General features: G+C 39.1%; 3 protein-coding genes and 1 long non-coding RNA gene across 8 annotated transcripts; 1 reads left to right on the forward strand and 3 right to left on the reverse strand.

Annotated features, from left to right (window-relative positions):
* Nucleotides 1-4,571: 4,571 nt before the first annotated feature.
* On the reverse strand, nt 4,572-82,476 carry spns2 (SPNS lysolipid transporter 2, sphingosine-1-phosphate). The gene is made up of 13 exons (XM_017460119.3): nt 82,023-82,476; nt 59,897-59,962; nt 36,858-36,994; nt 30,595-30,746; nt 25,974-26,040; nt 22,607-22,749; nt 22,227-22,355; nt 21,072-21,261; nt 17,982-18,047; nt 17,341-17,439; nt 13,235-13,398; nt 10,300-10,336; nt 4,572-7,660 (listed from the first exon to the last, which is right to left on the reverse strand). The coding sequence occupies exons 1-13, from the start codon at nt 82,255-82,257 to the stop codon at nt 7,649-7,651; spliced, it is 1,497 nt and encodes a 498-aa protein (XP_017315608.1). The 5' UTR covers nt 82,258-82,476; the 3' UTR covers nt 4,572-7,648.
* A 36,866-nt stretch (nt 82,477-119,342) lies between these two features.
* Nucleotides 119,343-132,761, reverse strand: spns3 (SPNS lysolipid transporter 3, sphingosine-1-phosphate (putative)). 5 transcript variants are annotated; one of them, XM_053677180.1, is made up of 14 exons: nt 132,605-132,761; nt 131,667-131,824; nt 131,249-131,514; nt 131,076-131,141; nt 128,984-129,120; nt 128,683-128,834; nt 127,572-127,638; nt 127,027-127,169; nt 126,757-126,909; nt 126,231-126,420; nt 124,932-124,997; nt 124,754-124,852; nt 124,452-124,623; nt 119,343-120,873 (listed from the first exon to the last, which is right to left on the reverse strand). In XM_053677180.1, exons 2-14 carry the CDS (start codon nt 131,687-131,689, stop codon nt 120,830-120,832), a joined length of 1,578 nt encoding a protein of 525 aa, XP_053533155.1. In that variant the 5' UTR covers nt 131,690-131,824; nt 132,605-132,761; the 3' UTR covers nt 119,343-120,829. The 5 variants fall into 5 exon arrangements, with proteins under 5 accessions (XP_053533155.1, XP_017316235.1, XP_017316234.1 ...); XM_017460746.3 differs by lacking the exon at nt 131,667-131,824 and having other exon boundaries at nt 131,249-131,511; XM_017460745.3 differs by lacking the exon at nt 131,667-131,824.
* A 4,522-nt stretch (nt 132,762-137,283) lies between these two features.
* Nucleotides 137,284-138,960, reverse strand: LOC128629353 (uncharacterized). Its single transcript, XR_008393713.1, has 3 exons — nt 138,851-138,960; nt 137,483-137,756; nt 137,284-137,349 (listed from the first exon to the last, which is right to left on the reverse strand). It is a non-coding gene; the product is annotated as an uncharacterized LOC128629353 (long non-coding RNA).
* Nucleotides 138,961-141,304: 2,344 nt separating this feature from the next.
* LOC108259791 (uncharacterized) lies at nt 141,305-143,551 on the forward strand. The gene is made up of 2 exons (XM_017459511.3): nt 141,305-141,918; nt 142,578-143,551. Exons 1-2 carry the CDS (start codon nt 141,837-141,839, stop codon nt 143,198-143,200), a joined length of 705 nt encoding a protein of 234 aa, XP_017315000.1. The 5' UTR covers nt 141,305-141,836; the 3' UTR covers nt 143,201-143,551.
* Nucleotides 143,552-144,179: the final 628 nt, after the last annotated feature.

Genomic DNA, 144,179 nt, shown 5'->3' on the forward strand with positions numbered 1-144,179 from the left:
AAATGTCTACTCACAGACAACTTCAATGATTACACTTTTTTTATTTATAGAAGTGTATGTGCAGCATCCACCATAAGGCCCTGTGTAAAATGTTATAGAAATGATGGACATGTATGATTTTGAACAAACAGAATAACATAAACCTGTAGTTTGCTTTGCAGGTGGAATTACTTTGCCTGTGGTCTTCTATAATTGCTATATTGTATGTTTTTGAAGCCTTGTGAGGGAGTTGAATGATACGGAACTATTTTAGGTGCCTTTAAGGTGACTATCAGTCAACTGGGCGGATCTAGACTTCACATACATGAATGTTTTTGTACAAAGTATAATTGTTAATCAACAGAGAGATTTTCACTTTGAGAAGCCTGTGGGAGCCTTGATCACGTGTGCCTGCTCATTTATGTGCTTACCTGACAGAAGGAGTTAGTTCCGTAGTCACACTGTTTATTTCATTTATTTTACAAGTAAGTATTAAAACATACAGGATGTCTTTAGCACCAATGTGTTTCTGACTAATGCTTAAGGTACGTTCTTGGCACCGCTTGTGTGACTTACTATTTTAAGCAACTTCTAAACAAAACAAATTTAAAAGCATCTTTAATATTTTTTGTATATCAGGTCGTCTAATTTATATACAAAAGCGTTGTGTGGTGTTTAATTGGATGGGAGGTCTGGCAACTTTGGCTTGTGTGAATGGCAAGAGGAGATCTGGGTCTATAATTTAATGGGATGTAACCAAATATGAATACATTTGTCCGATCGAACAGATAACGTGCTGTAACAGATAATACAGATTCAAATATGAGGACGCAAAAAACTATTTGAGTTGCTGTGTGATGTATTTAGAGTTCATTCAAGCCTCCTCAGTAACCGCCTGTCAGGGTTGTGGTTATTAAAATTGGCTGCTAGTTTTCTTATGTTTTCGGAAATAGAACCAAATAAATCTGTGAGAAAATATAACCAGCAGGTACAAGGCACGGTGGCTTAGTGGTTCGCATGATTGCCTCACACCTCCGCGATTGTGGGTTCAAATCCCGTTGCCGGCTTTTGTGCGTGGAGTTTGTATGTTCTCCCCTTTTCTCCGGGTACTCTGGTTTCCACCCTCAGTCCAAAGAGAAGCATTGGCTGATTGGCATTTCTAAAATTGTCCATAGTGTGTAAATGGGTGTGTGTGATGGGTTGGTACCCCGTCCAGGGTGTCCCACACCTTCTGCTTTGAGCTCCCTGGATAGGCTTCAGGCTAACCATTACCCTGTGTAAGATAAGTGGTACAGAAATTGGATGGATGGATATATGACTACAATTTATCATTGTACATGTTAATTAATAAAGCTGTGCCTGCCACTTGAGTGAGATGTGCTGTGGTATCTCACAGCATGCATACCCTCAGCATGAACAATTACTGCATCCAAAACCAATATGGCCAGGTGATAGGTGGACTCGCTGTATGACCAGCCGTATCTACTGAGCATGCCCTGAAAAAATTATTCATGGGATGGAAAATATATGGATTTATTATTATAATAATAATAATAATAATAATAATAATAATAATAATAATAATAATAATAATAATAATAATAATTATTATTATTATTATTATTATTATTATTGTTTATATATCTAAATAAATATTACTAATAATTACTATTTATTAACTATATATGTGTGTGTGTGTGTGTGTGTGTGTGTGTGTGTGTGTGTGTGTGTGTGTGTGTGTGTTGTAAACTTTGTTGACTGGATCGTGTTGTGACCAAACCCCATGAAAAGTTCCTAATACATGTCACTGTATATGGCAAATAAAAGGTTTTTTTGGTTTAAATCAGAATGCAGATACAGATACAGACAGTGTCATCGTGTTACATGACTAAAAAAATTTAACTTATATCATGAAGGTAATAATGATGACGAAATACAGGTCCACACGGCTTTATAGAAAATGCTTTCATTTCGAAAGTCAAGGCAATTGTTTACTGTTTTTTTCATACAGTACAGCTGTGATTCTTTGTCAGAATTGAATTTGAATATTAAAAATCTGGGCACAGATTTGTAGTTAAATAAACTAGACCTTTACGGAAACAGATTGATCAAAATCTCAATTGAATCACATTTGCATGATATGAATGCTGAGAACTCCATAAAATAATATGGAGTAGAGGTAGAGGGCCTTGTGATTTTGTGGGCGGAACACGGCAGGTGTCAACATCTAAAGACGCAAGTAGTCGAAAGAATGCTGTCTTTCTAAGTAACACTGAGTGCACATTTAATGGACCAGACCTGTATTCTTAGAAATTTTGAGTGTGTCCTGACTTTTCATTACTTCCAAAGCCGTTGTTTTGACTTCATTGGCCACAACAATTACACAATTTGGCAAAGTGGTTTTGGGGAAATGCGTTTGAACATACGTTGTGTGATTAGCTGGGTCTACTTCCTGACATCTAATTCTATACTTTTAAGAGCAACTAAAATTAGGCACTTTAGATGGCGATCGGGCATACAGTCTGAACTTGTATAACAAGGCTCATGCTGAAAAGATAGCATGAGAGATAACCATCCGGCAGTAATAGGTGTAGATGATAAATAATATCACCCTGAAAAAACATAGAGTAGTATTTTCCCTAAAGGTTAGTGTATTTAAGGTTGGACGTGCATCCAAAATTACCTGCTATGTTGGTTTTTTTTTGCTTTCATTGGACTGTTGTGAGGAAAGCGTATGTGGAATTTCCAGCTGACTTTAGGGGAACCATGTCTTCCTGACTACACCCTGGTATTTCCTGTCGATCCGTGCTTAGGCGTGTTGACTTTGAAAATGTTCCCCTTTCACCTTTTCGTGCCCCCATATGGCTAATTTGTTTTTAAAACTAAATCTGGATGTCATCTGAAGAGATTCAGGTTTAATATGGAGTTAACGATTGACTTAGTTTATTCAAATGTACACACTGTATGTGCCGGGTTCAGAGTGTTTTTTTTATGATGTGGTCAATTTAACATGCAAATACAACCTCAATTCCAAAATAGTTGGGACGATATGTAAAATGTAAATGAAAACAGAATGCAGTGACTTGCAAATCTCATAAACCCGCATGTTATTCACAGTAGAACATTGTGAATTGAATAAACGTACCATTTTAAGAAAAACAATAAGGTCATTTTGAACTTGGTGGCTGTAACACGTCTCAAAAAAATTTGGGACAGAGACAAGAAAAGACTGGAAAAGAGTGTTGTGACCAAAAATGAGCTTTCCTTGTGCAACATTGTTTTGAGTGCTAAGCTTCCTGTGTGACCTTTGAGGAGGAAAGGCCTTGTGATCAATAAGTTTGACTGGTCCCAAGCTTACTAAACATCTTCCGGCACTAAAAGCCATATGTTTGCTGCTTTTTAAGCTGTCAGTATGCAATCATGAGATGGGTTTTTTTGTCAAGGTCTGTGTGCTGATCTTGTGTATCCAACATGGAGGGAAACCAAAATCTACGGCCCTTTGGTAGTAGGTGGCAGCAGTGATATTGAATGGGAGGGATTGAGCATCAGAACCTTGGTGTTAGTATTCTTAAACAATAAGGTCTGAGCCGTATAGCACAACATCTCATAGACACTATTACTCATAGACACAGGAACACACACACACACATTTGCTGAAATACAGATAGGCAACAGAGTTTTTGCTTTCCTTTTTTTTTTTTTCTTTTAAGTCATGTGTTTTAAGTTTGTAATGAAGTCATGCCATGCCACAAAGCACAAAATGGTTCTGTTATTTTATTTTATTTTATTTTATTTATTTTTTCTTGAAACAGAAATTTGGCTTTGGCCTTCTAGCCCATTTATACCAGCCAGCCCTGGTTTGCAGGTTATGAAGTAATGCTGTACTCAACCGTGACCGGTTCATTTTGCTTTTGCGTGCAGTTTAGAGTGAACGTATTCCACCTTGGGCAAATATTGTTTTTCACATGTGATAGATGAATGTGTGAAAAGAGCTAGTGTGTGCATTTTGTTGCTCTGCTTGCATGTTTTGCTGTATTTCTTCATACACAGCCACTTTCTGTCTTTTTGTGTAAGAATTTAGCGTGTGTGTGTGTGTGTGTGTGTGTGTGTGTGTTGGCAGCTAAATGTTTCCCTTCTAAGAACAGAAACCTACTGGGCAACTGAGGAGCAGAACAAATTTCTCCACAATGTAGGATTTCATTCAGGTCCCTCAACTTCCGGATTGACTCTTTCATTGCCTGATGAAAATTCAGTCCCTCTCCACCTCTCTGTTTGGAGGCATGAAGAAGAGGAACGCTTCTGTTCTGACCCTGTGAAAGTCTCCATTCTTCCTTCTCAGGTATTTGCAGTATGCACTTTTCACATTAGGGTCCATTCATGCATGCACCCTTTCTATCAAGTCCCCTAGATCGGATGTTCTGCCCAAGATTATTGACTTGATTTTTCTTTATAAATATGGCTCAGTTTGTGTCATTTAGTCTTCTCCTCATTCCAAATTTGGAATGTGCATTTCAATAAGGACTAAATGATCTGTGCACAGCGTTATTTACATCCTGGATTTCAACAAGATGAGAAAAAAAACCAGACAACCCTTCATGGTTTGATTAAATAAGTTTATTTTCATGACTTACATATATGTTTACATCTCATATCACTCCTGCTGGAGCATCACAGTTACTATATCGTAATAATAGTGTTTTATTGGACTTTTTTTTTGTTCTCTTCAACCACGCTTGCGCTTAAAAATAAAATTCCCTTTAAGTTTCTGCTCGACATCAGAAACAGGTTTCTTTTTACATGACTCTTGTATGACAAGAAAGAACACATTCTCGATACACACCATCAACTCCATGACTCTTTGATTAAAGTGATCTTGTAAAAAAACAAAACAAAACAAAAAAACAGATATTGTATGTCGTTGATGGTGATTATATTTTGGCATTGTCATTCTCAAGACTGTAGATCATCTAATAAACAAAAACAAAAATAAACATGAATAAACATGTAGCTTGAATATGTAATGTGACTAAATAGGTACAGTCTCTATAGCACATAATGACAGTGTACAACTATTGGATTGGTGGGGGGAAATAACCCTGAACACACCCAAATGTGCAAAACGCATAAATAAAAAGTGACATTTGATTGGTCTAGGACTTGGGTGTACTGTAAATTCATGCTGTGCTGTTGTTTGGTATGTGTGCATAAGCTGGTGTGCGTGTGCGTGCGTGCATGTGTGTGTGTGTGTGTGTGTGTGTGCATGAGTATGAATGAGCACAGTTCCTTGAGATGATGAACTATCCAGGCTTTTTCACTAATAACGACAAAATGGAGAGTAAAAATCACAATCTCCAGAAGCTTCTTGTCCATTTGTAGAGATTTCTTAAAAATGCTAATACATAAAATGAAAAATAAATACCTTGCATCAAAGCTAGTTTACAATATATTAAAATCACTGCATAATTGTCTATTTTTTATAGCAATATCATATATAAAACTAACATTTGTAAAAAGAACAGGGGAAAAAAAGACATCCTTTAAAAGAAGAATACAAAAAGCTTAATTAAAATGAATTTGCATGTGTAAACACATTGGATCGGATAGAATCACATTCAGATAGCTTTTCACCTGGCATGATGAAAGCTCAGAGAAATAAACATGGTGTCCTGCAGTCCCAGTGATGAGTCAGACCTTCACAATACAGCGTTTTTGTTGTTGTTGTTGTTGTTGTTTGTGTGTTGTTTATTTGTTGTTGTTTTTTGTCTCTTCCGGAATAAATGACACTTCAATATATATGCAAGGTGCTTTTTTCAATGTGAAAAAAGGCTGAACCTCTCCTCTTTTTTATTTTTATTTTCGGAGAGGACGTCTACACTATACAACAGCTTCAAAGGCCGATCATTTCCATTTGGTGAAAGGTTTCTTGTGAGTCATATGCGCTAAAATTAAAACACCTAATGATTAAAACGGCAACTGAACTCGGCGTGAAAATATAGAAATCATTGCTTCTTATCAAAGCTTTTCCTTTCTGGAAAGGTTAAGTGGATTTTAGGAAATTGCATATTTTACAACAAACTGTATTTACAAATCGTTTGAGAAACAGCAATAATATATAATTTCACAATAAAAACGATAAACTCTTTGTAGGTTTTCATTCTTTTTTCCCCCCATACCTAGGACGTCTTTAAAAGCAAAGTGCTTTTCCTAATTTCTACAAATACTTAATTAGTCATGTCTACTTGGTAGTGTTTCAAACATTTTGAAAAAATTTCCACTATCTATGAAACGTATATTTTAGCAACAAGTGTCACCCTGTTAAAAAACTAAATCCCAAACTTTGACCTGTTCGTAATAGTTTTGTTAAGTTCTCTCGTAACATGGCCATAACGACATGAAGTGGTTAACACCTTCTTTTTTCTAATCATAAATAACCCAAAGGTAATATATTCCCTTTAAATAAAACCCCCAACAAATTCAACCTAACCTTTTTTTTTCTTGGATGGGTTTCAGTAGCTGTTTGACAAAGTTAGACGTATCACTATTCAAGCTCTCTCGTGCGCACATACAGGAAGGTATATCTTCTGAAGGAATATTGGAACCCAGCATACAAAGACGACTATTCCAACACACTGGTGCTTGTTAAATCTTATCCTCTGCTTCTTTTTCCATGGAGTGAGCTGGCACCTTGTAAAGAATCCTTCAAAGAAAATCATTATCACAAGCCACTAAAGACTTTTCCCACTTGTTATTGTTCCCTTTTGTAAAATCCTTGGCGTGTTATTTGAGGTGTGGATGGTAGGAAGTCTGACAAAAATAAACAGATTTGCAAAGTTCTGATGGATAGTTCATATTTACACTCCAGTGATTCTCTACATTTAACGGCATTTCATTTTTTTTTTTTTTAAAACCCAGAAACCTCTATGAAACACCATGGGTTTCCTATATATGAACATATGAAAATGATAGCGCAAATATATCATAGGTGAATATGTAGTCTGATTGCATCATTTGACTGGCATGGCATTAAAATAGTAAGTGCTAAGACAAAGAAAGATGTAAGGAAAAAGAACAGACATAAAGAAGATGACCAGAGACCAGACTTCTGTCCATGCCAACGTTATTAAGGCAGGATAAACCATACAGCCGTTTCCACTAGATGACAATGATTCCTTCATTTCCGTATTTACACAACCAATCAGTGAGCTCCGTTTGGCTGTAGGCGTGGTCAGTTGTGGGAATGTGATGCTATGGCACTTGGTGCAGATTGACAGGCAGCGTGACAGGACAGAGTGCGTGTTCATGTTCAGTAGTATGGCACTAAGGGGATTATTAAGCCCCTCTTTCAACCCTCCCGAAATCCCTACTGGCCTTTACATGTTGATTTGAGAGCTGCCCACCAGCTGCAGGATGGCTGACTTGCCAGCATTGCTTCACTTGCTTGGTGGGACATGATCGTGTCTGTGCAGCAAAGCAAGTTCAGCTTCCACCCAACAGACATGAAGAGTATGGCAAGAGTGAAGATGATGACCGACGACGGTGATGATGGTGATGTGCAGCATATGTTTCGAGCGGGTTAGCTACTTTTTTTCTCCCCTCTCTCTCCACCTCCCTTCTGTTCATCTCGCCCACTCCTCGGCTCGCTCTCAATCCTCCCACTCCAGACCTTCTATCACTTGGTGACCTATGAAAAAGAGAAAGAGTGAGTGAGTGAGTGAGTGGCTTCCCAACAGGATGTTCTCATGCAATTATCACTTCGAAGCCACCGTGCCATCTGTCTTCTGTTGCTTATGGGTCACGCTGACAAAACAGCGCCCAAAACTCCTTTTCAAGCCATACACTCACTGATCTTCTAATATTATACTTTTACTAGTATTGCCATTATTAGAACACACGAGTGTTCTGTTTTCTTTTTCCCTATCCACAATGTTTAATAAGTCAAGCTTTTTTTTTTTAGGAGCTTTTATCTCATTATGCTTGTAACAATGTACATTTTCAGCTTCAATAAACTGGCTGGAACTAGACACGAGTTAGAGCGTTGGGCCAAGAGCTCTATTGTTTTCAGTATAATATCCCCCAAGTGAATACACACCATCAGACACTATTTTAATGAAATAACTGGTTCAGCCAAATTTGCTTTAACATTGGATTATGGGATTTAAAGCAATAATGCACTCGTGTGTTCAATTCCCCTTAATTGCATTAAATTACAAAGACTATTGTCTCTGGAATTCATTTAATTCCCTCTTTGTCAACACCGAAAGGGTGAAAATTCACTTATATATGCACCTGAAAAGTACAGCATCTCTTAGGTGACTCTTTTGTGGAATGTCATAATTTCTGTTAATGTGTGGGAAAACAAAGTTAATTTGCCTTGACAATTCAGGTGAGGTGTTGCAGTGACAGTGACTCCAGTATGTCTTCATGCGTCGCTCAATGAGCGACGTAAAGTGTAATTTTATCAAACATCTCCATGCTTAGTTCTCGTTAATCACTTATCGATCATTTAAAATGAGTCAGACGCCGATTTCTTTGACTCACTCTTGTTAAAATTTAACTCACCATGAGTTAAGTTTTCTTGTGATCACAAAACAGACCGCAGGTAACCTGGGCTTAATATATTCATTTGTGGTCACACCTTAATAATATTTTTTTTTTAAAAACACCATATCACTGCAGCAGCGCTACAGATATGCAGCACAGTTATGCATACTTTTCAGTATTATGACTATGCTTATTTAATGGTTTGAATTATGTTGTGAGGACATTTCCTAACTTAAAAGTGATGCCTCATAGAAGGTTATGTCAATCAGTTTCCCAATTTGTGCTCTGTAAAATACTTGTCCATCTGCTAGTTCAGTTGTACTGAATAGAACTCAAAAGCATTGCCCTTGCACCACAGCATATAAGATAACCTCAGTTAAGGGCTCTCCTGAGAGACTAAGTGTCCTGAGACTTGCTGTCTTGCCCTGGATCAGGTCACAAGAGAGATATTTAATTGGATCTGGGTTTATCTGATCTCTGTCTAGGTTTGCAGCAGTAAAAGGCTAATAATTTCAGCACTGCCATTTCAGCAAATAGCTTCAGCAAATGGCACAGCTTTCCACTTGTCTTTGACTTTCCCTTTAAAATGCCATTCTTGCTTCTCGTTTCATCATCTGCAGGAGTTAATGTAAAGGTTGCTAATGGATAGCTGGTGATCTCTACACAAAGCACCTTAATACTATGCAAATCATTAATGAGAATGGAAAAAACGACAATTTGAGCCACCAATGCAGAGAAATACCATAATTCAATTGTTTATCGTAGTATTGGCATCTTGTTAGTCAAACATCAATTGGAAATAATGGCTAGATTTTCTGTTTGTGGAAAGTTGTGTTGATCTTCATGGTTGAGTCTGTATCGATATTACTACCATGTTTATTCTAATTAGCGAATGACTTTAACCTCTCAATCAGCATGGCTTTTAATCAACTTTTAATTAGTTATGTGTCCAGATGGGAAGTATGAATATTGTGATATGCTGTAAACTTGGCTGGAAGTGAGGAGATCATGGGGTCAAGCCCTGCTGCTGGTTTCAGCAAAGCAAAGGCTCGCATCTATATGCATGCATATCTGAAAATCACATGCCATTTATTCATTAAGAAAATGTGCGTCATTCCAGCCAACAGGAATCTGGACAAACACAAGAGTTGGTCGTGTGCATACCATCGCATTGCCTTTCCTCAACATGATAACCTTCCAAAGCGGCGTCACAACAACATTAAAAACAGAAAGCCACCTCTGTAACTCTATCCAGGCGCTGATTTTGTTATTTTTAGTTGAGTACACCCAAACACCCATTGTAAAGGTCTGTAACTCTGGAAAGCTTGACGTGGCTTGTTCCCTGCCTGCAATATGTTTTGTTTTCTTCCTCAACCCCCCCCTTTTTTTTTCTTTTTAGGCAAGCGGGGTTCTGGCAATTACACGCACTGGCACGAGCGAAGTGTGAGTGTGTAAGGCTGATAAGAGGAGGAGGAAGGGCAGGAATGTGCTCATGAAAGGGTGCTAGATATCAGCTTGGCCCGTGTATTACACATAATAGATATGAGAAGTGAGATCAATCTCATTATGCTTCAACTGTATTCATTTCTATTCTATTCCTTCACTGCAGGAAACATACCGAGAGTCTTTATTATTCTCTTCTCAGTAAAGTTTTAAAATCAAATAAAGGTCTCTCGGCTTAAATGCCAATGAAATGACACACTGCCTTAGAAAATGACTCTGAAAGCTTTTAGAAACAAATTAAGTGACTCAGTGAAGTGCAATTTGACTTTGTCTTACCTTTACTGCAGACAGCGATCGGGAGAGCTGCTTCGTCCTTGAGAAACAAAAGATAGAAGATATGAGGAGATATGACAGATAACCATTACACACAATTTCTTTTCGTTATTTTCTCCCCAATTTGGCTTGGTCAGTTCCCACCCACTAGCTAATCCTACCCGATCACATGACAGCTACCACCTGGAAGAGTGGGGCAAACACTTGCTTCCTCTGTGACATGAATCCAACCTCCACAACTTTTTTGAACTGTTGCTCATGTTGCATTACAGGGCAGCCTAACACACTCCAAGGATCCACCCTCTCATCCGCTATTGTCACTCTGACTGACAATGGAGAGAGAGAGAGAGAGAGAGAGAGAGAGAGAGAGAGAGAGAGAGAGAGAGAGAGAGAGAGAGAGAGAGAGAGAGAGAGAGAGAGAGAGAGAGAGAGAGAGTATGCCCTGCATCCTAGTCAGAGTGCAATTTTAAGTGCTCTCTAGACTACTGGCCACAGATGGATGTGGCATCATCAATGTTTGAAGTTCTGATGATTAAGCAAGCTGTTCTTTCAACCAATCCACCACACGTTTAAAAGTTACTACTACTACAGCTTCAACAGAATTCATTCGTATCTCAGACAAACTCCTGCATCCTGATATTTCTTTATTTTTATAAGAGACATGTTTTGTTAAAATTAATGTGATAACGACTCACATTTGTTCTATCTGCTGTATCTCGTACAGTAGGTAAGTTATGCCCATATACTGTACATGCTGTGCCCTTGAGCCCTTCAGTGCACTTAATGATGCCACGGCAGCAAAACTGATGGGACGGCTGAGCCTCACACATATATTTGTGTATGTGTGTGTGTGTGTACGCGTCTATGTGACTGTGAGTGCATCTGTGAGCAATCTGTGTCTTACTTTGTTCTATAAATGGCTTCCTTTCAGCCAAAAAAAGACCAAAACCAAGAAATAATAAGTCACAGGGTAGGAGGCACAGAAATAGATGCCGTCGTTCGGGTGAATGCTGTTCATCCTTCTACTTGGCCTTTTATATATATGTATATATAGAGATAGGGGTCACCAAGGACAGCAGACTGAACTGTTTTAAGTCCTATAAGAGATATTTGTGAACCATAGACTACAGTCTTGACCAAACACAGTTTTTTTTATAAGTCCTATTAGTAAACTGATTCTGATCTGCCATATATTGTATTTTTCATTCGTAAAGTGTTTTCCTGGGAGGGGATTATGAAAGGTCATGGAATTTTTATGTGGTTTTTTTTTTTTTTTTTTTTTTGCAAAACAGCATGTTCTTGTTGTCAGGGACATTTTATTCACAATAGAAACATGCCCTTTAGTACAATAATAAAGTACAATAGTGGTACCCTTTATTCCCCAAATCCTTTGACTGAAAGCTTTTAGTTTGGTTAGGTTCTCTGTTTAATGTCTTACAAAAGAAGTGATTATTTTTAAACGCCCCTGTCGACGAACAGCTTAAGAACGCTTATCTTTGAACGCCAGTGCTACTGTATTAGAGTTCCTCAGAACATGCATAATTCTCAGGAAGTGTGTCCTGCTCTACACTGTACATCGAGTACTATCTGTTCCTGAATGTCACAAAGGTTAATGCGGTTAATACACAGGATGCAATGCAGTCGAGCCACTAACCCACACTGCACAATGATGTGGTAATACACAGACCGCAGGAGGAGTGTTACGGAAGGTGCTGTGGGAGTCGTTAACTTCTAATGGTCACATCTTGCAGCTGTACAAGGTTTATAATCTATATTATGGGAATATCAGTATCGAGGTATTTATATAGTATGAACATCCACTTAATATGTAAGGGCAAAATATATTGATTGAGCTAATAAAATATATGAAAAGTTGATGTAACTGTATACAGTAACTTGGAATTTATCAAATATAAAGCCTGCGCGAGACACTACTCAATACTGAGTTGTCACTACAAATGAGCTGGAGTACTGATTTTGCCTGATTAGGTACATTGGTTTAAGCCCAAGTAAAAACGAATCCCAGCATGGGAAAGTAATGAGTCCTGGCCTTCAGGGAGTCCATAGACGGCCACAGACGGTAAGAATGCCACCCCGCCTAAAAATGTCTCCAACCAGACTGGAAGGAAATCATTTCTAAACGGAAGCAAAAACAGGAAGCTTGCTTGATAATAGAAAGTATCTGGATGTTGCACTGAGGGTTCTGAATTTCTGTTTGTCTTTGCCTTTTAAGGCACTAGGATGCTTCCAGGTTTTTAAGGATATGTGTTTTTGTAATGCGCCATTTTTATTCGACTGTAAACATCGCAGGCTGTAGCTTTCTGTATGATCTAAGTGAATAAGCAGTGGATTGTGATATTGTGTACTGTAAGAATAGCTTTAGTCAGCACTGCAGTTTCGCTGACTTACAGCTCTTTCTCCACGATTCTTGTTTTACTAGACAAAATGAAATTCCCAGTGCATGAGCCTGAGATCAGACGTGTGATTTTCTGACCAGTGGAAGCTGATTACCGGTAATATGCCTTAAACTGACATTTGTCCTTGTTAATATACCGACTTCTAAAACTATAGCGCAGCATAGGTTATTACTCTGGGATTTCTGCAGTCTGTCATCTGTGCTGCAGAAAGCTCTTTGTTTAGATAGAGGCAGATTTTAATCTCATCCTCATCCCGTTTTCCCACTCATTCATCCTCTTGGATTAGCTCCTCCACCTGAGGCCATTCACTAGTGTACAAGCACTGCCAAGATCACCATAATCGCCATAGCAACAGCCATTTTTCTAGACTCCCATTATGTGATGATAATGAAAAATTACCCCTTTGCTTTTCAGTGCTTGGATAAAATTCAGTGGGATGGGAAAAAAAATGTGTGCATCAAGTGTCATGTTGAAATAACATTTGTATTAACAAATTTATAATTCAAAAGCCAGGCACTCACTGTTTCTCTGCTTTTTCCCGGTCGTCTAGAAAGAAGAGGGCTGTGGCGAGGAAGAACATCCCCCCAAGGACAATAACGAAGGGGCAAAGCATGAGGGCGTAGCCTAAGCTCAGGAACTGCCAAAGCACTGACGTTGCGTAGCTCTCCTGCAGAGCGTCTGATATCTTAGGAAGATACACACGCACACACACACACACACACAAACACACACACACACACACACACACACACACACACACGAAGCATATACTTTAGAAAACAATGGCATAGCAGGCAGCCAATCATCCTTAAAGGTGACTCCCAAATATGGTTTCCATGGACTGAAGAGTGTTTGTAATTCTTTAAGAATGTAAGTGCAATATCCTTGTATAGAATTGGCTTAGACAATGATTAATAGCTGATAATAGGTGAGTGTCACAAACACATCCTTTAATCAATAACAAGGTTACACAAACACGATTACGAAATTGATTAGAGTGTGGATTGTCTGCGCAAAGCCTCTGTTTAAATGCTCAGTTCCTCTTTAAATCGAAATTTTGACACATAAACCCATTCTTTTCCTTCTTACACTAAAGGCATTTTTGTGAATATAGTGATCCAAGATGTCAGTTTCCACGGTATGAAAGCACAAGTCTGTGGGAAATGCCTACATACGCATGTTTAAGGATGTTTTGGCGTCTTTAATCATGCAAATGCATTAAGGAACATGCGTCTGCTTTGTTACACTGACCGCTCACATGTTTCATCATTAACAAAACGATGCTAAGGAGTGCTACTGAGAATCCTCTCACCCCCATGCACGCCGTACAACCTGCTACGCTAATCCGCTAGCATCAGCGCTGAAATACGTCTCCCACAGGGATGCGAAGGACCGCTGAGTCTAAAAGGGGGTGCTGACAAGTGAAGTTCAGAATGCACTTAGAAATAAGTATGCGTTCTTTTGGAAATTAAGCACGCCGCCAAATCACATTAGCTGTCAGACGTTTTTAAAGGTCAAGAAGGATAGGGTGAGATTCTGAGATTATGCATGGCGTGTATAACTATATCTTAAAATAACATTCTTTTGCGGTAGATTATTGTAGATAGCTGACAATATTACACTGCCACCCACTAAGCCCAAAGCCATTTGTTGCATTTAAGCAGGTATCACAAATGAGGCATGAGGCATATATTTCTCACCAAGTGAAATGTATCATTGTTTATATTTGGTCTTTTTGATCAACTTTTCCGTACTGTAAATGTTCTCCACAAACCTCACAGGTTTTTCAGTACTCTAAAGGCTGAGAATTCTTCAAGAGCCTTCGGTGTATAAAAGAATCTTTCGTCTCTCCACTCTTCATCTTGAAGAATTACCATGCGATCGTTAAGATCTGATCACACCAGTGTGGTTTTCTCAAGTCTTTGCAATTTGTTGTCCATAGCCTGGAGCATTTTGTGAATTCTGTGCGTCACTGTTCCTTTCACACCACCATGTTAGACTTTGGCGTGAAATAGCTGAGTCATATTTGACGTGGGATGCTTTCCGACCACTAGCAGGGCTGACATGTGTAAAGCTTTCCTTTGCACCGCTAGCCATGACCATGTGACCTTATCTGAGGGGAGAGAGAGAATTTTTACGGAAGCAGCCTTAACCAACATGTCCTGGATCACGGGCTTATGATGGAGTTTTCATCCACACAAAACTTGCTTCCAAAAGTGCCAGTGTGATTCTGGGGTGATCCAATGTTTTTTTTTTGTTTTTTTTTGTAGACACCCTTTTTTTTTTTTCTTCTACAGACACTGTAGAAGATGTCTGCCTTCCAAATATGTCAAATCAGACCTGCCAACTTTAGAGTAGATTTGTCCCGATTTCTAAATTAACGCATAATAAATGTTCGTCTAACACTCGTTCATCTACTTTTGTTATTTTTAGACTTTAAAAAAAAAAAAAAGGTTTCCCACAGGGAAGCTCTGCATGATTTCAGGCTTTGATAAAAATCTTTCATCATCAAGTGTGGCTAATTGTTCATTTGTACTAGAACAAGACTGTTTAAGCACATAATGAGTCTCATTTCCTAATTAATACGCGTGCTTTCTATACAAATGTAGTCTTTGGACTTGTCATAGCACCACACATTATAAAGTCTCAACATGCTAACTCTTACTATGTAAAAAAACTTTCTATCAGAGGAGAATGGGCTAGAGGCGGTGGCTCTGCATTTAAGGATTAGCAAGCCAAAGGCCTGGTTAAATATAAACGCTGAAGAATCCCTCAAGGCTTACACGCTAGAGTAATTCCAATATTATACTATGATTGAGAGATTGTGTTGTACAAACCGCTTATTATAGGCAGGTCAGACTCACCTGAGGGTTTGTGTGTCTGAGTGTGTGTGTGTGTCTGAGTGTATGTGTGTGACTGGAGGGCGGTTGGATAATGAGAGTATAAAATGAGACAGTTTATATTCATGGCAGTGTTTCATTCATTTACGTTATTTCCTACGTCTTTAGAGAAACTGTGTAAAAATCCAGTATGCAGATGCAGATTATTGCTTGGATAAGAAAGAATTTCAGAAGAACAATAGCCCTGACCTTAAGGACAGCTCTCAGGTCAATAGCATGCATGGCAGGGGTTACGAACTAGTCTAAGAACACATACAGGATTTGCTATTAAACTTGGAAAAGCTTTCAGCATTCCTCCGCAGAATGCCAGGTACGCCGAACAGCAGTCGAAGGGAAGTCTGGCTCAATGCTGTGGCGTTTTTTTTTTTCCTGTTCTAGTGGAAGTACCAGTTTACCAGTTCCATTTGTTTTGGAGTAGCTGCCTTAATGGTACTTTCTTCCCAGAACACATTTTTCCTTTGATAGCAAGTTAAACATAATGGTACTGGGCATGAAAAGCATGGCTCATCTGAGGACCTATTGTCTTACATCGGTGGTCAAAACGGCGAAAGGGAACCGTTGTGTTTTTATGTCCTTGAATGTGCCAGTAAATGGCATTTACAAAAGCTGAATCTGCATGGGAGGGGGGATTACTGGAATGAGAACTTGCACTCCGGTGCATAAGATGGGAACCTGTACTCCTGTTGAGCAACCTTTCCTTTAAAGCATTTCCTTTTAAAACTCTCCACACAGATGCACTTTAAGGTGCTCATGTGCATTGGGACTGTACAGACCTGTGAACAAGCATCTGGAAAGTCTATCACAAGCTAAGGATAAGCTTCTCATCGTCTCTTATCTGCATTTCCCCGTCATTACAAATTTGTTTGTTTTGTATTCTAGTAATTTAATGGTTCATGTGCAGGGGTGGAAAGTGATAAACTACATGTGCTCTCTTTACAGTACATTCCTTTTAACAGGGAAAGCGCAATAATGTATAGAGCATGTGCTTGGATTGAAAACCACTGCACTACTGCATTGCTGCACTAGCCCTGATGTAATTTACATGTGATCGATCAGAGTTTTTCAGCGCATGGGGGCAGGTTTGTGTGGGAAGGAGCGTAGAATCTTTTATAAAGGGTGCATCATAATCAGCTCCCTAGTTCAGTAGTCAGGGCACTGATCAGGAAGTCGGCCATTTTAAAGGCTGTTGCAATCACAAAATCCTTCCAGTTCGTTCGTTCGTTCGTTCGTTCCCTAAAGCAATCCCACAGTGCACTGCAAAAACTAGGGAGCATCGATGCTCACTATGTTCCCTTACTGGCAATGACGTCATATTTTCTGAAGCCTCTCAGCTCGGAAAAAATGGCAGACGAGCTCTCAGCCAACGTTGTCTACAAATGTCAGTAGCTTCAATTGAATACTTACGTTAGCGATTTCTAACTATATTTGATGATGTGTATTCAGTTTGTTTGACTTTTAAGTGTTTAGTGATTTTTAAAAATCCCCTAGCTAGCCTACAATCCTGCTTCAAGCACCATGTGAGAAACGCGTGTGATTAAGCTAACAAATTTACATGACATATAATGTCAGAAAGATATCGGACCTGATGATGTGTATGTGTAGTGAGGCAGGGTCCTTACCAGCACCCAAGTTCGTGTGCACGATATACTGATTCACAACCTAGGAAGCTGATTGAGACACGCCTAAAGATTCATTGTGTGTGTATAGTAAGTGTGGGAGATTCTTACCAAGCCAATGAGATACGGACTCCCTGCATCCCCTAATAAATGGGACGTGAAGCTCTGAAAGGCGACTGCAGTGGCTCTTCTGGTCGGTATGACAACATACTGCAGAGAGAAATAAGGGGAAGAGAGACAAAATTGTAGAGGTCAAGAGGTCAGTGGGTAATATCATAAATCCATCCAGAAGTGAAATATAAAAATTCCAGAAGATGAGTAGAGCCTAAGTGTGCTGTAAAGTGTTAGCACCTCTCTGTCCACACACACACACACACACACACACACATTCAGCAGACTGGAGTCAGCTGGTCTCTGCAATTTGCAGGAAGTCCTATTTTATTTAGGTCAGCCACCTTAATTATCTTTCTCTGTCTCTCTCTCTCTTCCTCCCTCTGGTTCCTCAGTCGATTCTTCACTTCCTTCACCCCGACATAAAACATGACCTCTCTTCTTGATTGTTATTCCATTCCATTTTCCGCAAGCACAGTTCAAATTACGCGCAATCAGATGCTGCAATTATGCCTTGGACCCCACCCAGCCCATAGCGACCCTCCTTACAGTCACGCATGCAGTCCAAATGAGACACATACCCCAAAAGATGACCAGATTTGTATCAGTAACAGAAGATAAAAACAGGCTTGCGTACGTACCATTAAAATGTCCGCTGTTATGGCCCAGTTCAAGAAGAGTAGCGTCTCTCCTATGAAGATGCAGATCTACGAGGGAGGGAAAATGTGTTAATCATCATTTACTTCCTCACGTACAGTACACACACACACAAAATAAAAAACATTTCAAAATTCCCTCCATTTGAAAAAGTCCTTAGGTCAGGTCATTGAAGGTCAAAGATGAAACTAGCTACTCTCGTTCACCAAATTAAAAAAGGAAAACATTTTCGGAATATGAAAACGTGTAATTATGCTGTGGCTGCATTATTTGGAAACGTAATACTCAATTTTGGAGCAATTGAGCATATTGGTTTTTCCCTCAGACCATAAAACAGAGACAGACTCCCCACACTGTCTACTGTTCACCAAGAAGCTGAACTTTGCAATTATGCGAAAAGTTCAGTTGTTTCAACAGACGTCTCCTCTTCAACAGTCTCGGGAGAAAAAGCAGAGAAGCTCTTCACACCACAGCAAGTAACAAGCATTCAGTTCCGTCTGCTTCCCCAGCTGCGTGAATTGCTTAACGTCAAATTAAAATGCAAGCATCGAGTTTCGTAACTGATCAGCGTGTTGCATCCCTGAGCTACGGACATGGCTGGCGGTAGCCCGAAAGCCTGGTGTTTGTGGGATCAAACCAAATGAGGTTCTGCACTGAGATTGTAAGGACTGTATTGGAATGTAACATATGCTGTGGTCATTTTGGAATCCACAGCATAGTTTTTTTTAGACTGGATATGATCAGGATGAGAGGGAAGAGTGTGAGTGTGTGTGGGTGCATGTGCATGTGCGTATATGACAATTAAGGTTCAGACACCGTGACTGACACAGACATATAGACTGATACTGTAATCCCTGCTGGACTCCAGTTAAAGGATGGATGCTGATCAGCGTGTCTGCAGACAAGATGGCAGCTGTCTCTGCTGGAAGTCTCTCCTCTTCTCTCTCTCATTCGCTCTCTCTTCCCTCAGTTACTAGTCTATCTCTCTCATCCATCCACATTCTTTGATTCCACATCTGTCACCATTACATTTCCTTTGCTGAAAGTCTGGAATCACCGTCTAGGATTTTTATTATAGCTGTAAACTTTCATTTACAACGCTGATGAAAAGGGTCTTTCCAGGGTTCTTGGAACATTAAATGTTCTAGATTTTTTCGTTAAAGGTTTCTACTTGAAAGCTTTTCTGAAAGGGAAACGCTTCGTGTTAGGGATCTACTGGTTTCCAGTAGATGGACAAAGCAAAAAAATCCTTTTCTGAGCAGAGCTGGATGCAGTGGTAGAAACTGCAACCCATCACTACCAGAGTTATAGTTGTAACGAGCACTGAGTTGAGGCAGGATGCAAGTGGTGTTTATTAGGAGTAACCCAATAATTATTGCAATATTCAGGCAGGGGACAAAGAACAGGGAGATAACATCAAACGGGGCATATCCTTAATCAAGGCGAGAAAACTCTAGCCAGGATCAAAACCAGGAATACACAGAACTCCAAAACAAGGCTTGGACTTAACGAGACTGAAAGGCATGATAAGATTTCACAACTAGAGGGTTTAACTAGATAGATACCAATCACAGGGCAGGGGAGGACACAAGATTCTAAAAAACAAAAAACACAAAAATTTTCAGAGCCAAGAATGACATGGACTCGTATAAACAGCATTTATAGTGCTGTGAACCGATAGGGGGAATTCAGTATACAGTATTTATTCCTGAGTTCTTTTAATGGCTTGCAAATTTGACTGTTAAATGAAATGAGTTTAATCCAAACCTAATTAGATCTAAAAGAAGTCGCATATTAATCATGTCAACTTGAATCTGATGACAATTTGAATAAAATTATACTGTATTCTGTGAGCGGAAAGCGGAGGAACAAAAGCTCTATGACGCCAATAAATAACTAAAATATTACTGTAAACATTTAAATGACGAGCCTAATATTTGTACTGAGGGGTCCTTGCAAGTTTTTTAATACTTAAAGTGGTCCATTTTTTTTAAGAATGCATTATTTTTGGTGAAAACTGAATGCTAATATTACATAAGATTAATATGCATGGAGAGAATTTCACTACTTTAGCACAATTGTCCCAGTACATGAACGTTTACATGGCACTCAAAAGATACTATTACTGTGCAGGTGGAGACGTACAGTAACTTAGTCATAAAGCATTGTCGAATTGCTGGTTGCACGTAAGCCATTTTCCTTATTGTTCTGGCATGGGTGCCATTTTTGTGGTTAGAAATGAATGCACCTGTGCTGATGTGGGCGTAGTGGCACAACAGGGTGTGTGGCATTCAAAATGTGCCTCAACTACACTTCCAGTTATTTCCTCTACCACATTACCAATCTACGCTAACCCTGCAAATGCAATAAGCGCACTCAAGTGCCCCTGTAAATGCAATAAGGACACTCAAACTGATTATGAAGGCTTAACCAGCAAGTGTTAGAAGAAATATATTGAAAATCAAGGCTTAGTCAGAGATAGTTTTGTTATGCTCTGTTTTTGCCATCTCGCAGAATCTTATCAGTTCTGTTGCAACGTTTTTCTCCCTTTTGGCTGATAAAATGCATGACGTTTGTTTTCACTACAGTACTGCCTGGTAGTTTCAGACTCTATCCTGCTTAAAACGCTTAACAGACAATGTAACGGTAACCTGCATTTCATTTTTCAAGTTCGAAAATATCCCTTGACCTCAACCAGTACGTTAAACATAGAGAATTTTACACCACAGCTTATTATAAAGGGAATCCGTGATGCTGAAACGTAGTAGTTTCATTATATAAAACCTTCAAGCTAAGGAGAATTGGTCTCAGTCCCGACTCCACATTTACATGGTACTCTTAGTCGATGAATAATGGAAGATTTACTTCCACTTACTTCCTTAGCCCAGGAATGACCTTATTTTGGTTCACGAGAGGGACAAGATAATGAATTGGGAGTGGGTGCTGAGTGCCACAGAACATCACTGCTGAGCGTTGGATGAGAAAAGCCTTAACACAGCATTTCTTAACTGCTAAAGATAATATCCTTTACTCTTTAGCTCCTTATGACCATAAGCACTCAAGTGTGCACTTACGTATGCTCCTATGATGCTCTTCTTGGCCACGACGAAGATGAGGCAGATGAAGATGGCTGAGCCCAGCATGCTGACGGCACACACCAGCGGGTCGGCGCGCTCCGTCTTCTGTCGGCAGAGGCGCGTGGTCGCAGCACCAATCACGACACCGAGTAGACCCGTCACACATGTGATGACCCCGAAGATCAGACTAGACACAAAGAGAAAACATCATAACACTGTAACCTCAGTCATTCTTTTTGTGTTATATCAGCTAATATTTACCAAAAAACAATTAATAAAAACAATGAAACATTGATGTACGGTTATTTCCGATTATTGGATTTAAAGAAGCAGTATGTATATTTTGGAACGATCCACTTTCCCCCCAACCACCAGTTCCACTGCATGACAGTACTGTGATTAAGAGGTTTTCTAAAGTATCTTTAAATGTGACTAGTACAGAAACACTTTTAGACATAACAAACTGCGCTTTTAGAAGAACGGAACAGTCCCTCCAAAAAACAATTTTGCAATTGCAGAAATGAACGCAAAAATAAAGCAATCTCCACAATATTCGGAGGAGCTTGCAATTTTTCAGAATGTCTGCAGATTTTCCACAGATTTTGGCCAATGTGTGTCATGTGACCTCATCAGAACGCGCATTCAGCCAAAGCCCTCTTCAATTCACGTGTGTCGAACATGAGTACAGCTAAAAGGTCTCATTCACAAACAAACATTACAGCGCGAGACCGTGCAAAACAATTTCATGCAATAACGATTTCGCCAATTCAAGTAGTTTTCTGCTAAAAAAAAAAAAAAAAGCACAAAAAACTTTACAAACAGCATCACAATGTTGCATCGCAAATTTAAAAAATAAGAAACGCAGAAAAATTAAGCATTTTTTTAAGCAAAAAAAAAAAACTCTGCGAAATCCTGTACAGGACTGACAGAAATGCCACACAGTGATATTTTGCTCTGTGTGTGTCCAAAAGTTCCAACAAAAACAGGTTTGTACTTGTGGGGACATTTCCCTTTCCCTGAGGTTAAGGTTAAGGTTAGAGTTAGGTCTAGGCATTAATTAGCTGCATTAATAATTATGTAGGTAATGGAAGGTCTTTACAAATACAGTACAATAAACGTGTGTGTGTGTATGTGTGTGTGTGTGTGTGTTACCTGTCTTTGCTCACTGTAGTCTCCTGCACCTCTTGAGCCCTGACCAGATACTGGGGGATCCATATCCCGAAGGCCCCGGTTGCAAACGATACTGCGGCCGATCCGAGAGATGAGAACATGTAACTTCGGCTAAAGAGGACATAAAATGCAGGCAATGAGTGTGCTAATGTGTTCATTTTTGTTTTTTCGCTTCTCTCATGTTTTAACATAATTAAGGTCTAGCTTATACAGACTTGATAGATTTATAAAAATAAAAAAAAAAGTGTCTCACTACACATATTCCCTCTGTTTTTCTCTTATCCTAACTTCCTCCCCTGCTCTCACGTTTTCTCCAGAAAAAAGAACAGAAAGTGAGGTTCTGAATCAGAGATGAGTGTTACTTTTTAAGGAGGGCCTTCATGTCACAGAGCCATGAGGTGCGCATCCCCATATGGCTGGTCGACTTGTCCACGATGCCCCTTTTGGGTTCAGGAACGAAGACCAGGATGAGAATTCCAGCAGTCATTCCTAAGATTGGAGACACCTAGAGAAAAAAAGAGAGTGGCTCTTTAGCTACAAACACCTGCTTTGGTTGGAACATTTGTTAAATGCAGGAGGTTTAACTGAATTTCGAGGCTACATGGGCGTGTTTTTGTGTAGTTGCTGGATGTGCATGATGCTTAGTGATGCGATGTGCTGAGTAGACTCCATTATATGCTGTTTTTTATTCCTCATCTCTCTCTCTCTCTCTTTCTCTCTGTGTGTATTTGTGTGTGTGTGTGTGTGTGTGATTGTGGGAGCAGCTGCGGTCCACCAGGCTATGTCTGTTATCTCTTTAATCATCTTTTAACGTCTCACCCAGCAGTGTGTGTACGAGTGTGTGCACATGTGTGCATGTTTCCGCAGGGAAGCAGTGCACCGAGGTTCATCCTTTGTAAAAGCAAAAGCAATTCTGTCTGTCAGGTTGAATCCTCTGACAAATACTTTATGCTACCATAATACTGAGCTCTGTTCCCAGGTGTGTGTGTGTGTGTTGTGTGGCATGGTGTTTACTTTCACTAAGTTGCTGCATTATGAATCTGCATAGCCGACAATGAGAGAGAGCAAGTGAGATGGCAAGTGAGTTCCATCCACTTGACTGCTGTCGTTTGACGCATTAAGCCGTGCTCCCGGTGCTTCAGGCTAAGCTGGGTGTATTGCTCCTTTATTCGAAATACCTCAAGCTTTTAGAGAAAGACTGTTCCACAGTCTCACACTTGATCGACTCACTTTACCCAGTATTTCTATAGTGTCCTTCACTGATCCCAGATCAGTTATGTGGTCTCTTATTAATGCCCATGGCTAACATTTGGGTTGGATTAACTGGTTCACTATTAGTGCTTTTCCACTAGATGGTATGGTATGATATGGTACATTATTAATCCAAATCTACCACTATCCGTCCCCTGGTCACATACCTTTGTCCGTTCACATAACGATACCTGGGAATGTAGAATGAGTTCTCTAGAGATGATGGGGTGGGTACTAATTCAGTAATCATTTATTAACCTCCTAATTGATTAGATACTCCAAAATGTCACATAAGCATCACTACTGGGCATGAATCCCAATGAGTACCTCAAACCAAATATGCCAATACTTTGGATGGAAATCGAGTGGCTGTTGAGTGCAAACTGTGTCATATGATTTTAAAAACAACAAAAACACAACCAGTCACTCCTTTTCTGTGGCGGAATCCCAAATACCATCTCAGCACAATTATATACATATATACACCCTTATGATGGAGTACATTGTATACATAGTGTTTGAAATTTGAAATTTGTCAAGACTTGAAGCTGACAGATTAGATATATATCAGATATATATAGATAAATATCAGTGACAGCAGGTGAATCTAAAATTCTGAACAGAATTTAATGATAATATTGTGATTAACTGCTAGGGGGAAAAAAACAGATCAAAGAGAAATGCTTTAGCAGTCACTACACCACTAGTGAAGATCGGTGTGCCAATATGTCTAGTATAAAGGCATTCAAAATAGGTAGGGTTTTTTTTCCACAAAAAAAATGGTGGTAGTTTGATTAGAGTGGGCGAGCCTGTCATCTACTGCATTTGACCAATCAACAGTCTGCACTATTTCTAGCTCCATCCATATTTCTCTAGGCAGAACTTTCAGTAACCTAGCAAGAAAAGTAACCGGATTCAGCAAAGGGGATCACGAATTGTGACGTACCCCAGTCTAACCTGGAAAATGGCTTATAACAATCCAAACTGACTGAGCGTGAAGTCAAGGTCAAGGCGCAGATCTGCTTTTCTGTGATGAATTTAAAAACAACTTGAAACTCCCTGAAAGTACAACCTAAAATTAAAAACTAATAAACTGAAAGAGAGGAAGGTCAGATCCCATTTTCCAGTCCCGGCCAGTGGGGGATGAATATCAAACAGTATAACCTTCTTTCTCTTCAACTCCTTTGTGTTTCTCTGCAGGTAACACTGTGAGCTATCCAAATACAATTCACCCTAAGTTCCTGAAGTTTTTCCTCGCCAGGAAAGGAAGGCCGCTGAGTTTAGAAGAGGCCTGCAAAACATGTGTAAAACAGCACAGAATGTTTTTTCCCTTCCAAAGCAGGATAAGGCTCTTTGGGAGACCCTGTTCATCTGATTGTTATTTTTGTACTTGTTTAAAGTTCTGATAATGACTAACTGCCCACCTCTTAAACCCTTTCCATCCCCTTTTCTTCTACTTCCAGTAGTCTTTTTGGTGCACGGTTGCGCTTGAACAATACAACCGTGTGTTCCTGTTTGGGCTAGCCCTTTTGAAAACAAGCAGCGGAAAACATTAGTTTGAGACCAACATAACTGTCATGTAACTCCGGAGAGGCGTTCCTGCCAGTTTGAGGAGCTGTAATAGTGCTTCTTAATTCTGTGTGTAGTCCTAACATGCCTTTAAGTGCGCGGCCACACACTGCGGTTGCTTCTATAACCATCGTAGTCTGTCACTGCTGTTCAAAAGTGCACAATAGGCCGGTACAATGGAGTACACCTGTTAACTTTAAGCAGTCACCTGTTAAAGTTTATGGAAAGTTGGAGAAGAAAAAAACGGAGACCCACTTAGTTGAGTGGAACGGGTTAATGTAATTGCAAAGAGTGAAGAATCCGAGGCATTTCCATGGGGGCCTCTTTCCTTCACAAAATTCTGTTCTGAGTTTATCTTTCTCTTGTTTCACTGCTTGTCTGATGGCTCCCTATAGTCCTCTCTGTCCTCATAGAGGGAACAGTCAGTGTCCACTTAAGCACCTGAATAAGTCCAGCTCTTAACATTACACAGAAGGTATTCAGGGTGTTGTTTTCAAAGAGTGCTGCAATATATCAAGCGTACTGCAAAAATACCCTAAAACAAGTCTGTCTTTGTATATCCCCCTGCTCAATCGGTGAATCGTGAAAGCCTATATTTGGTGGAAGGTAGTGCTGAGCCCAGAGCATGGCATTAGGGGGGAGATTTGATATGTTCGGTGAGTGTAGGACCCTGGGGACACGGCAGTAATTTTAAACTAGAGCACCTTCGTTTGCTTGGCTGTCAGCACTCTGTTTATAGGGTTGAATATGAAGTCTGATTCCCCTCTTTAAGATATTTTGGGATTTAGCTACCTGCAATGTAGTTGCTTTTCAGCATGCAACGTATTTAAATATCTACCCTCACCCCCATTTACTCATGCACACATAATTCCACTTCAAAGAAGGATAGTAGGGATAGATAGTTCTTACCCTCAGAGCCCAGTGCCAGTCCTGTGCGAGATCTTTAGCACTGGATCCCAGGATGTAGCCAAGACCACTAGAGCAAACAAAGAAAGATGTGTTTATATAAGCAGAGCATGTATGAATCAGAGGCTAAAACAAACTTTAAGATGATTACTCTATACATATTAAATTTCTGAACCCTTTTGTCTCTTGCATATTTCTTTTCAGTGATTATCAGCTGACCATAGATGTTTATTACTGGGCTAGAATGACCTGGCTTAACCCCTTGTTGGCATGTCCGGAATTTCACTGTAGTTACTGAATAATTCACAGTACTTACTGAATAATGTGCTTTTGGATGAATAACTCAGCAGTAACACAATGATTCTAAGGGAGATAACCTGGCCCTTAAAAAGACATTGTCATTGCATGTCTTGAGTTGGCCCCAAACTATACATCATGTCTTTTGGTCCATACTTAACTTGATGTCAGTTATACAACCATAAGAGTCGTATTTTCAATGTTATTAAAAGATTGATTAACTACCACTTTGACTAAACTCCATGCCTTGTTGAATTAGACAAACCGAGGGTGTGCATGAGAACCAAATAAATATAAACCCCAGCAAGAACTCCTGAGAAAATGAATACAATTCAAGTCCTATAGTGAAGGGAATGTTCAAAATCAGTGTGTGACAAAGACAGCACAGAAGACAGAAATCAAATCTGTTCCAAGTGGAAAAAAGGTAAACATAAATATGCGGCACTGGGTTTGTTTCTGTCTCAGTCATTTTCTCTTCTGTGCTTCATTCCTTGTCATTGTTGTCATCCACTACTGCCCTCTGTTCTCATTCTATCCCCAGATGAGCAGAGTCACATTAGGTGAAATATTCATGCGCTGAGAGAACAGACTATTCTCAGGTCAGACGTTAAGCATACTAATGCCGCTGGTAATGGCTCTGCATTGGCGATTACCTCCAGCAATATGCGAGAGTCTCAACCATTGTTCATTAGAAACAAAGAGAGAGAGAGCGAGCGGGAGAGAGAACGAGAGAGCACATTTTCTTCATCTGAAACATTTTAGACTGTTGTAATGATTAATGTTTCAGATTGACATTCTGTGCGATGGCACTGACGGTGACGTTAGCATGAAATTTGACGCTTTAGATGCTGACACATTTGAGCAGTCTGTACAGATGAGGTGAGGAGGTCAGACAACTGGACAGAGAGCAGAGAGAGCACTAAAGTGCTGCTGTATCGCTCTTTTTTTCTTTTCTTTCCCTTTTGGTTTGTATAAATGAATTCCCACTGGTGTTGGGAGGCATGTGAACAGCATTTCCCCAGTTTTAGAAAAAATATCATCTCGTTTCTATCAGTTTCCATCCCCTGCAGTTTTGATGACAATGTTTGTGAACTCAATTTATAATTAGAGTCATGACCTCTAAATTCTTCATGAGCAAGGTCTTGTTGAGTGTAATTTCCTCACTCAAGGTAGAACTGTGTCTCCAGCTACTGTATCTGAAGAATCTATGAGTCATGGCAGTTTAGACAGACCAAACTTTGTGCCCTGTTTACTCTGATAAAGTTCATAATTGCTCTGTTATGCCGTGACTACTGAGGAAGCTCAAACACGTTCTGATTATGATGACTCTCTGTCTGACTGATTAAATGGCTGTTTGAGGCTTTCAGAAGTTAAGGCATTTCCTTTTTGACCTTTTTTTTTCATTTTGCTTTTGTAACAGTTTTCCACCACGTGTCCATCTGCACTGCTGATCTCACCCTCATTTTTATGTCAAATTGTCTATTATAACCTCTAGTGCTCAACTCTGTCTATCTAACCACTCAAGGTGACTCATTCACTAATTTTATTTCCCCTGACTCTCATCTACAACCCAATGTCCTCAGCTGTAGGTGCAGGAAATGAACTCTATTAGATTCTGACAGGGCTCCTAGTGTTATCATAACCATTAAGATTTATGATTAACCTAGACTTGCATTTTAAGCTATAAGGTCAAGTATGATTTAACAGTATGGAGATTCCTTTGCTAAGTTCCATTAACGTTCCATTGTTGATGTATGACAACACTGAATTATATTAAGACAAATGACTGGACGCAGGAGCCAAACATATGTGAGGAGTGGCTTTGATCTACTGTAATACTTTTCAAAACAAAACAAAACATAAAAGTCATTGCATTCCGCAAAGTGAATTTGTCTGCTGGCTGAAAGGTCATGTGAGAAGCTGAAGTCATTCTAGCACATTTCTCCCTTTGCTGATTCAACAGACACCAGATAACCAGGTATCATTGCTCTTGGAGGATAAAAAGGATTTAGAGATCATATGCAGACAAACTGTGTGAAGCCGAAGAGGAGAATCGGGCTAATGCAGTTTACAAAGATGCAGACATAGGATTAATTCAATCGCTTTCAGGGCTACATTTGCCATTGCTACTTTAAAATGGGTTTAAAAAGAGATTATGATCTGAAATACAGATAAAGAACAGCAATTCTGTTAGACATAACACTTGTGATGCATCACTAAACATAAAATGTATAAGCTGCTCATTTTTCTCTTGTACACATGCAAATCTTTACTAGTAACATTTCATCTTAGTTTCACTGTAGTTAGTGAATAGGTTGTTGTGGTTACTGAATAACATGCTTTAAGATGACTAACTCAATAATAAGCTGGGAGTTTTTATGCGGTTAAAAGTAGCCACAGTTGTCAAAAATCTGATAAATTCTTTCATAGCCTGACTGTCTTCCAATTTTACACCCAGACCACGCATATTATTTTATCTCACCCTGTTTGGGTCAGAACATTCCATCTCCTGCGTGCTTCCTGTTTTCCCAGGCACCAATGCAGGTAAATCTCATTGTGTAAACTTAATCAGCCAAATCTGGCCAACAGATTGAACAACATGCCATTTTAGAGATTTACTGGTGAGAGAAAAGTTTTCCTTTCCAAAAGGAGAATCGATTTCCTTGCCTGGGCTCAAGCTCAAGCCTGAGTTCACTTCCTGGAAACGGTCATAATAACCAGGCTGTAGATAAACAAGCAGTGTGCTGGACAGGAAGTGAGGCAGCCGGGTTCATAGCTACAATCGTTGGCCTCTTATTGTTTCTACCAATGAATGCTTTGTTAGGTCTGAACCTCCAGGACCTCCACAGGCCATTTGGCAACCGTTCCAGATTGTCTGACCTTTCTTTTACTGCAATTAATGTTTTATCAATACTATTCCTCGCCATACTAAAAACATTGCTGTCGCCTGATACTTGAATGGAGGAATGTTAACTGAATTATGTACTTTTTATTTTTTATTTTGAAATGGTCCAGATGGTGCAAACCACAGGAGTGTTATTCATGGTTGAGAAGTAGATCTATGTTCTGAATTTTTCCATATGGTTGTGTACTGTAAATGTTCTATTAGTGGCTGTGCTACCAGCATGTTTTTGGTAGGTTTGAGGAAACCTGAGAACCTGGTGGAAACCCACTGGGGCACAGGGAATACATGCAAAACTCCACCTAGAGAGTAAACCAAGCTCAGGATTGAAGTGGGGACCTTTGGACTGTTGGCGTGTGCCACCTTTGTACATCGTTGAAAGTGTATTATAATTTGGTTTGACAAAATTTGGTGTTGACTAACTCTGCAGTGTGTCTGCTTATTAATGCAAGCCTTGTCCAACCCCATGAAGTGCAGTAAACAATGCTAAACACTATAGGGAGATTCATGCCAAATAAAAATAAACTCAGACTACCTCATCAATGCATGCCTTTGTATTATAGACTCTTCCCTGTTTGTGCCTAAAAATAAGGGCTTTGGGTTTATTTACCTGAGTGAGTCACCAATGCAAATCAATTTTGCCATGTCAGTCTCTGCTTGCAGGTCCTGCCTATCTTTGTGCCTTGTCGTCCATGGAAGTGACCGTACATAAAGGTGCTGTGCGCCACTGGACTCAATTATGTGCATTTGACCTTTACTGAGCTGAGATGGCTGTGCTGATAAATGTTGCTGTCTAAGCCTGAATCCTGCCAGCCTGTCTGCTTTCAAAATGGCTTGGCACGAAACAAAACTCTCATACGAACGAAAGAAGAATATCAGAAGTATCGTAAAAGGCCATGCTGAGTCACAATAATCTGACAGCTAAAAATAGTTAACCCTTCTTGTGGTTTCTATGATTGTCCCAAAAACGTTTGGAAACTCTCATAAGAATGAAAGGAGAACCTCTAAAGTATCGTAATGGTCATGTTGAGTCAGTTAAAAATAGGTTTCTGGTTTGTATTATCTTCTCCAATATGGTTGCCAAATCAGTCACAGCCTTGAGTAGTACAGGATTTTTTAATTACAGTTCATTACCCTGCATGCATCTTGCTGCCTTGCTTGTATTGCAGCTAGCATAGGCTGGTTTTCACTCAACAAATTATCATGTAACAGTCAGTGATGCATGGAACAGTCGCTGCCTTATCTCCAGTTCTTGAATAAACGCTGTTGTAAACTGCCACTGGTGACACAGCTGGGCTGTTGTGCTTTGTATCAATACAAAAGCCCGTCAGACCTCACAGACTCCTAGGTTTCTGACATGGTTGGGTTCTCGACGCATTGAGAAGTTTACAAACTCTGATCTACAATACAGTGGATGAAGATTACCTTCCTAATGGGATAGCCAGGTAGAAGACAGAGAGCATTATAGTCCTCTTGTTGTTGGTGAACAGATCTCCGATGATGGTGGGAGAGATGGAGGAGTAGCTGGACTCTCCGATGCCTACCAGGCCTCTGGATAGCACAAACACCCAATAGTACTGCAAAAAAAATAAACAGACAGGCAATATGTTAAAAAAAGGAAGATGCTATAATAAACAGGAGAATTTACCAGAAGATACCAGTTACGATGCCCACTTAAGCTGCACCTTTATACGTTTATATATACACTACATGTATATTTGTGGTATTCATTTCCATAAATATTATTATAAATATTATATATAAATATCATTGCTGAATATTTGATGCCAGTCTGTGCTCTCTTAGAGTCTTTTCCTCTTTCAAAAACACACCCTTATGTCCTCTCTTGCCCAGATGATCTGCTTATTCAGCAGTATCCCTTCATAAATCTGCTCACTTTTATAGAACAGCACAACTGGGTGTGGATTTCCCAAGAGGATACCGATTCAAAACTGAAACCTCGCTGCAGAATTAAAGGACGATGACCTTTCACATCATCTTGCCTTAAATTGCCTGTATGGGAAGTGTTTTTATAACAATAGCCAGTTCTCGCAATGATCTTGGAGAAGAAGCACATCTGGGCAGTGCACTCTGACCCAGGCCTTCTGGTTTAATGATTAGAGAGAAGGAAGGAAGAGAGAAACAACCCTGTTTGCTTGGAAAGACTAGGTGGGGTGCAGTTATAGATATTCATGTATAAGCACTATTTAAGTGTGTGTGGGTGGTAAGAGTATGGGACTACATACATATATGGATCTATGCTAAATATACCGAACTTTTCTGCATTACCAGTGCACCATAATCTTGTTTATTTTTAATCTCATGAGTTTATTTCTTCATATGAGGAAAAGACACATATAGACTCTTTACACCCTTGTGTCTTTTCTCTCTTTCTATCCTTAGTTCCCTTTTTCACACTGTAGTTACACGTACACACTCATTCTGATACTATTTCTCTTTGTTCCTGTTCTTCATCTCCATCCTCTCTACCTACACACACACAAATTATGCCAAATCTAGGACGCCCAGCCAAATTTAACAGTGCTACAGGGAACAAATCTTGCAAATATGGGATTTCTCTTTAGGATTTTCACACAATCAAGCCCCGCACTCTTGGATGTGTGACGTCTCTTGGGTCAGTTTATGAAGCTACCTGAAGACGGCTGCTAGTTCCTAAAGAAGAAAGCAAACCTTTAATTGATGAAATCACCTTTAATTTCTCCTGAGACGACTACTAAGAAAGGATTGTTTTCCTAGTGTAGCTCCAAAACATGTTTCTAATCCTAGCCTTGAGCATTACTGGACCTTGAGGCAGTCGATGGCAATTCTTAGTAATGGTGTCCATGTGGTCATGTGTGAGCAATAATGATTTTCCTTCTCCTCAAAAGAACGATGTCCAGCATTGTCCCCTCACCCCATGTTCCGGTCTTTGTCCTATTACCAGATATCCCTCTTTTTTTTCTCCGTTCTGTTCATTCCTTGGCCCATCTGACAGCCTTCATTATACCAGTGCAGGAAAAAGGGTGGGGCTACTACTCTATTTTATTGTTGCGTGTTATGTAATTCCCAGCAGGTATAGGGAATTACTATGGTGTACGTGACAGGAAATAGAAACACAATTGATAGTAATGCTGGGCAAGCCTCCTTCATACATACACTCATATCTTCCTATACTGATCTGGGTTCTTATAGCAGCAGCTGTGCTGGAACCAAAATTGTGTGTGTGTGTGTGTGTGTGTGTGTGTGTGTGTGTGTGTGTGTGTGTGTGTAGGAGCAGAAAGCTGGAGAGCTGCATTGCAGAGTAAGGGATGGAGGAGTGAAAGAGAGGAGAGAAGGAGGAGGGAGAATTGGTGGTGTGGGGATGATACGAATATTAACCAGAAACACACACTAGATGTAATCATGAAAATATTTACATATATACTAGGGTTATAAAATTCCTTTACAAATTGAGTTCATTTAATTTTTTTTGCATGTGACTGCTTTTAAATAGCAACGAGTGTAATACTGATACAGACAGAATGTACATTACCAGTGGCGCTACACTACGTGTTCATATCACATAAATCACAAGAGGGGTAAGTTGCATGATTTTCTTTGTGTCAAGATTATTGTTGTTGTTGTTGTTGTTGTTGTTTTTTAGCCACGATGATGTTTATGAGATATTTCGCAATCCACATCCAAATTTACCATCTTCAACTGATCTTCACTCTTACATCAGGAAGGTTAAATACCATAAAGCTTTCTCTTCACTATCTACGCTCACTAAAAATGGTATAACATAATGACATGGTAGTACAACGCACATAGCGCACTATATAACCATTAAAGTGCAAAAAAAAAATAATAAAGTCACAGGAAAAGATGGACTCTAATATTCTAGGAAATTAAGATGGGAAAATATAATATACTTAAATGACATACTTTTATTTAGACCCCTTTCCTACATGTACCAATGAAAAGTCCAACATAGGATCTTAAGTTTTAAGTTTTAAGCGCCTTTGAATACATGAATAATATGAAAATCCTTGAAATTCTTCCAGCTGAGAAAGCAGATAAATAATGACTTGAGATTAGCAGTCTCTGTGACCTTGTATCCACTCTCATCCACCTACCTATGAACGAACACACACACACACACACACACACACCCGCACACACCCGCGCACAAGATGCATGGTGCATAAAATATACTGCCTGACTTTTTTATTCCCCATTTCACGACTATGACACAATCTAAAACTGACTTTATTTATTTTTAACCAAGATTATGAGCCAATCAGGTCAAGCCTATATTTTTACTTTTGAGGAACAAAATGTGTAAGAGTTGCATTCTTATTCCTGAAAAACCCCACACATAAACATGAGTTTCGAAACTTGTTCTGCATGAATACACACAAATCAGCAAACCCAGCAGCAGGCTTAGTTTTTTGTTAAAACGCAAGATTATGATAATGGAGTTAGAAAAAAAAGAGGAACACTGCTGTCTAATTTCAGCGGAATCACCCAAAAACGCTTGTTTTGATTAATCCAAAAGAATCTCATCTACTATAGATATGTGAGCGTGTAGAGTTTTATTAACTGGGCCGAGCTGATCTCTGCAGGTATGAGCTGATCTCTACAGGTATGAGCTGATCTCTGCAGGTATGAGCTGATCTCTGCAGGTATGAGCTGATCTCTACAGGTATGAGCTGATCTCTACAGGTATGAGCTGATCTCTGCAGGTATGAGCTGATCTCTACAGGTATGAGCTGATCTCTACAGGTATGAGCTGATCTCTGCAGGTATGAGCTGATCTCTACAGGCATGAGCTGATCTCTGCAGGTATGAGCTGATCTCTGCAGGTATGAGCTGATCTCTACAGGTATGAGCTGATCTCTACAGGCATGAGCTGATCTCTGCAGGTATGAGCTGATCTCTGCAGGTATGAGCTGATCTCTACAGGTATGAGCTGATCTCTACAGGTATGAGCTGATCTCTGCAGGTATGAGCTGATCTCTACAGGTATGAGCTGATCTCTACAGGTATGAGCTGATCTCTGCAGGTATGAGCTGATCTCTGCAGGTATGAGCTGATCTCTACAGGTATGAGCTGATCTCTACAGGTATGAGCTGATCTCTGCAGGTATGAGCTGATCTCTACAGGCATGAGCTGATCTCTACAGGTATGAGCTGATCTCTGCAGGTATGAGCTGATCTCTACAGGCATGAGCTGATCTCTACAGATATGAGCTGATATCTACAGGTATGAGCTGATCTCTGCAGGTATGAGCTGATCTCTACAGGCATGAGCTGATCTCTACAGACATGAGCTGATCTCTACATGTATGAGCTGATCTCTACAGGCATGAGCTGATTTCTACATGTATGAGCTGATTTCAACAGGTATGAGCTGATTTCTACATGTATGAGCAGTCTCGTTGCAAGTTAGTGGGAGTTTTGGAGATGAAATCAGCAGCTATAGGGCAGCAGGTTAGTGTAAGATAATAAATATCTGTGTTCGAGCTATTCACACTAAAGCAAGGGAGACCCAGGAGGGAGGAATATCATGTAGGCTTAGGGGAAATAGATCAAGGCAAGTTTTGCTTTTAAGTGAAAGTGAAAAAAAGTGAAAAGTGTTTCATTCAAGGACTGAAATTTACATAATATTCTCAATTCAGTGTCATTTGTTGCACCAGTGCTAAATAAGGAATAAACATCGAGGTGGTGTGTTGTGTTAACACAGCGAAGTTGATTGTTTTCCAATAACAAATGTGTGGCATGTCCCAACGTGCCACGGCAATTTTCCCTGCCGATTACATTTTTTAAAAATTGTATTAATAAATTACACATTGTACTTTTAACCATTTACAGTTACATTTAATGTTGTGGAACATCTGTGAAATAATTCCCTCTTATAAAATCTACCTAAGAACAGCTATAAACAGCCATTCCCTCACCCTGAGTAATTTTTTCTCTCTATTCACATTTATCACACACACACAAATGCAACTTATCATGGTACAGAGAAACTGGAAAATGTCCTGAAAGTCCTGAAGTCCTCCTGAAAACTTGCTCACTGACACTGGAGACTCCTTCCATACATGTTAAATAAACATCTCTTCAGAGATTCCAGAGTCACAATATCAACGATTATATGCTTTTCTTTGTAAAATAACATGTTTATGTGGATTCTCCGCCAAACACATCCCTGGGAATTTATGATTATAGAATTAATAACGTTTCATAAGGAGTGCATCAATATAAAGCTATAATTTGCAATTAAAGCAGGTACTACTGTCCAGACCTGTGCTGTTATAGAGAATGAATCAACACCTTCTGACCAATCAGATTCAACAGTGCTGTAGTATCACAACAAATCACAGCTTAAATACAAAATCTTAATAATATCACGTCTTGAGGTTTGGTTTATGATGACTGAAATATGAAGCATATATTCAGTCCCCATGCTAATGAACAGGTGTGTGTATGCATGCACATGTTAGCGTAAGTTGTTGTAAAGCAGAATAGCTCCTTTTGTCAATGCCTTTCAAGGGAAATAAATGCATTTCTCTTGCTCTAAGGTACATATCTGTCCTGAACCCACCACAGACACTGATTCCAAACACATGATACAAAAATATCAAAACTCGGCACATATACGCCCTCGCTCTGGGCCACGCTAAACAGTCCTTTCTCTTAATTAGCATTCACTCTGAATGACTGTCTCATGCCCTTTCTGGAGACTAGAGACTCAGACACACAAACTCACAAAGCATGTTGATGTGTGCTGTCAATCCTGAATCCTCAATCCTGTCTGGGTTTGACTGAAATGCTTGGTAATAAACCCCAAACTGCGATACTGAAACAAAACCTATAGCTTTCTATTAGCTTAGGTTGCCTAGCATATTTAACTTGAACTAAAAGCTCGATCATATCCTGATGTGATCTACCCTGGTGGCAGGTCTGATTACATTAAGTGGCTGCCAGCTGAGATATAGATTAAACATGTGGGGTAGGGGGGAATAACACACTGCTGGAAAAACATAGCAAGGGGTATTAACTGACAGAACATGGCCAGGATGCAACTCAGCAAGCTAAAAACAGTTGATGACAAAAAGAAAAACAGTTGATGACAAAAGTACTACTGGACAGACAAGTAAGCATTTCAAGCTAGTGCCATTCAAAAGTGTTAATAGGAAGTGCCTCTATGTAAAGAGGGATGAGACACGGCATAAGGACATGGGAGCTTTTAAATGGCATATGGTATACAGATGTCCCTAGGCCATGTTAATATTTTTTCTGGCATTAAAAATTAAGTATTATTCTATGTATATAGATTATTTGTAATGGTTTTACATGATATGTTCAGCGGTACTTCAAGAAAAAAAAGGTTGGCTTGAAATATCTTAACTGTTAAATGGTAGTACATTAGTATTAGTGTACCACCATTGGATTAGCTTTTATCTTTGGACGTAAGTGTTGTATTACCAGTAGTCCTTAATGAGTACGTTTATGACCTTGATTTTAACAGCGCATTCTGTATTTCAGCTGCACCAAATGGAGCACGTTTACCTTAAGCTCAGACGCTGATGTGCTCGAAAAGAATTCATGAAATGCCACTGAGCATCTCAAAGTCTGTTACCTGGTCCTGTTTCAACTTTGTGAAGACAGTCTTATTTTCACAATCATAGAAAGCAGATCTCTTACCTCTTTGGTGATAAAGGAGCTCAGTAGTGTCACAGCCGACCAGAAGAAGATGCCGCAGCTCAGAATGACCTTCCTGTTAAATCGGTCACCAAGGTAACCGAAGATGGGTGCCGCCACCATGAAACTGCAGATGAAAACTGTGAGAGAGAAAATTCGAAATTTCATATTAGATATATTTTTGGATCAGGAAACAGGAATCATGATAGAGAATTGTGCTTCGTACATCATCTCGTTCAAGTAACATGAACCATTCGGGAAATTCTAGGGAAATTTTGAATGTATGTAGATCCTCCACTATCCATCAAACGTGCTACACTAATTCAATGTGGGAGGACGATTGAAGGCTTGATTCAGCTTTCCAACCCACACCACTCCCACAAGCCCCTGCTGCTCTGTATCCTGTGTCCAAGCAACAGTGATTCCAAGGTAGATAATTATGATCAAGGTTGTCAGAAGGTCTAGAAACTGCTTCTGATTGTTCATGATGTGTTTAGTGAAAGTAGATTTCTCATTTTATCTTTCAGCCCCAAAATGTATACAGCATTTTCCCATAATACACAATATGACAATTCAAATTCCACTGGTTCTCTACAGCCAAACTACAGTTACTACACGAGTCATGAGAGTGCAGAGAAATGCCACTGCTGACATTTCATTTTCTCTTTTGTTAGTTGCAGAAACAGGGATCTCACACATGGAAATGAAACTCAGTTTCACTATTGACAATATTTACAGCAATGAGCTATGTGACTATAGAAACCAGATCAATAGCAACTACAGTAGATGCTGACTTGATACAAACAAGCAGGGTGAAGCTGAATAAAAGAGAGAAAGAAGAAGATGAATTCATAATGCTGTCAGAATTGGACTGTAATGAGGGGCGGAGTTACATTTATTTTAGAGGCTTAACATCCTAGAGGCTTAGAGGCCTAAAGTCTTAAAAGTTGGATTTAATTTTAAACACCATTGTTTCGACATGGTCTCTGTGAAGATATAATGAGAAACGGGTGTGTGTTCTACTGAGATTCGATTCAAATTGAACTGTATAGCATTTTTAACGCTAGACAATTTCACAAAGCAGCTTTACAGAAATCCAGATGCAGACTTCGATCCCTAATGAGCAAACCAAAGGCAACGGTGGCAACGAAAACCTCCCTGAAACGATGTGAGCAGGATGTACAGGATTTCCGTGTGATTGTTGCGGCCAAAAATGCGTGATTTTGCTACAGGTTTTTAAAAAATGTGCGATGCAATTTGCGAAGTGTTATGTTCTTTCTTGCGGAAAACTTCTTGAACTGGAGGATCTGTAGGTAATTGTCTTTCTCAGTGATGTTTGTTGGTGAATTAAGCTTTACTCATGTTCAATGCACGTAAATCGAAGATGGCTTTGGCTGACGCGTCTTGGCTCAAATCTGCAGAAAATCTGAGGTAATTTTGAAAACTCAGAAGCTCCTCCGAATATTGCGGTGTTTGCTTGATTTTGCGTTCATTTCTGCGATCGCAAAATCACAAAATACTGGAGGGACTGGTATGAGGAACCAGAATCAAAAGGGAACCATCCTCTTCTGGGTGACACCGACTAGTAGGATTATAAATCTTATAAATTACTTTTCTGCAACCGTAAACAATAGAGTCACTCAGTACTGTGTTGAAAGGATGTTCAGTATGTGCATCACAGACTATGATTACAGCAGCAGATCGTAGGTGTCTAGTACAAGTCTACAGTATAAAGGTGAGTTTATTCACTGAAGAAAGCATGAGTCTTGGGTGTAAACTGTTTTTGGGAAGCTCAGTATAATGTGTTTATAGATGCATCTTCAACCTTGCCTAGAGTATGCTTGCTCACATGCACACACACACACACACACACACACACACACACACACACACACACACACACACACGCCTTATACTGTCAGTCTATTGAGACAAGTCAACAAGCTGTTCTCTAACAAGGACACAGAGTGTCACGGATGTGAAGTGTCACTCTTACACAGTTGAACATGACCAGTGTCTCCACAATCAACGATTTGCATATTTCTACAAGATTTAAACCCACACTGCTGTTTTTCAAAATCTGGTCCTGAAAGTTTTCCTTCTCTTGCCTGACATAAACAATAGATAATACAGCTAAGATAAGATACAATCTCATAAACCACATTAAGTATGCTTTCCAAGTCAAAGTTCACATATTATAACCACATTTAAGTTGTTTGTTCAGCTAGGTCATGTTAAGGTAATTAGCACTGACTGTAGAAGAAGTAATCTGAACCTAACATTTATCATAATAGTTTTTTGAGGTATAAAATATAGGTTAGAGATTAAACATTATGTGTTAATTCAATCTCTTATTTTAATATATGATTTAGATTGAAATATATATGAGGTTGTTGAAAAGTCCAATTTATCCCTCAGAAGTATTTTAATTCAATTACACTAGCTTCCATCTTGAGGTAACGGTAAACTCGTTAGCTTGGTTTTTAGTTAACGTGAGGTCACAGTTGCAAACAGTGAGCTCATGACATTAAAACATGCTTAATTCATTTTGGTTAATTAGCCAGTTAACAGTAAATCTATTAACCAGCTGAAACATATTACTTAGAGAGCACTGAAGAGATGAGGACCCTGTCCCACTGCTAGAAATGTGCTGTGAGCTTTAATGTTTTTATTGTTTTCTTAAGTTTCTTGTTCGTTTTGTATTCTCATGTTTGAAAGGGTTTCAAATAATACATTAAGATCAGTGTTACAGAAGGTAATATATGGGTTTGTTTGTTTTATAGTTACTCCTATCTTGTGAATGTAAAATTACAATAATTAAAAGATTAATGATGTAATTTTGTGTTTCAGGAAAATTTAGGTTTTGTAAACAAAGTAAAATATCATATGGTTTTAAATTTAAGGTTTTGTTAGATTTTGTTGTCATGTCCAACCCAAAATGAGGTAGAGATAACAGATTTATATTTAAAAGGTACTGTCCAGATTATAAATGGTGGGGTTTAAGCCACCTTGAGTTGCATGGAGGATTGGATCCAACAATAATAGAGTTTCTTATAAAATTCTTATTAAAATATTTATAAAAACTGGAAAGACCATTTACTAAAAGTTGTGGACTTTGTAAGGTTGAATCATTAATATCTACGACTGAAGATTTGGTTAAAGTCGGTATGACACTGGCGATAGCCTTAAATATATATTTTTTTATTCTTTTTCATTTACAAGTGTATAATTGTCCATTCTTGTCAACAGGCTTGTTTACAATCAATATGTTATGCTGTGTTTCTCTCAGCCCTGTCTTTACTCCATCAGTGTGTCATCAGTGTTTACAACACATCACCTTGACATCCCTATACCATCACCAGACAACATGAATACAGGTTGTTGTTCTATGTCATTAAGTAGGATGGGGATCTCCAGTGAACTTCCTCCTGATACTCTCAGTGACTAATCTGTGATTAATGTGCAATGTGATGGGCAAGGTGTGTGTAAGAAATGTACGACACCCTAAATAGAAACCAAATGCATAGTTGTTATTGTACTGTGGAAGGAAGTGTTGACATTGTGTTATGCATTGTGCCTCTGGAATATTTTGTAATGCCAAATGATCTGTTCTATGAGATTAGACGTTTAAAAAGGATTTTAGTCATTCTTTTTCGAATGACATGCGAAACACTGGTCTTAAAAGTGTAGCTTGTGTAAGATTGCAATCATAGATACTACTACATGAACTACTATTATTAATGATGCTTTAATAGTTATTATGACATCAATTATCTTCTGTAAGTGTAGATAAATTGGCAAAGTTTATTGACTCTGGAGCATTAAATCAGGTTCCAACCATATATGGTAATCAAATTCAATGTTAAATGTCACAGTTAGCCAAAATTATGCAACTGGACCTGCTATATGTTACTGCATCTAAGTGTTCCCAATCTTCAAAGTACCAAACTCAATGTGCTAGCCACTTAATCACCTCCCAAACTCTACACTTGCACATGAGAGACTCTCCAGTAAGCACTTGTGTGTCAAAGGTAGTGACAGACAGAAGGAGAAGCGTTAAAAGCATGTTATCTGCCTAACCTCCCATTAACCTAAGGTCTGATGCTTGGTTCTCTGGTAATGTCTCTGATAATGACTTCAACTCCCTGTGTGCACTCACACGGGGAATCTTGGCGTGTGAGAAAAAGAAAACGAGGACACAAAAGACGGCAGAGATGAATACGAGATGAGACTGATACAAACGTACACAATACTGTTTGTGCCGGGAAAAAGTCTCCTAAAATATTCATGTCTTGTCTTCTGGCACTGTTTAACAATGCCATTGCGTGAGTATTTGTTCAAGAAGCCGGGCTTCTTTGTTTAAAGAAGTGTAAAGATTTGCGTGATGCTCAGACTCACCCTAGATTCCCAGCTGATGAAGAGAACCTGGGTGTACACCCATTTCGCTAAATGTCACAGACAGTCGTTTCACTCTGAAAATATGTTTTGTGTAAAAAATAGTGGGTATAAATGCGCTGGAGCATTTACAATTCAAGGTGTTTTAGAATGTATTCATGACTTCTAATAAGATGACACAACCCAGGAATGCTCTTGCCCTTAAAGAAGACAGAGAGAGGAGCAGGTTGAGCACACACACCTTTTCTCCACCCGCTCCGATCGAATTCTGCCTCACCAGAACATGGCATGCATGCATAACATATTTCTAGCCCTGTTTGCCAGTCATGAGCAGACTGTTTAATTCCGGTCATTGTGTCTCCACTGCATCCTCCCTCACAGGGACTAACTTTTAAAAAAAGAAGGTGCAGAACCTTCTTTCTAGGTTGTTCCGACCTGAAGCAATCCGGCTCATTAGTGCGTCTGTTCACCTAGACACTAATCTTATCATTATTTCAGTAATAGCTTGGTCATTTGGCCAGCTAAACCTGTCCATCAAGTAGATTTATTATGGGGAATTTAAGGTCAATGCACCCTCTTTACAAGAGTGAGCACTCATGATTTCCTTTCAACATCTTTTGACTTCCCTTAACATTTTTTGCTGCACTACTTCAAAATCCTTTGCCAGTTCATGGGAATGAAAAAAAAAATAGTCGCTGTGTTGGTAACACTTTGCTTGAGTCATACCAATTTAGTGAAACTAAATGGCATCCACCATGCCATATTTACGACCAGGCTATGATACAAGTTTATGATGCAGGGTCCAAGAAAGTGTTAATGTTCTCTCATCTTAAAGCCCACTTTTGGTGTTAAAAGCGATTACTGAAATCTCTGTTGGAAAAATATGACAATGCAGGTTTTGCAGTCACTCCTTTAGCTTTCAGCTAGTTCAAAACTGAGTAGATCCCATAGAATCAGGTTAAGCACATTTCTGTCATGTTCTGCTTTGTCTTTATCTTTGCATGAAAGCAAACAGGTTTCGGTGTATTTCTTAAGGAACAATTACTTTGGATGGTAGTGAGGTAAAAAGGGTTATTAATAGGTCAAATGTCTTTTGTATGTAACTACCACAATCCTCACTGTCTTCCTGTTTCTTGTGGAAAGTAGGCCATTGTCTATTTGGTTTATTTATATAATTGTAGCAAGGACCTACTGCTGTGCCATTAGTTTTGGAGAAGAAAACACACACACACACACACACACACACACACACACACACACACACACACACACACACACACACACACACACACACACACACACACACACACACACACACACACACACACACATCCTTTGGTTTGGTGAGCTTTTCCAGACACATATATTTTACTATAGTGTTTATTCTGTGAAAAATCTGAATGCACTAGGAAGGAGAAGGAAGTGGCTTTGATCATTGCAGGACAATGGACTGTAATGAACTTTAGTTTCAAACAATAATAAAAAGTCAACATTCAAGACAAGACTCAGAACTGACACAGACATAAAGGTTGGCAAGACTTTGCAATGAGGTAATGCTAGCATTAGACTATTTAAAGGGGGTTGTTGGGGTGGGGGTACTGTCGCAAGCTGAGGTGTCTCAAACAGCCTTAGTGTCTGCTGAAGATTAATATAATAAAGTAAAATGAATAATATAACAAACTAAACATTCAGAGGTCGAATGTAATTTGCACGCTCACATCACACCATCAGTAACATTAGTGTTTTGACGAAATCTAATTATATCCAGTGCTATAGCCAATTATAGCATGTTATAGCCAATGTTAGGAAGATTTGTGGATGCTTAGCTCATAAACTTACTGATCATTGTTTACTGTATATTCTGTCGAAAGCCTTCCCTTGCTACATATTAAAAGGATTTTTATTTCTGCAGTCACTGTGCTGTGACAGTGAAAAGGAGTCACTGTAATTACCTCAGCATTATCTGATGTGGATCTTAATAATACCATGACGACTGGACATCCCGTGACGAACTTAATTACTGTAAACGTTTAGCGCTCGTCCTGATAGTGGTGTGCAAATCACGATTATAACACTGCACATTATAATTACGTAGCTATTATTTTATATCCCTCTGTAACTAATAAATTATGTTGTTACGGGTTCCAGCGTTTGCCATTTGACATCCTATGATACTTCCTTTTTTCACACACCTACTCACTGAGATTGTGTAATGACTGGAGTTCACATAAACACTTCATATTCATGTTACTGATTCACTGTGATGTAACAAACACAGGGGGTGTATAATGTATTGCTTGAGCATTAAATTGTATACGTATATATATATATATATATATATATATATATATATATATATATATATATATATATATATATATATATATGTGTGACTTTATATGTAATGACTTCTCACTTGAGTCAACTATAACATTGTTGGTGCATTCCAATCTGTCACACTCCAGGGCAAGAATCTTTTGTAGTACACAACACCCGCGGTCGCATGCATACCTTTATGCTTAATCAACCTCTTTAAACAAACGTGATACAACTTGGAGCATCATAAGGTTTTTTTCCCACAATGCCTGTGCCAGTTTTAAGCCGAAACTGGCATTGTTCCATTCATCACCGCTGCTGCAGTATTCAAACAGTGATGAAGCGGAAGGCCGGCATGAATTAAGGCCATTACTGTAATGACACCATCTAAAGTGCATACCTGAGGAGAAGCGGGAGCTGATGAGATGATTACAAGTGTTTAAGTAGGGTGACATACTGTACAGTACAGTCAACCCACGTGTGTTTGTATTGTGTGGGTGTAGCATTTTGCGTTTTTGGCTAGAAGATGTGTTTTTAGTCCTGATGCATATTGTTCAGGCAGGTCCTTTTGTCAGCTTTCTCTTGACCTCAAATCCTTCGGTTCATTTCGCTGTTGGGTTTTGTAATGCCGTAATTACAACGTGTCGCTTTTTTAAAAAGGAATTCCTGAAGATTCCTAATGTGTATAAATCGGTACCATGGATTAGGTTAGAGTTGTCAAAGGTGTAACTTTGTTACTATAAAATCAAGCAAAATCTAACCACATCACCACTGTTTGTTTGAGATTCTGTAATAACAGCAAAAATACTATGCAACCAAAACTGGATACTATAGAACAGATTATAGGTGCATGTTGTGGGGTGGTCTCGTTCTTTCTTTCATTCTTTCTTGCTTTCTTTTCATTTATTTATCATTTAAAGTGCACCTAATATGTTTTTTCAAATATGACCTTTCATGTAGCGTGTTATGTAGCTGTTCGTGACTGAAAAATTGTCTGCAAAGTTTCAAAAATCGAAGCACACGACAAACGGAGTTATTGACTCCCAAAAGAAGGAACCGATTCTGAACAGCTGAAACGAGTCGTTAGTAATTCCAGACTTACTTCCTGAATTAACCTACATAGGTTTGTAACAAAAAGCCCCAATCAGACCAATCAGAGCAGAGTATGCTCTCTGAAAGGAGGAGTTTAAAATGAATTCTTTAGAACGAATCATTTAACGAGTCGTTTTTGACACTGGGGGAAGGTAATGCTGCAGTTTAAATTATGAGCACGTTAAAGTGTTTTTTGACCTTGGATGCACGTCAATCTATCGTATGAGGACTTTAAAACAAAATTAGGCATGTTTCAAAACCATAATAGGTGCGCTTTAAGTTTTTACCTAGGGCTTTCTGTGTGTTTCATCAGCTTTGTGCATTCAAATCTTATTCAACTGTGAAGCACGGTATTCAAATTTCAAAGCTTCTTTCCATTCTATTTACTTGAGGCTTTGATTTATAAACATTAGTTTAACATTGACATTTTCTTACAGGAATCTAATCTCATCTGTCAGTCCATAACTCATGAGTGTACGTCAGTATATAAGTGGGAGCTGCCATGTAGGCAGTTGATGACTAAGCACGTACACTCTCCAATGCCAGATTACAGCCTTTCCATTTATTCTTTTTTTTTTTTTTTTTTTTTTTTGACATGTTTCTATGACAACACAGGAGGATACCTGCGCGTATGTGTGCACACATGCACGTGTATGTGTGGGCATGGGTTATCTCCATTGTTGGTGTCACGACTGCACTTCTTTGTCCACTCATTCGCAGCCTCGCCGTCAAGGAGAAGTACACTGAGAAGCACGGCCTTTACCTGTAGTGAATAGTGGCCTGTTTAATGCTAATTGATTTTGTTTGTGGGTGTTTGGGTGGGAGAAACATCGTGACTAGGCGCATGGATTGGCAGGAAACCTTCAGCCTGAGATGTAACACATAAAAATGGAAAGAAAAACCCTGGTGGAAAAATTCAGTCCACTTGTATTCAAGTTGTATTCAATTTTTTTAAAATTTTGAATATTTGTAACATTTGAGTTCATGTTTGAGTATGAAAGATGTCATTAAACCATTCTAATTTTTGGACCATTGGCCCTGATCAAATAATTTTTAACTCTGCCTTGTCCAATTTCCACTGTTAGAAACCATGGTTATCATCTTAAATTGTTCCAGTTTGTTACTGTGAATTATGAATAGAGGTACAGGTGTAGAACCTTACATCTGACTGTTTTCTCTTCAGAAAATGTTCCAAGTAGAACCTCCCTTTTGTGCTTCATAGACCTAGTGTGAGGCACGTCCAAACCGAAGTTGTCAAGGCCACGTTAAACGCGTTATTGATGGCTGCACTTGTGTGTTCCAGAGTTCCTCCCTGAAGACATCTCAGATCAGTGAAAACAGCTCACTTGTCAGTGAACTCACCTCACTCACACACGCACAGCACACTGTCCTTCCGCTCACTGAGTGATTAAAATCTCCCTTTTCATCTGCTATGAATAAACCATTGCCACACACGCTGGCTCTGAGGAGACTGCCGTGACTGAGACGAGAGCTAGCTGTCTGAAAGTCTTGATGAATTGCTTGACGAAAACATCACGTAATCACGCAGAGATAAAGCCTGAAGAGGCAAAAGTCTGAGGTCTGAGCGAGGGGCGAGGTCTTCACAAGTCTTGTTTCAATATTTTGATTTCCTTATCATGTTTTCTCAAAGAGATAAGACCGTTTGCTACTGCTGTCAAACACAATGCTGCAAATGAATTCAATCCTGTTTGGTTTTGACGTCAGGGTCTGAACGCTTGAATTTACTGAGTAAAAATGAATTTACAGAAGCAGTGTTATGAGTATTTAGGGCAGCAGAAATACAGAAGAGACAGAGGTAGAGAGAGACAGAGAGAGAGAGAGAGAGAGAGAGAGAAAGAGAGAGAGAGCAAGACAGACAGACAGAGCGATGAGTAATACTATATTAAAAGCCTTATGCATGTCTTGACATGTTGCTTACTAACATTTGCAACTGTAAACTGTGTGCTAACACATCTGTGTGTGGAAGTGGGTGTGTTTCTTCATATACTGTGTTACAGCATGCATATTACAGTGTACATGTGGCCTACAGAAATGTCCGACTGTCAGAAATAAAGTGCACCGCCATTAATCTCTGTTCCCTCTGAGCGTCTTGGTGCTTTATATTTGGCCATCTATGCACAAGTTCCCTATGATTATATTATAATCATTGTAAACATTTTTACTACTATTATTATTATTATTATTATTACCCCAAAGCTACGTTCTGCCCCTGAGTCTATCCTTCTTTCTTTTTACTTATATCTGTTCTTGCGTAGTGAAGTGTTACTCAGCTTTCTAATTATTCAAAATATTCTAAATGTATTTCCCTATGACCGGGGGACGTAAAATACAATTTTCCATAAACTTTCGTGGATAACTCAATAGTCGGGAGGGATTTACCCGCATGCTGTGAAGCAATGTATTCTTTATTATAAGATGTATAATAAAAAACAATGCGTAAATGCTTTATTTACCTACGAGTTAGTAAATTTTAGAGGAAGGCAGACATTTTTTTCTGTCTGTAGTGGCTTCATGGGACTCCTAAACAAATAATCGGAAGTTGTTAGGGCCTTTTGTACAGAGGTATTACAACTCAATTTAATTACGTTTGAGCACAGAATCATGTGTTTGTAATAATTTCTTGAATTCTTCTTGGAGTGTGGTTGACTGACAAACCACTAGGCCTTTTCCCAGGGTTTCAAAATGAACCATCACATTCCGTTACCTAGATGAAAGCTGAATGCTCCAAGCTTTTCAACAGTTGGTGAGAAGGTAGTAATTGGTTGGATATTTTTGAGAATTTTAAAAGGCATTTTTCCCAGACACTAATGTAGTTATGGTATTTAGAATATGACAATCATCTGTTGACCTTCAAAGAGAATCTGCTCTATTCTGGTTCAGTGCCTTAGGGCATTGAGTCTTTCATGTATTTAATGACGGCTTTCCTTAGAAAAGAAGCATGATGGGTACTCAACAAATGTAGATGTCATCAAACCGATGTAGATGATGATGTGGACGATTGACAAACGAAAAAAGTTGAGGAATCCTCCATTGAACCAGGAAAGAAATTCAATCCAGCCTACCAAACAATGCAAACGATGAACAACAAAGCTATGAAGCATTTCAAAAATGTTGGCAGATTCAAATTCTTGCGAAGAGCCAAGACAGGTTTTGGTTTTCTATTTCGGTTGGCTGTTGGCCAAGAGTAATCTGTAATTAAAACTTCACAGTATAACCCTCAAGGGTTCAGTCAACAAAGAGATACTTGCTCTTCCAACAGCAATTTATTATGTAGTACTGAACATGCCCCTGTTTAAAACATCTTACCTGAGACTATAGACTAATCCGTTTTTTATTTGTTTTTTTTTTTCCCCTTTCAAACAAACGACAGCGAATAGAAGCTGCAGGTGCACACGCTGACAGAATGGCAGTTTACAGGAAGCACTCTGATTTGCTATGAGTGTGTGGGTTTTTTATAGCGATAGATGAATTTCCCATGAAAGACACACTGTGTACATGTATACTATACGAGCCTGAATGGAGCGAAAGGTTTGGTGTACGGTATGCTGAAGTAGATATGAATGGAGCCAAAACAAACAGATGCAATAGAGCAACAGAGGAAATGGCGCCTTTTGCAAACAAAGAGAGTTCTATGAAAAAAATACTGCTTTTCATCAAAAAGGATAATGGAGACTTCTAATGACACCAAAATGTCTTTTGAATCTTCAAAAAGGAGTGTTTGTTGTTCAACAAAACAGCTGAATGATGAATATCTTCCATGTTTGTCGATCACTGAGCGGGCATAATAGAACTTACCTAGGAGGATATAAGTATGCTTAGGTAGGATTAATGGTGGCTGGAGATCACAGAGATCTCATCATGGATAAGGATGAAAAGCTACTGAATGAGTATTTTGTCAACAAATCATAAATGTATTAGCTAATCAACTAGGCAAGTGGAAGCTCCAATGTGCTCCCAAGTCTCTTGTCCTGGAAACCTCACTGACTAGGCTAAATATAGAGTGCTCGTTAGGACCTGGCAGGACCTGGAGGATTTTTTTTGAAGAACAGTGGGCAGTGTAACTGCTCAGGACAAACAAGGGACTCATGAACAACGCTCACATCATCCAGGTAACGACACACAGTATTAAGAATCGAGCGTGTGTAAACTTTTGAACTGGATCATTTGTGTAAATTCAGTTATTATCATCTTTCTCGGGTTGTTGAACCAACATGTCTGTCCTGTGTTGTTGATCATCAGTAGTAAATGTTAAACTCATCTGTCTTTTACTACTAAAGAAGGCAGAAAGGAAAGTTTGCATAACTGTGGAAATTGGATAGGGCCCATTGGTCCAACCAAACTTTGATTCCCCTTTCTTCTTCTACATGAAAAATGATCTAGGTTACAGAGAAATGCCTGTGTCGCCCATGGAGTCCATATTTTGGAGCTTTTAAATTGTCCATTCTTCCATCTCCTTTAGCTGATGACAAATCTCCTCTCATTGGCAGTAGCTTCCTGGTGTGTGTGTGTGTGTGTGTGTGGGCAAGATCCTTTGAACACATATGAGACTAATCTGAAACAGAACACATACCAAGAATGACATACCATCATATCACAGAAGGGTTTAGTTATTACAGTGTTGCCAGTGTCTGTGTCAAGCTCTATTCGTAGTTCAGAGGATGAGATAAGAAGACTAGAGTGATTTAGCACTTGAGCACATCAGCCTCTCGGTGCTCTAAATTGCTGCGAGCACTCATGCTGCCCTGACACATTCACTTTTTTCATAAGCAGGAGGTTGAAGTGAATGCGTGTGGTGGTGGGAGGAGATTCGGGATTAAGTCACAGTGATCTTTAAGTGTGTGTAACACAGTCTGTGTGATTGCATTACGGATGGATATTTAACAGCATCTCTGGTTCGTGTCAATCAGGCGCACGTCGATGACATCAGACAGTGATGATTGCTTCAGAGGGTCGGGAGATCTGGAAACATGTTGAAGAATTAACGTTCACCGTGCGGTTAATACGAGTATAAAAATGTTTAAGTGTTTCCCTTCGGACTGAAAAATGGGAGTGTAGGATTCACTTTACTGTGCCAGAAAATCACTTCTGAGTATTACTGCAGTAAATTTGGCAGTTCTGGGCCATAAATCCTCCAACATTTATACAGTCAGAACTTACAGATGGTCTCTATTACGGTTCTGTGTTAAAGAACGATACGTACACTACGGGTCAAAAGTTTGGAGACACTCGACTGAAATGTTTCTCAAGATCTTAAAAACCTTTTGATCTTAAGGTGATCTGAAGACCTTCATGATCGTGACATCAGTGTTGTAGGCAAAAATATAATTGTGCCAACATATTCATTTCTTTCATTAAAAAACTAACATTTTATTTACAAGAAAAAAAAAATTTAAACTGATGAATTGGAGTGAAATATTCTGTAAAGCAGCCAGTAAGTGTCCAGCATCGGTAGGACCTCCTTTAATACTGTTTAAAAAGCATCTCAGGGAAATTCCTCAAGAAACTGGCTGAGAAAATGCCAAGAATACATTTCTGGTATTTCTAGGGGAAAAGGGTGTCTACTTTGAAGATGCTATGATATAATTTTGATTTATTGAGGATTTTTTTTATCACAACATAATTCCCAAAGTTCCATTTGTGTTGAGTGGAAAAAATAAAGTGTCTGAACTTTGTGTCTGAACGTGTGTCTGAACTTTTGACTTGTAGTGTACGTTAATACCTTTTGTTGCTGAATTCTCAAATCTGATTGGTCATGAGGTGTCAGACGGTTCGCTCAATCAAATACTTGAAGGACTTGAAGGGCATTATATTGTAAAAATTTTCTGAAAAACGAGAAGCATTTTGTAAGGAGTCTCCAGTATTTACGCTTTTTTCCCCACAAGATTGAGGGCTTTGTGATTTCTCAGTTTGATGACAAGCTGCATTTGTTTTGTTCTTGTTAACTTCAAAAAAGCCTGGTAGGGGAACGACTGTTTATCGCTCATATTACATAAGTGATAATGAGAATGAACATGTTCCGCAACTTCAAATGTAACCGTAGATGGATAAAACCATAACGCTATGTTTTTTCGTTGACAAATCGCTGAGGTATAAGAGGAATAAAACATTTCAGGGCACGCTATTATTTGAAAATAATCAACTTTTGGGGTGTTACTAGTAACTCCACTTCATATCAGGCTGCATCACACCATCTTGTCGTTGATTATATTCCTATAAAAGCACACCTTACTGTTGCTTAACAGTTCTATAAAATCGGATGCATGCTACAAGAAATGGTACTTATTTTGGACCTTTTTGGGGTCTTATTGAAGACACTCAAACAAAATGTGTTGAAAAACAGGAGCTGACAGACATTAAGATGGTGCTGTTATATTTCTTTGACAAACACATCTAAGAAGCTGAACTTTGCGAGATCCGATCATTTGCTGCGGAGCATCTCGACTCTCTATATACCGCTTCACACAAACACACACATCAGCAGCAGACACCCTTCACATTCCATCCAGTCACTGTCTTAAAACCATTTCAACACACTTCCAGACTTCAGTACTCTCGGTTTACAAGCATATGTGTGTCTAGGCTTCCCACGGCCACGTCCATCATTTGACGAATGTGTGTTGCGGAGCAGGACTTCCTCGAGTCCTACCAGGCATTTATTTTTTTGGACTTGCTGGAATGTGAGCGGTTGAAAGCCGCTCTCAGAAAACACCCAGTCTATAAGTTGCCAAGTTTTCGGGGTTAGCCTATGTGATTGCAGAACACTCATGTGTGGAGCTGCCGCTTTCAGTGTTCGTGTGTGTGTGGGTGTGTAGTGTGTGTGTGTGTGTGTGTGTGTGTGTGTGTGTGTGTGTGTGTGTGTATGTGAGATGAAGAAACGACAGCTGATGAAAGCAAATCCTAACTCAACACTTCACATCTGAGGGGTGTTTGGTGAACCGAGTCGAGTCATGCTGCATGAATGAGCAGCAGAAACATTTCAGTGAAAAGTTGATTCACAAAATAATGTATGTGCATTTGGCTGCTGGGAAATCAAATCTAGTCATTAACCTCTCGCAGTGGTCTTCCATTTGGAGCCAGAAATGGAAAATACTGTATATTATGCGGTATGCTGACTATATTTGTTCTTTCAAGAGTATGTTGCGCTTTTTTTGACAAACCAGAATGCAGTGGCGAAGTTTTTTCTAATCCCAGGGACTGTTCTGGTATTTTATGGTAGCAGGATTGTCGAGCATGGTATATTGGGACTGTTTTATTTTATTTTTTTTTATTTTTTTTTGTGTGTGTGTGTGTGTGTGTGTGTTTTTTTTTAAATAGGGCGTGGAGCTTTCCTTTTCTGTTATAACTACAGGAGCTATATATCTAATGATAGACCATTGCTCAAATAACAGAGCGTGACAGTGTGTGTGTGTGTGTGTGTGTGGCAGCAGTTTCTGGTTTGAACTTATAGACTAAAAACCATCTAGCAAAACTGCGTGTACATTTGAGTGTGTTTTAATTACACACATACTTCTGTCCAGTGGGGTTTCTAGGTTTTTAGACATGACGTGACAAAATGGAGGTGCAGGAATATATTAATGGGTGGCGCCACAAATAAAGTATTGTACCCTGTGGTGCAGAGCAAAAAAAATTGAGTCGTTTAAATTTTAGCAATGAATAAAAAATTAATTCAGTATACAGTAGAGCAACGCAACATGCAATGTAAGTTAATGCTGAATAGTTCTTCCTTTACAGATTTGTAATAATACAATTTTTTGTCCCTTTTTTGCCACAGAGTGTATATTTACTTGCATTATACTATTCTGGAGTTGGAAGTCTGAAATTGGATGGCAAGGCTTGTTACAAGAGAGAAAGCTGCCCCCCTGTGCCACCAATGCGGCCACTCCCTGCTTTCCTCTCTCCCCTGACCTTGATGATGGAGTAGTCATACCGTACATGGGTGTGAACTGTGCGTGTTGGGGCGTACGTGAGTTGAATTGATTTGTTGTTGCACATGTCAATCAATGGTAAATACCTTGGCAAAGCATCATTACTGAAATTGGTGTGTGTCAAAATCTAAACTGATGCTATAAATATAATGCTATAATGAGAATTCCCCTTACCTGTACAGTAGATTGGGGGGAATGGAAAATACTGTGATGCTACATAAAATCCTACCAGATTCCCAGTGAATTGTTAGAAACTAAATCCATATAGCAGCCCTTCACACATGTCCTTAAGGGAGATTCAAAAAAGCATAACCCCTTTGAGACCTGGTCTGTTAGCGTCACTGAATACGTTGTGGCCTGATTTGCTGTCCATAGCATTGACGATGAAGACGAGCTCCAGCGTCTGCTTGTTCCCCAAATCCGAGCAGGATAAAGAATCGATATGGCCACGCATCATTAGTTCTCCCTCTCTCACTAAGTGGGCTTGTGAGCAGCTGCATGTCTCTATTTTGTTCATTCCCTAAATCTCTCAATCAATTTTTTTATCTCTCAATCACTGTCCTGTGTCCCCTCCCTATTTTGTGCACTCGCTCTGCTTTTTTTTTTTTAACAGGGTGCCTATCAAACTGACAGTGGAACTGCAACAGCTGCAAAGCAGAGACGATACCGTGTCATGTCAGGCACCTAATTACACGAACATAGAAAGAAAGAGAGGGAGGAACAAAAAGAGAGGGAGAGAGGGAGCGAAGCAGCTGTGGTCTGTATGTGAAAGGACAGCACAGCTGATAATACACAGACAGTTCCTCTCAGTCACAGCCAAAGAAATCAAGAACTGAAACAACCTCCATTAAAATGAAAAGTGAGAATGAGGAATGCGTGACTAGGCAAACGTACAGTAGACCTACAGTAGCACAAGCTGTCCGTATGTGTGAGTGTGTGTGAGTGTGTGAGTGAAGATTCCACACTTCTTGTATCTTCTTGTAGAAAGATTGTCCAACTCCCTCGATATGTCAAAACTCTCTTCCAAAACGTGTCAATGATCTCCCTAGAATATCAAATTCATATTACAAGCAGCGTTTGAAACAGCCCGCTATCCTAAAGCGGGGGGGTTGGAGACTATCCACCTGTGCCACAATCACCCACACCCAGAACACAGCGCTGTATGACAGCACACACTCCGGCCACTGTAACTAAATCAGACGTGTGTGTGCCAGACGTATCGGCTAGACGGGCTGAGCTGCAGACGACAGAGCAGACCAAGACCTGTGTTTGTGTTCAAAACGGAACATGTTCAGGCCGCAGTGGCTCCGGACACACACAGCACACGCAGACAACACCTGCCTCCTTTAATTTCAGGCCATGACCTCTTCAACTCTGAGATCAATGCAGGCTAAGGAGGTAACCTTCATTTTTAGGAGATGTGACATCAGAATTGAACCTCTGTGTGAGAAGTGAGACCTCCTACAGTTTACGTTTACTCATAAGTATCGACTCCAAAGTCGCAGCTACAGAGTTTGGACTCTGAAAAAGTGGAAGACGTGGTGAGAAATACGCCCCGACTTGTTGCTGGTTTCCGTAGTTGAACAAACATTTTTTACATTTTCTTAATTCATTTACGGGTATTAAATCAAGCCCCCTTTCAGATTTGGTATATCGAGAGTTCAGCTTGCGTTCCGTATACTGAGGGTTTGTTGAGAGTTTATTGCCAACCTGTCTGAGCTAAACCAGAAACAGTAAACAACACAAAAGTAAAAGATATGATCTAATCCAGCGATATGACTGACTTTGTAGCATGGCACTTCTTTCATATTTAGCTCCCTAGGATGTGAGTCAGTATATTGTGTAGACGAGTTTGGGCACTGTTAAGCACCCTGGCTCACTACACATTGGGACACCGATAACTCAATTTCCGTGACATAACTAAATATAAAGTTTTATATGTCATATAAATTTGTTAGCTTAAACACATGCATTTCTGTTATGGTACTTCAAGCAGGATTGTAGGCTAGCTAGTGGATTTTTAAAAAATCATTAAACACTTATTAGACTCAATCAAACAAAATATATATCGAACATCAAATAAAGTAAAAAATCGCTAACATACTGTAAGTAATCATTTGAGAGCTACAACAACTTCGTACATACGTACATGGTCACTGCAATAATACTACTGGTCAATAATGCAAATTTCAAAAGACTAACGGTGAAATTTTGCTTATTCAGTTTATTCACACCAGAACCATCGATCATGGCCAATTCTGTTGAAAGGAATGTAATTTAACTTACTTGAAAAAAGCTAGTTCTGTCCTAAATTTGTTCGAAACTATCCTAAACTGGAAATCCCACTGATGTAAAGAAGTGTCTACTCTATTTTGAAGCCACTCTCTTCTCAAATACCCCTGTCTCTCATCATACAAAAGGAAGGTTTTGACATCGCTTCAGGACAGTAACCTCATCCAAAGTCAGTCCTCTCCATTTTCCCCATTCTGTCTCCCCATTCTTCCATCTACCCTCCTCCCCTCCCCTTTCAATTAACCACAATGCCCTGCAGGTATCCTGGCTAGCAGCTTGTTAGATCTGTTTTCCTACAGAGCCGATGACAGCACAGCAGAAATGTGGCCTTTTCCCACTCATTGTACTGTAGTTTACTTCCCAATGGTTAAGGTTAGATGTTGAAAAAGGATCCATTGGTCTTAACTCAGCCTTACAGGCTTCTCAGGGTGTGATGAGAATGACAGTTTTCAGCATAGCGACAAGCAAAGAGTGCAAGCATGGAATGCTCATGATTGTGGAAACTGAAAAGATGGCTGACAGGTGTGAATGCTACAGCCTAAAGCACATACCGTACAGATCAGGAGAGCACATTTGGCATGGATGAAGTTTCACGAGGTCTGTCTAACCCCCAGTTCAAAACCAGACATGTTAAATTCACTGTCCAGTTTTCCAACTTTACGTTTGTTTGCTTGAAACTTTGTGTCTGGTCATATATAACGGTCATAAATGGAGATTAGGCATTTACTATATCAGATCACTCACATACAGGTGTCGTTCCTTAGGGTGCATTTTACTGAGGACAGGCATATGCATGTCATTATTTGTTGTATGACCTCATGGCTGATAGGCACCAGATACTCTGGTCTAGCCACAGGCATTCATTTGCTAATACTACACAATAAGGGCCCATTGTTAAACTGAAAACAAACTGTCATAACAGATATCAGTGCGTCTAGAATAGAGGTCAGCATATAAACCATTTCAAATGTTGTACCTCTTCCGTTATCGGCTACACGGGCTTGAATTGGAGTGTACTTGTGAGCTATGTGGAAAGCTCTCGATGCTTCATGGGAAGTCTATACTTTGGTATTTTGGTGAGGCTAAAACAGAAGCAGTTTTAGATCATCTCAGCTGTGGAGGCCAAGTCAGGACCAGATGTGTTAGAAGGACCATTCAGTCGACAGTCTTGCTTCGCCAAGCAAGTCAAAAATACCATGCAAGACAACAGGTCACTGAGTAGTGCGGGAACAGAATGCTAATTAGCTAGCTAGTAACAGACTGTAATTAAGAAATTCATAGAAGCTATTAGCTTGCTTCATTAAAAAAATAATAATAATCAAAGCCTATCAGTGTGACCTGGGCTCTAATTAATAGCTTTATTTAATATCTTTATGCCCAGTTTGGTATATCTTTTTGTTTTAAACAGCTTATGTAAAATAAACCTTAATATAGAACTAATACTAATAAGTTGTTATATTACAATTTCCGCATGATTTTCAAAGAAGCGACAAAATAAATGTTGTTCAGGGTGATCTCTAGGCCTATTTCTCTAGTTACTCTAAGTGTAAAGGGAAAAAAAAGATTTATCTGTGACCTCTCCCAGACTTTTATGTTACACTAGAGTAAAAGACACACCAGCATTCCCACTCACTCACCCACGTCTCAGATGTTCCCAGGTGACCCCACACACCCACGCTCTACTCTACACGCACATGCAGCCGGTGGCTGAAGCATATGAAATTCTGCAGCAGTGTGTGAGACTGAGGTCAGAGGGATCAGAGCTCATACTGAGCCAGATCTAAATACACACACATGTACATTCTCCATTCACTATACCCCACTGTATACAGCGAAATCCCCAGGGCTGAATGAGCGCCTCCTGTGTCATTTGTTACTGTCTGGACTTGTAGGTGTTAATGGAACCCTGGAAAATATTGCTGTGTGTAGTGTAGTCAACCCAAACAGCTGAATTGGCCTGCGTTAGTGTTTCTCTGATTGCACATTTGTCATTATTATACAGATCAGTGATCACTTTTTGTTGCAGCAGTAGCAGCATTCAAAGGTCGCTGTTGATTGAAAAATGAACCTTAGTACTCAGGATTCATGAGGCTTTAGGACCATCTCACATCATGTGACATTGGTTTATTCACTAGTGTTTGGTAGCCTGTAGGATTACCTGACAACAGAATCCAAAGTAGCTGATCACAGCTAGATTACTGTTTGCTAAAAAACATAGCTAGCTCACGAACTTAATAGGATGTTAACTGGTAGCACAATAGGCACATATGGTAGCGAGATATCTATAGTATTACTTTGTTGACTTTTACCACAGAATGACTTCTAGCAATCTACGAACACAAATACAAACATATAAGATCAGAGCGACTATATGGTACGATATATTTGGTGACTCCTTTCTCACAATACACTAGTGTTCCATTCTGCTGGCGGATTGACTTATCAGATATTTTCAATCAGTATAAACAAAGGCATAATTTTATTGCTGCAAGTCGGTTATAAGATGAGTCAGGACACTGTTGGGTTTCTCTGTGTAGAGAGTCTTGGATCTGTGTTTAGCTAGCTGCTGGTGAGCAGGATGATGGGAAAGGGGAGGGGTTTGAGCCCCCTGTTGGTCAAACAATTCATAACTCTCCACAGTAACATTGGTAACGAGATCAAACGAACAACACAACTAAAGCTCTTTTTTTTTTATAGGAAAATACTGTGTACAACTGCCACAATTAAAATGATAACATTTAAACCTAGTAGACTAGGCAAAAAAAAAAAAAGAAAGAAATACTTATGAAAAACTGCAAATCCGTAAAGCCCTGGGTGTCTACTTTCATATGAGCTATTAACCACTACTATGGAGTGTGACTTTCACTGCTGAACACAGGCACCCGCAAAACAAATAGGCAGAAATAAAAAAAATTGGCCTCTGGTAAAAAGAGTTCATGTAAAAATGGTATGGTGAACATAATTATCTACCTCAAGAAGGATTCATACGATGTTGCATACAAATTTGGTCAAAATGAGGAATTCAGAGTGTAGCTTATAAATGTGATACTTATAACTTATAAATGTGGCTGGATTGTATGATGCCAACCTAGTTCTAACCAAGTTTTTTTTTATCTGATTCCTGTGTTTTATGGCATTTGCATGGGTTTTTTTTATCATGTAGTGTTTATTTAAGACATTTTTGGCAAGTTTTGCCTCCCAACAGCCGACAAATCTTCCAAACAAATGTCCTACTGGCTTCTGACTAATCCCCGCTCTGCTGTCTGCAGCCAGTAGCTCCGCCCTCTCCTGCTGAGAATGAACCAACAGCATGCACTACCTGCTGGGACTGAGCCAATCGCCAGCGTCTCCAAGCAATCGTCCAGTCAAAAGTAATACTTATTTATCTCACTCTCGTTCCTGTTCTCTCTGTCTGTGATTTAAAAAAAAATGAGCACAGTCTTGAATCCTGAAACTGTCCATCTTGTAAGCTCAGTGTTCAATAAATTCAATTCTTTTAAAGGAGACAGCTAAAATAAGCAGATAAAAGAGATAAAGTCCACATTTAGGGACAAAGAGATTTTTTTTTTTTAATGAAAACATTGAGCAATTTCAAAAAAGCAATTTTTATGAGGAAATATCTTTCAAGCCCCAGTGAGCCAGAAATGTTCATATCTTCAGAACAAATGAAGAAAACTAATAGACAAACACCATCTAAATTCGATCCCAAATTTCCCATGGCACTCCAAAAAGTGTGTGTGTGTGTGTGTGTGTATGAGTGTGTGTGTGTTCTTAAAAACCTGTGTATGTGTGCATCTATGTTTGCCAAGGTCACCAAATACAGTCGACTCCCAGCATCCAATGGGACTTCCACATAACAGCTCTCTCTTATAAAATTCTAATTGGGGCAGCCTGGCTCAGGAAGCCCTACCCAAACCCTCAGAATAGCCGTGTCTGTACCAACACAGCAGAAATACCTGCTCCCTCTGCCTAATACAACACCCGTTGTCTGGACTTAACACACCCATTGAGCCGAGTCTCTTCTGACCTTCAAATTACCGTTACTAACTGAACCCCAACTGAAAATAACTCTTACTAAGATAAATGGCTGTACAACTCCATCAACATGTCCTACTGAATGTGGTGGTACTTTCCCAAGGTGGAAAAAGTTGCACCATTCCACAAAAAAGCAATAATACAGGTTACTGTGCCTTTCATTTTTTTGTTTCGATTTTTTCAGTTGGACTTATCTTCAAGGAGCTATTGAAATCAGAAGCTGATAACCATCTCTTTGCTATTGCTTTTCTTTTTTCTTGGCTGCGGTTGACTCAAGAACACTGTCTGTCTGCCTGAATGTCTATTTGTCTCTTTAATATTTTTGTTACTGTGGACAAGTGCTGCATTGTTGGGTCTGGCACGGAATGCTAGCTTTAAAAAAAATATGAATGCATCGTTGACTTCACAAGTGTGCACTGTGCTCCAGTTTAAACCGGGTCTTTTCCTGCAGTGTCCGGAAGCAGACAGTGCTCCATGATTACTTGTCCTGTTCACAACGTTACTTTAAATACCATTCAGTGCAGTTCTGATATACTGTATTGCATAAGAATGCTTTCTTGGACCAAATATTTCACATTGAACTATAGTGTAGGGTCAGTCTTGTTTAGTCCAAATCACAAGCCTCCTGTTATACCGAAACATACGCTTTAAGCTCAGTCAATTATCCAGACATGGATAGAGGAGGAGGGGGACGGAGGGAAAGGAAACCTTTAGGAGAGGTGGCAGACCTTTTAGTTGCTCTTTTATCCTTTTGTTGTGCCAGTCAGTGTGGATTTAAGTAGCTCAGTGGCTTCTGGTAATAGGTCCCTTCACACATGAGAAGAGTGTTTCAGCATGTGTAGGGTGTGTGGTTGTGTGTGTGTGCTTGTCTGCACTGTATGTGTGTGTGTGTGGGTGTGTGGGGTATGTTTAGTGCTTAGTGGTTGCTTGCAACACGGTGTAATTATAGGATTTGGAGAGACTTACCTGTTTGTAGCAGGCCAACTCCGCTATCATTTACTTTAAAGTGGCGCTGAATGTCAAGCAACACACCTGAGAGAAAGAGACAGAGAGAGAGAGAGAGAGAGAGAGAATCAGTATTAGTGTCTTAATATCTGTCAATAAAACTGTTAGTTAATATTCAATGCTTAAATAGTGTACAATTCTGTTTGCGCAATAAAGACCACTAAGATTTTTCTAATATATTAAAAAATACTGTTGTATGGAGTTTTATCAACACTCATGATGTCATTTGTAGGTCTCCATCTCTAGCTTATTAACAAGTAACATTGAAACCACACATTCTCCAACTCAATTTCATTCTGGTAATATAAAGTCATTGAAAGCACGCTCCTTACTTCCCTATTCTCAGTGAATGAAATAGCTGATTCTGAGCAATCTGCTTGTCAGAAAAGTTGATTTAAAGAAGCACTAGGTTCTGTCCAGCCAAATAAGGCATTTCAAAAACATCTGCATACTGTATTAGTTCAGCTTCCGTGCGTCAATGTTGTATCACTATTGCACTATTACGCTATTTCGTGATTGACCGTAGTTTTATTCAAATGTCTTCAAATGCTTAAACTACATTTCAAGTAGGAGGATTAGGTGTGCAGGATTAGGGTTGGAATTAAATCCTGCAGGTGGACAGATTTCCAAAAGCACACTTTACCTAATCAGCTAAGAGAGAAGGCCTGATCTGATACATATGCTCCGGAAGACCTCACCACCATGGTGTAAGATTTTTAATGGAAGGACATCAAATGATCATATCTTCAACAGCTTTAACAGACTCAAAGTCTAAGTATTCGATGTTTTCATTATATCTTCACTACCTCGCTAGTTAACATGTAATAACAGGCTATTTATAGCCTAGCTTAGTGGGACATTTTTTCCTGAAAAAACTAAACCAATTTAAGCAAGAAAATAAGGCGTGATTGTGTCATTAGTTCTGCAGTATAACTCAGCCAAGTCATCCCCAGTGTTGAAACGAATTAACACCCGCGGTGTTTAGAGTCCTTATTTGGTGTCCAGCTGGACTTGTACAAATTCTAATGGCGTTAATTCAACACTAGAGATTTTAATTTGCATAATTTATAAACCATGTGCATAGGAGCACAAGGACGAGCTATCTGAAAGTTACTTTTGTTACAATAAACATAGAAGAAGGCAAGAAGGTTGTGCACAGGCTGCCGTACATATACTGTAGTGCATTGTGAATGTTTTCTTCTACTGCATCTATCCATCCATTTTCTGTACCGCTTATCCTACACAAGGTTGCGGGAAGTCTGGAGCCTATCACTCGGGGAACAAGGCCGGGGACGCCCTGGACGATCTACAGTGAATGTCTTTAGACTGGGGGGAGGAAACCGGAGTACTCGGAGGAAAGGCCCGAAGCACGGAGCAGTGGCGGGAATCGAACCCCCAACCATGGAGGTGCAAGGCAAACATGTGAGGCAAACGTACATCCTATTTATTTATGAATTTATTCATTTATCGTTACACTTGGCATACTTATTACTATTATTGCCTGAGCTTTGCCATCATATTGGTTTGTCACCAGACAAAAAAAGGCATGGGCATGTGTGAACTTGCTCTCGCAAGATGCAACATTCCTGCTCACAATCTGACAAAGACAATCAGCATTCTCTTTCTAACAGTCACATTACTAAGGTAGAGACTTTTTTTTTCTCCAAGAAACAGTCATGTTTGTTTGGATCTGAACCCTGAATTAACGCCGGAAATTAAGCATTACCTTACATAAATTTTTAATCATTCCATTATAATTATTCTTGCAGCTATCGGATTATGATGTTAAAAAGGGAGTACAGCATTTTTTTTATTTCTGCATAATTTACAGAAGTATTTTAAAGAAAACGGCCCATTCTAAAGAAATTTTTCAACCTGCAACATATACAATGCAAAGAAATTCTGTTCACTCTGCTATCCAAAGTCTTTGGGATATTGAGTAGTATTTTCCCTTGCGTATTTCCTCCAGTTACAAGCTATAGTAGTGTTTCCCAAACCTGTTCTCATCCCCCTATTGGGTCTCATCTTTGCAGCTCCCAAGACACCTGAACCAAGCAATCAACACCAAATACCTGGTACAGACACATGAAATGTCTGTGGGGTAAACAAAGTTCTTGAAAACTGATTTCTGAGCTACAATATCAATTGCTGCCAGCTAGGATCTGGATAACACTGTTCAGACACGGTCCCTGTCCTTCTGTTTCTTGTCTGAGGCAGGTAGCGCTGTAATTAGCCAGCAATCACCCACCTCTGTTGGGTCTCGCTCTCAAATCCCCCACAGGGATGGGGATCCCTATGCCAGATGGTGCTAGATTGCCCCGCCAAAACTGCACTGTCCAACAGTACTTTGTATAGAGCGTTATAAAATACCGGATAAACCAGATGAAGCTATTCAAGGTTTTCATAGTGTTACTTGAAAGAAAGGTGTGTATGGTGGGACTTTTACTTTCTTCAAAAGAAAACCATACAATGAAGAGATTTGGAATGATTTATTCACAAATCAAACCAAGTTTACCTGGTTTGAGATGAATTGGCAGGTCGATGATGTCAGTGTCAGTGCAAACAACAAAGTTTTTTTGTTGTCAACCTCTAGTCTCAACCAGATGTCCTAAAAAAGAATAGTGCACCTCCTATTCATATCTGTATTTGTATTCATTTAGAACACATCTAATCCTAGTTCAATCCAAATAATGTATTTGTATTCGGTTACATCAGTAGTATATATAGCAGTATATACCAATTATTTGCCTTTGTCCCAATCCCTCTTCTCTCAACCTTTGGTGCAACAGCAACCTGAATCATCTACCAGGACCATACATGGCATCCAACCATTTAGAAAAAAAAACTTCATAAATTGAAAAACAGCAGTGTAAAATTTTCAGCCAGGCTGAAATGAAGAACAACACCTCTGACTGGACATTGCATCATTTCTTTATGGAGGTCAGTGCTCCTATCACTCGCCTGACAGGACTAGCCATGTGTAGGCAACAACAGCAGAATGCAAATGGCCCAAATGGTCAAACTGGCATCAGAGACCTTCTGCCACCCACCTCTGTTGCCATAGTAACATAGTCCGGACATGCAGACGAGGAGAGGTCAGGGTTGACCAATGATCAGTGAAGTCAGATACAGGAAAACCGAGAGGATTGTGCAAAAAAAATGTATGACTAAAACACAGCTCTTTCTGTACTATTCGGTTGTGACAGTTATTTATTGCTATATGTGACAGGTGTAATTGCCCACACGACTTTATGTGCTTCTGAACAAGTGTTGTTTGCAGGGGGTTATATCACAGAACCAGAAGGCGTTTTTGGAATTGCTGTGGCAGAACGCAGATACCGCAACACATACTGACTCAGGTGAAAGAATGCTGCCCTGCCTGTTTCTGCCACTCCATCATGCCGGGTGATTTCATACTCGAACGCAGAGCATTGCTAGCAACGCGCTGGGTTCTTTCCAGAGAAGTTACAGTGATTCATTTCAGTATAGATTGTGCTTTGGAGAAGCCTACATGGTTGATCTGACAAGTAAGCAGTAAAGAAAAATAGAGCTTTGTTTCCTTATTTAAGTAATTTCAGATGACACTATAAATTGACCTTAATTCTTTAATTCTTGAATTCCTTAATAATTTTTTTAATCATCTGATAAAAGACAACTACGCAGGACGTCATACAGAATAAATCGTATGTTTGCTTTTCAAATTAGGTCAAATGACTTGTTTAAAAATTGTTTAAACACAAAGAGCGACAGTAAAAGAGCGTCAGCTCTCTTGGATAAAGTAACAGATCCATTCGAGCTATGTATAAATGAAGCCATTATGCATGTGGATGACAAGGTGCTATTGATGCTTTCACCACATTGTCTTGTCTCAGGGGATCCATAAATTGTCCGTCTGCCATCCACAGGTCAGTACATTGGTGCATTTCACTGTTGGTGGGGGTAAATCGACATGCTTCTGGTGGCCTCAAAGGAATTTGTTCAAGGTCATGGTCAAGCCATATATAGTTTTAGCCGACTGATGTAATTATTACACATTTGAGCTTTGTTTAGGGGCAGGGGTAATTGTGCATGCTTGGCTGATGCATCCTTGAACCTCTGCTCGAAAACTACCTTGTTTAGATGAATCAGTCTGCAGCGTGACTGCACTGTGAATTTCATGCCAAGTGGGAGCACAAGAAGCTTGCGCTCTTTCAGTTTGCTTTTTGTTATGAAATATCACCAGTCTCGTAACCGGGAAGCCTGAATTCTTTCCCCTCTGAGGAGTCTTGACCAAAATGACATGACAATTTGTTTTCCAGGGCTGAAACCAAAACACAGTCATCAATTCGGCCTGGGCAAACACAACCGCCACTCTGTTCTCCTCTTCGACACTCCCTGACAAAGGAGGGGGTTTTCTTCACACACCCAGGGCTTGGTATTTTAGGGCCGAAACGTCACTATGTAGACCCTGGGGTCTCTCAAGCAGTCCTCTGACAGGGAGAAGTACGTTCTAGGAGTAGGACAGACCTATTTTGCTGCTCCCCTGAGAGAACCGCAAAACTCACAACTACCCCCCACCCCCCCAACACCTCCCCCTCCCTCGTGCTATTTTAGAGAAGTAGGTTAGGGACAGGACAGAGAGTTGATTGGCCTATTTACTGTAGTGGGGGAGAGACGAATCGTGGATCGTGGAAGAGGATAAGGGAGTGTAGGTTAGGAAAATAAGCAAAACTTAGAGTTATCAGAAAAGAGAAGGCAGAGTAAGGTCAAACTGCATATGAGAATTCCTTGGCCGAGCATACGTTTCCATATCCTGTGTAAATGTAACGCTATGCTCTGCGGTAAGGAAACGTTTCCTCTCTGTTGCGTGCTCAGGCAGTTTCTCACCCGTTCCTCTTTGTGCTGTGACACGACGGGCTCGCTGCTCTGCTGCTGACAGAGACACATCCTGCTGTTCCCTTCAGCTTTCTCTTTTCTTGTCTGCTCTCCTCTCCTATCCCTTGTTCTCTTCTTACTCGAGCATGGGGCAATCCCTCTTGATGTGTCTCGGGGATCGATATAAAATACACAGCTTAGGGAAACATGTGTGTGTGGTGTGTGTGTGTGTGTGTGTGTGTGTGTGTGTGTGTGTGTGCGCAAGCAATTAAGTGTGTTTGATGGGAGGGAAGAACAGCCCATCCCACAAATCATGGCCTGTCTTTTAGCTCCTCTACAGTGAGCACACTATAAATGAGTGCAGCAGCAGAGAAAGGGCTAGCCACAAATATGCCCGACTGTGGTCGGCGGGCTCCTGACCGGCGGGTCCTTCCTCCTGCCTAGTGCTGGCCATGTGCCCAAGGCAGACAAGGGGGAACGCTTTTCGCTTTTTCCACTCCACTCCATAAACGCCCACGCTCTCAGTCCAAACACGGTGCAGATGTGTGAGAACAGTACATGTGGTAGAGAAGGGGCATGTATGCGGTGTGTTATGAAATTCCTATACCGTTCCTGCACCAGAAGTTCATTATCACTGCTTTCATCTTGCATGGGGATGTCATGGACGTTTGCGGTGGGACAGAAGTGTGTATTGCTGATCTGCAATTGCATGTCCATCGTTATGGAGGGTAAATCGGCATGTAGTTAATTCATGCCTTTTCAGCGCCCACTTTATCCTAGTCAGGGTCACAGTGAATCCAAAGCCTATCCCAGGAGCACTGGTCTTAAGGCGGGGAACCACCCTGGATGGGACACCAGTCCTTTTCACCATGCATACACCCATTCACCAACATACACCAACATTCCACCCACAATTTGCATATAGTGCACCAATAAAACACTGTCAAGAAAAGGAAATAGGAATCTTAATCTTTTTAATCTCAGTTGATCGTGATAAGCCATTTAACACTAGCTACTAGCTGATGAGTTTTACCATAGTTTAAAGCAGCCTTCATCAATATCAAAAGGAAATAAAGGGAGCAGATTCAACTAACAAAATCAACACCAACAAACACACACACATGTTAATATAACTAGAGGATTAGCAGTTCCTAGTGGCGCTCCATTATTCTGTGTCCATTTTAGAATTGATGAGCTTTTGCTCACACATAAATATCAAAAACACGCCTCGTAGCCACATGAACAATGATTATGTTGGTCAACTTTTCCAAAACCAAAGCACAAACCTAGACTTCTTCTAACAAAAGGCTATACTGTACCTTCTATTCGAATGGACTGCTGGTAAATATTTTATGGACAAAAAGCAAAGGAGAGGGAGTAAGAGAGAGCGTCTTCCAGGGATACTGGGCAGACATACAGCATAGCACATCAATAATGTATAATCTTGAGGATTGTGAGCTAAGCTAAGTTGCCAGACATCTAGCCATGCAGCAAATGGAGTGAAGCAAAGCAAAAGTATTCCATATTCACCCACTGACCCTTACACAGCAAGACAATGTCACGGCAGATATGCTAATATAATAAGAAAAGGCTACACTGAGGGTCTAATCACTTAAAGAGAACCCTCTTCTAGACAGCTTTTAGCTCAACCTGCCATAAAAATGTACTAGTGTTTCATTAAGCTGGAGAGACTGACCACTTTGGCATAATGAGATGACACATGTAGCTAAGATGGCACGCTGGCTATAATACAAGCAGTTCAATTTACATAGAATTAGGGTTGCACGGTATACCGGTGCTACGGTAGTATCGTGATACTAAAGCTTCAAAATACCGCCGACGCCACTGTATTGTTTTAAACGGTAGTATCGTCAATACGGCAGTACCGTAAGTACCATAGGTATGTGCAGCAGTTAATACTATTTTCAGTAAAACGACACATCTCACTGCTTTTGCAGAATACACAAAGGTTAGTAACACTTCATTTAACCTAAATTCTTTACATTAATCTTTAAAGATTTCCTATTTGCTACCAAGCGAGCTAACGTTATGCTAACCGCCGTGTGTAAACAATAAAATTAGCTGTGTTTGCAGTAAGCGAGCTAACGTTATGCTAACCGCTGTATCTAAACACTAAAATCAGAGTTCGTACAAGTGCTTGAATTTGGCTTTTTGAAATTAAAGTACTGGAAAACCTTGAAAATAGCTATGTTCTGTCTAGTGGTGCTTAAAAAGTGCTTGATTTAAAAAAAATAGTAAATAAATATATAATTGCTAAAGAACTTTAAAGCACATGAATACAATCCTTTCACTCAACATATGACTCCCCGCTGTAGCCCCTCCCCCTCCTCCCGCTATTCACTCACTCATTTTGACAGAAACAGCTCTGGTCCACTTTTCAGATCCCTTTAGCGACTTTTTTTCTTCTTAAAAAGCAGCTAGTGACAAAATCTAGCAACTGTTTGGGCATAGAAGAGAGTGGCCAGTACTGCCCCGTGAGCACAAGGACCTGCTTTCCCACTACAGACACACCTCATCTGTGGCTACTATGATCAGTGAGGAACAGAACATTCGTTCACTTCTAACTTTCTCTCTGAGTGATCATTTTACATATAGCTGAAATCACAGCACTATGATCTTTAACTTCACTGTGGTCTTTAACTTATGTGTATGATGTTTTTGTCAGTTGACGAAATCAGGATTTTAGCAGTGCAGAGCAGCAGCTGGAAGTGTCTGTTGGTTAACATGTAGTCTTAAGGGGCCGCGTTTCAGTCACTATTTCATATTATTTATTTATTTATTTATTTATTTATTTATGGGATTTAAAAAGAAGAAATAAAGAATATGTTTGAATGTATTGACATGTAGTGCTTGAAAAAAAAAACAGTCCTGGAATTTCATTATGAGGCATCTGTACAAACCCTGAAATTAGCCGTGTTTGCTAGTAAGCGAGCTAACGTTCCCAATTTTATGATTTTTTTTTTTTGTACTTCATTTCCAAATTCAGTTATTTATTCCTAATGCGTGTTCATTCTTTGTTCTCTGAGGACAATTTCCATGATTCGCATGATTTCATTGCTTGAGGGAACAATGATAAAACATGCAGCACATTGAATTAGTTGCTTGCCAATTGTATGATTGTTCTTCAGTTTTTCCAATAGCCAGTTATTCATTCTCATTAATAATGAATTCAGAGGAAAATCTGGATTGTCTGTTTTCATTTATATCTATGCATTTCTGTAAATTTGGTTCATTTTGTAGATTTGAATTATGAATTAATACAATATTGCGTGGTATCGTGATACTAGTATAGTATCATAAGATGTGTTTATGGTATCGTGACAACCAGACATAGCATTAACATGTGTGAACTAGCACTGGCAGCGCATCTGATTGCAACCAAGAACACCAAAGCTTTATCTCTGACTGACATTCATGAGCCAGCAATTAGCTCTAACACCAAAACACTTTTGTTCCTGGTTTAGTTGTTTGCTTGTTCATGCTTCACTTGATTATTTTGAATATTATATTTCAATGTGAGACTGCGTGTAATCATTTGTGTTTGTATGCCTTTCGTTTCTTTCTTCCACTGATACACGACTCAGTTTTTAAAGAGCAGCGTGTGGTGTGGGTGAGATTCACCCAGAGGGTCAGTAGAGCCCCGTTCCGAGAATAATTAACGCTGAATGAAGGACTGAATTGCTTGATTAGCTGTCTTAATTACTAGCATTTACATGTGCAGCGCAGGACGCGTGCTACGCTTGCTTTAATTAGCCAACGTCTTTGAGGCAGAGAATCTGAGACAGTAAATTGAATTGACTAAAACAATGTGCTTAGGTAGCAACAGTCATGAATTACAAAGAGACTTTTCACAGGCTTTACGTTTTATTTCTTTGACAAGGGATGATGAAAGACTTTAAAAGCAAATGCTTTGCGAATAGTGTTTTTTTCCCCCCGATGTTTTCAGACTTTTCTTGATTGGATGAGATACAGCTACACAGATGTTTAATTTATTAGTGTCTGAGATGAACTACCAGAAAGATCGATACAGCTTGAAGTAGCAGGTCGAGATGTTCTCAGAATTTACAAGAAATAGATTGGCAAGCGAGAGAGAATCAGAACAGAGAAGTGAAGAAATTGAAAGGAGTAAGTAAGACAGAGAAAAGAGAAGAGCTAAATTGGACAAGTCTGATGTTTGCAGTACTACCGAAGCTGGAAAAGCCTGAAGGCTGGTTTTTCAAGCTCAATTTAGCATCAACAAGCTGCAGCCTTTACTCTCCTGTCAGAGCGGTCAGAGAGAGCGGAGGAATGCAAGAAGAAGGAAGGAGATTCCTTTTTTCAGCATGACAAACTGTTACCTGTTTGGTTGGTATCAGTTACAATTTCAGCTACCCATTCCAGAATTGAGTCATAATCTTAATCTAACATTCCTGCCACACATGCTCCTGAAAACTTAGTATCGTATTTGTACTTAGTATAAAGATAGTAAATCAGGACTTGGGGGACTTAGTGGTTAGAATGTTTGACTCGCACCTCCGGGGTTGGGGGTTCGATTCTCACCTCTATCCTGTGTGCACAAAGTACACTATACATGTTCTCCCCATGCTTTGGGGCTTTCCTCTGGGTTGGGATCTCTAAATTGTCTATAGTGAATGGGTGTGCAAGTGTGTGTGTGATTGTGCCCTGCGATGGTTTGTTACCCATGTCCAGGGTGTCCCCTGCCTTGTGCATGAGTCTCCTGGAATAGGCTCCAGGCTCCCCATGACCCTGTGTACCATAAGTGGTACAGAAGATGGATGGATGGAAATCAGAACTGTCACAGCACCACATACTGTACTGTCACAGCAGAACAAGAATGAGATCTTCTCACACCACATGGATTTGTACCTAAGAAATTTGTACCTGCTGTAATCATAAACACTGTCCTGGACACTTATTCACAATATACTCATACTGATCAACATTTCAACACACTTAGTTCTGTTTGGCTTTAATAATAATGATAGTCCCACTATCCAGTTTCACCCAGTAGAGGATGGGTGAAATCTGGTTCCTCTCAAAGATTCTTCCTCGTGTCATCTCAGGCTAATAGCTGGTGTGCTATGGGCATTCTGGTGCACGATGACTCCCATTGCATCATCCAGGTGGATGCTATACACCAGTGGTGGTTGAGTTCCCCCTCCCCCTTCTCGTCTCTGGCTTGCTCATTAGGGATCAAAATCGACATCCTGATTTCTGTAAAGCATTAGCGATGATTTCTATTGTTTAAAAGCGCTATTTAAATAAAACGGAATTGAAATCAGCGTATAACTGTGAAACCTGTAACAACCCCCTGCACACCAATCTGTTATAAATACTGAATGTATAGCATATGCATCCTCTAATTAGCCAAAATTATATTAATCGTGTAATTAACCATAGTTCCCTTCTTAGAGCTTTCTCCTGCACTTGATTCCTAGCTTTTGGTAGGTGCCGATGAATACTACTACTACTACACTCTCTTGTGTTCCTTTTGTCCTAGAATTAATAGCACCCTTTTTCTGAAGGGAGAAAGTCTTAAAATGAAACACCTGTATGCAGAAACGTAGGCCTAGTGCTGGAGAGCAGGCACAGTTTGACTACATCTGGAAATGTACACAAGGACTAAATGATTATTAGCTTATATTACATTTATTTTAAACGGATGCTTTCAATTACAGATGGGACACGCTTCAAGCTAACTAATATGTAATCCATCCATCCATCCATCCATCCATCCATTTTCTGCAATTATCCTACACAGAGTTGTCGGGGAGCCTGGTGCCTATCCCAAGGGACTTGGGGCACAAGGAGGGGGACACCTTGGAACTGGTGTCACACACACACATTTACACACCACGGACAATTTAGAGATGCCAATCAGCCTACAACGCATGTCTCTGGACTGGGGGGGAAACCGGAGTACCCGAAGGAAACCCCTGAAACATGGGGAGAACGTGCAAGTTTTTTAAATCCTGCTTGCCACAGTTGTTATTTTTGTTTGTTCCTGCCTGCTGTATTTTCTAACAAATTTAGCTGGTTCTATTTCCATAATATAAACAAACTAATTTAAACCTAATTTAAACTACTGTGACCCTAACCAGGCAGTTAATAAGGATTCTATAAATGCATTGTGCAGCACCGCACATTCATGTTAAATGTTGTCTTTCTTTGTCCTGCAAACTTCATTTCTGATCGCTCCATCCTGGTCACTGGGTGTGAGGCAGGAATACACCCTGAATGGGACATCAATCCATCACAGGGCACCAAGTACACACATATTTACTGACCCATTCACACCTAGGGGCAATTTAGCACAGCCAATCCACCTACGTTATCTCGGTAGAAGACCTGCACACCCACACAAAACATGTTATCACACCCACACATTCTCATGGAGGTTACGTCCCGTGGGATCCCATTCTCAACCGGATGCCCTTTGAACCTTTCAGTCAATCTTTCTTTTGGGAAAAATAAGAAATAGTCTGATTCCTTTTTGTATCTGTATTTGTTTAAAACACTTTATCTGTTGTGTCTATATAAAATGTTTTTACATTATATAGAAGTAAACTTCTTAAAGACACAGAGTGGTTGAAATACCTCAGCCCCTAGCCTAAGCTATGTAGGTCACCTTATGCGACCCTATTTTGAAAGGTACGACTGTTATTAGCTGCATAAACTGTAGCTGTGGGTCTGCCACTATTATCACTAAAAGGTATCAGCACAATGGTTTAATCCTACTGTGGAACACTACTGCATTCAAATCTGACCCAATATAATAGTATTTGTGTGAGAGAAATGTGAAAACTGACCCATAAAGAACTGGAAGATCGCCTTAGCACTAGAAGCAAGTATCGGAAGATAGTGCTGGAGGTTTCTGACTGTACGCACACATATTCTCATCAAGATGCAGAGACTGAACCCATACAGTACTCTGCAAAAGTATCAGGCACCTTATTTTTTTAGTACAAACTTTGTTATCGATTTTTAATTTATAAGTGGTAAGAGACTTTTTAGCCAAAAAAAAAATCTCCAGAAGAACCGTGGCTGGTTCTGCAAGATGCTCGATAAAACTAACCATCTCATTTCCTTATAAAACTGTAGAAAGTGTAGCTGAGACTACGACTACTACTAAATAGTGACTTTGTTTCATTTATTACTGTTTATTACTGCATTTTATAGTATTTATTTTTTTCAAATGTAGAACCATTTAATTTCTTTATATTTGAAGACATCTTTGCTGTACAGCATTTCTTTGCATGTGTCTAAGACTTTTGCACAGTACTGTATATGAATTAGAAACATATGTGGAGTATATGCAAGGGCTACTATGGTAGCTGTAATTGACTGTAGCGCCATAAACCTCCATTTCACCCCAGTCAACACCAACTCACACGCCGTTCTTGTTAAATCCGTTTCCTTGCTGGGGAAAGTGCTATTTCGATCCCTTCGCACGGCGCTCTCAGAGGGCCTGACTCTGGCTCTGCCATTTATCTCCCTTTCTCTTTCATCAATTCAAGATTAAGCTCATTTCTTTTCCACCGCGGTTTAATTCTCCGCTGCAGGATGCACACCGCAGACACAGCATGTCTGAGCTTCGCCCAGTCTCTACTAGAAACGATCTGTTGTAATATTTCAGCTCTGCAAACCAGAATGACAGGAGTAAGAAGTGGTATGAGTGTGTGAAATGACAGGAGAATGTGAAGTGTTTATATTTCGATATTTCAACGTGAGGTCGGATTGATTCAATAACCTTTAAGGTGAGGTATATGGGTGGGATGAGCAAAGCGATTAGGGGCAATTGCGTGTGTGGGAAAACAAAACAAGCAGTCGGGCACATTCCGAACACTGCCACTGCTACATTCCGCAGCTGTGAGAATGAACACACGCTCACACACACACACCTTCACGGAAGCCAAACCCAGTGTCTGCTTACCGGCAGACGTTTCATTTCATTCACCAGTGATTCAATTTTGGACACAGACTTCACACAGTACATATATTCAACATTTTTCAGGACTAAGGTGTATCTCCTTTCAGAACATACCAAGCAGAGGTGAAGAATTATAGGAATGCTGGACATGAAGCCAAGGCGTGACTGTCCAGCCTCAGGTGGATTAATGGACTACAATCACAGGTGACTGGAAGCCAGTCTGTCCAGTGCACACCTGTTTCTAGTCTCTAGAGTTAACATGGTCCTGATCCATTAACACACTGACACCAGTGTTGATGTAACACTAATGGAATTTAAACCCGAGGAACAAGTGTTAATAACGTGTTATCACGCCCATGCACAGGCAAGGATGTATACATTTGCAGAAACCAAATGAGACACTAATACATAAATACACACCCTTAAACACATGCAAGAAGAATTTTGACATATTCACCTTTCAAGCTGTACCTTTGTACCTTAAGATGACAATGATGTTATTTTAATTGAAGTTAATTTTATATTGCTTTATAGTAAATTAATTATTATTATTATAATATTATATATTATTACATTGGCATTTTAGACCTCAACTTTTATATAAATATAAATATATATATATGTGTGTGAGTGTGTGTGTACGTACATATATATAGATAGATAAGCAGAAACACACACAAACACACGCACACATTTATATATATATATATATATATATATATATATATATATATATATATATATATATATATATATATATTTCTGCTTAATTCAGGTTTTATTTTGTAGTTTATGTTGTTTTTTATTGTATATACAGTATGTTATACAATTTGAGCAGTTTGTATAGTTTTAGGTTATATTTTAATTAGATGTCCATGTCAAATAATTAATACAAATGGTGATTTTATTCTTGTTCAGTTTACATTTGTCAGTTCCGTATACACTTGTATATTGTATTTGAATTAGATAGCTGTTTTAGACCCTGACCTGAAATGTTTATATGCAGTTTTATATCATATTTTTATGAAATGTCGGATGTATCTAAAAAATTATGACATATTCCATCCATCCATTTTTTTATACCACTTATCCTACACAGGGTCACGGAGGAGCCTGGTGCCTATTCCAGAGAAATCAGGGCACAAGGCAGAGACAAACCCTGCACAAGGTGCCAACCCATCGCACACACACACACACACACTCACACACCCATTCATATACTACGGACAATTTGTAAATGCCGGTCAGTCTATAATGCATGTTTTTGGACTGGGGGAGGAAGCCTGAGTACCTGGAGGAAACCCCCAAAGCACAGGGAGGCAATATTTGAACCCCAACCCTGGAATTTCAGTTTGTTGTTGTTTTGTTTTTTTCTTAGATAATCTAAGCCAATTTCCATTCTAAGATTGAAAATAGTTATATCCGGTGAAGAGCAATTGCAAGAGGGCTGACATTTGACCTCTTCATTAACAAATACATCAGAGGAGCGACAGGGGGTCAGTGCTGTAATTTACCCACAGTTCTCAAAACATACCCCTGAGACACCATCTCTGCCTCTTAATGCTCTGAATCTATCAAGCTATTACAATAACTACTACTCAGGGCAGATGAAATCACACACACACACACATATGAGTGTGAAGATATTGCAATGACCGAAGTCATAAAAGCACACAAAGGCAAATTCACATACGAACAGATGTACGCTTGAACAAACACAAACACACAACAGATGCTAAGCTCTCGCTCGGCCTGGAGATAAACAGGCTACATAATCCCCGGCTGCTGTTGATTATTTACTCGGCCACTCGTGAATAGGGGGCAAAGATGGCACGATCTCTTCCTTTATAAAGACTTGACAAATGCTGCCATTCTGGAAAGGTCAGTGTAAATATTAGTGCAGCCACTGTGGAAAGACTCCAAGGGCTACTTTAAAGCCAAAGCCAAGCTTTACTCTGCTGGTTTTAGTCCACACATGTCTACTTGTTTGGTGATGATATTTATGGGATTGTGTGGAAGGCATATATATATAAAGTCATAAATCCTGTCCACACACACCATCCACCCTGATATTACTGCAGATCTAATCCAATTATATATGAGGAACATGGACAGCTTCGATGTAGGAGGATTCCTAGAACTAAGATTGTGTAATTTTCCTGTTATGGGTTAGAAAAATCTTCATGGATTTGATTGAGTAGGTTGAGTATAAAATAAGCTTTTAGCCCTGACGTGGTTCAGGTCATACCAAACACATCATCCTGGGATCAGAAGTCATCTCTGATCTCATACAGTCTGATCCACAGAACCTAGAACCTCTCGAACACACCCTTTCACGCAGGTGTGTGCGCCTCAGGGGTCACCTTATCCTCCCCTCTTCAGTTCCTCCCCGTTTTTCATCTGTCCATCAAACCTGCCACATCGCCCTGTCAAATGAACACATTTACTTTAACACACACACACACACACACACACACACACACACACACACACACACTCACACACAAAATCTCTGAATCTGTTCAGACATGCATCGAGCTAAAAGCAGACCCCCAAATGCACCATCGGGGTCATTACAACCTCAACAGATATTGCTATAGAAGGAAATGAAGCAGCAACACTTCATTTAAAGAGCATGACTTGGTGAAAGAGGAGCCCATCAAAACACAACGCATACAGGGGTTTCGGTGAGCCTCTAGCAGCCACGCTCTGCTTATTTTAAGACGATGGGTCACTGAATGCTTACACTTCTGTGTCTTTGGGAGACTGCAACAGAAAAAGCTAGAATATCTGTCAGTGAGTGTCACGCATGTGTATTTATAAACTAGTACATACACATATACATTGAGCCGAACGCCTCAATGTGGGCTGTTCATTTGGCCAGTGTTAAAAAAATCAATTGTTTAAAAATTGTTTAAATATGCTTTCTTCCCTCCCTATTTTCCATATCCCTATTAAAACATTTAAAATATTAGCTTAGATTAAAATATTAGATTTATCTACTACTTATCATTATGTCCTGCAAAAAATGATATCAGGTAGAAACATGTGAATATAAACTGAATATAAACCTTGAATCATTTTATATCGTATCAAACAAATACCTTGAAATTATGTTATTTCTATTATTTGGGGAGAACGTTTGCTTCTTTCTGGCAATATTTCCCATTCAATAAGACAATTTCATGCGCAGGATTATTAATAATGTCTATAAATAGGCTGAATGGCTGAACAGTCTAATATTTGTTTCCTCATAATGAGGAATAATAGTTCAATTTGCATATATTCAACATGTTTTCACTTGCTAAGATAGCATTTTCTTGGGAAAATTAGATAATTAGATAAAACGAGAGCGTTTGATATTATAAAAGGTTATTGAAGCTTTTTCTAGACCTATTTTTAAATGATCTAAATGCATTGACAGGTGATTTTGCTTCTATTCATTCATTTACTTTTTTTGGGCAACAAAAAGCAAAAATTATGCACCAGTGAAGTATGACAGTTCCAGTATTTCACAGATTATGTTTAATTAGTACAACTGTCTAAAATCGGGTTGAAAAATGACTCATTAGGGGGTGGGGGCAGGGAAATTGTACACGTACTTCCCACATTCAGGATGTTTTAAATGACCGAGATAGCATTTCTCTCTCTCTATCTTTCAGACCTCCTGGGTAGGCCCTGGTTGTCAATAAAAACGCAGTAGCGTGCCAGGCTAATGCTTATGGCGACCACAAGAAAGCCACAGAGCCAGAGGAGGAAGAGGCACAGCTTATTTCCAGCTGCTCATGCTTCGGCAGGCCTCACCGTCAGCTAAATACGACCCAACAAAAACACACACACCAGATGAAAATCTCTGTAAAATCGCGACAAGAGGAAGACCTCTGATTAAAACCAAAGCTTGCCACCTACCTAGTGGTTCCCACCACACCAATGCACATTCTATCAACATTATGTCACTTTCAAATCCACTTTCCCCCAAATAAAAACATGCTGCGTCTGTAGATTTAGATTTAATATATGTACTGTATATATCATGTTAGGCCTAGCATCAATGACAACATAACACTACTATATACAGTAGACTGGATTTTAAAGGCATGCAGTGGATCCATGCATATGGAAATAAACTTTAGCAGAAGTGGAAGCCATTTGTTCTTTGAGCGAGTTCCAGAAAAAGCTAGACAAGCCCATAAAATCCAATTACTAAGAACCCCCCCCCCCCACCCCCCCCACCCCCCCCAAAGGATCTAAGGAGTTGTTGTTTGGGAGCTTTTTTAATATGCGGGTAGTAAATAGAGGACAGAAAGGAAAAGATAGAGGCGACAGTCAGGGCTGAAGTGGTTGCGGCCGACCTCAAAGTGTAATTCAGACGCAGGCTGGCAAATTGTAGTGTGTGTGTGTGTGTGTGTGTGTGTGTGTGTGTGTGTGTGTGTGGTAAAATACACGGCTGTCACATGCCATAGTTCTCCACATCAAAAATGCTTGTTTAATACACTTCCACTCTATCCACTATTAGGACAGATCCAGGCTCAGATCCTAATGAATTCAACTATAAGAGGAGTTGCAAAAGCAGGAGCAAATTTGAAAATGAAGCAGTGTGTGTGCGTGTGTGTTCGTTTGTGTGCTTACGTGCGTGCGTGCGTGCGTGCGCGTGAGTGTGGTTGGGCGCAGGAGTGAGAAGCATGACGTAATGCAGCACGCCTTGCATGTGCTGATAGGCGTTATCGCCTTCTCATGTCTTGGCAGAAGGAACCAGGGCTGGAGATGACAGCCAGGGTGCAAGTGTAGGCGTACGTGTATGCGTGCGTGAGTGGTAATAGAGGATTCTCTCTCAGTGTTATTAGAGATGGCAAGTTAAACTGGATCATCTTCAACACAGTACAACAAATAAGACATGTCGTCTTTCACCGTGTCAGATTTCCTACAGCATATACTTTATACTTATGGCTACTGGATTTAGTCACACACTCATACCGCAGATGCAGATGAGCTGGCTGACATGGGTTAGGGGAGCGTCTGTAGATCAAATAACTTTAAGTGACCACTTCCTTCAAATGCTAAACCCAGATTATCTGGATGATAATCTGAGCCTACATCAGAGGGCCTACACTATAGTATGCCTGCCCTCAGACAGTCTTGCCAACCCCCATAATGCAATGCTGCAAAAGCCAAACCACAAATGTAATCACTATAAACAGTTCACAAACCTTCACTTCATCAGTTTTGTCTGGCATGCTGGAGGTCACTCTGCAGAGAGAGAGATAGCATTGGGCCAATGGGGGAAATAAAGCAGACAAAAAGGGTACAGTGTGGTGTAAATCTGCATCTGCATATAGGCGCACATATTTACTCGGTTCATATTCCACACACACTCGCACAGCAAACAGCTCACAACACACTTCTTTTCCATCTCCTTCCTAAAAACAGCCTTTGCACCGCCAGGATTTACCATGTGGTCAAGCACCGAATTAGAACCTCAAAATACTTCGTACCCCTCGCAGGTACCAATTAAACCCAAACACCAAACCAAAGTTTAAAGAGCCAAAAAATAAATAACTAAATAAAAATACACATTTGACTGATACACATGGGAGATTTGTTTCAGCGGACAAAATCCGCATGAGCACCATGAGATCCCCTTTAATTGCTTTTTTTCCTCGGCATCGTCACAGCTCATAAAACGTCCTCATCTTAGAAGAAATGCCTTGTAAAAAATTCATACTGGAATAAAACGGGTACGGTTTTGCTAAAGTGTAAAAGGCTCATGCAGCATTTTTGCGGCACGGCCTGCCACCGTGGACGTTTTCTTCTGTGATGCACAATAACAGCTTGAACCAATATGAGCTTTACAAGCTTTGAATATTGGTGACTTCTACATGACCACCAAAAGAGTCCTTATTCCATTGTGTGACCTCATCAGCTTCAACCAGTCTTTCTGTTCCTCTGGACTAATATGTCATCTTTTTACTGGCAATCTAGTAATTCAGACATGAGGGCAGGGATTACCTCAAAATTTTCCCTAAGCCCCTCTTCTAACTGCATATCTCCCTCACACACACACACACACACACACACTGGTTTGAGTCTCATTACATCGATGCTCTTGGCAGTATGACTGCAGTGGAAATGATTGAACAGAGATGGGGAGGAGATTTCCGTGACCCCCACTCCCTCCTCTCCTCAACACACACACACACACACACACACACACACACACACACACACACACACCAGTGGTCAGGCTCAACACTGCAGGATGGCTGCGTCAACCCTCTCCTCTCCTCTCCTCTCCTTTCTCAACCCTTCACACATGTATACACATAACCACACACACTCTAATCATGCATAATGCATGAGCCAGGCAGGGAGGTGCAGAGGAGAACCCCAGCGCTCGACACACTGTGCAATACAGAGCTGCAGCCTCCGATACACACACACACACACATGCGCACATACACTTCACACTTCACACACCTTCTTCTGCTGCAATCTCACTGCAGTCCTCGACATACAGCACATCTCCCTCTCTCTTTCTCTCTCTTTCTCTTGTGCTCTCTCTCTCTATCTCTCTCTATCTCTCTCTCACTCGCTCGCTCAATCTCTCGCTGTCTAACTTTCTATGTATCTCTCTTTAGAAACTCCAGCTTTCCAAAAGGTGCTGAATAAAAAGTGCACTGGCCTGAAATAAACTCTGAGCGTTCAAAACGAAAGAAGTTTGCGCTAATGACGACATAACGATTTTTCTTCACATTCCCCATCCTTATCTATAAATGTTTTCTGACTGGCTGATACAACAAAAGATGTGCTTTAATTAAAAAACTTTTCACAGTTACAGTATTCAACATTACTTCTTATATACTCTGGTTCCCAGGAGTCACATGACCACTGCAGGCGTTGAATCAGTTGTAGATATGATGTGGGCTGTGTTTATTAATTGCATAGGATTTCTATGGTATTTTACGATGCGTGTTTAGTCCTTTGGGCACTACAGTACATTCACAGCTTTTGCCTTCTGTACTCCTACAAGCACAAATTGAAGAAATGTTTCCTCTCCTTAACGTAGACACAACACAATCCTCAATAGTGTTGGATAATGTCCATTTACTGTCCATTCATGTCCGGCTGTACGTAAGTAAGTGTGAACTCTATGGCGTATAACACAAATGAGTGTATTATAAGTTGATACCTTGCAATAGATATATTTTTGTCACATAATGACATAAATTCACCCTGTGAACTATAACCACTGCTGCTGATTTCAGAAGTTTTACAGCAGTGAGTCTGCACTTTCTTCCTTTGACTTAATCAGTCTGTGGTCCATGTTACTGACTTTGCTACAGCAAGGAGCCACCACAACAGAGACAGCGCGCACAGGAAAAGCAGTTTTCTTCTCCAATGTGTTTCCCGGATGAATTTTTACATCCAGAAACCCAACTTAAACCAAATGATAGGCTAGTCCATCCATCCATTTTCTGTACTGCTTATCCTACACAGGGTTGTGGGGAGCCTGGAGCCTATCCCAGGGGACTCGGGGCACGAGGTGGGGGATACCCTGGACGGAGTGCCAACCCAAGAGCACAATCGCATACACATTCACACACTACAGCCCATTTGGAAACATCAATCAGCCTGTAACGCATGTTTTGGACTGCGAGATGAAACTGGAGTACACGGAGGAAACCTCTATGATAGACTAGTTTAGGGTGGACTAGAACTAACATCTTAGATTTGAGTTCCAGTCAAGAGAGAACCTATACAGTAGATGTTCTCCTTGAGGAGAAATACTGCAGGTCCTGTTCTGACTAAAAATATATTACATATACATATATATATATATATATATATATATATATATATATATATATATATATATATATGTATATTACATATACATATATATATATATATATATATATATATATATATACACACACACACACACACACACACACACACACACACACACACACACACACACAGTGTATGCATATTATAAGTGTACTTGGTGTTCTGGATGGCTAAGAAGAAGAAAAATAATAGGCTATAATTTGAGATGGTATGATGCTTTTTTCCCACTAAGTTCAAGAGAAACGAATGAAAAGTCTTCATTAAGACACAGAAAATAACATGCTTCCCAAACAAGTATATGAAACATGGTCGGAGATATCTCAAATTCAGGTTTAAATCAATAATTGTGGCCTAATTTTTTTTTTTTCCTTTCATTTCCTTGGAAATTATCCTATTAGTTATTTATGAAAAATGTCCAAAGCCAGCTGGCACGCCACCTAATATCCCCATCAAATCATTGTTAAATATGCACATGTTTCATGAGCAGAATAAGTCTTTTCTTCTTCTTCTTCTTCTTCTTCTTCTAGTTTACACAGTTGACGTAAAGTAGCTTCTTGGGGCAGTTTCTATGGCAACGCCGTTGATTGCTTTCTACGTCCATATTTAATTGGCTTGAACCAACTTTAAGCCATCATTTCTCATCAATACCACCATTCTGATTCCATTTCCAACACTACACATGTCTGTAACAGATCACAATCCTTCTTTTCATCGCATCATATTAGGCTGATATGATATAGCCTATGATATTGCGACAGCAATAACAACTAGTTGTAATTTATTTTAGAGCATTTTTTTGCGCATAGCAATTCATTGGTACATTGTATGACACCTGAGATCTAGATTTAAACCAACAGACAAGTTTTAGTAAAACATCTTTATAGCCTACTAATAAATGTGAATGCCTGTATGATGACGGAACGGATCTTTAATTATAGGATATAATTATACCTGATCACCTAGCACACTGATACTATTTCTATTTCTCTCTCTCTCTCTCTCTGTCTCTCTAAGATATAATTAGACATTATTTGCTCATGACACATCCTATCTGAGTTTCGGTCCCAAGGTGTTTGTTTGTTTTGGGTTGATTATAGATTCACAAAAAGTCAGATTATTGATCAGACATTGTTCAAACGTAAGTCAATATCCTGTCCTTTAAGTCTTTTAAGTCGTTACTGATACCAGACCGCGTTGATTACATCACTAGAGACCTAACACTTATCAATAGCCAGAATGTATCACGTTTTAGAGGCTACTATTAACACATTGAGTGCATTTTTTTAAGTGACTTCCTCTCCTATGAAGATGTCAAATTCATGTCAAAGTCAGTTTCTAAGAGATTGTGGAGAAAGAAAGGAAAAAACTGAGCCTGGTGCATTCCCGTGCGCTACACATCCACACAAAGAAGATGTCAAGACGTCGGCTTCTTACCGGCTACCGTGTATCTGTCCATGTAATTGAGCACGTTGCCGAAGCTGAGGATCCCGGCGGCGGTTGTGGGTGAGCGGCACCGCAGCAGCGCGGCGCGGAATTTCTGGCCCGGTTTGCACGCGGATTTGCACTCCGGATTCGCCTTGAGCGCGGCGCTCATGCTGCCCGAGAGCGTGCGCACCTCCGCCGCGCTGCTGCAGCCCTCCAGCTCGCATCCGTCGCTTTCCACACACATCTTGTCGCACGAGTGATCCAGCGCAAGAGATCTGACTGACAGTCTCTCAGGTACGGGTTAGGTGTTGCTTACAAGACGGGAGAAAGCAGCAAATCCGAATAACTTAAACTATTTTTTTTTTTATTATTATTAAATTATTAGACTAATCAATCGATTTTGAAAAAGTGCTAAGCTCGGTTCATGGTTCAGCGTCAAATTGCAATGACAGGATTGTGCGCTCCTCTAGGCGTTTTGCTTTGCCTCGCGCTGTCATGCAGTGAGAAGGAGGCGTGGCTGTGCGCAAAACCCCGCCCTCCAGACAACGGTGGAAAAAGCACCTGAGGAGCGGGAATGTGGAATGTAGAGCATGTCGACTTCGTACATTGGAATGTGTTTGTGCGCTTGTGCGTCTTTTCTGCGCCTTGTTTTTGTGCCATAACAACTAGGTTTGAGCTGAGTAAACCCTATGAATTAACAGGAAGTCTAACGAGCGATGGAGATTCCAGTCCACACATCCATACACACCTACTGGCCACAAGTAGCTACTTAGAGACACCTTACTTGTACTTACTTATTTGGCGTTTTTATCAGGTATAGGCTACATTTCTATTTTTCATAAAGAGTTCTGACTCTTTCTTCTTCTTCTTCTTCTTCTTTTTTTTTCATGCATTCGTTCATTCATCTTCAGTAAACGGTTTATCCTGGTCAGGGTCACAATGGATCAGGATGCTGTCCCGGGAACACTTAACACAGGGTGACTGTAGACCCTGAATGGGATACCAGTCCATCACACACATTCACACACTCACTCACACACCAATCTACACTCTTAAAAATATAGGTCCTTTAATGGTTCTTTACAGCAGCATAGGCTTCAGAGCAGTGTATTGGTTCTTCAACATATCATCCATTAACAGTTTAAAGTGAACCCTATAAGGTTTTTTGTGGGACTGGAAAAGTTTCTCTTGGCATCACTCTTAAGAACCTTACTTTGGTTCCTTAAAGCAATAACTGAGGGGTTTTAAGAGATACAGTGGATACTCTACACTCTTCAAAAATTAAGCTTCCAATTAGATCCAAAAAAGGTTTTTTTGGCCTGATGTTCTAGGAGAACCCTTTTAAGTTGCACAAAGAACCATTTATTCTCAAGTTCTTTAGAGAACCATCTATTTACTGGTGCTTTAAAGAACCCAGAAATGGTTCTTCACAGCAGTGCCACAAGGAATCATGTTACTGTAGCTTGCAGCATTATGATTAATTTGCAGTTTACAAAGCGCCAATTACCCTCTTAATCTCTCACTTTTATATCATAACTATGTCAGATTTCAGCCTATAATATCGCTTGCATAATTAAGTCTAAGGGCAAACCTAAAGTATCCGCTTCAACTGCTCTGAGGTCAGCTGAGAAACGTCATAATTGTTGATTGGGTATAAAAATGCATGTTTTTCCAAAGAGGAGACTACAATATGCCACCAAATGATCAGGTTGGGGGGGCACAATGACTTGGTTAGCACGATTTCCCGCACCTCCGCAATTGGGGGTTCAAATTCCGCCTCTGCCCTACATGAGCGGAGCTTGCATATTCTCCCATGTTCTTCGTGGTGTCTTTGGGGTTTCCTTCAGGTACTTCAGTTTCCTCGCCCAGTCCAATCAGCTGATAGGCATTTCCAAATTGTCCGTAGTGTGTAAATGTGTGTGTGATTGTGCCTCTGCGATAGGTCCCCTAGGGTGGACAGGATGTCCAGGGTGTCCCCCACCTTGTGCTCCAAGTTCCCTAGGATAGGCTCCAGGCTCCCCCGTGACCCTGTGTAGGATAAGCTGTATGGAAAATGGATGGATGGGTGATCAGGATGTCAGAATGTTTTAATACTGAAACTGACAACCCCAAAACCAAAATTACTTGGTGTCCTCATAGCTAATTACAGCCATTTTGTAGGTACACAGCAGATCTGTTGCCATACACAATTTGTCAGCACTCTCTGACAAACTCTCAGAGGACCACTGCTGCCCAGATATTATTTGGGTGGGGGAAGATTTTCAACAAAGCAATGCCACTGGCAATGTCTTCTGGGCATGTCACACTAAAGTAGGAGTGTATCAGCATCAATTCTGGGTGTCTATACTGCAATCACAGTGTCCTGTGGTCAGGAACTGGCCCTGATGAAATGCCAGAAGACAATTAATATGCAGTGCATGTGGAAAAAGGTAAGCTATAGCCTCTAGCTATGCACCCACATGGTGGACACACACTGCTGCTATCTGGTCACCAGTGGTCCTATAGTGGTTCCTTCACTCTGATAGATGGGGTAGAGGAAAGCTTACAAATGTGCATAGCAGTGGGGGGTTTGCACAGTGGGTTTTAATGTGTATAGCAATAGATGCTCTACACAAACCATAAACTGTCACAGGTACCACAAGGACATGATTACAGTCTAGATGATGGTATGTTATGATAAGTGCAGACGGGAACCATAACTTCATAGAATGATCTTGAATTTTTGCAAATGCAGTGTCTATGTGTTTGTTTTCCATCTAATGAAAATTTGTGAGTTTAATGTTCTCAATATAATTATAAACTTATTTAGCATGGTCGTTCAAATGGAATGGGTTTAATCTAAAGCTCAATAACAAGATTCAAGTCATGCTTGAATTTAACTGTAATTTTAATCAAACTAGTGCTGCTATAATGAGAATTATTTATTTATTTATATATTTATTTATCTACTGGGCGGCTGTGGCTCAGGTAGTAGATCGGGTTGTCCATTAAGCGTAGGGTTGGCGGTTCAATTCCTGGCCTACATGACTCCACATGCTGAAGTGTCCTTGGGCAAGACACTGAACACCAAGTTGCTCCCAATGGCAAGTTAGCACCTTGCATGGCAGCTCTGCTACCACTGGTGTGTGAGTGTGCTTTGGAATTTGTGCTCATTGGTGAATGAGACAGTGTAAAGTGCTTTGGATAAAAGCGCTATATAAGTGCAGACCATTTACCATTTATATTTCTTACAGTGGAACAATGTTTCTGGCTATAATCCCTTGATATAATCAAACAACTCAAACTATTTCTTTTTTTCTTTCTTTTTTTTTTTTTTACAAAACAAAGGGGAAATTGTAATAATAATTATTCCTGAACCATAGTTTGTGTCAGCCAATGCCTCTCATGGCTGGTGGTTAAACATATTAAACATGATGCTACTCTCAGTCATCTGGTATCTTCTGAGAAAGAATCATTTCCTGCATTCCTGTGGCATTGGTTGAAAATCATTAGTGGAATTTTTAAAACAGTTCTATTTAAATGTAAAAATAATAATAATAATAATAATAATGTAGGTTAGAGTGGATGCATCCAGTAGCCGCATATTACACCACGCTAAGACAATTATAGATCATACAGTACAATTCTTCTCTCAAATAGGTCCCTTATATACTAGAGCGTGTGCTAGAATTGCTTTGACATAAACGCCATAAAGCCACTCATGTGAAAAGAAACTGAAAAGAACAGCTACGGTGTGCTACGCTGTGGTTAACTCTCCGCTGGACATCACAGCCTAGCGTAACCCAGCTGCTTGGACTGCAGCCCATGCGTATTACACAGCGGCCTTGCTGTGCAACAGAAGTTTGACTTCTCAAGTTAAAGTTTAAACTAAATTTGCGTCAGGCTCAAAGTTCAGCACTGTTTAACCCGACATAGGCCACAGTTTGCTACAGATAATTGACCTTACAGTACAATCTGTTTGATATATATATATGTTTGAACAGATCATTGATTCTTCTGTTAGACAGATTAAAGCACAGCAGAGCTACATGCTCTAGCACACATTCACTTTATTTTTCAGGAAGACAAGCTCTAAAGTGGTTTTGAGAGGGGTTAGACCTGGCTATATTTATTTTATACGTTGTCATTTTAGTTTTGGTTTTTACACTCAACCACTTCACGGATTACTCTGTTGTATCTAAATTGTGTCACTTTGTTATTAAAAGTTTAAAAAGTACAACAAAAGATGGAATCATCGTATAAAATATCTGCACATTATAGTGTCTCATTGTGGTAGTCAAACTTGTAATCATCTTCAGCACTCTGGACAGCTCATGATTAATATCGTTAAGATCCTTTATTTATTTACTTTTATCCATCCATCCATCTTCAACCACTTACTCCTTTTCAGGGTCGTGGGAGAGCCTGGAGCCTATCCCAGGGAGCATCGGGCACAAGGCGGGGTACACCCTGGACACGGTGCCAGTCCATCTCAGGGCACAATCACACACACATTCACACACCCATTCATATGCTGCGGACACTTTAGACACACCAATCAGCCTATCATGCATGTCTTTGGACTGGGAGAGGAAACCGGAGTACCCGGAGGAAACCCCCGCAGCACAGGGAATCGAACCGTGACCCTGGCGGTGTGAGGCAAACGTGCTAACCTTTAATAAAAACCTAAATGCAACCTAACGATTACTGATAATACATATTATAGTCTGAATGCTGGTGGATAATCTTCATCCTTATTTTGTTGATTCTTTAACCATCTTTGCAGTAACCTGACAGCATCAGCTAGAATCAACCTAACCTAGTATATTTACAACCAGATGCTATTGTTAACACATAGCATTTTATTTTATTCTACTATTTTTTTAACCAAATTCATCTAGTCTGGCTAGTGCAAGATCAATTAATCTTCTTAAACAAAAGGCTTTGTTAATCCTCACCTTCGGCGAAACCCATTCATTACAAAAGATCAATTCAAGCATTCATACTGTATCAGTTAACGTATCTTTTGTTCTGTACCGTTCCTTTGTTTTTATGCTTATAACATCATGTCTGAATGCAAGAACATGAACAGACAGAAGGGGAATAGAGACTGTGAGGCAATATGGTGTACAAAAAATGTTTATTCGTTTGATTACATCACAATATAAGGAAATGAAGTGATTTTTATGCATCTGTTAGGGTTAGGGTTAGGGTTAACCCTAACTCCAGGGTTATGAAATGAACCGAATAAGACTGTTCATGTAAGTATAACTACAAGTATAACTAAACTCTCATTTTTTTTAAAAAAGTACTAAACTGTACTGGACCTTGTCACTGAGGTGGTGCACTCAAATATTCACTTTGGTGTACCTTTAAGCACCTTTTATAGCTTTACTTTCCAAAGTAATTTCAGTCCAATTATTTACCTTAAATCTCTTTTAACGATACACCCAGGTTAAAAATAAAGATGCAAAAGATAAGCGTAAGACAAGGAAAGGTACCGTTTATTACCCTTTTATCTGAGTGTATCTTAAATTGAGTTTGTTTTAATGATTAACATATTGTCCCTGCTTCGTTTCCCCTTAAAGTACTTATAAATCAATGATAAAAAATAAATGAATCTCATTCCAAATGTGTGTGTCAGATTTCTTAGCCGTTTTTCCATTGAGACAATGTTGACACAACAGATATACTATGGCCTAAAACTGCATTTTAAAAAAACATTAGTATGACGTTCATGAATGTATTTTTCCCCGTTCAGTAAGAGTTACCGGTTTAACACAGATACTACAGTTTCATTTGGAAAAAAAACATCACATTTTCACTGTAGGATATAGCAAATGATAAAAGTGAAAGGATTATGTATGATAATTAAGATTAATCTTGACAGTAGGACTATGTTGTAGGAAGCACACCGGTCAACGACTCCAGGAAACAAGAAGAGACTCAAGACACTTCAAACATTTTGGGACAAGAGGCAAATATTTTGATCCCTGCTAGCTAGTAGTTCATAGCAGTTTCCTTGACACAGTTTGTTTATCAAGATTTATCATGATAACTTGAGTTAACAAGCCATCAACAAGACGGTTTGAAGTGACATTTTCCATTTTGCTTACATCACATGGATAGATTTGGTCTATATTTGTTCAGCTAAGGGCTGCATTTCTTGCAATGTATCAGTGGCATAAGCAGATGGGTCTGATCATACTTTCCGAGCTCCCATCCAATCAACAGTACTTAAAAACTGCAGTCTTCACAAAAATGAATATGACTTACATGACCTGTGAATGGGGAGGAAAATAGACAAGAAAATTTGACAAATGAGACAGTGTGGCCTTTGACCTTTAACCCCTCTATTCTACAAGCACATGTCCAGATCACGTGCCTTCCCTGCTGGCCTCGTGAGGCTGAACCAGTAGGTTGTGGGTATTGTATGTGTACGCCATATCTGATAAGCCAAAGCAACACACGCCTCTGGGAAGATCAGAGGTTATGTTTGCGTGTGTGTGTGTGTGTGTGTGTGTGTGTGTGTGCATGCGTGTGTGTGTGTGTGCGTGCGTGCGTGCGTGCTTGTGTTTGCTTTTTGGGATAACACAGCATAGTTATTATCTAAGAAGGAAACCTTTGTTTTGTTTACTAAGAAGTGATAAGTGTCAATAACAAGGAAGTGACCATTCCAGTTTGATTAAACTCGACATTCTTTACTCTCACTGAAGCGTAATTCCTCTGAACTAAAAATCGACTTTAATGTCAATTTATGCAAAATTGAAGTGTCCTAGAATACAAGTTTAGATGCTTATGTATACTCTTCAGCAGACACTTGTCTTAATAATATCTTAATTTTAAATAATACTACATTACGGTTGAATCAGAAGGTGTTGACTATTCTTCTGCAACAGGAGCTCTGACAATAGATCCTGCTGTAACCTAAACCACAAGTACTGTATAAGTTAATCCGCTATTTCTAATATGTTACTGTTCCCATAGTAACAGTGCAAACACATGGAGTTGTATGGTGGACGCTTCATATTATCTACAGATTTTTTTTTTTAAACAACACTTGTTGAACAAAGAAAAATATATAATCATTGGTGTGGTGAAGTTTTCTGTCAGGAGAAGTTTATGTAACGTTTATGCAAGTCGCTGCTATCAGTGCTTTGTAACAGTCAGTAAGTTTCATGACATAGGAGAGACTTCAGGACAAAGCTGCAGTTTTTCTGTCCCATTTACTTCAAGATGAAATAAAGAGACTGATGCGCAAACAACTGTTTATTACTGCTAAAACGTAAGCAATAACATTCTACAACATTAACTGTAACGGTAAACTATTAAAAAGCATGATGTCATTCTTTAAAAAATTTAACATTTTTATCATTAGCAAATCATTTAAGGTACGTCCAGCACAAGTCACCAGTCGCTGTACTGTGAAGTCACCAGTAGGCCTTCCTACTCCTGGTTGCCATAGTACCATTTACATATCAGTGGGTGAACACATAAGCCAGTTTTCTTGCCTTTAAAATTAAACAATCTGAAGGGAGAATGTTTGAAGGGAGAAGGTCCAATGTCTGTTATTCTTTACATAAAGTTGACTGTACTTGATTTACGTGTAGGGCTTCCCAAGAGAACAGCCAGTCAGGAAACAAATTCTCCAACATCTGAAGGGATGTCCTTACAGTCCTAACATCCTTACAGCCTAAGGGTTTAATCTGATCTCTACTTTAGACACATTTTGTAAGGGTCTGTAAAACAGTGCTGATTTAACCATGAAAAAGGAGCCTCCAAAAGACAATCCATGACCAAAAACGACATATCTGAGAAAAGGCTTAATCTTCACTAAGTAAAAAATTACATATGTAGATCATACCAATTGACTGTCCACTGGCAAGGTGGGTTAGTGGTTAGCACATTTGCCGCACACCTCCAGGGTTGGGGGTTTAAATCCCGCCTATGCCCTGTGTGTGTGTGTGGAGTTTGCATGTTCTCCCTGTGCTTCGGGGGTTTCTTCTGGGTATTCCGGTTTCCTCATCCAGTCCAAAAGACATGCATTGCAGGCGTAGAGTGGGCAAAGATAGGCATCTGTAATGTGTGAATGGGTGCGTGAATGTGTGTGGAATTGTGCTCTGCGATAGGGTCGGCACCCCATCCAGGGTTTCCCCCACCTTGTGCTCTGAGTTCCCAGGAATGGTCTCCAGGTTCCCCGCAACCTTGTGTAAAATAAACAGTATGGAAAATGGATGGATGCAGTGTGTGAATACAGTAATAATAAGATATCATTTCATCTTCAAGTATCATCAAGTATCCTAAAACCAGTCCCACCAGGATGTTGCAATTTTGCAATCCCAGAAATGAATACAAAACTCCACAATTTTCAGAGGAGCTTGCGATTTTTCAAAGTTACAGCAGATTTTCCACAGATTTGAGCCAAGACTTGTCAAGACTCGTCACTCATCAGACAAAGCGCTCTTTGATTTATGTGCGTCAGCTAAAAGGTCTCATTTACCAACAAACATCACAGCGAAAGATCGTGCAAAACAATTTCAGTACAATCCTGTACGGACTGTAAAACTGCTGATTTCTCAGTTTTATGTTACACATCTCAGCTGTATTTTTGATAATTGATTAAATAAATACTTCTACATTTTTCTACTAAACCACTACCTACCACATCTATAGCATAGTACGATTCCACCGGACTGGATTTCAACATGTTTCTCTGTACTGAGGGGGAAGAAAAAACCCTGTTCTCCGCAAATCTCATTACTAATGGAAATCTAAGGGTAGTTGTTAAACTAAAAGAAGTTTTTTTTTTTAGTTTTTTACTAAATATGTATTGTAGAACTCTTTACCTATCAAAATGTTTGTTACTTACACTGCTTACTTTCAAAGATGGAACTACAGGGTACTAAACTGGACCTTTCCTTGTCTACTGATTAAAGGTATAAGAATGGACCTTATGGTCCAATCATGCAATCATTTTTAAAAGTATGACACATTCCCATTACCACATAAAAGACAAAAAGGGGTACAAAAGATCTTTGAGGTATAGTTTTGTATTTCTTTTGTGTCTGTTGCGTATTAGAAATTAATGAACAGAATTCAACAGCAGCCCTTATGACTGAGTTTGGAATAAGGAAGTTATTTTCTAATTATAGGGAAATATGTCAAAATTCTTTTCGAGGGTACTCATGTATACACTACAGATGCGATACATAGATAGAGATTAGGTTTAAAAAAGCTGGAGCATTCCTTTAAATCAAAATAAGTTGGGGTAGTAGACCTAGATGAAGAGAATGAGGTAAGGAAAATGGTTACAGCTGGAGAGACATGGAGCACTAGCTACACAGTCCTACTGATCATGTATTTCACCAAAGCCATGTCCGAAATGGATACTTTGAAGTGTCAACCTTTGGGTCTTGCAGCTCTGTAGTGTAATCTTGTAGACTGTGAAGCGGCTCTGTAATGTATGTGGATTGCTATTCAATTTCAGACAAATTGCATGCATGCCTTTCCAAAGCGGAACCAAAGCGTTCGTTCCGGTTCATCTGGTGTTTTCAATGTGCTCATCATGGCCTGTACAGGATTTGTGACTGACTAGGAAGTGTCTTGGCTGAAACCCAACCTGACGCATCATACAGGACTACTCTGTCTGGCAGGTGTATATGATAATCATTACATCTATAATTTACAGTGATGATAACAGATCAGGATATCGCCATTAACATCAGGAAATTCCACTGTAAAGTGTCTCTGAAGCTGAGCCAACACCGTTCTGCTAATTTCTAATAAATTCTTGGAATCTGAGAGGGAAAGAGGGTTAAAGTGGAATTTTCATGACAAGTTTTGATTAAAAAAATATCTGGATTGAAGGTCTTAAGCCCTATTCGGATGGGATTCGTTTTCAGGACATATGGATGTAAAGTAATCGTTACTGTGGATGTCGGTGATATTTATGGTCAATTCGCACGGGGTAAGAGATTTCTGTGGAAGTTGCTGAGATGTGTGTGTCTGCATCACTTACGTGCGGAAGGTCCATCACAGCAACCCCGTGTGTCGTACATAACATGGCACTGCACCTCAGTGTTTGATAATACAACATCATGGCACCGACAAAGTGAAAAAAAACGCAACTGGATGAGAGCTGAAACTTTATGCTTAGTTTCAGTTTGGGAAGAACGATGTTATCACATGCTGTTTGATGCAAATGGTATATAATCATTCCATTTTGGAGGAGATTTTTCAAGAAGTTTTCCTCTGTCAAAGTGCCGTCAAAGTGAATCGACTACCTAAAAAGATAATACAGAGAGTGCATTCGAAAATCAAACAGAAGCTCTGGTAATTATTATATTATACCCCACCTCACCATATAACACTAGTCCCATTAATATGGCCCTTTTAAATGCAGGCAATTACTTTCACAAAATATAGAAAAAGTGTTGCTGTTATTATTATTATTATTATTATTATTATTATTATTATTATTATCTACATCATAGTGAGCTTCAAGGAATACTCAGGGTTTTTTTTCCCCAAGCTAAGGTCTCTCTGTAGCGTACTTTTGAATACCATGGAGAAGAATTTCAATGTTTCCCTGTGCTGAAAAAAAGAGCAGAAAACCAGAAACCCAATATAATCGAAATCTGGGAGAATCTGTATTCTGTCAAGCAGCATGTGTGCAGTCAAACATCAAAGGTAGTAGATATTCAGGTATTCAGTGAAAGGTCTTTATCAGTTGAGCTGTAAGTCTGTATAGTTTGTCATTTCAGAGATGGGAGTACTTCTTCAGTAGAACATTACCACTGTAGTTGTGTGGGTTTGAAGCTGACCATAGACTTTGTTAGGGTAAGATAACAATAATAACAACATACATTAATATAATTATCTAGGGTTGCCAGGTTTCAACGATATTTCAATCCCAGCTACATCTCAAAAACCACACAAAATACCTAGCCCAAAAATTCAGGTGTTGGAAAAGGATTTGCATGGTAATGAAAGTCACCATGGTGCACACCCATTTCTGATGTATGTACATGATCCACTCTATAATCTCCCTTTCCCTCTCCGAATTTATCTTACAACAGAATTTGTTCTGTACATAATCGACACACTCTCTGCAGTTACACTTGGCCTTCGTTTATGGAATTTTTTTATTTAATTTAGATTACTTGCTATGAAAAATTATCTTGGCAATGTCATTCTTGGAGTCTTATTCTCAAGCTTGGAATAGTGTTGAACGAGCCCAATTTGGCAACCCTCTCATTACCTGTCCTGTCTGCCGCTCCTCCTCCACTAAAAATGTTCAGAACAAGCATGGGGCAGTGTAACTCCTGCCCCAGTGGGCCTCTATTAGTGCTAGTGCAGTTCCCATTCTTGACCACTAGGTGCAATAATAATTCTCTGTAGCTAAATGAGTTTACTCTTATTTACTGGGTTTCATCCACAGTTACTCTAGATAGGTGGAAATAAATCAATGGAACATTGGCTTATATCTGTCAAATAGCAACATTTTTAGAATCGTTGGTCACTCAATGGAGGTAATTAGCTTCTCAACACAATGTGAAATGTTGTGAATGGGGTTGTGAATAAGGAGTTTATAAAGATTAGTTGAATGGCTGGTACAATATGCATATGGTTGGCCACTGCCACCACGTTATATACTGCCCAGAGACTTCCCTGTTACATTTTGTTTAATCTAGTTGTCCATTTTTAAAAATCAGTACAGTACATACAGTACAGATGTGATAGATAAGATTAGGTTGAAAAAGCACTCCTTCACAGTCGTCAATCCAAAATTTCACATTATGTCTTAGACAGCATTTGATCTCTAGCAGACAGCATCAGTTTTTATATTACATTTGGTTCCATACTTTAACAATAAAATTTCTAAAGCCGAATAACATGCTTTTTGATTAAAAAAAAAATAAAAAATAAGACTTTAGTCAGTGTACCAAAAGGCGTGACTAACCTAATTAAAGATGGAAAAATGTGCACAAATAGTTGTTTTTCAGAGTACTGGCCATTTTCCTGTGACTAAACCTGGTCAGTATTTTGGGCAGGCTCCTCAGGAAAAGCGTTTTTTAAAAACATGGCTTTTGCAGACCTATAATGACGCACATGGTGGTTGAGGCCACAGTGAGAGTTGGATACGTGAATACGAGACGCTCAGGCAGGCTGGACACTCCAGGCTTTTTAGCTGTCAATGGACATCAGAGCTTTGAATAGTAAATAGCTGAAATGGCCTGCATATTAGAAACTGGAGGGAAAGAAAGAGAGTGCGAGTGCTTGATGTTGATTATTGTCACTAAATGTAGCCAGAAATCAAATCCTTTCTTTTCTCTCTATTTGTTGCTGCTCTAATCGCTATTATCTGCGCTGCTTTTTTTACCCTCTCCCTTTCTCTGTCTCTCTCCTTCTTTAGCATGCTGGTCAGCTTCTCTTCTCTTAGCTGTAGTCTTGTGTGTGTGTTTTAAATCCAGTCAGCCCTCTCGGATCAACGCAGGAGGACTCAGGCTGACACCCTCTGTGCCCTGTTGCGTTCTATTTTATGCCCTGTCCTCCTGCTGGCCTCCTTTTTTTTTTCAACTCTAATTTGAGTCTTTGCATAAATGAAGTAGGCATCCTCAAACTGGAGTCATTTTGTGCCTCTTAAGTAGAGTGATACATCTATTGCTCTATTAGTTTTGGCACAAGGCTTAATATTACGCTCCATATTACTTTCACTCTATTATATATAAGGGTCTTTTTCTCAGTTTCGGAAACATCTTAGACATAAATATATTGCAATTTTAAATATTCCTTCACCTGAAATTCTACAAATTACCAGGGCCCAGTGTTTTATCTTTACCTCTTCCTTTTTGTGTCTAATTTTTTTTACTCTCTCTCACTCACTCACCTTCTCCCAGCCTCTCTCTGGCTGTGATGTGGCTCTGTGTGACTTTGTCCCCAGCCCTGTTGGCCCTGTTCCACTTCTCCTTTCCTTCCTGTGTAGCACAGCCCCAGTGTAGGATGGCAGATAATACATTATCAATTCTTTTTCCCCCACTGTGCCATTGGCTGATAAGAGTGGGCCTCTTTGAACTCGTGTATGAGTGACAATTTAAATGCCCTCTCAATTTAAATGCCCTCTCATATTCAGTAAATACTTTATTATACAGGGTATCCCAAAAGTCTCCATACATTCTGGACTATGTTTGCCAGCACTACGTCAGTTGTGTCTTCGTCCGTGGATGTTCATGGACGTCAACGTCTCGGTCGGTCCACAACACTTCCAGTCTTTTTGAATTTGTTAACAAGTTTGGCAGTAGTGTCTTGTGTGATGTGCCTGCCATGTTTCCTGTTAAAGTACATCACAAACCTGCGACAGCTTCCTGATGCAGCCATAAGCATGATTTCAATATATATATTTCAATATATATCAAAAATATATAATATAAACTAAGTATCAAAATGTTTGTAAGACATTTTACTAAAGTGTTAATTTCCCCTTTGTATGGAGGATTTTGGGACACCCATATACACATGCTCATAGTTTTGTTTTTGTTTTTTTGTGAACCAAAACAAGATTTAGAGTCACCCAAATAGGCTTGCACATTAATCTTAAACACACTCAAGGCAGCACATTAGATTTTGGAAGTGGAAACAGCTGAAAAGAGCCAGGATTTAAAGATTCATTTATCCATAACTAAATTTAGACACTGGAACATAAACATAGTGAACATTCAGGAGTTTGGATTCCAGATAATCTATTCAAAAGAGTTTCACAGAAGGAGGCACAACAGAAAAGCATTCACTCTGTCATCAGGACAAGTCATCTCCAGGAGTCCAATAAAGCAAAATTTAAAAATCCTACTCAGCAATTATACTGCTGATTTCAGAGGTTTAAAAAAATCAGACTTCAATTAAAAAAAATAGTTAAACAAAACAAAACAAAACAAAAAACTAAGGCATTTATTGGAGTCTGACTTATGTTAGATTGCAGTAATTCTAGTAAAAAGCTATAATAAGCTCCGGATCCACCACCCTGAGCAAAAATGATTCAATTCAATCCAATTTTATTTGTATAATGCTTTTAACAATGGACATTTTCTCAAAGCAGCTTTACTGAAACATATAAACACAGGATACAGATTTTAAGATTTTAAGGAAAAACTCCCCAAGATGATGTGAGGAAAAAACCTTGAGAGGAACCAGACTCAGAAGGGAACCTGTCCTCATCTAGTTAACAACGGATAAAAATGATAAATGGTTAGTCAAAATGAATGACACACAAAGTATCTGAATATATGAATAATGACATATATGGCATCAGGTTGACTTCAAGATTTTGAGAAGCACTTTGTGTGCTGGTTATTGGTTGGCATTGGTTCAAATAAGTAGCAGTTGAATAAAAAAAAACTATTCCCCAGAGAATGGTGATACTTTATAGCAAATGGTTAACTTAGCTAGCAAGGTTTTTCTCAAATATCATTAAATGCCTGCTTGGTATGACCTATGGGAAAAGAAGAAATGTAATATTACCATGGTAGTCTTAGAAATTCTCGCTACTCATTGTGTGAAAAATTGAAAAACAAATTGCAGTAAGTTAACGGGCCTATTAATAGTGGTTTGCCCCAACACAAATACACCCACCCACACACCCATACAAGCTCTGCTTGTAAAAATATACAACCTTAATCATGTTTCAAAAGAGTTATTTCCAGACACACCAGTCAGCTCATTAGTTTGTCCATTGTTCCAGTAGCTTCCAGAGTCCATGAGCTGTCTAAGACCATATCTCAAGACTAGATGGTCCAGCCACATGCAGCAGTTATCTCTGTCTACAGCAGAACTGGCCTATAGATTCTCAGTTCCTGTTTAAGGACAGTTAGTCTGACCCAGTGTACCTTTGCACAATTCTGTTCCTGATAGCTTTCAATGGGTCAGATTTTCTTAAGAAACATGCACGCTCTCTGTCAGATTAGCTGAATGAATCTATGTGTAAGGAATTTCCACTGTAAAGCATGTATGTTCTAGGACTAGACTTCATTTGGTTCTGAAAATTCCACTTACATAGTTTTGCACTTTATCTGGGATGATCTGAGGTTAGGTTTGTGTCTTTTGTTGTGAAACGGTCAGAATTTCTGCAACACTGATACAAAAAATGGGTTGATTCTACGGTACCGGTCAAGAGAGTTTTCTATTGTCACGTCACTGATACATTTCTGCAAAAGAGCACTTAATACTGGGATTTGCAAAAACACAGCAAGTCTTTGATCAGTGATAATGTGCAAGCAAAGCTCTGCGTGCTCCATCCCTTTTCTCTGCGGTGGCCGTGTCAACACTCGTTTCCTGTTTATCATTTTCAAACCTGTGTGTTTTCATAGCCCATAAACTTGAAAAAGTGCCACTTTACGCTTCAAACGCTTTTCAATTTTGACGTGTTTTGGAATGGGATGGAGTTATTCTTACCCTGGGATTGTGGTTTAAACTGGGCACACAGATCAGAGATTAGGTTACATTTTAGTTTAGATGCTAAGCCAATAATTTCCAGACCACAAGCACTAGAATGGCTTTGGGAAATGGACCGTTTGTTGGAAGGACTTCGCACTGACTATGTTTACATGGACAGCAGTAATCTAATTATTGAGCTTATTCTGAATAAGACAATATTGTGATTAAGGTGTTTGCATGAGTTGCTGTTAGAATATTCCTTTCATGTTCCTGTTTTACATGTTATAGAACATAGCTCGATTAATGGCACCCGTCATTACTTCCCCACTCCACGCCATCTGACGTTCCCTCCAGAATTTCACGTATCAACATACAGTTTGTCTTCGTTATGGTACCGTATACAGTTTTGGGTGTAATTTTATGAAAGCTTCAAGTGCAGTTAATTATTTGTCATGCTATACGGCAAATAGACGACTGCTTGAAGCCGTGGCCTGCATCCGAAACCACATACTTACCTACTATATAGTGTCATATCACAGCAAACTAGTGACTACATTTCCCATCCTGCACTGCGGCCTACAAACATGGCCGCTATGGACTTCACTTCCCACACACACACACACGTTCACCTTCTGCGGAATTCTAATCACACACACCTGTTGCCAGTCTCACACTCACTCACTCCACGCTATAAAAGAGACCTTTTGTACACCATGACTTTGTGTAGTATTGAGTGTTATCACCGTACCAAGATATTATACCCTGTTCCTCGTTTTGTTTCATGTTCCTTAACCTTGTTTCTCGTTTCTCGTTCTTGATTCTAGCCTTTCCCAGTTTATGCCTGCTTGCCAATCGCCTGACCCATTGCGTGTTTCTTGATCTCACTATTGTCTCCTGTTTTGAATTTGTTTGCCTGTCTCTCTCTAAATAAACTCTTATCTGTACTTGCATCCGTCCTAACCTTCAATACGTGGAATACGTGACATGTAGTAGCCGAAATATATGTATTTCGCCTACTCTATAGTAGATGAGTACGCGGTTTGGGACTCAGCCGTGCTCTCTTGTTTGCCATGTATGTACGTGTCCTGTCGCAAAATGCGGTGAAAAGTCCCACACGACGTTAATAGTCTGATTAAGGTGTTTACATGTCTATAATGCACATCCATAATGCAACTAAAACAGGAATACTCCACACATCTTAATCTGATTTGTGTTTACTTTGAGTATGACATTAGCCAGATTAAGGTCATCAGAAATCGCTGTTTACATGCTAGTTTCTTAATCAGAGTATCGTCTTAATCGGGTTAATATCGGATTATTGTTGTCCATGTAAACGTACTGACTGACGATGCTTACTGAATATATCCTGCTGATACGGGGTCAAAGCCGCATTTTGTTCTTCAGTTATTGCTTATTTTAACCTGTTTGTCTTTTTTTCACTTTTGTTTCTCAGTGTCATTTCAGCACCACAGGAAACCAGTGATGCAGCAAATATAACAGTGCTTTGGGTCCCATTTAGCCCTTGTAGCTCTTAAAATTTTAACTTTTTCAATAGAGATTTTCAAGACTGAATTTAAGAAAACTAATTTTTTTGCTTTGCTGGCAATAGCTGCGTTTTGGTCTTAGATGAGTAACAGACTCGAGGGTTTTATTTAGCAGAGAATTAACAAATACACAACATGTGCTTAACTAGCAGGCATGCTAATGTCTTAAGGACATTCGAACGATTTACATAAAATGTATTTTAAATAAAATCATTTACTGTCAGCCTATAATTTGAGTAAGAATACAATATCACTGAAAATACATTTCTTACATTTTTTCTTCCTCTGATCTTCATGAAATATGTACGATGCGACTTCCAACTTTGAACATGTGATTTGCGTAATATTTGAAATATTTTCATAGGCGTGAACGCATTCACGTAACAGGGCTGAGTGAATGTTGAGGGATTAAATGTGCATTATTTAATAACTAATAATGGATGAGTCACAGAAAAGGATGTTTTAATCATGAGATGGTAAATTCACAGATTAATGCAGAAATCATATGATTTCTGAAGTATTTTGATGTTTAAATTTCAAAGTAAAATTTAGTTTTTGCCAAAATGCTGTTTTCTAAGTTAGCTAACTGCTAATAATGTAGGTTAATATAAGCTTTATAGTATTATCTATTATGTGAGCTAATCCAAGTAAATAATTAAGATAAACTTGGTAATAAATTATACCACAGTACTGTTGAATTCTCGATTTTAATTTGTCAGGCAATGTTGATAAATTTTCTAAAAGAACAGCTCTGAGAGTAGTTCTGTCTGTAAATTCAAATGAAAGGTTTATATTAATGTGGTAATATGTTATATGTCAGTGTTAATATGTTAGTCGCTAGACAGCGACTTTATAGCTGACAATTTACATAATCTCAAGCTAATAATAAGCAGAAGTTTTTAGAAATGGAAAAAACTTGTATAACTGATATGGTGAAATTTTTTGTAAGAAGATGTTTACTTAATATTTTTGGAAGGTGTCTCCAGTGTCAGCACTTTGTAACAGTCAGTCATTTTTTCCCCCCAGCTTTGCGGGTTCTCTGTAACATGAAAAGCTTTTTTTGTTTGATTTTTGTTTTATTAATTTTAAAAGAACCTGAGGCTTGTGAGGGAACAACTGTTTAGCTGTTATACGTGATAACAGGAACTTATTTGTCTTGCTAACATTCTACAACTTTAATTGGAACTATAAATGGTTAAAAGTATGATAGTTTTATTTTATTAATCATTTTAAATTGCTGGTAAATTGTTTAGGTATAAGAGGAATCATATACCGTGATGTGCTGTTTTAGGAACATAAGAAGATTTTTTTATTCTAAGCCTTATACAATGTAATATGACATATGTTTGTGGCATCAGTGTATTGAAAAATTTTCTTACTTTAACAATTTTATAATGAAAACAAACACTTCCTAATGCAAATTAGTTTAATGGTTTCCATTAACCCGGTTCTCATCTCTACATAATGATTTCAACAGCTAATTAGACCAATTCCTATTAAGCCAAGACTGTTAGCTTCTCAATTTTTGAAAAGCTGTACACACACACACACACACACACACACACACACACACACTCACACATCCAGAGTGTTATTTTAGTTGCCGTTGTCGGAGCCAAGGGGTGTCTGAACTGCACAGTAGCATTGCAGCTCTTATGACCTCTTTCCCTGGCCTCCCACTTTGCTCTTATTTTAGCCTGCAAGTCATACCGTCTGAGCACAGCGCCAGTGAGTGCTGGACTACTTCCTCATTTCCGAACACAAGATGCTTCCATACATGAAGTGTCAACACACATTCACACATTTCTTTGTTGGGTTTTTACGTTACTCATACATTAGGCCAAATATCCAGGATCTTTTGGTCTGCCTCTGCATGTCTGGCTGACTCAAGGTCCCTGCATGCACTTTACTTATGTTCCAACATCCAAACAGGCAGTAAACACCAAACTACAATTACAGACACACATGCAGGAATGTCATGGTTTGGTGTTTTGCGGTTGAACTGTCATGAATCAAAAGTGACATCTTTCTGCTTTCCTCACAAAAAAAACATGGTCAGGAAGACTCAAGCCACAAAAACACAAATGAGATATGTATATTTATAGGGAGTGGATCAGTGTGTGAAATACGCTAACTAGAAATTAGATTTATTTTTATTTTTTTAAGTCTACACCTTTTGATACCAGCTATCGATATGTACAGTCTGGGAAAAAGAAAGTGCACCCTACACAAAGACAGTGTAGTCCTTCTCACTGTAGAACGGTGAATTGTAAATTGTTTTGAGATGGCCTTATAACCCTTCACAGATTGATTAGCAGCAACAATTGCTTCTCTGAGGTCATGGCTGATGTCATTTCTTCTTGGCATGATGTACTGTACGTAGACACACACCTTAGTGCTCCAGAACACCAAACTACCAAATGTTCTGCTTATATAGCTCTTGATGATTAACTAATCTGGTGCATTTCGTTAGTAAAGCTTTTCTGTTCATTTCTAGTAGGAAGCTTGTGTTCACTTTTTCCCATTTGGTTTCTTTTTGGGGAGCAAAACTCTACATACTGAAAGATGTGTTTTTGTTGTTGTTGTTGTTGTTGTCACCTGAGGTTATTTGCTTGTTTAGAAGTTGGTGAGGACCACACAATTGTTATTTAGGCCCTGATAAATAAAAACATAGAACTGGAGAAGGGTGACTTTTTCCCATGATTGTGTAGTCACAGTGCTAATCTTTTGAGTGAAGTGTGTATTCTTTACAACCGTTGAGCTGTTTCATGTTGCCATAAGAAACAAAAACACACTTAAGTCAGCAAAAAAAATGTGCATATCTAGGTCAACTCTACTGGAGGAAAGAACCAGACAACCTAAATATAACCAGGAGAGACAGAGGGAGAAAGATGATATTCAGGTAAAGCCAGTCCCAGAGAGACACCACTTTCTATTAATTTAATTATTAATGTTATTTTCTTGAACTGATTCCCTCATACAGTGACTGAATGCGAAACCTCAACCCACCCCAAACTTGAGTTCCTTCTTCAGAATTGAGATTCTCATACTGATTTCCTTTTCCCTCCACACTAACATAACCTCTAGACAATGCAGTACAACACTGCTTTCTTTAACATAAGATTTTATTTAAAAACAGGCATATACAGTAAGGACCTAAATATTTGGACAGTCACACAATTTTCATAATTTTGCCTCTGTACACCACCACGATGGATGTGAAATAAAGAAATCAGGATGTGACTGAAGTGGAGACTTTCAGCTTTAATTCAAGGGTTTAACAAAATTATTGCATTAAGGAATTAAAGCCATTTAAGGAATTAAAGCCATTTACAGACATTCCCTCCATTTTCACGGGCTCAAAAGTAATTGGACAATTGACTGATAAGCAGTTTCATGGCCAGGTGTGGCCTGTTTCTTCGTTATTCCATGACAACTTAAGGAGATAAAATGTCTGAAGTTGATTGCAAGCATTGAATTTACATTTGGTAGCTGTTCATGGGAACTCTCAATATGTGGTCCAAAGTGGTGTCAATGCAACTGAAGGGGACCATCATTCGGCTGAAAAAACTGAACAGACCTACCAGAGAGATAGCAGAAACTTTAGGACTGGCCAACTCAAAAACCTGTCACATTCTGAAAAAGAAGGAATGCACTGGCGATCTCAGCAACACCAAAAGGCCTGGAAGACCACAGAAGACAATTGAAGTGGATGATCACAGAATTCTTTCCTTGCTGAAGAAAAACTCCTTCACAACATCTAGCCATGTCAAGAACACTATGGAGGAGGTAGGTGTATCATTTTCAAAGTCTACAATCAAGACACGCCTTTATGAATGTAAATCAAGAGGGTTTACCTCATGATGCAAACCACTGTTAGCACTCAAGAACAGAAAGGCCATATGCATGGTACTGTTCCTTGTCTATCTAACAGGGCTCCTATTGAGTTCTAGAGTTAGTGTAAATAGAGATCATGTGGAACATTTTGTTGCAAATAAATTTATTATTATTAAATGTTTGCCATCTTGGGGGTGCTTAATGGTTAACACATTTGTCTCGCACCTCCGGGATTGGGAGTTCAAATCCTGCATCCAACCTGTGTGTATGGAGTTCTCCCTGTGCTTCCTCCAGGTACTCCAGTTTTCTACCCCCAGTAGAACGACATGCGTTTTAGGCTGATTGGCATTTACAAATTGCCCTTAGTGTGTGAACTGACGTGTGAGTGTGTGTGCGATTGTGCCTGCGATGGGTTGGCACCCCATTCAGGATGTCCCCCACCTTGTGCCCTAAGTCCCCTGGGATAGGCTCCAGCCTCCCCTATGACCCTGTTTTGGATAAAAGGTGTGGAAAATGGATGGATGGATGGATCTATGGTTTGCTGTCTTGCTCCCAAGTGGAGCAACAGAAAAGCATTCATCAGGAGATTGTGAGTTCAGTGATGCCACAACCACCAGTGGCCAGGAGCCAAAGGAGCAAGCTCTCTGAGTGGGTGTTACTCTGTCCCCTCTCAAACATAGTGACACTAGCCAATTGTAGGTGTCTGTGAGACTTGGTATGTTGAAGTGGACAGATAGAGCTTTCCTCCGAGCGTGTTACCTGCTGACACAGCATGAGCAGCAGTTTAAAAAGATCCAGTTGGCTGGTTTCACATGTCTCAGAGGAAGCATGTGCAAGCTTTAAAATGGTTTTTTGCTTTTATTTTACATTACATTTGACAGCAAAGGGGAAAAAAGGTGATCTGCTTTTTCACTCTGCATTTTCTAGCCCTGATTGTTTTGGGGCTTACTGACACTGTAAATGTTTGTGTGGATTCTACAGGAATGCTACCATTATTGGACTACTGCTCAGAAGGTCCTGAGTTCAAATCCCAGCACTGCCAAGCTGCCAGGCCCATAACTCTCAACTGCTTAGTTGTATAAATGAGATCATTGTAAGGCGCTCTGGATAAGGGTGTCTGCCAAATGCTGTAATGTAATGTTACATTTACGTAGTGCATATACATTACATAGTGAATAGCAAGTCAACTGGAATTTGGCCTAACTTTAAAATGGTGGATTTCACATGGAGTTAGAAATTAATCATTGAGCTAAATATCAGTGACAAGAAAATATTTGAATAAATGTGATAAAGTGATATTGGACCATAATGGCACCAGAAAGGATATTTGAAAAGGGAAAGAATAGCTGGCTATTAGAACACTAACGCCAGCTATTATTGTTTGGTGCTCTTGATACCTTGGCAAGAAGAATTGGTTAAATGCAACGAATTTTCAATCAATTTGTTCAAATTGATAATGAAATGCATTAGAAAATCATCAAACAAGTCAAATTACTATTAAACCTCTTTCAAACTTCCAAACCTCTAACCCATTATCAAATAGTGTGTTGTACACTTAACATAACATGGCACCAACAAAAATCTTTTTCCTCCCAGCATTCTAAGTAGCTATATCCAACTGAAACCATAGAGCAAAATTTAAATGGTTTGCAGTACTAAGTGAAAACATTTGAAGTTTGGGCAAATTATGGAGTTCAGTGTAATCTATGTTAACATAAATTAGCCTGGCACAACAACACAACATGTGCAAATGAGCACCTGAAGATAAAATATCCCAAGGCAGGTGTCTGAGCTGACCAGAGTTAATTTAGCCATTTGTAAACAAAGTTTAACCACATTATAAGCAGCAAAACTGTGGCTGAAAGTATGTGTTACTATTTCCAAGCTAGCTTTTATACATTTAATTTACATAAATTAGCCTGGCACAACAACACAACATGTGTAAATGAGCACCTGAAGATAAAATATCCCAAGGCAGGTGTCTGAGTTGACAAGAGATAATTTAGCCATTTGTAAAACAAAGTTTAACCACATTGTAAGAGGCAAAACTGTGGATGTACACTAAGTATATGTTAGTATTTACAAGCTAGCTTTTATACATTTCATTTAAGGTGACATTAATATACTTCTTTATGCTAGGAGAACCTGAATAAATTTGCTAGCTACAGTAGTATTGCTTGCTAAGAGTTTGAAGCTAAATGCCAGTAAAAGAGTGTGCTAGTCACCTTCTTGAACAGTAGGAAACTTGTACACCTGATGGCTAGTTAGTAGTTAATATTACCCTAGGCTCAGTGGTGAAAAGAGTACAAAACACACTGACTTGAGTAAAAGTACTTCTACTGTAGTAATAATTTACTTGAGTAAAAGTGAAAGTAGTGATCAAGAAAAAAAATACTCTAATTGCTGTTTTACAAGTCTACAATTGACAACTAATCAGAAACTGACCTATATCTGAGGAATACTTTTTTCAACAATTACTTTAACTAACGAAGTGAGCTATGCTGAAGTGAACACCAGCTCCATTATCAACAACGTATAGACAAAGGTAACTTTAGTCAAATACCGATGGGGTTTCATAGCTTGTTAGGTTTCTTAGCTTGCTAGCGAGCTCATTTGAATTGATACATGTTTCTAGCTACAGTGCTGTGAAAAAGTTTTTGCCCTATGCCTAAGTGTTTTATCTTATACTTTGTTTTATTTTCTGAAACAAGTAATGTGATATTTCTACACAAAAACAGAAGAAATCAGGCAAATATTTTTTCACAGCACTGTATATTGTTAGCTATATAGCAAAGATGCTCCTTATACATTATCCTGAACATTATCTATAGGCTGAAGAAGCACTTAGATACAAAATACATAACACAACAGACAATCATTATCGAAGAGTTAAGTGACAACTTGAATTTAATACATACTGTAAATCATCAAAATATCGGGCTAGCTAGTCTAGTACACTCAGCTATCTAATGGCTTACCTGTACATGTATCTGCAGGTTGGATGTTGAGTTTTATTTATTTATTTATTTTTACGGTTTTCTTTTTATGTGGTCTCGGAATGTAATTATTTTTTAAAAAACGTACACATACTACAGTTTTCTGGGCTTAAATGCATGATTATTTTTTTTACTCTGTAACAGTGATCAAAAAGAAATCTAACAAAGTTAACTATTTTATTTTTAAAAACTCAAGTAAAAGTTTTGGAGTCAAAAGTACCATTAACTTGACCCATGTACTCAAGTTCTGTAACAAGGGTACATTTAGTTCATTACTTTCCACCCCTGCCTAGGCACAAGTACACTATGTGCCCAAGCACTGGAATTGAGTTCATATTGTCATATATTATACCTTCAGCAACTATAAAAGGAACTCCACATTGTGCAATAGTGATACTTTTTAGTGTGTGCTCTCTGAGAAGCACCTGTAAAACTCTACTGCACATTCTTTCAATGTTTTAAAGGAAATGTTATGCCAATATTTTTCCCATTCTGGGCTAAAACACAGCTTACGGATGGAATCCTCTGTCTTTATTGTTTATGTCATGTTGGAATTACTTTGCCATAAATATCAGTAGAATATAACAAAAGCAAGCTAGCAGTCATCATTTATGTCAGCCAAAGAGTGCATACATAGATCCAAAGCCCTTTCTGGAAATAGGGTGTAATCAGATCGTGGTGTTTCTCTATGGTAGAGAATATTTTTAGGCATTGGGATCTTTGTAATTACCCCCCTGTGTCTGTTTTCCTGCCCTCTGGTCTATGGCTACCAGAGAGAGAGAGAGAGAGAGAGAGAGAGAGAGAGAGAGAGAGAGAGAGAATATGATTGGGTACTGGAATGATAAACAAATCATATACATTACACATATTCGGTGTGATCGGAAGGCTGCCCTCAGCTCAGTGCTTCCCACTTCTACATTTCGAGCAAAGAGGAACAAAATATTGGAAAATGTCTCAGCAAAACAACTGAGTTGAGGTCAAAGCTTTGGCAGGACATTAAACAAAAATATGTAGCAATTTGCTATTTTGTCACTATATTTTGTTTCAATTTCAGAAGAGCATAAGGCAACCACCTAACTACAATGTTCATGATTTAAGCTTGTGGACTTTGGTCAATCCTTGGGTTTAGTGGTTAGGGAAAGGAAGCCAAGTACTGTTTTTAACATGCCCTTGTTGACTTTACCTCACTTCTTTTTGGGGATCACCTACCGTTTTTGTTTTTTTTCACCCCTTTTCTCCTCATTTTAATTATTGCCAAATCCTACTCACAACCTAGTTTTTGACCTATTACAAAACAGCTACCAGTGAGAGAGAGAGTGAAGACTACTTTGTCCAAAACTATGTCATAATAACTCATAACTAATTCTTTAACAGAGCTATTTACCTTAAATATTTTGGTCAAAAACTTGTCAGTATTGTGGCAGGCCTGTGTGTTATACAATGGCTTCCAGTATTATTGACACTCTTCATAAAAAATGAGCAAACATTACTGTGTAAAACTAAGAGGCCCAAACCTGTTCCAGCATGACAGTACCCTGTGCACAAGGTGAGGTCCATGAAGACATGGTTTGCCAAGTGGACAAACTTGAGTGGCCTGTCCAGAGTCCTGACTTCAACCCCACTGAACCCCTTTGGGAAGAACTGAATTTAAATGAATTAACTTAAATTTAAATGAAATAATTTGACTGTGCCCTAAGGCCTTCTTGAAAAACATCAGTGCCCAACCTCACCAATGCTCTTGTGGCTAAATGAGCATAAATCCTACAGCCATGCTCTAGTGGAAAGCCTTCCCAGAAGAATGAAGGTTATTATGACAGTTATTATGACAGCAGAGTGGGACTAAATCAGAAAATGACATGTTCAATAAGCACCTATGAGTGTAATAGTCAGGTGTCCACAAACTCTTGGCTATATATTGTAGTGAATAAATAATAAATGGTTTTTCTCTCAAAAATATATGTGCAAAAATAAGGAATATTTAAAATAAGTGCAAAACATGTTATACATTATGGGAAAAGACTCAGTGTTGTTATTCTCTCCAGGCCAGGCTTCACAAAATAATTCATTTGGAGGGTGCCAGTAGTATTGAAAGTAGTGTTTTATATGGGGGGTGAAACTTTTTGTGTTTGAAAGAAAGCTATAGTTAAATCAAATGTCCCAATATGCCTGAGCCCACAATATCTCTTACCACATGTGCTATTCTTTTTATATATTATTTTTATCTCATTTTCATGCCAATATCTAGAAGGCACTGTATATGGTGGCACACAGAGGCTAGAGTCGGTCTGATCGAGGGTCAGAGAAATACCACCCTTCACACCCAGAGACCAGAGACAGATATATCTCAGATTCCAGACCACAGATGGATATGGCATCACTGGGATTCAAAATCATGATCACCATCTTAAGGGCGGTTCAGTTACTTTATTAGCTTGAGTGAAGTTTGTTAAATGAGCACTAGGGGGGTTGAGGGATTGAATTGACACAACTGGATTCGAGTATAGCCTGCCCAGAAGGTATTGCTAGAATGGTATACTGTATGCTCTAGCAAAGGTATAAAAATGGCATAAAAGGTGGTTTAGTCAATATGAGAATTTCAACATGAATATTCCTAATGATGTTTAAATGGACTGAATTTTTACACTTGTTGAAAATGTTTTTGAAAAAAAAAAAGGTTAAATCTAGAACCCAAACGTGCTTGTAGTATGTCTCATTGTTAAAACACTTAAAAGTTTTATGCAGAATGTTACAACTCAGGGTTTCCCTTTCACCAAAGGTTCCAAATAGGACCATTAATCATTTACATTTTGACAATTATATCTTTATACTACTTTATACTGCAGAGAACCAAACCCATGCATTGGAAAACAAGGTTCAGGTGCATGAAAAAATAAGGTATGAACTTTGGACAATGCTGGCTAGAAAACTCAGTATCAAAACTTAAAGTGTGATACTGGGCAGCCTTTTTCTACAGCTTAAAAGAAGTCTCTTCAAGGACAAGTATTTTAAACTATTTGGTTCAAGTGCATAGGGAAGTGCTACTGAGCTGAGTATCTAATACTGTTGAATGCTAAAGTTTCCATACCTTAGGGCAAAATGAAGACGGAAAAGCTCGAGCTATTATTCTGTTGATTTTGCCTTATGTGTGTGGATTAGCTCTTCTTACAGGAAACATCAGTTAAACTAATTTTACTATTTTACAGATAAACTTTAAAATAGAAGTAGCCTGTATTTTCTTTTTCCCCACCCACAGATCATGGGGATCCAAACATTTGCAAATTTGCATGTTCTCCCCATGCTGCCTGGGTTTCCTCTGGGTACTCTGGTTTCCTCCCCCATTGTCTGTAGTGTATGAATGGGTGTGTGACTGTGTATGTGATTGTTCCCTGCGAAGGATTAGCACCCTCTCCAGGGTGTACCCTGCCCTGTGCCCAATGCTCCCTGGGATAGGCTCTAGGTTCCAGGCGACCCTGAAAGATAAGTGGTATAGAAAATGGATGGATGGATGGGGGGATCCTATAACATGTAACTAATCAAATGCTAAAAATACTAATAATCACATATTTATCTGTGGTATACACATTTGTTGTGCACATACTGTGTGCTCATACTGTTACAGTGGTTATAAGAGTTGTCTTGTGTTTATTGTCTTGTACTTTGTTGTCCATTGCACTGATACTTCTCAATTTTTGCATTACATGTGTTTCAATGCTGTCACTTCCGTAATGTCACCTCAAGGCCTTGGAGAACACTTTTTTGTTTTTACCATATAATTGTATACTTGAAGGAGGGATTTATGTTTAGTGAATGTAAAAGTTGGAGCCTAAAGTTCCAAAAAGATTATGCAGAATTTTTTAAAAATCCTTTTCAGATATCACAGACAAATCCAGTTTGTTTGTTTTTTAATAATTCCACCATCTGAATGGTGTGTTGAGCCAAAATGAATCATTCTGGTGGGAGAGCCTCAGTTTAAATCTTGCTAAGGGCCCACAGAAAGGCTAGACCCGGCCCTGATGAACGCTCTAAATGTTCCGTGCTGAACTGGTTTATTTCTGTCTGCACATTCCAATTAAGTGGATCCTAACATGTTAGTTCTACGCTTAATTAACAAAGGTGGAAATGTCTTATCAACGCAGCAGGTACTGGAAGCAGTGGCAGAGAAAAGTAACACATATGTCTAGTGCTGCTGCTCAATAAATAATGCTCCAAACATTATTACATGCTTAACAGACGGGGTGTGAATCATATTTAATTCAGGATCGTTGCTGCTATTTAGATGAATGTGGGAATGTCAAGCATGATATCAGTCTCGCCTCATTTGTTGGAGAATTGGCTAAATATGTTATGACTGGCTAAAAATGTCCTGAATGTTTTTTTTCATGGGACTGGTTGTATTTTTATACACAGTTCTGAAGCTATATTTGAATGAAAATATAGGTGTCAGATGATACAACCTCGCTCTCTTTACGCCCCTTTGGCCTTCCAACCTACATATAAGCCCAAGCTCAGGCTGTATATATAGATCCTGAAGTTGGCATTGGCACACTTCCACCTATGCCCTTTGTGGTGTAAATAGATGAGCAGCATGATGTCATAGCCCTCCATGTGTGTCTGCAGGCTCTCTGTTGGCAACGGGTGATGTCACGTCCCACCACAGCTGAGGGCAGATAAGGGAGGGAGTGGTTCCTTCCTCCCTATAGAGAGGGGACACTGATAACAGCGTTGTCATGGAGGCCTGTCTGATACTCATTTGTCCAAATATGGGCTATAACAATGGGGAAAAAATTACAATCAGCTACTGTAACCTCAGATGGAATACAGCGAATAAACAAGGACAGGCTTTATTTTGCAATTTGAATTATTGTGTATGCTGACAACAAAATAATTCCATAAGGAAATGATGCTAATTCAACAAAATGAAGTATATCATAACATCAGAATGCAAAAAGTATTTACAAAAAAATAAAGTAAATAATATCATACCAAAATCATAAAAAAACAGGCATGCAACAAGCATAAAAGTCAAAACCACTCATGAAACACTAAATAAGCCTAAATACTAATACAGATATTTAAATGTAAAAAAATACAATAAATACAATAAAATAAAATACAAAAATCATTCTTAAAAAGCAAGGTTCCTGTCTAAACAAATGATTTAAAAAATGCTTCATTGTTGTTCAACTTAATCTGTTATGTGTGGAAATTTTACTTAGTGAAAAAAAAACTAGTTTATTTCAACTTGCTTATAACGGAAGCCTAAGGACAGTTGTTAAACATTTAAACAAAACACGTATTTTTGTTGAAGGTTTTCACAAATCCTTCGGCCAGCGTTATTAATAAATTGAGCTCTGCATCTGTATGATTCATCTTTCAGAGATGGACTACAGGGGGATGAATTGTGGTGATATGTCTAATGGCGCATGGATTCCACAAAACTTTTGAGAAAGATTTAAAAAAAAAAAAAAAAACCCTGAATTTTACTGTATTGTTGGAAAGTTGGATAAAACTTGTTAAGAACAGCTTTTGGTAGGACTTTCTCTTATGTCTTTTACATCCCAAGGTCTTTATTATTACAGTGCATTGGTTGTAGTTTTAAGGTTGCATTATACACAGATCACCGATCAGCCATAACACCTCCCTTGTGCCACCAAAACAGCTCTGACCCATTGAGGCATGGACTCCACAAGACCTCTGAAGGTGTGCTGTGGTATCTGGCACCAAGATGTTAGCAGCAGAACCTTTAAGTCCTGTAAGTTGTGAGGTTGGCCCTCCATGGATCGGACTTGTTTGTCCAGTACATCCCACAGATGCTCGATCGGATTGAGATCTGGGGAATGTGAAGGCCATGTCAACACCTTGAACTCTTTGTCATGTTCCTCAAAATCATTCCTGAACAATTTTTGCAGTGTAGTATGCCACATTATCCTGCTGAAAGAGGCCACTACCGTTAGGGAATACCACTGCCATGAAGGAGTGTACTTGGTCTGCAGCAGTGTTTAGGTAGGTGATACGTGCCAAAGTAACATCCATATGAATGCCAGGACCCAAAGTTCACATGTTCACTTGCTCTTATTCCATCTCTTGACAGGTACCATTGTAACAAGATAATCAATGCTAATCACTTCACCTGTCAGTGGTTTTAATGTTATGGCTAATCGGTGTATAGTGGCATAGTTTAACCATTTATTGAAAAAATTAAGTGAGTTTGGTGTAAACAGGTTTCAATTCAATTCAGTTTTATTTGTATAGCGCTTTTTACAATAGACATTGTCTCAAAGCAGCTTTACAGAAATATCAACATGGTATACAGATATTAAAGGTGTGAATTTATCCCAACTGAGCAAGCCACTGAGTGGCGACGGTGGCAAGGAAAAACTCCCTGAGATGTTTTAAGATGAAGAAACCTTGAGAGGAACCCGACTCAGAAGGAACCCATCCTCATCTGGGTAACAACAGTTAGTGTGAAAAAGTTCATTATGGATTCATATGAAGTCTGTATGGCGTTAGGAGCAGCCGTAGTCCCAGCAGTCTGGAATTAGAGAAGATTTGAGCTCCATCCAGAGGCAGAAAGGATCTGGATCTCTAGTATCTCCATAAATTCGTGTGGGGCTCGGCGAAAGGAGAGAGGGAGAAAAAAAGATTATTATGACTGCGAAGTAGTAGAACAGAATCTAGTCAGGGTAGGCTTGAGTAAACAAATATGTTTTAAGCCTAGACTTAAACACCGAGACTGTGTCTGAGTCCCGAACACTAATTGGAAGACTGTTCCATAAGGTTTCTGGTCTTTTCTCAGTAAAGGGAAACACTATACAATATAGATTACAGGTGCCGTACATGCAGCAAGTATTCAATTATGTCGTTAGGGAAAGTGCTCGAATGTTTCTTAAAATAAATTTGTCTGGAGGATTAGTGTTAGCATCCCTGCGGCATGGTGGTGCAGAGGGTAGTGTTGCTAGCTCACAGCTCCAGTTTCATCCTTAGCTCAGGTTACTGTCTGAGTGGAGTTTCACATGATCTCCTGTGTCTGTCTGGCTTTCCTCAGGGGTTCTCCGGTTTATACCTACCGCCCAAAACATGCCAGTAGGTGTATATTGCCTCTAGATATGAACATGTGTCCTGTCAGATTGGTATCCCATCCAGGGTGTTTTTCTGCCTCATGCACAGTGTTCCTTACAGAAGCTGAATGAATGAATAAATGAAAGAATGTTAGCTTTCTGTGTTGAACATTCATGAAAACAACGTCAAATTATTGAAGTGTGACATGAAAACTACAATTAATGATTCATGCCTTAAAATCCTTGTTTGTTCCTTTTTTATAAATAAATAAAAAATATCCATGTGATACTAAGGCAAAGCTCAACTCTGGTTATGCAGTAATCTTTAACAACCAGTCACTGGATTTTCTTTTTGTATATGTATTAGAATCCTCTTACGATTGCCATTATAATGGATGCAAGGTTTGAAGGGCTTAAAAAGTATGTTACATTAAACCTTTAAATTTGTGGTGACTTTGGTGAGTAATATTATACCACGGTGCTGTTGAACTCTCAAATCTGATTGGTCAACATCTTCTGAATCAGACAGTAATGCCCACTGTAGTTCAAATCGTAGGTTCATATTAATGTGCTCATTCTAATGAGCCCTTTCTAGCAGTACACTGGTGTTCCATTCCGCCAATGGAAATCGACTTATCGAACATTTTCAATCAGTATAAACAGATTAATTACTTTATCACCGCAAGTCTATTATAAGATTAATCAGGACACTGTTGGGCTTCTGTTTGTAGAGTATCTTGGCTCTGTGTTTAGCTGATGGTCAGCAGGGTGGCAGCAACATTCCTGTTAAAGGTGCTTCTGGAAAAAAATTGCCGTACCTCCTTCCTTTTCATTTTGATCTTATGAGCTTTCATATTTGGAGCAAAAGTTATATTTCTGAAAAGTATCATTTGCCATGTCCGCTGATGATATCGCTAACATTACTGTAGTAACCGTTTCGAACTAGGAAGTGGAATTTTACATAGCAAACACAGGCGAGTGGCATGATACACACACAGTGAAACGTTCCAGTGTTGTTATAGGAAATATAGGCACTCTTGGATGTTTCACAACATAAAATGTAACTGTAAACGGGTAAAAAGTACAACGTGTCATTCTTCAGAGTGGAAATGAAGCCTTATGCTTCATTTCAGGCCCCATTACACCATCCAGTTGTTGATTATTTTCCTATAACAGCATGCCTGATCTGTTTAATTCCTTACTTAGAGCAAAATATGTTAGAGCAAGTTCAAAAGAGTTGAATTTTGCTAATCACAGGAAGCCATCATGCACATCGTAACAATGAAGTAAATTACAGTGACAGCACAGTGTATATAAACATGCACAACAGAAAGTCTACAAATGCACACACTATAGAATGAGTCGTTCTTTTTATGTATGTAGGAAAGGCATATATTTAACATTTAAAGCATATGGGTTTATGAGTGTATGTTTGGGAATGTAGTTGCATATATAATCCCCTGTGTTCATGCTTACGTGTGTGTGCTTGTGCATCAATGTGGAATGCACACTATTCCTATGAAAACATTCACCATGTCCTCTCTTCCCTCCCTTGGCTCTGCTAGCTCCTTTTCATTGATCGGCGCTCTGAATTTATTAGCCATTGTGACAGCTTCCTGCCCGGACCAGGAGGGAAACGCATAATCGTGCAGATAAAGTCTTCAGACAGCGCAGAGACGCACAATGCCTATTGTGTCCTGATTACAGGTCAAACTCTTAGCCGAATGGAATGTTGTCCAGGAATCTTTTACATGTGTGTGTGAGTGTTTTTCGGAGGCAATGGCACATAGTTTTCCCCTTACTCATAGATGCTCACAGTCCCTGGGTGAGAACATTTGGAACATTCTGCACGTGTGGTCAGAATAACAGTGAAGGAGAAGAAACTGGATGGAGAGGAGAGCTGGAAGTGAATTCCAGGGAATACAAACAAATGAGTGACTCTGGGTGGGCGACCTTGACCTTTTGGCGTTCTCGAGTGTGAGTGCCATGTTTTGAGGAAACTTAAAGACTAGAACAATGGACTGATGGGTTACGTAAAGAAGAAAACATACAATGTTATTCAAGCGAACAAAACAGAGAAGGAGCGTGTTTCCGGAGTGAGTCAAAAACAATGCTAAATGTCTCACTTGACATGGGTTATAGGCTAAGAGTTAATCCTAAACCTTGGTAATGACTTTTCAGCTTTAGGTGTTGGGTTGCACGTGATGAGAAGCTGACCCTGAAACGCTGTCAGTTACATTCATTTTGGGAGGATAGCTAGTTCCAGGCTGGATTTGGTGAGACTAACAGACCTCATTGTGTTCTACATTGGGTCTTTCTACCTAAAGAGTACGGATTTGTGTGCAGGGTTTATACAACAACAGAAATAATAAAAAGCCAGGTTACAAGGTCAGTTCCATTTCAAAGAGTGACAGTTGGAGAAGAAGTGGGCAGAAGATTCATAAGAACTCACACAGGCTGAAATTATCTTTGTGCAAGAGGTTCCTTAAATCAGTTGTTCTCAAAGTGAAAATGATTATGATTATTTTTTATGATTTATAATATTATATTATTATGATTATTACTTATGATTATTTTAATGATTATTAAGTTACAGTGAAGGAAATCACAACACATCATGATCAATGAGTTATCTTTTGACTGGTCACATGAACTGAAAGGATTTAACCCTTGTGTTCTGTTTGGGGCAGAATTAATCATTTGAAATTTTTACTTAAAGTGGAACCATATTACATTTTTTTTCAATGTGAAACTTTTGCATGCTCATTTTCTCTACTGAGCTAGAAAAAATTACTTTTGGTGCTCCTGATGTACCCCTTTGATATCTTTGGGACAATTTGTCCCATCCATCCATCCATCCATCCATTTTCTATACTGCTAATGCTTCAGGGAACATGGAGCCTATCCCAGGGAGCAGGGTACACCCTGGACAGGGTACCAATCCATCGCAGGGCACAATCACATACACATTCATACACTATGGACACTTTAGACACGCCAATCAGCCTTTGGACTAGGGGAGTCTTTGGACCAGGGGAGGAAACCGGAGTGCCCGGTGGAAACCCCCACAGCACAGGAAGAACATGCAAACTCCACATACACACAGGGCGACGGCGGGAATCGAACCCCCAACACTGTAGGTGTGAGGCGAATGTTCTAAGCCACCGTGCGCCCCAATTTGTCCCTAATGGTGTGATATCAATTGACACCAACTGCTTTTTGCAAAAAATAAAACAAATAGGAGAATTTACTGTGTCACATGACCTCTATGACTAATATGCATCTAGTTCCCCAAAAGATGTTCACCATAGATGTATTCAAGGTTGCCCAAAGTCAATATGACCATGTACAGTATATTGCTGAACAGTGACCAAAACACAAGGGTTAAAACACAAGGTTTAATCCAAACCTGAATGACTCAAAATCAAGTAGGCTGATAAATAATGTCGACTTAGACCTGTGTTCTGTCCCTGTAAAGTTCAGCAATGTCTCTAATAAATAGTCAGAATATCATTGTGTTTTACACATTTGAATAATGTTCATGAAATAAATCTATACTGAGGAAGTTATAGGTAACGGGCTACAAAAACATTTGAGAGTCCCTCCCTTATACTTCACAACCTCGGATTTTGATTTATTTCACTGCAATTTTTCCTACGCTGTACTATCATTTCAGTCAACTGCATAACGTGCAAAGTGTTATCACTAACCTCAGAACAGATTTTTAATTGACTTTATCAGGTGATAATGAGCTGGATTGTACAGACATCTGACAGAGGAACATTAAAAAGCCATTAAGACATAAAAAAAAAAACAAATCACATAAGCATTTACATTGTTTTAAACTAAGAATATTCCAGCATTTTCTTAGTTTATTCTGAATGACTGAATGAAAGAAGTGTCGATTTCAGCCAGGTTGCTGCTAACCTTGACATGACATTGAGCTGCCATCTAGTGGTGACATTCTGCCATTACAGAGATTTTTCCAATTAACAAACTTAATCCGAGGATTTTAGTGGTAAAGTGATAAAACAAGTTTTTTGTTTGTTTATTTGTTTTTGTATTGTTTTTTTGTTTTTTTTTTAGATCTCAGATTATTTTTCAATCTGTGTGCAGGGGAGTGTTGATAATCAGGTGTATGATATTGTGATATTCACACACAGGAATGAAGTTTTATTTGTGCTATAATGTATCTGACTCAGTCATTGAGCCATCTGTTTTCCTGGAAAAGCCAAGGACACTGCATTGCACTTGGAAGGAGGCTCCCTATGGTAGGCAAAATTTATTGGATACTTCCCCTAAAGGTAGTGCGACCTGGAAAGAATCATTAAGACGTCTGCTTTCTAAAGTGCCTTATGAAAGCATCTGTGCACTAATTCTTCTCGGTGAACACATCGAGTTCACCTGAACAGAGTTCATTAATAGAAAATGAGTAATGGTCCAGTGCCACTTTTTTGTTTGTTTGTTTTTTAAACTTCACTTGACTCATCTTCAATAAGCACATATTCCTGATCAGGGTCATGGTGGATCGAAGCCTATCCCACAAATCCACCCTAGATGGATGTGACGCCACTCCATTGCAGGACACCAAACACATACATTCACACTTGGGTGCAATTTAGTGCAGTCAATCCACCTCTTGGGATGTATTTGTGAGGTTGGATGAAACCAGAGAATCAGGAGTTAACCCATGCAGACACAGGGAGAACATGTGAAACACCATATTGTCATGACAGTGGGTACAAATAACAGAGCTTTATTAGAATTAGCAAATAAAACAAAGACGTAATGCAGGAGCGTTGTGAAAGACCAGAGGCCTGTTTCAGTGGCTACCCAGATAAGTTTGAGTTTAGTTTGAGCAAACTCTGGTTTTTCCGTCTCAACAAGTTGGATTGGTTTTTAATGGATTTCATCGCCATGGTCACTTACGCTGCACGGCAGGTTTTATTCTGGGTAAGAAAACTCTAACCCAACTTGGACCAACCAGCTTCGAGCAAACTGATATAAATCTGATGCATCAAAGTTAATCCTTTAGTGGTTGTATAGGTGGCTTCACCGTTTGAGGAGCTCAGAGTGTAAATAATAAAGCCACTTTGAAGGGAAAGAATTTTAGGACAGACACAATCCCCCTGACCATCTGAAAGATATGGATTTTCGGCAGATGGTATAGTTTATCTCTACCGGCTTCTTGAGCCGCATATTAAAAAGTCTGACATGCTGAAACCGCTCTTATTGTACCACAAACTGTGTGTGTTGCGTGTATTGCTTTGCGGTTCTTTGCGAGTGGTACATATTTTCATGCGGTTGCATTATTCCTGTCCTAATATATTGTCACAAATTGATATTTAGTTGATTAATATTAGAGATGCACCGATGTATCGGCCGATACCGATTATCGTGTCTATCAAAAGAGGGCGGTAAAACACATCGATTTCGTGCTGTGTGTAAAGATGATGTCTCTTGTGTGGAATGATGACAAATCTGCAGTTTGTAATCTCTGTAATCTCTGCACCACTAAAATTTTACACCGGACACTGCAGCAGTGAAGCCGCGTCGAGTCTAATCCGCTCCTCTCCGCTGAATTAAATGGTAAATGGCGCGCTTATATAGCGCTTTTATCCCTTTTACACTGTGTCTCATTCACCCATTCACACACACACACACACACACACACACACACACATACCAATGGTAGCAGAGCTGCCATGCAATGCGCTAACTTGTCATCGGGAGCAACTTGGAATTCAGTGTCTTGCCCAAGGACACTCCGGCATGTGGAGTCATGTGGGCCGGGAATCGAACCACCAACCCTACGATTAGTGGAAAACCCGCTCTACCACCTGAGACACTACTGCCCCATTAAAGGGCCAATACATGGTTGAAAGATTTAAATGAAGATGAGTGACAAAAAAAGTAGTATATATTGCACAGAAAAATATATTTGTATAATATATTTCATATGCAGTTAATGTTAATGAGATAATATCATCAAAAAAAGGTTTATATTAGGCCTATATATTACCAGTTTGATGTTCAGTGATGAAGTAGAAATGCTTGTGTTGTGGTGAGTGAATGTGAAGACTAACAGGAGGTTTTTTAGACATCAGTCAATGTTACTATGAATTAATAACATTCAATAAGTTAAGAAATCTTACTTTAATCTTCAGAATGTAGTTCATGTGTTAATGTTAATTAGAGTAATGTGTTTTCTGTTGATGAGACCAGTTACTCTGAAACAACTTGTTGAAATGGAGAGAATAAAGTTTTTATTTGCATTTCTTTCAGAATTGTGGAATTAATTATTATTCATTCAAAAGAAGGTATAAAAGGCAGAACTATCGGTATCTGTCATCGGTATCAGCCGATATCACTCCGAATAATCGGTTATCGGTATTGGCTAAGAAATATAATATAGGTGCATCTCTAATTAATATGTAATTAAAATAAATTACATTTATACTAAATGAAATGACATGAAATACGTTGCAATTGTAAGTTTTCAAATCGTTTATTCTCATTGTGAGCAAAGTAAACTTATGCATTTACACAATGAGCAATTTTCCAGCACTTTGGCCATGTTGACCAATTGTCCACGTTGAGCGCTATTGGCTATTTGCTACAAACGTCTGGCTCTTATGAGCACGTGCACGCTCAGTAAACCTTGATTCTGGGTTAACACCTGGGTCGACTGAGAAAGTTGATAACCAACGTCATGAAACCTGTTACCCTTAATTAAAGCTTACTCTGCAACTCGCTTGATGAAACATGCATCAGGCAAGAGATAGGCAATCAACAAACAACAGGGCAGGCAAGAGCACGATGAGAAAAAACAGAATTTTAACTTCATCTGACGCTCTATATACAGTTTGAGTCTATCGGCTATTAAGGGTTTAATGATTTTATCCACTAGCTTGACTATGATTCTGCTTGAAATATTATGACAGAAATATGTGTGATTAAGCTAACAAATTTATATAACATATAAAACTTAAATATTTTGACATTTTTGGTGAGGTTTTATGACGCGAGTATATAGTCATGTCACCAGAAATTCAGTGCCCCAATGTGTAGTGAGTCTTTAAGTCATTTCCAGTGCCCAAATGTGTGTACACAATATACTGATTCACCACCTACTGAACTAGGGAGCTGGTTGAGACATACCCAGTGTAATGGCTGTGAGTTGTAGTGCTCGGCAGCCACGTGTGTAGGCCACGCTGTACTCTGGGAATTGTAGTTTGATACCGATTCTAATGTTGACATGGCACATATAGACAGTAGCCTGAGCTCAGGATCAAACCGGGGACCCTGGAGCTGTAAGGCAGCAATGTTACCCACTGCAACAACATACCACAAACAATCCTTAATGAAACTGTGAACATAAGTGAAACTCAACATAATTGCTTAAACAATTATAATGAGATAAAAATGTAATATTGTACATGGTTAAACTGGAAAAGTGAGTTTTAAGCGGAGATGAGAAGACCTTGTACCTAGTGTTGTCTCCTACTCCATCACTCATTTACAGCATACCCTTATATGGGCTTATATTATAACTGACAGGTAGAGAGAACCGCCTCCCTGCCTAGAAGTTTCCTGACTGGGGTTTTTAAAAATGTAGGTGTTTATTAAAGAGCACAGGACAGTCACAGATGTAAAATATTTTTTACTGATCTCCTTAATTCAGGATATCAAATAAGGATGTCTGAGAACCCTGTTAGGTGTTATGGCTGGTGGGATTAAAGATTCTCCTAAAGTATACACATCGACATACTCATAGACATAGAAAATACCATTTGACAAAACTGAACTGTATATAACTGCACAATGGTCCATAAAAAAGAACAATAAAAATAGTATTAAAACATGTTAAAAGGAAATCACAATATTTGCAATATTTACAGAGCAGTGCCTATGAACTTCAGTGGTTCAATTTTTCTCCAGTAGTTTCAGTGTGCTATTGAGCGTGTGCTTATTGGTCATGTTGACTCTGTGACGGGTTCAGCTTGGTCTGGAGTTTCTCCTGGAAGACACACACATGCACAGAATAAGCAAACTGTCTCTGTATGTAGACTTTGCACTGCCATGCATGATAATAGCAGGATTTAATATTAAAGTAATACAATATTGTAGGAGTGTGGATGAGGGGCAGGTTAAATGTGCTGGCCTTCACACCCCTGACTGCAGGCATGTGAGCCAGAAGGAAATAGGTTTCCTCATCAGTGAATATAAATCTGATCATTTGTATTTATGATGCACAAGTCTACTGTGGTGCTTGAAAGTTTGTGAACCCTTTAGCATTTTCTATATTACTGTATAAATATGGCCTAAAATGACTTGGAGGAATTGTAGCCCATTCCTCAGTACAGAACAGTTTCAGCTCTGGGATGTTGGTGGGTTTCCTCACATGAACTGTTTGCTTCAGGTCCTTCCACAACATTTCTACGGGATTAAGGTAAGGACTTTGACTTGGCCATTCCAAAACATTAACTTTCTTCTTCTTTAACTATTCTTTGATAGAACGACTTGTGTGCTTAGGGTCGTTGTCTTGCTGCGTGTCCTACTTTCTCTTGAGATTCACTTCATGGACAAATGTCCTGACATTTTCCTTTAGGATTTGCTGGTATAATTCATAATTCATTGTTCCATCAATGATGGCAAGACGTCCTGTCCTAGATGCTGCAAAACAGGTCCAAACCATGTTACTACCACCACCACGTTTCACAAATTGGATAAGGTTCTTATGCTGGAATGCAGTGTTTTCCTTTCTCCAAACATAATGCAATAAATTCTATTTTGGTCTCATCCGTCCATAAAACATTTTTTTCCATTAGCCTTCTGGCTTGTCCAAGCAATCTTTAGCAAACAGCAGACAATTAGTTTTAGGTCATATTTTGCAGATAAATCTAACAATTCTCACTCAATTCTCACAATCTTTCAAGCACCAGTCTATTTCTTTATCATGTTTGGTGTCGGGGAGGCACAGCAGGTAGCATTGCTGTTTCACAGCTCCAGCATCTCTGGATCCATGTTGAACATGGGTTACTGTCTGTGGAGTTTTGCATACCCACCTCCCAAAACATATTTAAGTGCTATACTATACTATACTATACTTAGCTATACTAAACTGCCCCAGGTGTGAATGTGTTTGCATGGTGGTCTGTGATGGACTGGCATCCCATCTAGGATGTATTCCCCCCTCATGCCCAGTGTTCCGGGATAGGCTCCGGCTCCACTGCTAATCTGTCCAGGATAAAGCAGTTTCTGAAGATGAATGAATGGATAATTTTATTAAAATAACACACTCATTTGTATGTTGCACGTAGTTCCATTGTTGGTCATAGGTAGCAGAGGGAGAACTTACAGTACCCACAGTATTACTGATTACATTTACATGGGTTGGTATTTGAGTTAAATACAATTTTAAATTAGCATTTTTTCCATTTGTAAGAAACTTTCTCTGTACTTCTGTATAAAAGTGATTCAGGGAGGGTTACGTAAGGAATTCAGGAAGTCATTAGCTGTTACCAAATAATACCCATGGCTTTGGATGTATCACTTCTGAGGTTAGAGGAATACATACTCAGAAACCTGCATGCTAAATTAACCAGCTAGCTAACTTGGCTAATGTGAGTGATATGAACAAAACAGTTTTGATTGTTATGGAATATTATGACAGGTTTAGCTAGCATTAAATAAATTGTTCAGAATGTCACGCAGATCGAGACACAGATACTGAAATCTCACTCATGTATATCTTTAACAAAAGCTAGCTAGTTTACTAGCAGTTAACTAGCTGGCTAGCTGTTTGAAATGGAAGGAGAATGGCATATACAATCTAAATTCAAAGTCTAAAACTTGTAAAGTCTAAAACAAGTTATTGTTTTACTTTAATAAATTTTTAATCTCAACACTGTTGAATAATAATAATATAATTATTATTAGCATTATTATTAGCATTATTATAATAATATAGGGATGTCTTATAGTTTTTAATATAGACTGTAAAGCACTTTGAGCTTCCTTTTACATGTATAAGCTGCTACATAAGTAAGTTTCTTAGTAGTAGTAGTGGTAATAGTAGCAGTGTGTGTGTGTGTGTGTGTGTGTGTGTGTGTGTGTGTGGGTGGGTGGGTGTGTGGGTGTGTGTGCGCGAGTAAAAACAGTTCTTCTTTGTATTTATCTATGAATATCCATGAATTAAAAAAAAAAAAAAGAATGAAAGGGCACATCCGTAAATAGTGTGCAGATCAGGTTGCAACTGATTGTCAAAAATCAGCACACCTCTTCTCTTCCTCCTGGCCTGATAAAAAAAAGAGCCTCAGGGGAGAGAAAGCGAGGAAACAACAAAAGCTGGATCATCTCTACAGAGAAACAGATGAGAACAATGCTCTCTTTCAGTGGTCCCATACCAACATTTCTCACTGGCTCGCTATTTCTGTCCCTTCATTCATCTTCAAGCACAACATAATGTAATTAAGCTGTTAGGGCACACCTAGCTCATCGCTCTTCACAGCTGAAACAAGGACACGAGGGAGGCACGATGTACTCTACGCATAAAAAAAATATAGTGCTATAAAAAAAATTTGTGTCTTCTGACACGGTGTGTAAAAAAATGGCTAAGGTAACAACATGTCCTTTAATATTTTATTTAGTTTTAGTATTTAGTACTTAAGTGCATTACTGCACATTCTCTCTATATATGCCACGGTTTCTTCCTGGTTCTCTGGTTTCCTCCTACCCTCCAAAAACATTCAAGTAGCTTAACAGACATCAACCAATTGTGCCTAGGTATGAACGTGTGTGTTTGGTGTCCTGTGATGGATTGGCGTCTCATTCAGCATATACTGTATATTTGCTTCTCGTGATAGGCTCCGGACACACTGTGACCCGGACCAGAATAAAGCAGTTAATGAAGATTCATGAATAAACGTATTAGTTAAGTGCAAAAGACAGAAAAAGAGAGGCTGATAAGGATGGAACTGTTTACAGCTGCCATAACATAAGTGATACCAGCAACTAAATTGTTTCACAGATGTGAACATGAGGTGTAAAAACACTTTGGGATGTGCAATTATTGGAAAATAATCCATTTCAATTTTCATTAAGAGTAACTCGGTTTTGCATTGTTTTGCATTACCTTCATTGATCGTTTTCCCATAACAGCATGTCTCTTCATGTTTTATTCCTTAATAAACATTTGCTGTAAGTGGTAAGTAAGGTTTCATTTAGATGTTGTCTTCTGCTCTTTGTGTTGTGTGTAAGTATGTGACTATTTATTATGTGTACGTGATATCTTTTATTCACTACTCCAGCATCCAGATTTCCCCAACAGAATCAATCAAGTCTGTCCATTGGTCTATCCATCCATCTAACTAAGCCAAAATGACTAATAATTTGAGCAATCATGAGGGTGTTTTTTGTTGGATTTCATAAAAAAAATCCTTTCATATTTTTTCACATACCATTCACACCACGTTGATCACTGCACAACTCCATCACTACACTCTTTCATTCTTGATCTGAAGTGAGTAGAACTGGCATCCCAAGCAAAAAACAAACAAACAAACATATACACTCTTTCACACAATTTGGTGTTACCTTTTGTCAGCATCTCAGCAGCTTTCCTGTCCTCTTTGATATATAGGGCAGTCAGGAGGAAGAAAAGGCCTCCCAGAACACCGATGAAAGGGCACAGGATGACGCTGTACTCTAGACTGCGGAACCTCCAGTCAGCAGAGTCGGGTTTAAGCTTACTCAGAGCATCTGAGACCTGAATGGTAAAAGTCACAGACACTGGTATGCATTTCATAATTCTATGCATACATTTCTCATACTCTTAGGCTTTTTAAAATTTTATCCTATAAACTTGCAGTATGTATGTATGTGCAATATGTACTTACTATGCCAATAAGATATGGACTTCCTGCATCACCAAGTAGGTGACATGTTAAAATCTGTAAAGCTTCCGCTGTTGCCCTTCGGGTTGGTATAACAACATACTAAAATATAAAGAAAAGGAAAAGTTTTATTGGAGGTTTTTTTTCCACAATTTGTTATGCACCATGAAGCAACTCTTACCAGTAAGATGTCAGCTAGAATGGCCCAGTTCAGAGAAAGTAGGATTTCTCCAATACCAATAAACGTCTGTAAGAAAAAATATGAAAAAATGCTGGTTGGAGATGATATACTGCAAGTGACTGAAAAACTGTGATTTACATGACACTCCCTCCAGGATACTGTGATTGCAGAAATGAATGCAAAATCAAGCAAACTCCGCAATATTCGGAGGAGCGTGCAATTATTAAAAATTACGGCAGATTTTCCACGGGTTTGGGCCAAGACGTGTCGAGTGACATCATCACAATCTGCGTTCAGCCAAAGCAGTCTTCGATTCACGTGCGGCGAACATGAGTACAGCTAAAAGGTCTCATTTCCAACAAACATCACTGAGAAAGACTGCGCAAAACAATTTTGTGCAATTGCAATTTAGCCAATTGAAGTAGTTTTTTGCGAAAAAAAAAAGGCACAATAAAATTAGCAAATTACATCACAAATTTTGAAGAAAAGTTGTAGCAAAATCAAACATTTTTGGCCGCAACAATCACAAAAAATGCTGCAAAATCCTGTTTGGGCAGACATGAACACAGTTCTCTAAAACAAAATTTTATGTGCAAATCAGTGAAGGCTCGTTAGTTTCAGAGTCAGACAAATTGTTTGTACGTGTTTCTGGCTAATAGCTTTAGAATCTTGAAAGTTACAGTTTTATTGGCTCTTGAACAGGAAAAAGAACTTTCGAACGCCGTGATGCAATGATGGAAGACATGGTCACTGGGTTGAAAAAACATTCAACATTCTGTCCTCTTTACTGAATAAATGTACCAGGCCCTCTCTCTCTCTGTTCAGGTCTGGATCACAAGACAATATAAGCAAACTGTTTGGGCCCCAGTAGCAATCTGTGGGCCCCCTACCAATTCTTGAGTTATGACTTTACTTTTGTCAAAAATTGTCCAGGCAGTTGGGGTCAGAGCACAGAGTTAGCCATGATACAGCACACCTGGAGCAGATGGGGTTAAGGGCCTTGCGTAAGGGCCAGACAGTGGCAGCTTGATAGTGCTGATGCTTGAACCACTGCTCTTAACCGCTGATCCACCAATGAAACCACTGAGCCACCACTGTGTGTGTATATATATATGTCCATAATTACGTAATGGTACCTAATTAGCTAACTAGCCTGTACAAAAATGCTAACATTTGCTGAAGATACTTTACTTTACAATACCTCATATCTTTCTTAGGACCTTCCAAAAGACCTCCCAGTTAAGCCATCAGCAATGTTTGAAGTAAGCAGAAAAGTTGATCAGATCTAAGGTTACTTACATATGTGGCAGGAATGCTGATGGATGCCAGGACCATGGCGATGTACAAGCAAGGAGCAGAACTGAGCATTCCCACAGCACAGATGAGAGGGTCAGCATTGGCCACTTTGTCTCTCAGCTGCCTAGATATTAAGGATCCGATGAAAACGCCCACAATACCCGTCACCACCGTGATTCCCCCAAAGACAAAACTGTGCCAACAAAGAAACAACAGAATACAAAAAAATCTCTGAGTGACTTTTGACCATGCACACTTCGATACACATTCTCAAAAGTCTAAAAAGTTTGACTTTACAACCCAACTGATTAATTTCATAACTTCATTATAACATGTATATTTAATGAAAGTTTATTGTAGAATTTTGCACGTTTTTATATGTATAATCATCATTAATACTTTACCTGAACAATCATATTACTTTTTGTCCCACTAAGGTTTCTGAGTCTTATTCTTATTGTACATGCTTACACTGCATTCAAAGGAACTGCTTTAGAAGATGGAGGTCTTGATGTGTTCATGCGTGTACCTGTCTGAAGGGTCACATGGTTCTTCTGAGCACGGAGCAGTGATGCCCTGGATGACTCGAGCCCGAGACATAAAGGTGGGTGTCCAGAAAGCCAATGCACCTGTGACGAAAGCCATGGCAGTCACTCCCAGAGTGGACCACACAAAGCTCCGGCTAATAAAAACAACAACAACAACAACAACAATCGCACACTCAAAATGGGTGATTATGGACCATCTGGGAACTTTTCATAACCTTTATGCTTTCATTTGTCTTTTTAGTTTTACCCACTTCCTGAGTAGATATTTGATGTCCTCTAGGTAAGACGTGTGCTCTATACATGCTTCTCCATCTGTTTCGGAGGCGCCTCGTGGAGGGTTGGGGGTCAGGAATACTAGAAGTATCAACCCGGGTAGCGCCAGAATTGGGTTCAGCTGCGACAAAACACACAGAGCCTCATTCAATGCCTTAGACTAGAAGTGCGTTAGACGCTGCTCTAATGCTCCAATTTTTACTGCTTCTTACTATGTTTTCAGCTGGTAAACAAAGCTGTCAGTAAATCAGAGAAATGCTTAACTTACTCTTAGCTTGCTACTGATGTTGGTACTTAAATAAAAAGACAAACATACAACCCCAATTCCAAAAAGTTGGGACAATATGGATTTTTTAAATTACATTAAAATACTTTTTTTTTTCGCTTTGTCTTTATACGTACATTTACAAATCACTCCTCTTTGTCTTTATTAGCATTTTCCATACTGTCACAACTTTTTCGGAATTGGGGTTGTACAATATTATAATTGTAGAAGGAAAATAATGTTTAAGAAGTGTCTTACCCTAAGGGCCCAACGCCAGTCTCCTGTAGCAGTAGCGATTGTGGCTCCCAGAATGTACCCAAGACCACTTCAGTTTAGAAACAATTTGGACGAAAGGAGAAATAACAGCGGCATGTTTTTTTTTTTAATTAATCCATTCATACTCAGACAAAGTTTCCTTCATTTAGTGTTCAAAATCTGAAAACAGAAGTTTTTCATAACAAGACATTGGAAGGAGTCTCCAGTGTCAACGCTTTGATGTTGCAAAACTATTGTAAGAGGTAAAACTATCCCTTTAAATTTTTCAACACAGGAAAGTCAGAGGGTATTTCATTTTCTCTTTAACATAGAAGGCTATTTTTTTCTTTGCCTTATTAACTTCAAGAGAAAGGGGAAAAAGCTGCTGTAACATAAGCGGTAAGGCAAACTAACTTATTTCATGGACATTCCAGAATATTAAATGTACCCATACACAGATGAAAAGTATGACGTTGTTCTTTAATTAATTTACACATATGTTATCACAAATTGCTGTGATATAAGATGAGTAAAACACTTCAGGGCGTGATGTTATAGGAAAATAATCAACTTTATGGCAATAATGTTGTTGCACGTTGGGCCACATCACACTACCTGTTGATTATTTTGCTATGACAACATGCTCTATCATATTGTATTCCTTACACAGAACCACCTGATACAGATTACGACTACTATAATATACACTTCTTGAAACCCTTTCTGAAAGGAAAACACTACTCTAGGGTTATATGTAGAACCTTTAATGGTTCTTCTGGAAAGCTTCTTGATTTAACTTTTTTTTTCCTGAGTATTGTAGGCTTTCTGCTGTTTTTATTGAGTTTTTCTCCACAAAATTCTACAGAAAACTATCATCAGTAGGCAGTATGATAAACAACGGAACAGTGTCCTGACACCTAATTTAAGTTTTTTCTTTTTTCATCAGCCATTTCCCAGTCTTTGGGCAAAATATGTTTAGGTACTTCATTAAAGCCTAAAAAATAGTATATTTTTATTTCGCACATGTCAGGGCTTGCATTAAGATTTGAGGCTAAAACTGTTGGGTTAACATCTCTGTTTACATCTATTCACACATTATTTATAAAACCCTCACCTTCCAACAGGGATGAAGATATAGAAGAAGGCAATCATGAGGGTTCTTTGGGAGCCAGTGAACAGGTCTCCAATAATGGTTGGAGCTATTGTGCAGTAACTGGCCTCTCCAGTACCAACCAAGGCTCGCATGAGGACCAGCACCCAGAAATACTACAGGACATAATGGATAGACTGGTGTGATGAGAAGTTAGTATATATTACTATGTCACCTGTAGTGTAAGAAATGTTAGTTAAAATGTTGCACAACATATAAGAAAGCTTAGTTAAGTATGAGACCTAAACCAGAAGTACAGCTGTACCTCTGCCGTGACAAAAGAGCTGCCCAGTGTTGTGACAATCCATGCGATCATCCCGCCCACCATGATCAGTTTTCTGTTGTAACGGTCTCCAAGGTACCCGAAGACTGGAGCCAGCAGCATGAAGCTGCAAATAAAAACTGTAAATGGATCAGCATTTTGCCAAAGGAGGCCATGTTTTTCATGCAATTACAGTAAATCCCTGAGTTATTCATTTACAGCACCAAGCTGTACTTTCTATATCAAGCCACTCATATAAAACACATGGCCCATAATGAAAAATGTATGAAAGCACTGAACATATACAGTATGCATACTTTACTATGTTATATAGTGACAATATGCTCATTTTAATTTGAACTAAGCCTTGCTGTTATAACACTTTGTCCACAAAAATACAAACATAACTGTACACACGAACACATCATTGCAGTTGCACTTGCAGAATGCTTAGCATTCTGAGCTTGACCCATTTTGCGTCATGTTTAATATCTACCCACAGATTTTCAATGGTGTTAAAGTCACTGGACTTGTGAGGGCCATTCCAAAAATTTCAGTGTAGTTTCTTGTAGTAGTCCATGGTGGATTTTGAGAAATGTTTTGGATCATTGTTCTGTTGGAGAAGCCAATCTCTTTTCAGCTGAATTTGCTGATAATTACTGGAATCCATTCTTCCATAGACCTGTCCGATGTTTTCTGTACCCCTGGCTGCCACACAGCTCCAAAACATAATAGATACAACCCCACGCATAACAGTTGGAAAAGTGTTCTTTTTATTGAATACCGCTATTTGTTTTCCACAACATACCTTTGGTGATTGGGGCCATTATTACATTACTTCTTCACCAGTACACAGCACTTGTTTGCCAAATGCCTCTGGTTTATCTAGATGTTGTTCTGCATTCTTCAGACATTCAGTTTTGTGATGAGGTCACAGTTAAGGATTTCTTGTGAAAAAATACTTGTCCATGCAGATCATGTTTGTGCAAATAATACTGCAGAGTAGAACAGTACACCACCGATCCTGCATCAGAGAAACCTTCCTGCAAGTCCTTAGTGTCAGATGGGGATTTGTTTTGCCTTTCTGCCCAGCATACCGGCACTTCTATCTGAGAATTTTCTTGGTCTTCCAGACCTTTGCTTGATTTATACAGTTTCCCTTAACTGCTATTTCTTTATGGCATTTCCTATGGTGGACTTTGTGAGCTGGAAGTACTTTGACATGTTTTTATAACCTTCCTCTGCTTTGGACGCATCAATTAAATTCATTTTCAAATCCGCAGTCAGCTGCTTAGAGGAGCCCATGATTGTGGATTGTCAGCACAAGGTTTGAAGAGTCTGAGAAAGTAATATTTATTGCTAATGACAATCCTTGATCTGCTTAACGAGTCCTAATGAGTCAATTAAGACAATGGACATGTCCTTTTTTTGTTTTTTATTTTTAATGAATTTGCAAAGATTTCAAACAAACTTCTTTCACGTTGTGATTATGGGGTATTGTTTGTAGAATTTTGAGGAAAATACTGAATTTAATCCATTTTGGAATAAGGCTGTAACATAACAAAATGTGGAAAAATGAAGCGCTGTGAATACTTTCCGGATACACTGTATAAAGTAACGGTCCATTAAAATTTGCAGAAAGATAATTTTAATACGCTGCAGAAAACAAAAATCAATCAAATATGTAATTTGGCCAGGGGTACCCATACTTTTGCATATAACGGTATGGTTTGCACTGAATGGACAATAATATTTTAAGGACATGCAATTTTCTTGAAATCTAATTTCTTGTCAGAAAATGACTGTTATGCATTGCACTCAATAAACTTATTACAGTAAACCACATGACAGTTTCATATCAACATTGCAAACATATTTGACTGCAGAAGCTACCAGGACTATGCAGACTGTAAGCTCAAACTGTATGCCCTACATCAAGCCACGTCATACTATGCATTGTGTAGGTGTGAACAGGAAGTCGTCTTGTAATGAGAGCTCTAATACCAGATACTGTATCACACCACACATTTAACAATGATAGGCTCTTAAAGGCACAGATAGATATTCTGTTTGATTGGATATGTAAAGCTGATACCTGTCTGTAATAGTCCAGATGTGCTGTCACTGATGCCAAAGTATTTCTGGAGGCTAGACAGAACTCCTGAAATCCAGAAGAGGATGTGTGTTAGATATAAAGCCCCATGGTTCAGAAGCTCTTCGGTTCCTTCTAACTCTCCTAATACTTAGGAGTTGAGCTTCCTCATTTACCTGCGATAGTGTAGCGGTCCATGTAGTTGAGCAGGTTCACGTAGCACAGCACAGCCACGGCAACGTAAGATCTCCGACGAGAGAGCTTGCTGTCGTTTACATTGGTGGTGAAAGTTTGGTTCTCTTCTGGCTCGCTGGCTATGGAGCCATAGCAACGGTTTGCATTCATGGATGAGCTCAAACTTATTTTTTCTTGAGGCCCAAATGAGCTTTCATGGGTTTCTTCCTCCATGTTGAAGAACAGTTTAACAGTATTCACACGTCTGCTGGAGGAGAAAAGTTTAAAAAGCCTAAATTCAGTTTATATGTGGTAGACAGTATTTAAAGGAAATTCCTCCTCCTTCTGAGCACTAATGAAACTGAAAAAGTCATGCCTTGTCCATTCCTGTCCGCTGACGACCGTACTGCAGCTTATTACCTTTGTGGAATGGAATTATTCATATATTCATCTTCAGTAAGCGTTTTATCCTGTCAGGATCCTGCAGAGTCTATCCCAGGAACACTGGCAGTGAAGTGGGAATACACCCTGAATAGAATGGCAGTCTTTTCCAGGGCACCATGCACATACATTCACACCTAGAGGTAATTTAGAGATGCCAATCCTTCTATCAACATGTTTCTGGAAGGTGGAAGAAAACCAGCGAACCCAGAGGAAACCCACAGTTCCATGCACATGGACCAAGCAACTGGCAAATCTACCCACTGCACCACCATGCTGCCAAACGTAATATTTTAACTTTAACTTTAATTTTAACATATTTCAAACATTTTAAATTCTGTGAACTAATCAAAAAGTATATCATGCCAATAATATTTTTACAAAGTGGGTTGATTTTCAAAAGATATCAAGTAGTGATATTTGTAGATAATGTTGGGAAGTGAGTAGTGTTTGATGTCATAGAGCTGCGAATCTGTACTGACCTGTATGTTTGTTTTTTTTAAATTTGTTAATTTATTTATTTATTTATTTATTTATTTATTTATTTTATTACAGTATTCATTTAAAACAGTTTGGAGCTGCTGATTGAGATCTGGACATGTTCATGTTCCTGAGTACCACAAAAACCATCAACAGTACCCCAACTGTGTGCTCAAGTGTTTTCCCCACAAAACACCACACAGCACCATGCAACTGTCTCACTACAGCTCGACACAGAACACAACCGGTGTTTCAGTTTTTGAGATTTTGAGTAAAACTGTCAGATCGAGATCACATAATAAATAACATTACCAATAAATCATAAGACCTGCCCAAGTGATACATGAACCCTCTGTTACAGAGTAATTGAATGTTAACAGATCTTATACAGGTATTTAACATTCTTAATCATAAATTATCTACATAAATACACTGACCTGAGCACAGTCCTGAAGTGGTAAATTTCAATGCATGTATTTTTTCATTTGGCCTCTTCTTTAAGAGACTATGTGCTGCAGAGATGCCTCGACTGTGTGTGTGATATCCCTTCCATTTCAATAAACTACCTGATTATAAAGTTTGAGCCGAGCCCTGCCCCCACCTCTCCTCCTTCTGGTCACACGCTTGCAAACAGTTCCTTTTTGTGACGCAACATGCACTCGAAGCCAATTGCATGGGGTGGTTTTGTTTTTTTGGTTTTGTTTTTGCTTCCTCCTCTTAGTATTGGCAGCCATACACTCCTCAGACCTGTCACACAGCTTTCTTTTAGAAAAACTCTGGGGAAATGTAAACTTTTTGTCTCAAATGAAACATATGACTTAGTTCTAGAAGATGCTATTTCTTCTAAAGCATGTATAACTTAACTCTGGCATTTGCATTGAGAGACATGCTGAACAGACCTTCAGTGTATTTTATTGTTTTGACTTTCTTGTTTCCACATTGTGACTGGAGACTGGTATAAAAGCAGAATCAGATCAGAGCACAAAACCTTTGACCGCTGAGCCAGTATAGTTCAAAGATTAATCACACTGGAATCGGAAGAGAAAACACGGCTCACCCCAAGTTTTTTTTTAAATTCTGCACCACTTTCTCAACTGGAATATATAATTAATACAATTTCCAAGATGAGTTATAATCTAACAGCAAACTGGGTAAATGCTTCATATTCAATGTAACAGTGATGGAAAATTTTGTTTGAAATAAAACAGCCTTATCTTGTTCCGTAACAGAGATGTGGACATCACAGATTATGGAAACACGCACAGAAAAAAGCCAATGTTGTGTAATATAGTTCTCTTTTCTATAAACCTTTGTGAACCAGACATTTTTTAAAAATACATAATTCTCCCCTGCTTCGCCGTAAGACGTTAATACTACAAGTCAGCCATGGGAAAGCAATCACACTTCATCAGGAACAGTTATAACCTCTGTCATGATATTAAAGCTGTGATTCTTGTCATGCAATAGCAGTTGATTTAAGTGAGGAAAAAATGTCTTTGTTTCGAACTATGTTGTTGATTTATCTGAAACTGTGGTGATGCAATTAGATGTTGCATTATTTGAGTGTCGTAGTCTACTCAATAACTTACAATCTGTATAATTAACCATTGTACTATACTGTAACTTACTTGTAGATAGAACAGTAGCTTCACATAGAAACCTGGCAAATTAAAAAAGAAATAAGGTGAAAGATGGGTGAAAATTGCATGCTTCGATTCTGTGCATAAAATCACTAAGGGCCTGTTCACACCGGGACATTTTACGCAGTGCGGAAAACGATCCATTTTTTTGCTGCGTGTTCACACCCACGCGCTGAATGAAAGTGCATATTCACTCCCTGACAGGAGATGGCACTAATTGAAAAGCAGAAATACCCTGGTACACAAGGTGGCACTGCACAACTTTTCATTAGTGAAGAGAGCCAGCATTTACGTGTTTGCAGAAAGCCCTTCACACACTTTTTGTGAACCGTTTAAAGCACACATGCAGTTTTGTGAAATGTAAGGTCTTTGGTGATTTGGTAACTGCAAAAAATGCTTATTTAAAGCTAAATCCTTAAAGTTCTAATCTTAAACACTAGACTCTTTTTTAAATAAGTAATGATTTGAAATATATAAAAGACACAGCAATAGCATTCACATACTTATTGGAAGACCCAGATTATTTTATTTATTTTTATCGGGGGTGGGTGGGTAGAAGTCAACTATATATATATATATATATATATATATATATATATATATATATATATATATATATATATATATATATATATATATATATATATACACAGCCATTGGGGCGGTAAATCGAGCGTATTTCATGCTGCGAAAAACGTCTCAGTGTGAACGGGCCTTGAAGATAAATACATCATTCTGCACAGCCGGAACACCTGCTGCAGGGCTACACCTGCAATTGCTGTTTCAGGACATGCTGTGATTTTACACCCTATTAGGTATCATCGCTGTGAATGAGTTATCTCTAATAACAATTTTACCATTCTGTTAAAACATTCATCTTAAGCACGTTATACACAATATGGCCATGAGTTTGTGGACACTGTGGTGGAAATTCAGCTGTAAAATGAGAAATCACTACCAAACACTTGAATTTGCTCAAGTAAATATTTTATTCAGTCAGCAATTGCTCACGAGCCCAGGTAGCCACTCTTACCTTTTCCAATCGTACTATACCTCAGAGTGCTGCGAGCGTTGGGACAAAATACATTACATTCACAAATTATTCGCTTCATAGTTATTGTTATTCGTTTAGTAAAGAACAAATAAATTAACATCTTATTGGATGACAGAGTATCATATTTGAAAATAAGTGCCACCTCCTTGCTTCCTCACGATCATCTTCACCATCATACCTCATCCATTTCACTTATCTATTTCTGTTATCTTTTTCTTGTCCTTGTATGTCTGGTCCTACCTGGGTCAAATCAGCTGCAAGAGCATTAGTGAGGTCAGGCACTGATGTGCAGGCCACTCGAGTTCAAACCATGTCCTTATGGAGCTCGCTTTGTGCACAGAGATGTCTTAAGACTGTCTTAATTCCACTGAAATTAATTTCTCGGGCTGGTAAATTCAGGTGGAGCAAGAACTCAATTGTTCTGCGATTACACATGGCGAGGTGTAATCAGTTCAGCACCTCATGTGCAACTCATGGATGGACTTTTGATTATCGCCATCTAGGGGTCATGAACTTGAAAGACCCCAAACTAGAATGATAGCTCTGTGTGTGTTGTGTGTGTGCATGGGGTGAACACTAAAGCCCTGTCTGAAATTGCTCCTTCACTTACTTTCACTATTTACTATATGGCCTGTTAATGTAGAGCGCTAAATAAAATCACAGCACGATCTGTACAATTTAAGTGTGCCTTTTGGGGGGTTGCCAGACAGTAAGAGCGCTGATTGCATGAATTTGTTATTTAAGCAGTTCTGTAACCAGTTATAAATCTAGCCATAAATGACCTTTTTTGACATTTCCACTAAAAGAAATGGGAATATGCATGATCCTGATGACAAAGATGACAAAGTTAATCTCATCTCGCCGAGCTTCTGGGCAAACCACCCAAACCTGAATAGTTAACAGCCCAGCAAAAACTCAACATGAAAACAAACATTTGAAACAAAGTCAGAATGAAGGAGCAGTTAGTGATTCAAATTCATTCATCAATGATACGGTCCAGCTCTACTGATGAAACCAGTTTTCCAACCAATAACACCCCCTTTAAAAAATGGTTTAATCCACTGTCCATTGATTGAGTGCGATGAGCCTCGCTGAGTTGCCATGAGAAAATATAAATATTGAATAAATAAATAAAGTAGAATTTCAAAAATGGTAGGAAAAAAAGGAAAGGAGTAGTGCTAAAGTGTAAAATGTTAAACACTGTGTTTCTGAGAAAAGCTGAGCGTTTTAATTGAAATAGCTAGTAACATGTTCATTGTAATGGCTTCTGGTGCTTGAGACTTGGACAGCTCCATTAAATAGAAGCCAGATAGGTCAGCTAATTCTTTTTATCTACCGGGTGGCTTATGCTAATAGTGGGTAGTACGCTAGTTGTGAAGTATTCTTACATCACTCATCTTTTAAAATCCAGCCCGATATTCCAAGCAACACACAAAGATTGCAATGACTATTCACTATTGGGCTGCATTGGAAACTGTGTTTATGTGGACACAATTATTCATACAAAGTTAGCCTAGCAGAAAGTGTTAACTCATTCCTGTGTACACAGAGGACAGCATAGCCTGTAGCTCCTCCCTGTGGGCGGAGTCAGCAGGGAGCCCACAGACTTACGTTCACACAATACTTTTTGAAGAAAAGGGAGCTAGGATGAAGACTACGGGAATCAAATCTCTTGACACTGAAGTGGAATCATTTGTGCACTCACAACACCTGCCCATGTCTCATACATTACAAAGCAAAGGAAAACAATAAAGTGATAAGCAAAATGAGATTGCTCTCTACTGATGCAACAACTTAACCTTGCTTTACTTCCACTAAGGGAAATTCCAAGCTTTGATGGAGATCCATTAAGTTAGCATGATTGTATGCGCTCATTTGAGGAAGTGGTGGAAAAGAAAGCAAGCAGTTATTGAGATTGTTTGCATTTCCTGGAGCAGTACACCAGAGGGCGACCTAAGGAGTTTATCAGAAGTTGTCAAGGTATGATTCCTTCACAAGGTTATGTAAAGGCAAAGGCTTTGCTCAAAGAACACTTTGCCAATGAAGTAAAATTAGCTTCAGCTTATATGGATGAGGCTCTCTCATGGAAAGTCATACAATCTGAAGATGCTAAGGTTCTGAAAAATTATGGTCTCTTTCTCTGAAGTCACTGCAATGTTATGCAGGACATTCACTACATGAATGAACTGAATCTTGCCAACATGCAAGCCATTCTGGCAAAGCTTCCTTATAAGCTCTGAGATAAATGGCGAAAGGTCTACAGGAAAGACGCAACGACTCAGCTAAATGGAAGTTTTGCTACCACCATCACAACAACTCTGGCAGGGGAACACAACAGGACCTCAGGCAACAAAACCTGTCCTTTATGTGAAAGAGAACATACCTTGGATTCCTGTAATAAGATTGTCATCCAATGTTCGAACTGTCTGTAACATTTTGTCCTTTCAGCAGTTTCAGCAGAAGAAATCAGCTCTTGTCACTTCATACTCTATATTGAAGGGACGGGGGACCAAAAGCTTTTGTCATTAAAAGGATTCAATCTTGTTAATTGTTATTTGACTCTTTTCTATACTAAATTATCCTAGACTAGATCATTAAAGTAAAAAAATATCCAACATTACTTGGGGCTTCGAGTTAGAATATCCTTCGTTTTCTCCTCTCGCAGGATTTGGGGCTGTAACCGTGCAAGGGGGAGTCCAAGACTCCTGAATAAAAAATTTCCTTTCTCAGTTTGCTGAATAGGAGGCCAGTCTTGCTGCGAGAGAGAAGCGACGGTGACCTAATCCTCAATGCAGATTGGGACAGCCACCTGACGGTCAGTATTGTTTCCTTTGGGAGTCTGGGACTGCCTAGGAGTCAGGGGCTCCTTGTGAAACTGCAGTAAAGGTCAGGGACCTGTAAAGTAAATGTTTATGAACCATTCTTCTTTGTTACTTTTTAAGACAGTCAGGGACTTCAGTTTGGGTCTTAAGAGAGAAAAGGAAATTATAAGAAGATGGGTAACAGCATGAGTTCACGCCAGGACCTTTGGGGATTTGCAAAGCAAATGCAGATCAAATATGGGGACCATTCGGTCTGGGATCTAGAGAAGTGGAATAAGTATGGTCATTTTCCCGTTAGGGGAAGTTTGAAAATAGAAGACTTAGAAAAGTTAGGAAAGTTTATTTAAAAAATAATTTTTAAAAAGTTTCAGACTAAGAAGGATAAAGAGAAAGTGGGGGTGGTCAATTTTTATGTTGTGGAAGACTGAAGGAGAGATGATAAATAAGAAACAAGAGGAAAGTAAGTTGAAGAGTGAAGACATAGAAAGATAAAATGCTGGTCATTATCACCATCCACTTTATTAGGAGCACTTGTACATGTGCACATTCATGCACATATCTAATCAGCCAATCATGTGGCAGCAGCGCAATGCAAAAAATCAGGCCAACAGCTTAGGTAACTGCATGAATGTGCCGGTGTACAGGCGTTCCTAATAAAGTAGACGGTGAGTGTAAGTGTGTGTATATGAGTGTGTCACCTGTATTATGTGTGTGATCCATTAACAGTGTCGTCTTAATCAGACGTTCTCAAGCTTGGTGTGTAAACTGCAGCGCAATGGAACAGTGTGTGTCCTTACAGACTTCAGATGTGTGTGTGTGGTCTTCAGCATCACATACACTTCATCCACACTGTGGAGTCATACATACACAATTGTTATATGTATGATATCCAGAGTGTGTGTGTGTGTCTGTGTGTGTGTGTGTGGCTTGCTCTTGAGTGTGTTCACCAAGGCACAGGTGGGTAGTTTGTGTTATGTCTGTGCTTTTCCTTCACACTTTTTGGCATAATGTTGCAAAATACACACAGAATCTTGCTTGATTCTGAAGCGTCCTAAACCTAGCGTACACACACACACACACACACACACATATGTGGTATTTGGTGAAAAGGCTACAAATAAATAACAAACTTGGGTAACACACTTTGGAATACTTTTTTGCATAAACCTGAAAATGCTGTTCTCCACCGGCATCATGTCTATAGGCTCCTCCCTTTCTCCTGTCATTGGCTCTCTGGGCTGGAACTTCCTATCCTGCAGACCATATAGCATGACCATCACCAGGGCCGTGAGGTCATCACGCTAAACATATAAAAATCCAGTGTTCATTTCATTCTCAATGATGATTATTAGCATTGTCCAAGAAAAATGCAAACTTACCAGTTGTTGAGCGGACTGGAACAAGATGACTGGAAGCAGCTGTCAATCAGCACGTCCTTCAACAGCACTGGGACTGGGATCAGATAAAAAGTGTCATTTAGTATTCAATAAAAATAGAATAGAGTAAAATACTGGCAGCTGAGTTGCCAGCCACTTACAATATTTTTACAGGACTTCTTCTTTAATCAACATTTACAGTGTAGTACTGTTATTCACAAATATAGCATCCTACTGTATTATCACATCATTTTCAAATATTAAACTGTGTTGTCTACAGCAGTACATTGTATTTTTTACAGGGGAATACTCGAATTATTGATTTTCATACTGCATTTCTAAATTGAATTATTTGTCATTAAATAATTACAAATATACTTTTGCTATTTCCCATAACAGTAGTGGCAATAGGAAATGGAAAACAACATAATTTGCATGTTTAAACATTTATTTTTAAGAGCAGAAAATGTTTGTGAACACAAGGACTATAGCAGCTAAGCATGTAAATAAATGCCATCACAGTGTAGATGATAGATGGCATGGACAGGAAGGTCAACACAGTTATGCACTTTTACAAATGAAAGAACAATACTGTTTCTTTCTGTGGTGCATTAGTGTTGATGTACAGAATGATTTGATTAGACAATCAGTGCTTTAAAATTTCAGACTGTAGAAGGAAAAAATAGCCCAGACCTGCAATAGTACTTTTTAGTATTTTTATATAAGGTGGTAGCTTAATGCTAGTTGCTAGATGCTAGTAATGGAAATGTTTTGGGTTCAAATCCCAGGGCTGAAAGAAAGCCACACTTGCACCCTGTCAGCTAACAAAAGTGTTACAGTTCTAGTAGCATCATTATTAGTTACATGTATAGGAACATTTTCACTAACCTTTTGTGTGAATGTTGTGTGAGAAATGTTCCAAAAACATTTTTATGTTTGTAACGTTACAGTCTAACATTATAAGGGGAATAAAACACTTTGGGATGTGACATCACACCACCTCATCTTTGATTATTTTCCTATAAAAGTGAGCTTTGTACCTTACATAATCACATTCTCTGATACCTGATAGTTGGATAGCTCAGCTTCAACTTGGATTATTTCTACGTAAGTCACTTTGCATGAAAGTAACCACCAAATCCACTAATGAGGGCTGACAAAAAAAAAGCTCAAAAATGTAAAAGAAACAGGAATGAATCAGGCAGAAGCTTCCCAACATGGACACGACAATGTTACACACTGACAAAAGGCTCTCAGTACATATGGTTTCATACTATATTATATTATATTATATTATATTATATTATATTATATTATATTATATTATATTATATTGTATTATATTATATTGCACTGAGAAAACAGATATTAACTGCTTCTAGATCATGATTGAAGTACTTCCTGTTTGTGACGGATGGTGATGGTGAAACTCGTCAAAGTGTACGATCATTTTATTTACGCTTTGCTAAGTGCAATGTACTTTAAGTGACAGTGGTGTGAAAATATTCAAAAGTGTTTTAAAAGCTAGTTTTAAACTGACTCCTATCAATATATAGTTTAGGATCGACTTCACACCCTGATTTAGCATCAAAATAAAGTTGGGTTCAGCGTGTATAAACTTTTTCTTAATGGAACAAGATATGATTACACAAAGCTTTTACATAAACACATTGGCTTATATTGATAAAAAAAAAATGAGTCTATGAAAAAAACACAAACAAAAACATTTGTATAAAAAACAAAGAGACGTGAAAAAAATATAATACAAACATACAAATATCTAAAAATTATTTATAAACATAACATTGTACATATCGATTTTATATATATATATATATATATATATATATATATATATATATATATATATATATATATATATATATATATAGCACTTTAATTAATCATGTGCGTGTGTGATTAATTAAAGTACAAAATACCCCATTATTATTAATATTAATTAGTATATGAAAATTTGTTTTTATTAATTTACTAAAAATGGTAAACCAAAATCCAGAATCTCTCTACACACTGTTTATATGGATACAGTACTTAAATATGATTTACTATTTATATATTAATGAAATATAAATATATAGAGAGACTATATTATGTGAATAAATTATATATTAAAATTTTAAACAACTGCTACAATACTCGAGAAAGATACCATTTTTATCTTCATAATATAAAATAATATCTATAAGACTGAATGAGTAATTGGTTCCGGGAGAAACAGCGCCTGCCATTATTGGATGTGACGTCACAGGTCATGGCAACGGCTTTAAGGCTTTTGCTTGTTTTTAAATGTTTGTTTTCAAATTTTACAATGTTTATTTTCGAACGTTTCGGAGGGTATATAAAGCGAGACGGAGCGGTAGCACTTCAGTTCTAAATCTCTCAAACTCTGGCTTACATGTGCGATTTTCACTCTCTGACCATTTTCTACACGGCGATCTGCAGTCAAATCCTGAACCAAGTAATACCGCTACGATCATCCCAGCACCGAGTCACCTCATCCCGGCACCGAGTCACCGCTACGATCATCCCAGCACCGAGTCACCGCTACGATCATACCGGCACCGAGTCACCTCATCCCGGCACCGAGTCACCGCTACGATCATACCGGCACCGAGTCACCTCATCCCGGCACCGAGTCACCGCTACGATCATCCCGGCACCGAGTCACTGCTACGATCATCCCGGCACCGAGTCACCTCATCCCGGCACCGAGTCACCGCTACGATCATTCCGGCAGCACTTGCGGCGTCGCAGCGATGATCTTTAGGAGAGAAGACCTGCCGCAGCTCCTGGAGGATGAGCCTGAGACCGGAGTGAGCGGACTGTCTGACAGCAACGGTAAGTTACCCCTTTTCCTTTCAGCATCACACACACTTCATTTCAGATAAGCACAAGTGCTTTAAACACAGCGTTATCAAAAATAACGCTAAACCGGTGTTCCACCGTAGCGCAAAATTATAGCTAAGATCTATGGATCCATCATCCTACCACATCGAAAACTCCTACTGCGGGTTTCTGCTTCGCGTCTGTGACTTCGGAAAATAATTTAGTGTAACTTTGCAGAAGATTCTTATTAGGCAATGGTGTGGTGATTTTACACTGCAAAGTACCCTATCCGACTGTCCTACCATATAAAATAAACAGGTGTGGTGATTTTTCACTGCAAAATACCCTGTCAGACTGTCCTACCAATATAAAATAAACAGGTGTGATGATTTTACACTGCAAAATACCCTATCAGATTCCAAGTCCACACGCAAGTAGTATAAAATGATGGGCGTGTTGTTCAACATCACAAAAATAATGCAATATTGACATGCACAGTAAGCCCTGAAAACACTGACGGCAGGATGTCAGGACACCTGATTTGCTAGAGCTTGGTTTAACTTGTTTTTAAAAAAAAAATGTTATATAGTTTACTAAAAGTTTGCTAAGTTTTGATTCCTTTTTACGAAATGTGGAGATGTATCTCACTCTCTTCATCTCCCTTCACACAGGAGCATGGATGGAGGAAACTCCGTCTGACCTGCTGCTTGCCAGTGAGCTCCACTACAACACCGTGGAGGCTCGTGACAATGAGGAGTCCTACAGTCCTGATCAGGTAGGTATCAATTGTTTTGCAGGGGAGGATGTACGCCGGGGGAGGAGACGGAGAGAGCAGATGAGTGAGGACAACACCGAAGAGGCCCCTCCTAGAAGAAGACGGCGTTTGGAGCAAGAAGATGAAGACGATGAGCTGATTGACTTCACTGGTTGGGAGAGGAGCTCGTCCCCTTCGTGGCACGTATCCCCTACATTGTCATTCGTACCACCTGAAGATACTCCATCCAGCAGGGCGAATTTCTGGATGAGGATGAGGGAGCACATGAGTGAAGAAGAGGACAACGATGAAGAGGATCCTCCTAGAAGTAGACAACATGAGGAGCAAGAAGACACTGAGAATGATTTGGAGAGGAGCTCATCCTCCTTCTCCCTTACTTTTCACTTCTTTCCCACTAAAGATGGTGCGATTTACGTCCTTCTTGTCGTTATCAGCACTCACGACGTAATTTTGGGCCCAACTGGACTTGTTCCCGTTTCCACTGACATTCCTATTAGTTTTCTAGTTACTCTTAACTAGTAGTATAGTACTAGCTATTAAGCTACCATTAGATAAGCTCCAGTCTTAGGGTTTTACAAGTCTGGTAGCTATTTCACCTCTAGACTCCAGCATCAGTCTTTCTAAAAATCTGTGTTATGTATTTTCGGACTAGCCTTCGCTCAGTTCACTCATTTCATTTGTACAGTAGGATTTGTATTGTGTATTTAGGATATAAGCATTAATCTAATGTATATTTATCAAATTTATATATATTAAATGTGTAGGCTAGACATATTAGTGCTAAAATAGGTTATGTCTATTTTTATGATGTTTATTAAATACAATAAACGTTTTATTAATGATGGTATTTAGTTAAATCTGAAATAATCAATAAACAATTATTTTATTCATAACAAATATGTCTCAAGTGTCTCTTTCTTACACTATAAACACTTCTCACTGGTTTCTCATATAATTACAGTGTAAAAAATACACCTTCAGTTGAAACCTTGGTGTTCAGAAGTAATTGCGCTGTTTTACTCCCACAAGTATTTAACAACATGGACATTGTTTAAATTCTAATAAGCAAAAATATTCCAACCTGTCAAATCTACATCATTAATAAGCTGGTATTATAACACAAAATAAAAAGATAAATCCCAAGGTGCAATTTTACTGTAGAAACAAGTTCATTCTCACACGTGCTTGCAGCATGTTGGTCAATTTATTAGTTCACAGGTGAAACAGCAGATAACAGAGATGCAGATAGACGGGAGTGTTTGTATAACCAGTTTACATTACATACAGGGGGTGACTTGGTCATGAACTATCTTTGGGAAGTGCAATACCTATGTGGGACATCCATAGAACCCAGAAGAAGCATCCATAGAACATAGAAGTATTTTCACTTAATATTTTGGGAAATATGCTTAAGCAAGTTCAAAAACTCAACCTATAGGCTGATAAACAAACAAACAAACAAATAAATGTACAAGCTATTCATGGTGTGACTTACATT

The sequence above is a fragment of the Ictalurus punctatus genome, chromosome 28 (assembly GCF_001660625.3).
Source record: "Ictalurus punctatus breed USDA103 chromosome 28, Coco_2.0, whole genome shotgun sequence".
NCBI lineage: Eukaryota > Metazoa > Chordata > Actinopteri > Siluriformes > Ictaluridae > Ictalurus > Ictalurus punctatus.

Excerpts from the sequence above, each read along its gene's own strand:
- spns2 (XM_017460119.3), bottom strand. The coding sequence starts at position 82,257 with ATGTGTGTGGAAAGCGACGGATGCGAGCTGGAGGGCTGCAGCAGCGCG. Across the intron at positions 26,041-30,594 it reads CTGGCTATCCCATTAGGAAG|TGGTCTTGGCTACATCCTGG; the intron begins GTAATCTTCATC and ends TGTTTGCTCTAG. Across the intron at positions 10,337-13,234 it reads CGGGAAAAAGCAGAGAAACA|GACGAAGCAGCTCTCCCGAT; the intron begins GTGAGTGCCTGG and ends TTGTTTCTCAAG.
- spns3 (XM_053677180.1), bottom strand. The coding sequence starts at position 131,689 with ATGAATAATTCCATTCCACAAAG. Across the intron at positions 131,142-131,248 it reads GGACCGCTACACTATCGCAG|GAGTTCTGTCTAGCCTCCAG; the intron begins GTAAATGAGGAA and ends TCTGGATTTCAG. Across the intron at positions 124,624-124,753 it reads GTCCATATCTTATTGGCATA|GTCTCAGATGCTCTGAGTAA; the intron begins GTAAGTACATAT and ends TTTACCATTCAG.
- LOC108259791 (XM_017459511.3), top strand. The coding sequence starts at position 141,837 with ATGATCTTTAGGAGAGAAGACCTGCCGCAGCTCCTGGAGGATGAGCCT. Across the intron at positions 141,919-142,577 it reads CGGACTGTCTGACAGCAACG|GAGCATGGATGGAGGAAACT; the intron begins GTAAGTTACCCC and ends CCCTTCACACAG.